This window comes from Bos javanicus, chromosome 20 (assembly GCF_032452875.1).
Source record: "Bos javanicus breed banteng chromosome 20, ARS-OSU_banteng_1.0, whole genome shotgun sequence".
NCBI lineage: Eukaryota > Metazoa > Chordata > Mammalia > Artiodactyla > Bovidae > Bos > Bos javanicus.
The window spans coordinates 18,445,871-18,590,049 of record NC_083887.1 but is presented as its reverse complement, the minus strand read 5'-3'; the positions used below and the strand labels follow the sequence as shown (position 1 = coordinate 18,590,049).

The following is a 144,179-nucleotide window of genomic DNA, read 5'->3' as shown; positions in this document are numbered from 1 at the left end:
CTTTTCTTAATCCTGTCTACCTCATCTTCACTAACATGAGTAGTGTTTATTCTCCTCTGTATTTATTTCAATATGCCTAAATTTCCATATGGCTTTATTTTTCTCTTCTGCTTCCTTCCTGAGCCCTATGAAGTTCTTGTTTCATCTCCTTCTGTGGCACCTCTGTATTTTCCCCCTGAACTCCCAATTGCTCTGCTTAGAGCCTCGTTATTCATTAAGTTCTATTAGTTTCTAGCCATTTATTTAGTCCTAATTTCCAACATTTTGGTGGTCACTTGTTATTGTGAGGATTTTTTTTTCTGCCATATATATCCTCCTTCCCCTCCCTCTATTGTCTTGTACTGTCTTGTATGGAGCCTGCTTTTGTTACTTTTTATTGCTCATCTCTAAATTAAGTGCATTCTTCTCAGACTTTAAAGATGATACCTGTTGGGGAGAAGATGACCTATTCCAGGCTAGCAGGAATTTTCAGTGGTTTAGGGAGAAACTCATTATGACAAGGATGTATGTGTGACTTCTTTTAGCCTTTACCTGTCTCCAGACTACAGATATTGGGAGCTAGACAGAAGAACACAGTTCAGGCTCTCCTCTAACCTGTATTGTCAGGAGACAGACTGAAGATGGCATTTTCTACATGTTTTTTATTTTTATTCAGCTCTGCTTCCTCCATTGCTCTGTGGGATGAAATAAGATCTAGAGATCCAGCCTCCACCCCACCTCATATGTAGATGCTCTTCCTGTGATTCCAAAGAAAGGATCACTGGTTCTGCCCTTCAGAGTGCCATCTACTTAAGAAAATAGTTTCCTGCCAGCTTAGTCTAAGATCTATATCCGCAAACACCCACTCTGGGAGTCTTTCTGCATCCATGTTTGATTTTTACTGCATTGGCAGCACTTCTCACATTTTATGTTTTGGGGTTTACTCTTTAAGTCTTCAAGTTTTAAAGGTAAATTCATGTTTCTATCCTCTTTTTTGCTAGCAAATTCTGAGGAGAAGTGTGAAAAAAAATATCTTTGGCTTCTTGTCCTTTTAAGCAGAAGCCCTAATATTTACAAAAGCTAAAATAAAGTTCAAAGTAAACATAAAGAGCAGCCTTAAAGGGGAAAAATGTCCTGGCAGGGGAACAGATGACCAGTGTCTGAGCACTGGTCATGGAAGAAAGTGGAACAGTTTCTTTACCAGCACCTTGTGCCTCAGTAAGGGATTAGAGGACCAACAAGCACACTGTGCATACGCTGGGCCCTCCCTGTGAAACTTATTTCTCCCCAGACCTCACTGCTTTCCCTCACCCTCTAAAATCCTTTGTGCACAAAATGTGGTCCATGGACCAGCAGCAGCAGCCTCACGGGGGAGTGGGTTAGAGATGCAGAATTGCAGGCCCTACTTCAGAGCCCAGATCCAAACCAGGACTCTGCATCTGAAAAAGATCCTCAGGTGATTCACAGACACTGAAATTTGGGAAGCAGCACTGTAGATCTCAGCAAAAGCATCACTTTGCTCCACTGACCCAATCACCTCAGGTTCCTCTCCTACACATTCATGAACAATTCCTTTTCTTCTGAGCTCTCACTCCGTAATTATACATTTGTTGGGATAATTTTTCTGTTCATCTGTGCTTCCCCAGGAGTGCCAGGCTCCACGAATCTCCCACAACAATACAATAAATATTTGCTGAATGAGTAAATGAACGTGCAAAATACATTTGTGTCTCAGAGCATGTTTTAATGCCCGTGGGTACCTTCTCCCACCAGCAGCCTTGCTGCATCTATTCATGCCTGACTCAGCCTGGAACTCCTTAACCCACTGCTCTGACTGGCCCACCTTCAATCCCAGGCATGGGTTTGGGGAAGACCCTGCCAGAAAAAGTGAATGAGGAAGTGAAGGAATAAATGGCATCCCTGAAAAATCCAAGAATTTCATCATTCAGAGCACAGTTTCCTAACATCTTGCTGTGTGTGTGCTCAGTCATGTCTGACTCTTTTCAACCCTATGGACTGTAGCCACCAAGCTCCTCTGTCCATGAAATTTTCCAGGCAGAATTACTGGGATGGGTTGCCATTTCCTGCTCCAGGATCTTCCCAACCAGGGGCTTGACCCCACCTCCTGCGTCTCCTGCATTAGCAGGCAGATTCTTTACCATAGTACCACCTGGGAAGCCCAACATCCCTAACATCTTGGACGCATGCTCAGTCACTCAGTCATGTCCAACACTTAGACCCCGTGAACTGTGGCCCGCCGGGCTCCTCTGTCCAAGGGATTCTCCAGGCAAGAATACTCAAGTGGGTTGCTTTACCCTCCTCCGTGGGATCTTCCTAACCCAGGGACCAAACCCATGTCTCTTATGTCTCCTGCATTGGCAGGTGGGTTCTTTAAGACTAGCGCAACCTGGGAAGCCTCCTAACATCTTATGTATGTGTAAATGGTATGAACAGATCCTGTTACCTGCATGTTATTTTGCAAAATTCAGTCTTAATCCCTAGGTAGGAAGGGAAGGTATCTCTTATGCAGACACCCAGCACCACCAACTCCAGTCCAGGGAGGGTTTTGCAGGAGGCAAGTCCCAGTGAGGGAGGGGGCAGGGGGCTAGAACAGGAGTGGGAAGACCCTGACTGACTTTTGCTGCTCCTCACATTGAACTCCAGAAACGGAATTTTTCTTGTCGACTGCCCTCACCAGGTGTTGCTGAAATTGCCATCCTCAGCTTCATGGGGCTGTTTCGACAAGCAAGGAGTGAAAGGTGATGGCTTTCAACTAGTTTCCCTACTTGGATGATTAAACCTTCACTAAATATAGTAGGTTTAAAATGAATGTTCACAACACTGAAAAGGAACATGCTAATTCTAAAAATATAGACTCGCTGGCGGTGAAAGTTCTCTCAAGCAGAGCGGACACTGAAGCAAAACAATGATTTCATCCCTCCTGCCCATCACCCCTACGCAGTGAGCCAATTTTCTTCCAAAAGGAGGGTCACCACATGGCAAGGGAAGGAGCCAGAGCTGTTACCAGACACTCCGTGAAACTCTCAAAAAATTTATGGTAGAAAGTCAAGGGAGAAAAGGTTATAAGTCTGAACTGCTCTGTTTGTGGGATCCCGCTTAGCACCAATCAAGCCAACCAGCACTTGTAATTATATTCAATATATGCAAAGCTCCAGTTCACAGTGGGAGGAGTTTTCATTAGGTTGCCTTGTGCTGTAGTCCATAAAGCATTTGTCAAAAAGGAGAAACATTCGAATGAGAGTATAAACTTTCTAAGAAGCCACTTTCCTGAAAGATTATAATCACAAGTGACCTTGACTCTCCATGGCTTTAAAAAGCAGTTATACCCAGAGCTCAAAGAAGGCTTCTCTCTGGTTATATCCTTTGCAACTCACTTGGTATAATAACAAATGGTCAACAAATCAAAGAGTTTTCTTCATTTGGTGTCTCTAGTTCTCGCCCTGGGTTCTCTTTTAAACCTACTGTAACTAGAGAAAAACTTTACATCAAGGTTACAATGTCCCTCATGTTGCTCAATCCCGTGGTCACTCCCTAGCCGTGTCAACAGAATGTGACACAACTGATCCCTCCCTTCTTGAAAATCTTCACCTTTCATCATTTGGCATTCAGCCTACCATTCCCTCTAAGTTCGGGCAACTTATCTGAACAGAAACTCAGATTTTGCTTATGTGTGATCTCATAGCCAACGCCTGTGCATTCTATTCTTAAAAGGCTTGAATTTTTTGTTATCTTTATAGAAAAGCTGTGTATGTGGCTATGACAGAATAATAGCCACTTTTCTCCCAAAATTCTTTGTGGCTCTTCAGCCCTTAATGGGCTTCCCTGGTGTGTCAGACGTTAAAGAATCTGCCTGCAAGGTAGGAGACACAGGTTCAATCCCTGGGTTGGGAAGATCCCCTGGAGGAGGGCATGGCAACCCACTCCAGTATTCTTGCCTGGAGAATATCATGGACAGAGGAGCCTGGCGGGCTACAGTCCATGCAGTCGTGAAGAGTCAGACATGACCGAGCAACTAAGTACACACACACACACACACACACACACACACACACGGACGCAGCCTTTTATACAGGCAAGGTCTCTTTCCCTTTGTTTTTTAAAAGCAGTAATTAATCCTGAGATGTGTGTTGCTATTATATTCTATGGAGCATTTTCACTTTTATTTTTTTCACAGGAAAAAAAAATTACCTAACTCATGACTTCTGAAGAACAAGAGAAAATTGTGGCCACATGAAGAGAGTCATCATTCAAGCCTCCAAGGCTCTTTGATTGGTTCAGATATCGTAGCAACCCCCTCCCTGATCTCCTGGAGCATCCTCCCCTCTCCAGCACTCCACACCCATGCAAACACCAGATGGCAGTTTTTAGATAAGCTTCTCTGTCTTCTGGTGAAAAGTTGCCTTGTAACAAAGAATACATTCTACAGCTGTTCAAACTCCCATTTTTGGCCCTTGACTGATTCATCCTTAGTGAATATGCAAATCTATGGACTGGAGACAAACATACATCAATTGTACCTGCAGCTCAGTGTAGGACTAAGGCTACTTGGTGTCATAATAATATGTGATATTAATATGAGCATATTAACATGCTCCTGAGTCTTGAAAATTTGGGGACTTGAACAAGGACCTCGAGTTCTCAATGAGGGAGTGAAGGCCCAGAAAAGTAAATGATTTGCCAAGGATGCCCAAGGACCAGAGGTTCTTTCTGCCTTCATCTCTAGGTTGATAAGGTTCTACTTTTTGCTGAGGAATGCATTGCACGAGGCCCCCTGCTATACTTCTCTTGGTCTCTTGCTGTTAGGACTGACACCAAGACACTATTTCTAGATAATTCTTGAACACTGTAGTCTCTGTTTTGCATATGGCCCATTACATTTCTCTCATTAGCTCTATTCCTGCCTAGACTTCTATCAAAAGGAATCTGTTCATTAACAAACCTTTCAGAGAAATATCTCTTTGCCATTTTTAGAAGTTTAATCTAAAGGAGGGAGGAAAAGATTCGAGATAGTGGCTTGAAGAATAGTGTGGGTTGCTGAATAGTGTGGGTTATTGAATTTATTTTTTCTAGTTGAAGATAATTAGAGGATTATTGCCTACCATCTCCCTTGGAAAGACTGGCATTCATTTGTTTCTCTAGCACAGAGCACATTAACTCTCAACCAATATCATTTGATTCAGGGTTAGAACTACAGATCTGATTTTCTCCAAGGGAGCCTTCAAGATTTCTGATTTCCTTTTCTTCCTAGGATAATTTACATTTTTTCTTCAAGTTACAATCTTCTCTTTTTTTTCCTAAGTAATAATATGTTAGCAAATTCTATGAGCTTCAGAATATCAACCTCATCTGTACCTAAGTCTCCAGATTTTCATAATAAACAACCTCGCTGATGCCTCGTGTACTAAAGACTGCATTTTATATGATTTTAGGTTTTTATAACAGGGAAACTGACATTGCAGAACAGAAATAAGATTTCTGTACATTCCCTTCTGTTTCCTTGGGCCTAAACATGTGCTGCCTTCTCCATCAAACATGACTGAAGACATTATTTTGCACTACTTTCTGGGCTGGGCCTCCCAGCCCCAGCCCTGGCCACATCCATTATACAGACCTTTTACTGATGTCGTCAATACTTTATAGATTTACTGTATAAGCTCTGCTTCCTCAAGATATCACACATTTCTCTTCATATGTGTAGTACCTAGAAGGTAATACCTACCAGGCTAACAAAGTAGTTAGTCGGTAAACTCTAGTTTTAAATTGTTGACATTCCTCAACACTTTAAAGAATGTAATCTGGCCCAAGAGGGAACCTGAAATGGTCTTGCCTTGGCTATATGTGAGGAGCAGATTGAGGGAGAAGGCAGGACCTACTTACTGCTTATGCTTTTGAAACAAATGTGATGGGTATAGGTTTTGTTCTACAACCCCCAGGTCCATGAAATGTCACACTTCTGTACTTTTCCAAATTCTCACTGGATGAGCCCTTTCCCATGAGGTTTGTGAAATCCAATCTCAATCATTTTCAGAACAGCATGTACCCCACCCATCAACGTAAGAACACTGGGGCTTTTGAAACCCATTTTTGGAAGAGTCTCTGGTCTGGTCCTCTGTCTATCTTGGTTGCAGAATCTTGAAGTCTGTTGTCTCACACAACTGGCTCATTTCGTGATGGGTGACTGTTATTCACAGGATCCACCCCACAGGTCTTTGCCCTGACTTTGAAAGACAGTGTCTCTCATGACCACCAGGGGTCTCAGCATTCCAACATCCTCTGTGGTTCAACCTCCCCCTTCAGCTTCCCAGTGTTGCCTCATCGACAGTCCAGTGCACCAGGCCCAGGAAAAGAGGTCAGTGCAGCAAAAGCCTCTGAACTCTCTCCTGGAGAAAGGGGAACTCAGACGTCCACACAGAGCCCTCCCTCCAGCTACGCTCAACTAGTAGGGATGGAGAATAAGGACAGAAGACAAATATTACCAAAACGGTATTTTCTCGGTCATTTCATACCACCACAGAGTAAGGTCTTTGCACTGCTTATCACATTCATGCTTAAATATCTGGCAAATGCAACTATGAAATTATTCCAGAAGAAATGTAGGAAGGTGTTTTTTTTTTTTTTTTTTTTTTTAAGAACAGGGGCAAGTAATGAGAGAGATGTGGGGCCAGGAAAATTCTATTTCAGAAACATGAAAGGCTGATCTGCTTCTCCCACTTCACAATTCTCAAAATAGCATAAACTATCCTCTTTTTTAAAACAGGAAGAGGCCATGTTCACAATAAGCTCATTTCATTTCCTCCTGTTTTAGCTTTTGTTACACTCTTGACCTGTCCTCCAATTCAGCATAATCAAAGCAGATTGGATAATTTTACCTATCCTTGAACATCTTCCTGCATGACATTTCAATATTTTAGAAACAAATTACTCTGGGAGTTAGACTTGCAAGGAAACTCTGGTTGTTTCAAGAAGTCTTCACCTTTGCATGTAAATCCTTTAATCCACCAATTGCTCTGCTGCCATCTCCAAATGACCATAGCTCATTTTTAATCTACAAGTTTATATAACTTGGGAATTTTTTAAGCATAAATTACCTAACGCACATTCTTAACCTCTATAATTAAATGGGTGTTTTATATTGTATTTACTTTTTCACAGAGCCAAAAAAAATCAAGCAAATCTGACACTTTTAAGAAATGTGCTTGTTCTGTGCTCTGAATCCAATTCAAATGTTAAAGTTCCAGAGAAAATGCTTAAAAGAAAGTGGTTACAATGTATATTTATACCACAGATAATGACATTTAAAACATACACATTATTTAATAAATAAACAATGTATTAATCGCTAGAATTTAATTACTTGGTGAACTTTCAACTAGTCCACTATTTTTAAAATTTCCCAATAGTTATTTAAAAGCTGAGAAAAGAGTTGTGGGGTATTACATTATGTTCATTTTTTACTATATTCCCCCTTCACAAGCGTAATGTTAGCTCTTTGTTCATTAGAGGTAAGTTGAGGCAGAAAGCAGACAAGGCCTATGAGATTTCCTGGAAGTGATTTCTGAGGTGGGCCGTGGGAGGGAGTGTAAGAATTAAGCCCTTAAAGCTAAGAAAATGAACCAAGGCCATTCAAGTGTCTGAGAAAAAGGAAAAAGGACAATAATTTCTTACTTAGCCTCCATAGCCCTAGAAGAAGAAATATTCCCCCAGATTAGAGGGGAACAGAAACTGGAGCAAGGGCTGTCCTAAAAAAGAGGGTCCTGGATGATAAGTCTCCAGAGAAAGAGGAGGTGCTTCCAGCATCCTGCAGTGTTTCTGGATTCCCCCCACCCCAGCCCACCCCCCTCACATCAGAGGAGAAACTATAATGACACAGTCCCCCAAGTTCATGTACAACACGAACACAGTGGGATGACCCACCAAAAGTAAGCATGCCCCGCAGACAGGGACCAGGAATGCTTCAACAGCAACCCAGGAGGCCCAGGGACCCAGGACCGCCTGGGAGCACAGTCACTCAGAAACAACCGCGCGGGAGCAGAAGAACCACCTTCAACATGAAGCTTCAACTAATCAGACAGATATTTATGTTCTTCACTGCATTGAGCCTATCTATTTTATTGCATTATGAAACCAGTACCTTGTGAGGATGCCTAAAACCTATGAATGTTTACACAGTCACAGTGTCTCTCTTTGGAGGTCAGGAGGAAAAGTCTATCTACAAAGTGCATTTAATAACACTGAGGTATCAAAATCAAAAAAGAGCAGGTTAGTGATGACAGAACTGAATGTAGTTCTATTTTTTAATGAATCCTGTGGTCCTCAGAAAGCAATCTAACCACAATACCATAAGATAAGACATCAAAATGGCCAAGATAAGTATTATTTAACTATTCAGCATCAGAAAATCCAGAGACACTTGCTGTCTCTAATTTGTTGTAGACAATCAGCTGACATTGCTAAAAAAAATTTACAAAAATTCAGCAAAAAATGGGTTGTTGAATTTTCTACATCAGTTGAACTCACAGTCTCATTAAGTTTCTGATGTAAAAGTGAGGGCACTAACTTGGAAAGAATGAAGACCTAAAATGTGGACTGAGGACATCTGGTTGTATTGAAATGAAATTGACAATCCTCAAATCCCAAGTCGACCAGAGTCTTCTACCAGTGGAAGTAGCTTGCCTTCTTTTGTTTGAGGACACCAGCCTTTCTTTGATTGAAGCCTGTGGTAACATCATCTGGAGAAGATGACTTGAAATAGAATGATCCCTCTCTTCAAGACCTACCACAATTACAACTACCTCTTGTGGCCACTAGATCCATAACCAGGGCTAATTCTCAGCGTGCTCCAGGGAGCTGGGCACACACTGTAACACTGAAGAAAATAGCTCCCTCTCCATAAGAATTGCAAGATTTTGCTAAATGTATGGGCATAAACCTAGAGAATACATGTGGAAATAGATTATAAGGGTGTTAGAACAAAGAAGATGGAATATAATTAGATTGAGCCAAATTCCTTGATATGGGTATACTTAATAGCAATTTTGGATTTCATATGTTAGCTTGTGCAGCTAGAAGTAGCTCTAACAATTGGTGTGCTGGTTGCCTGAAACCTGCTCTCAAGAGTGGTCTACAAAAGCTACAGGAAACATTAGTGTTAGAGATTTACTATGTATGACCTGTACCCCTAGCTCCCAGTTATATTCCCCAAGAAGACCCCGGATATACTCCCTTCATTAAGTCACTGATAAATATATAATTAGGTGGAGCACCTGTATCCTTGAGAAGCTCTGTATATAGATGCAAACTATTATATATAGAATGGATAAGCAACAAGGCTCTACTGTATAGCACAAGGAACCACATTCAATATCCTGTAATAAAGCATAATGAAAAAGAATATGTATACATATATGCATATCTGAATCACCTTGCTGTATAGCACAAATTAACACAACATTATAAGTCAATTATACTTCAATAAAATATATTAAAAAAAATAGAGTTATGATCCAGAAATCCCACTCCCGGGAATATATCCAGAAAAGATGAAAACTCTAAATTCTAAAAGATACATGCACCCAATGTTCCTAGCAGCACTGTTCACAATAGCTAAGACATGGTAACAATCTAAATGCCCATCAACAGATGAATGGATGAAGAAGAAGTGGCATTTACATACACTAGAGTACTACTCAGTCATGAATAAATGAAATAATGCTATTTGCTGCAATATGGATGGACCTAGAGATTATCATACTAAGTGAAGTAAGTCAGACAGAAAGACATATGATATCCCTTATAGACGGAACCTGAAAACAAAAACACAACGGAACTTATTTTACAAAACAGAAATGGACTCACAGACATAGAAAATAGATTTATGTTTGCCAGAGGGGGAAAATGAGGGGAGGGATAAATTAGGAATCTGGGATTAACAGATACCTGTTACTATATGCAAAATGGATAAACGAAATCCTACTGTGTAGTACAGGGAACTATATACAACATCTTGTAATCTTTCATGGAAAAGAATCTGAAAAAGAATATATATTATATGTAGAATATCCACCAAAGGATATAAAATGGTTCCATTAAGTCATAGGATGAGAATGTCATCAGGGCATTTTGTACTCCTTATGCCACTGAATCAAAACTCAGAAAAGGGGGTAATTCTGTTGGCTGGTGTGATTGACTCTGGTTACCAGGGTGAATTTAGGGTGCTACTTCACAACGGAGGCGAGGACTGTGGAACGCAGGGGATCTTCTGGGGGCACCAACAGTAAAGGTTACTGAGGAAACTATAGAAATCAAAACTTTTAATGTGAAGATTATTGAGAACTCAGATTCTTGGAAATGAAGGTTTGGATCACTCCACCAGGTATAGAACCCTGACCATCTAAGGGCCATGGGTATGTAGAATAAACAGTAGAAAAAGGAGAAATCCATACACTTTAACTCTGGCCTCTCTATCAATTACAGAAATGAGAACTGCAGTAGTTTTACAGGTTTTTTATACTTTATGTGTATGAGTGTATTTGTATGTTACCATTTGTACATTTAACCATTTTCTTTTTTTCTTTCTTCCCTTCATTATTTTACATATAAATTGTTGAATGTAAATGCTGCAATTTAGCTTTTAGGTAAGAGAATGCTCAAGGGAACTGTGAGTAAATTTGAAGAGTAAGTAACATCACCAGTGGAGGATATAAATGACTGTTGAAACTATCTCCTCACTGGAGGCAGAAGTGAGAAATTCTGCACTTCTATGAAGAAGAACAGAGTTCTATTAAGCTTTGTGTTGACAAAGTTCAAATACGCCTAGAAGGATGCGTGTGGAAGTCAGTAGCCAAAGGAGGAGACTGCTGGTTATTGGCTCATAGCCTCTCAACTCTAACTCCACCTGTGCTGCCCTAATCTGGGCTTCCCTGGTGGCTCAGATGGCAAAGAATCCATCTGCAACGCGGGAGACCTGGGTTCAATCCCTGGGCTGGGAAGATCCCCTGGAGAAGAGAATGCCTACCCACTCCGGTATCCTTCCCTGGAGAATTCCATGGATAATTCACAAAAAGTTGGACACAACTGAGCGACTTTCACTTTCTTTCACTTTTTGCCCTAATGTGGACTGTGTAAACACATCTCTGTTGCCATCTGGTGCTGTTATGTTTTGTTGGTAGAGTGTAGGAGGGCTACTGCAAGGTATAGCAGAGGAAAGCACATTCCTTCTTCATTCCTCCTTGTCCTTCTTGCTCCTGTGGCTTGACATCTGTGGCGTGTGGACGATCCCCCGCAGTGGCATCACTGTCCAGTGGGAGCTTCCCACTGAGTTTCCCGGTGAATAGGCAGCTTGCTTGCCAACAGTATGTGGAAGACTCAGTGGCACCCACCTTCCCATAGGTCTTGCCAGATCCTATTAGGGCTTTCCTGGCTCACTGCTTGGCAGCCCTGGTGAATGGCAGCTCATAAAACTTCACCATCCAGTGGACCAGTCTCTCTCTCTCCAACAAGGTCTAGATCTCAGCCCTCAGAGGAGGGTAACCCTTTCCCAAGTTTATTCCTCCCTTGAGTATTCTTGCTCAGCCCTAGAAGGCATAGCTGCTCCTTATGCTTTCTATTCCTGTGTTCTTTAGCATTTAACTTACCCCTTTGCATTTCCCTGGGACAGAAGCCGCCTACAATGTGGGAGACCTGGGTTTGATTCCTAGATTGGGAAAATCCCCTGGAGAAGGGAAGAGTTACCCACTCCAGTATTCTGTCCTGGAGAATTCCATGGACTATACAGTCCATGGGGTCGCAAAAGTAGGACACAACTGAGCAACTTTCACTTTTGTAGTTAATTATCTTTTACTACTTAATAATTATTTAATATGAAATTTTCCCTATTCATATTACCAGTGTAATTTCTATCTCTTCATTAGACATTGACATAATTCCCTTCAGGAAGGAATCCACTTTAGAAAAGTTCTAAGTTTTCCCACAAATGAATTCAAAGTATTTCCAAAATTCTTGGTATTCAGTCTCTCAGTCATGTCCAACTCTGTGTGGACCCCATGGATTGTAGCACACCAGGCCTTCCTGTCCTTTACCATTTTCCAGAGCTTACTCAAACTCACGTCCATTGAGTCGGTGATGCCATCCAACCATCTCATCCTCAATCATCTCCTTCTCCTCCTGACTTCAATCTTTCCCAGCATCAAGGTCTTTTCTAATGAGTTGGCTCTTCGTAGCAAGTGGCCAAAGTATTGGAGCTTCAGTTTCAGGATCAGTCCTTCCAGTGAATATTCAGGGTTGATTTCCAAAATTACAGCACCTAGGATCTTTCACCTAGGAGATACTCAATAATTGAATATTTGCCAGTTAAAATTGTAAAATTTGCCTTTTCCAAGATGGGGAGAAATTGGAAGCTTCATATACTGCTGGTGAGGTTATAAAATAGCACAGTCACTTTGGAAAACAGTCTGGCAGTTTCTCAAAATGTTAAACATACAGTTACCGTGTGATCCAGAAATTCCACTTTTAGGTATATTCCCAAGAGAAATGAAAACATATGCCACCCAAAAACTTATCTACAAATGTTCATAGCAATATTATTCATACTAGCCAAAAAAAGTAGAAACCATCCAGATAGTCGTCAATTGATGAATGTGTAAATAAAACATGGTTTATGCATACAACAGAACATTATTTAGACATAGAAGACAATGATGTATTTACGTATGTCATAACATGACTAAAACTTGACAATGTTATGCTAAGTGAGAGAAACCAGAGCCAGTCATAAAATACCACATTTTGTATGATTTCATTCATGTGAAATGTCTAGAACAGACAAATCCATACAGACAGAAAGTTCATTAGCTCTTGCCTCAGGTTGGGGGAGTGGATGGCAGGAATGGAGAGTGATTGCTAATGGATATGGGATTACTTTGGTGGGAGGGGGTGATGAAAATGTTCTAAAATTATATTGTGGTGCTATTTGTTCAATTCTGTGAATATGCTTAAAAAGGTGAACTGTAAGATTTAAATAAATTTAAATGCATGTGAATTATTTCATGAATCTCTTTTGAAAATTTGCCTTTTAAGTGGCTTTCATTCTGCAGCTCTACTTCATGAAATGTATCAAAGTGCAACTGACACTGAATGAATTAACACAATCACAAAAATCTCTATTTTAAAGGGCATATCTGGATACTTATGTTTCATTTTATTTGCTTTTAATAAAAATTGTTTTGAGAAACATCTGAGAGAACAATGGATGACTTTTTTTCAGCTGTTTTATAATAGGCTAACTGTTTCATCAGAGGGCCTGAAGGGTATGCTTTATGACTGTGATTTCATGCGTAATGACTCTGAATCCATGTCACAGCCCAGCTCATGAAAGGTAACAAGCAGGAAATGTGATGGGAAATGCCACAGGGTGTCCTTCTGGCTCTACGTCTACAAATAAAGGCCAGTGTGTCAGAAGGCACCTCCACCACCCTGGGCCTCCCTTATCTGTTATAAAAATACGAGTGTTGAAAGAGATGGTCTCTGAGGGTCTTCGTGTCTCTGACATTCTGGATGTATGAGATGATCATGTAATTGTTAATTAATACTCATATATCAAGGATGGGAGGCAAAGGCAAATCTGGGTGAAATCTAAGCAAATTTGGCACTGGAAGTAAATTTTTGATGTTGAACACTGAAATGTAATGGCCTAAATGACCATCAGATATGCCTGGGAGCACAGTCTCTCCAAGGTCATCAATGCTACTATTCTTTAGGGAATCAGTCAAATAGCACACTAGAGGCTAGATGGGAATTAAAATTAACCTGACTCTTCAGAATGAAAACCTTTGAAGGAGGGTACAAAATTACTTATTATAGTTAGATGCTGTATTTATTTGCTGTTTTCCCTAGGAAAATTGACTTTTTTAAATGAAGGCTTCTGTAGTTATTGCTGGTGGGAAAAAAATGGGCAATTTAGAAATAATTAAATCCTCTATATAGGTTTCTTTCATATAACTCATCTATCCTTTTGCTCTCTGAGGATCTTGCAAAGCAATGCACCTTAGGAAAAATACAGGGGAACACAACTCTTTTTTTCTCATCTTTCTTTTTGTGTGCAATAAAAGAGTACCCACAGGAGCTTTCCATCATAGCTCCAAATGTATAAGCTAAATCTAATTGCCACTTACATTAGCTAATCTCACATTTAAATCATGTTGACGGCATCTTATCAAGACTTCGAAAATTGCTTAAGCATTATCTGTTTACTTGAATGAATTGTAAGCTAGACATTGCTCGAGGAATTTTTTAAAATTCAAGTTTATTCCCTCAAATTTCACCTCATTTCTTGTAAATTGGTCAGCTGTTCAGTGGATGAAAATCTTCTACCCACAGAATAAAAAAGGAAACTAGACATTTACCCTTTATCTGAGTAACATAAAGTATAAATGAATATAAAGTGAATAAAACCATAAAATATAAATAGATATTTTAATAAAATGAATATATAAGTACATGTAGACTATTTGACACAGGGACAGAATATGAGATGCATTAGACAGATTATAAAATATTAAATTCAAGTGAATATCTATTTAAAATTAAAAAAGAAATTGTTAAAGTAGAAACATCTAAAAAGTGGTAAAGAGCATGTTACAAAATCCAGAAGTGTATAATACTTGTATTAATTAACTGCCTGATACATTTCCATTAATACAATACTTGTACTCCTACAGCTTTAGCTTGCCCCATCTTATAGCAATGATTTTTTTTTCCAAAATATCTAATTAAGAAACATTTTTGTCCATTTATGTCCTGTTTGATATTTCACTAATATTATGGGATCATGATTTTTCTGAAAAAAGTCATTATCCATCGTTGAATGGAGTAGTGCTTATCATAAGTCATAATGGGAGATGAGTGGCAGTGTTAGCTGCTCAGTTGTTTCCCATTCTTTGAGACCCCATAGACTGTAGGCTCCTCTGTTCATGGTATTCTCCAGGCGAGAATACTGGAGTGGGTTGCACTCCCTTCTCCCGGGCATCTTCCCAACCCAGGGATCAAACCCAGGTCTCTTGCATTGCAGATGGATCCTTTACTGTCTGAGCCAGCAGGGAAACCAAGAGTACGTATCAAAATCAACGACCAGCTATGGCTGATCTTCATGTCCTTCTGTTGACTAACTGACATTTTCTTTTCTGTCCTTTTCATCTTCCTGCTGCTTTTTCACTTCTTGCTTGAGAAGGTCCTAGTCTTATCAACATTTTTATGTCTTCTGTCTCCACTTTTATGAACTATATTCTTGGTTGTGCTTAGTCGCTCAGTCATATCTGACTCTTTGTGACCCCATGTAGCCTGCCAGGCCCCTCTGTCCATGGGAATTCTCCAGTCAAGGATACTGGAGTGGGTTGTCACACCCTCCTCTAGGGGATCTTCCCAAGCCAGGGATCAAACCCAGGTCTCCCACATTGCAGGAGGATTCTTTACCGTCTAAGCCACCAGGGAAGCTGGTATACTCACTCTTATAGTTAATACTGTACACATTGACTTATTACTGAATGTTAGGGGTTTGGCCACTTGAATACTTCCCTCTTCCGGTTTTTTTAATCACACCTGCCATTTGGGGTGTGCCACGTCATCTGGAACCACAGGATTTTATCAGGACAACATGCATCTGAAATGCTAAAATAATCCAATAACCTGGCAAGCAAAAAAACATGTCACACACAGTTTATAGAAGCCATTCCAACACCAGGGTAGCTGGCAGCAACTTAGCTCTCCCTGTATATTACTTTCCTATGACTGCTGTAACAAGTTACCACACGCGTGGTGGCTGAGAACACACACATATTCCCTTATGGTTCCAGAGGTCAGAAATGTGAAATCAGTTTCATGGGTCAAGATCAAGCAGGCCACCCTCCCTCAAGAGGCTGTAGGGGAGAATTCATTTCCTTGCTTTTCCAGCATCCCTTGGCTTGTGAAACCTTTTCTCCATCTTCAAAACCAGCAGTGTAGCCTCTTGCTTCCGTGGCCATTTTGCCTTCTTTTTGTGTCAAATCTTCCTCTGCCTCCTTTTTATAGGTTCACTTGTGATTGCTTTTAGGACCTTCTCATACAGTCTCCCTGCCTCAAAATTCTTAATCATATCTTCAGTCTTCTTTGTCATATAAGGTAACATTCACAGGCTCCAGGAGATAGGATCTAGGCATCTCTGGGGGCCACTGTACAGCCCACCACACTATCTAAGTTTTATACATGTAACCTGTATGAATCACACATAACCCAAACTAGGTGAATATCCAATTCAAACTCCCATCAGCTTAATTCCAAGTGTCCATGGCCACTTAACCATCATAATCTGAAAGGAAACATGACCCAAAATTTAGAGCAGAAAGAGCAGTCTCAATTAATTGAAGTTAGAATATATTATTTTTGTGATTTTTATAAAATCTAGGACTTTATATCAACTCAATCATCACAACTCTTAGGTTTTATAGATGAAGTACTTTAGTTTCAAAGACAGTACAAGTGCCCCAAACAGGAACTTAAAATAGGAGCATGCGCATGAGGGACCCTCTGACTAAAGCTGCAGCAGCTGCAGGTAAATCCTTCTCTAATACTATTTACCTCTCCCAGCATTGTGTTTTTGTGTTCTTGGTAGTAAATAAGAGAGACTATATTTGTAGTCAAAGGTATCTCTATGCAGATTTTCTAGTACTATCTTGTTTTGGTTTGTTCATTTTTTAAAATTGAGGTAAAATTCACATAACCTACAGTTCAGTACATTTCAGTCCACTCACAGCGCTATGTAAATGTCACTTCTGCACACATGTTTAGTTCCTTCAGTCATGTCCGACTCTTTGTGATCCCATGGACTGTAGCCTGCCAGGCTCCTCTGTCCTGAGATTCTCCAAGCAAGAATACTGGAGTAGGTGGCCATGCCCTCCAGGGGATCTTCCTGACCCAGGAATCAAACCCACATCTCTTATGTCTCCTGCATTGGCAGGCGAATTCATTACCACTAGCTCTACCTGGGAAGCCCAAACATCACCTCTCTAGTTTCAAAATATTTTCATCACCTCAAAAGAAAATGACTTCTTTAAGAAGTCATTTTCCATTTTCCACTGGAAACCACTAACCTGTTTTCCACCTCTGTGGATTTACCTATTCGGATATTCTATATAAATGGAATCATATACCATGTGACATTTTGTGTTTGAGTTCTTTCACTTAGCATAAAGTTTTCAAGGTTCATCATGCTGTCTCATGTATCAGTTCAGTTCAGTTGCTCAGTCATGTCTGACAGTTTGCTACCCCATGGACTGCAGCACGACGGGCTTCTTCCCTGTACATCACCAACTCTCAGAGCTTGCTCAAACTCATGTCCATTGAGTTAGTGATGTCATCCAACCATCTCATCCTCTGTCATCCCCTTTTCCTCCTGCCTTCAGTCTTACCTAGCATCAGGGTCTTTTCCAATGAGTCAGTTCTTTGCATCAGGTGGCCAAAGTATTGGAGCCTCAGCTTCAGCATCAGAACTTCCAATGAATATTGATTTCCTTTAGGATTGACTGGTTTGATCTCCTTGCAGTCCAAGGAACTCTCAAGAGTCTTCGCCAACACAATAGTTCAAAAGCATCAATTCTTTGGCACTCAGCTTTCTTTATTGTCCAGCTCTCACATCCATACATGACTACTGGTAAAACCATAGCTTTGACTAGATGGACCTTTGTTGGCAAAGTAATGTCTCCACTTTTTAATATGCTGTCTAGGTTAGTCATAGCTTTTCTTCCAAGGAACAAGCATCTTTTAATTTCATGGCTGCAGTCACAATATGCAGTGATATTGGAGGCCAGGCAAATAAAGTCTGTCACTGTTTCCATTTTTTTCCCCCTTCTATTTGCCATGAATGATGGAACCACATTCCCTGATCATAGTTTTTGAATGTTGGGTTTTAAGCCAGCTTTTTCACTCTCCTCTTTCACCTGCATCAAGAGGCTCTTTATTTTCTCTTCACTTTCTTCCATAAGGGTGGTATCATCTGCATATCTGAGGTTACTGATATTTCTCCCAGCAATCTTGATTCCAGCTTGTGTTTCATCCAGCCTGGCATTTTGCATGATATACTCTGCATAGAAGTTAAGTAAGTAGGGTGACAATATACAGCCTTGATGTACTCCTTTCCCAATTTGGAACCAGTCTGTTCCATTTCTGGTTCTAACTGTTGCCTCTTGACTGCATACAGATATCTCAGGAGAAGGTAAGGTGGCCTGGTATTCCCGTCTCTTGAAGAATTTTCCAGTTTTTTGTGATCCACACAAAGGCTTTGACATAGTCAATAAAGCAGAAATAGATGTTTTTCTGGAACTCTCTTGCTTTTTCAATGATCCAGCAGACGTTGGCAGTTTGACCCCTGGTTCCTCTGCCTTTTCTAAATCCATCTTGAAAATCTGGAAGTTCTCAATTCACATACTGTTGAAGCCTGGCTTGGAGAATTTTCAGTATTACTTTTCTAGCATGTGAGATGAATGCATTTGTGCAGGAGTTTGAAATATTTGGCATTGCCTTTCTTTGGGATTGGAATGAAAACTGACCTTTTCCAGTCCTGTGGCCACTGCTGAGTTTTCCAAATTTATTGGCATATTGAGTGCAGCACTTTCACAGCATCATCTTTTAGGATTCAAAATGACTCAACTGGAATTCCATCACTTCCACTAGCTTTGTTTGTAGTGATTCTTCCTAAGTCCCAATTGACTTCGCACTCCAGGATGTCTGGCTCTAGGTGAGTGATCACACCATCATGGTTATCTGGGTCATTAAGATCTTTTCTGTATAGTTCTGTGTTTTCTTGACACCTCTTCTTAATGTCTTCTGCTTCTGTTAGGTCCATACCATTTCTGTCCTTTATTGTGCCCATCTTTGCATGAAATGTTCCCTTGGTATCTCTAATTTTCTTGAAGAGATCTCCTCTTTTCCATTCTATTGTTTTCCTCTATTTCTTTGCAATGATCACTGAGGAAGGCTTTCTTACCTCTCCTTGTTATTCTTTGGAACTCTGCATTCAGATGGATATATTTTTCCTTTCTCCTTTGCCTTCAGCTTCTCTTCTTTTCTCAGCTATTTGTAAGGCCTCCTCAGACAACCATTTTGCCTTTTTGCATTTCTTTTTCTTGGGGATGGTCTTGATCTCCGCTTCCTGTACAATGTCATGAACCCCCGTCCACAGGTTTTCAGGCACTCTATCAGATCTAATCCCTGGAATCTGTTTGCCATTTGTATAATTGTAAGGGATTTGATTTAGATCATACCTGAATGGTCTAGTGGTTTTCCCTACTTTCTTCAATTTAAGTCTGAATTTGGTAATAAGGAGTTGATAATCTGAACCACAGTCAGCTCCTGGTCTTGTTTTTGCTGATTGTATAGAGCTTCTCCTGGAGAATGCAATGGCACCCCACTCCAGTACACTTGCCTGGAAAATCCCATTGATGGAGGAGCCTGGTGGGCTGCAGTCCATGGGGTCGCTAGGAGTTGGACACGACTGAGCAACTTCACTTTCTCTTTTCACTTTCATGCATTGGAGAAGGAAATGGCAACCCACTCCAGTGTTCTTGCCTGGAGAATCCCAGGGATGGGGGAGCCTGGTGTGCTGCCATCTCTGGGGTCACACAGAGTCGGACATGACTGAAGTGACTTAGCATAGCATAGCACAGCATAGCATAGAGCTTCTCCATCTTCAGCTGCAAAGAATATAATCAATCTGAGTATTGACCATCTGGTGATGTCCATGTGTAGAGTCTTCTCTTGTGTTGTTGGAAGAGGGTGTTTGCTATGACCAGCATGTTCTCTTGGTAAAACTCTGTTAGCCTTTGCCTTACTTCATTTTGTACTCCAAGGTCAAACTTGCCTGTTACTCCAGGTATCTCTTGACTTCCTACTTTGGCATTCCAGTCTCCTATGATGAAAAGGACATCTTTTTTGGTGTTAGTTCTAGAATGTCTTATAGGTCTTCATAGAACCATTCAACTTCAGCTTCTTCAGCATTAGACGTTGGGGCATAGACTTGGATTTGTGATACTGAATGGTTTGCCTTGGAGACGAACAGAGATCATTCTGCCATTTTTGAAATTGCTTCCAAGTACTGCATTTCAGACTTTTATTGACTATGATGGCTACTCCATTTCATCTAAGGGATTCTTCCCCACAGTAGTAGATGATATAATGGTCATCTGAATTAAATTCACCCATTCTTGTCCATTTTAGTTCATTGATTTCTAACATATCGATGTTCACTCTTGCCATCTCCTGTTTGACCACTTCCAATTTACCTTGATTCATGGACTTAATATTCCAGGTTCCTATGCAATATTGTTCTTTACAGCACTGGACTTTACTTCCATCACCAGTCACATCCACAACTGGGCGTTATTTTCACTTTGGCTCCATCTCTTCATTCTTTCTGGAGTTATTTCTCCACTATTCTCCAGTGGCGTATTGGGTACCTACTGACCTGGTGAGTTCATCTTTCAGTGTCATATCTTTTGCCTTTTCATACTGTTCATGGGGTTCTAAAGGCAAGAATACTGAAGTGGTTTGCCATTCTCTTCTCCAGTGGACCATGTTTTGTCAGAACTCTCCACTATGACTCATCCATCTTGGCTGGCCCTACACGGCATGGCTCATAGTTTAATTGAGTTAGACAAGGCTGTGGTTCATGTGATCAGTTTGGTTAGTTTTCTGTGATTGTGGTTTTCATTCTTTCTGCCCTCTGATGGTTAAGGGTAAGATGCTTCTTGAAGCTTCCTGATGGGAGAGACTGACTGTTTATCTTGTATCACTTCAATCTTTTTTATGGCTGAATAACTTTTCATTGCATGAATAGAATACATGTGTTTATCCATTCATCAGACACTTGAATCATTTCCACTTTTTAGCTACTATGAATAATGCTGTTACGAACATTTGTAAGCATTCTGCACCCAATACCATCCTGTATGTGTTTTCCCTATACCATTGTGTAATTCTACACCAGTTGGACTGATTGATTTATCTTATAATTGAATTCTGACCCTCTCTACCCAGAGATATCATTAGATTCCACAACTTAAGGGTTCAGTCCTACAAGATTGCCCCACAACTTCAGATGCCAGTTTCAAGCCCAGGTTGCAACCTGTGCTTCTGACTACAGATAAAAGCTTCCAACTACCTCTCCTTAGTTCAATTAATTTGCTAGAGTGGTTCACAGAACTCAAAGAAGCAGTTTACTTACCTTGACCAGCTTATCACAAAAGAATATAGCTCAGGGGACTTCCCTGGTGATCCAATGGCTAAGACTTTTTGCTCCCAAAGTCGGAGGCCCAAGTTTGATTCCTGATCACGGAACTAGATATCACATGCCACAATGAAGAGTTCACATACCACAACTAAAGATCCTGCATGCCTCAACTAAGACCCAGTGCAGCTAATTAAATAAGTAAAGTTTTAAAAGTACATAGCTCAGGAACAGCAGGATGGGAGAGACATGAAGGACAAGTGCTGGGAAGGGGCAGAGGCTCCCCAAATCTCCATGCGCTCACCAACCTGGAAGTTCTCCAAAATACCTCATTTTGGGTTTTTATGGTGACTTCATTACATAGGTGCCTTCCCAGAAGGTGCAGTTGATAAAGAATCTGCCAGCCAATGTAGGAAACTCCTGTTCGATCCCTGGGTTGAGAAGATCCCCTGAAGCAGGAAATACCAACCCACCCCCGTATTGCCTGGAAAATCCCATGGACAGAGGACCTGGTGGGTTAGAGTTCACGAGGTCACAAAGAGTCAGACACAACCAGCACACACGCATGCACACATTACACAGACATGACTGTCACTGGCCACTTATTGACTCAACTTCCAGCCCCTCTCCTCCACCAGTTGGTCAGGGGGTGGGCCTGAAGGTTCCAACCCTCTTAACAGATGATCTGTTTTCCTGCCAACATGCCCTGGTCATCAGGAGATTTCCAAAAGTCACTTTAAGACTCCTCATGTAAGAAATTTCAAAGGTTTTAGGAGCTGTGATCCACAAATGGGGTGAAAACCAAATATATATTTCTTATTATAAATCACAATATCACACTCAAGTAGAAGTTTTTGTTTGAACACCTGTGTTCAATTCATTCGGTAGAATTGCTGGTTCAATAATAATTTTAAGTTTAATTTTGAGGAACTCCCAGGGGTTTTTGCAATTTAAACTTTGTCACTAAGTGAAGAATAAAAAGCAATTTTCTTAACATGGTCATGTAGAGTTATTTTGAGGGGAGACTGGCTAAGAAAGTCAAAGAAGAGAAAATGAAACATCCTAGATCAGCTTCTCAGTGGCTTTTGATCCTGGCTGCACATTGGAATCACCTGGGTAAGTTTTTTCCACTGGCAACTAAATGTCAAGGGAAAACTTGACTGAAAGAGATTAAAAAAAAAAAAAAAAAACCTGGAAAAAAAAAAAGGTGACTCCACCAAACATCTCCCCTAAAATGTTTGAGTGGAGTTGCACCAGCCAGACAAAGCCGTGATAGCTGGTAGTCCTGAGATGGAGTCCTGCCCTAACCCATATGTAATATCTTCTCCAGCCCTGGGAAGACTAGACATGAGACAGTCCTGAAGAAAAGTGAAATGACTAAGAATCATTTGAATTGCCCATACTTGTCAGCAAGCCATTTGAATTAAAATGACAGTTGCTGAATTAAAACTGAATTAAAACATCCCTGTTGGAGATCTTACAATAATAGGGGCCATGAGATGGAAACAGGTGGTAGGAGGCACTTACCAAAAGGAAAGCAGAGAGGTCAAAGACAGCCATGTTACCACACTGGGACTCTTGTAGTAGGATATTGCTGAATATATGCCTAATAACCATTTGTCCACTTTCCTGGCTCAGTAACCCTATATAGCAATCTGCCAGCCACAGGAAATAAATTATGAAATATGTAAGTCAGCACTTTCTAAGCTATGGAATATGATACACTTGTGAGTCATAAAGTCAATTTTGTGAGTCAAACCAACAACAACAAATTGTATTTTTTAAAATAAAAGATATCAACAAATGTTAACCTCAAGTTTTGTGAGTTAAACTAATAATACATTAAATATACTCAAGAATTTAGATGCATCTTACTTTTTAAAAAATAAAATCATGTATTTTAGACTTTAGGATATAAAGTCACTTAAATAAAGACAAGAATCACACTTTTTCAGGGCCTTTACTATATAATAAAGTCAACAGAAAAGTGAACCCTTGAAAAGAATGGCTAAATCCATTAATCAGTAAATGTCCATAGAGTAAATCTGTAGAGTACAACAAATATTGTGTTTCATATATATTGTGGAAATTTTTTTCCCCAACCCAAACTATTTATAGGAAAGTAAGCTATCTATGTTTTCTATCTTGAACACTTGGAGCATATTTAAAACAATAATAATAATAGCAATAGCTAATCTTTATTAAAAAGCAGAGACAATACTTTGCCAACAAAGGTCTGTCTAGTCAAAGCTATGGTTTTTCCAGTGGTCATGTATAGATGTGAGAGTTGGACTATAAAGAAAGCTGAGCACCAAAGAATTAACGCTTTTGAGCTGTGGTGTTGGAGAAGACTCTTGAGAGTCCCTCAGACTGCAAGATCAAACCAGTCCATCCTAAAGGAAATCAGTCCTGAATATTCATTGGAAGAGCTGATGCTGAAGCTGAAACTGCAATACTTTGGCCACCTGAGGCGAAGAACTGACTCATCTGAAAAAACTCTGATGCTAGGAAAGATTGAAGGCGGGAGGAGAAGGGGACGACAGAGGATGAGATGGTTGGATGGTATCACCAACTCAATGACCATGAGTCTGAGTAAATTCCAGGAGTTGGTGATGGACAGGGAGGCCTGGCATGCCGCAGTCCCTGGGGTCACAAAGAGTCGGACACAACTGAGCAACTGAACTGAACTCTTTGTTGAAAATTCTCTTTGCCAGACACTGTTCCAAGCATTTTGATTACATTAGCTCATTTACTCCTAACAACTATTGTGTTTTAAAGATAAAGAACTTTTATGCTCAAAGACATTAAATAACCCCCATATGTTTAAAAATAAACTTCTATATAACTCATAGACCCAAGAAATGATAGAAATTAGAATACATCTTAAACTGACATAATAAAAATAAACATCAAAATTCACAGGAGGTACTAAAGCTGTGCTTAAAGGATAATTTATAGCTTTTTATGCACACAGAAGAAAATACAAAAATCTGATAATCGATGATCTAAAGCATTAATTCCACAAAGTTGAAAGAACAGTAAATTAAAGCAAAGAAACAGAGTAAAAGAAATAAAGATGCGAACACAAGGCAAAGAAACACACACACAATAGAGAAGTCAGCAAAGCCTAGGACTGTTTCTTTACAAGGGGATACATAATTTGCCTAAATAACAGAGGGAGATACCAGCCCAAAGCTCCTTGGCTCCCTAAGCAAAGCTTTCAGGCTGTGGTCTAAAGAGCAACCCATAGCCACCATCTGGTCCTGAAGCCCTTGAAGCACATGATCTTAATAAAAGCAACTTTGTTTATAGACGATGGAGCCAGAAATATAAGTGAAATCGGCTTTTATAAATGCACTCAACAGTGAAATCATTCTTGTTGCAACATATTGGCTAAGTTTTTGTCGTCCACATCTTTTCTATGTTAGAGTAACTCTCAAGTTATTATTTTATAGGGAAAATACTGAAAAAATAGTAAATTGCTGCTTATGTGAAATAATATTTCATTTTACACTGAACAAGAAACAATCTGATTACTATTTTATACTAAAAGTAGAAGAATTTTGTTAAATAACATTCTCCATGAGATTAATAGAGTTACTTGGAAAAGTCTTAAAGTTACTGTGAAGATCCTAGGTGGCAGGAATTGTATACACTTACCTGAAACACTCCCCAAACTCCTCGTGTTAATACTCTGCACTCTGTGATATTTCACAAACATTAATTCAAAGATTTACTGCCCTGGTTCCTCCATTTTACCTAGGGTGTTTACACACCCATTTGAGCCATAAATCTCTGTGGATCTTGGAGTATGGTATCAAGATCAGCAGCAGCGCGGGCGGCACCTGGATTTGTTAAATATGAAAATTCTCAGGCTGCCTCCCACACCTACTGAGTCAGTCTCTCCAGATGGAGCCCTGCAATGGGGCTTAACAAGCCCTCCAGGTGATTCTAATGCATGCTAGTGTTTGAGAACGACTGCTCAGAGTTGAAAAAGTCTTCCAGAAGCATCTCAAAATGTCACCTGCAGTAGTAGCTTTAGGCAACTCATAGGGTTCAGCAATCCACAGGTGTTGGAAGTTTTTGCAGAGTTTGGCTCTGATAAAGCAGGAGATGGATTATCAGAGGAGGAGCTTCCGTAGCTCTCAAAAGAAGACAGGTTCTACACTGCGAAAAGCAGCTGTAAACAGCACTTCCCAGCATACTGCGAGAAATGACAGATTTAATGGGTTTATAACACCAAGAAATACTTGCCTGACTATTTGATCATGCACCAGAGTATAGTTGTCCCACCCCTGAAAAAAGGTCATTACCAGAAAAACAGAAGTGAAGAAGTCAGCTAAAAAAAAAAAACAACCACGATTTCAAGGACAGCCAATTAAAAAATGACTCAATAGAATAAAAATAAGAAGCACCAGCACTTTATCACCAATTATGCTAAGGTGACAGTGGCTGTATTTACTCATCTACACTTTCCCCTGCCTTATTCCTGCCTCTATTTTGAGAAGAAAATGAAGAAAAATGTTTCCCCTGAGTTTCCCCAAGATCACACTTTTTCAACTTAAAAAAAAAAAAAAAAAAGTGGTCACAGTAGCCAGGAGAGTCTCCTGGGAGTTTAGGAACATTAATCTCTTAACAAAGAACAGAACCCTTGCCTTTCCAGCTATGTTTTCTTGTTGTTCCTTTTTATTTTTTTTAACATACTTTCTTCCTTCCAAAGCAGACAAGAGATTAAACTGAAGTTCTGAGTGAAACTGCAATGATCATTGGTAAGGGAGAGGATAAAGAAACGTGAGCACACTTCACACTTCTCTCTCCTTTTTACCTGATTTCTCACACTGTGTCCAGGTGATAGCACCACCAAGTAGAGTTTGCTATAGGTCAAGGCTCTGGCTACCCTTGGGGGGACAGAAGAGCATTGAGCTGGGGGTATAGCAGCCTTCTCTCCTGTCTCCCCAATATCAAGGCACAGGTGCAAACTCTGCCTTTTCTAGAAAAACATCTCTTTTTACAGTTGTTTCTTCTACTTATTAAACTATAAACATTTGATAAATGGTCATTTTAACAAAAGAATCCAAAGATGCACCTATAATATCAGTAATGTTTAAATAAATCTGTAATGAACATTTGTGGGGAAATCTTCTGTTGTGTGAATTTAGGTGGGATCAGATTCAAAGAGCAAGACAAAGGATTTACACATCCCATCTCCCCACCTCCCCACCCTCCTATCCTCCCATGCTCAGGCTGTACCAACACCCCTACTGGGACTATTACATCTAAAGGAAGTGATACAAGAGTCCATGGCCAGTTGGCAGCAGTGGAGGTGAAAGTCTGAGCAGTGAATTTGCTAGTAGGAACACGCGAAGCCACGTTACTTAGTGGTGTGACCTCTACTGTGACCTCCTGTACCAAGGCCCTGCCAAATTCCCAAGCCTCGTGCTTCAGTCTTAATCTTCCAACCAGTTCTGTGAGCGCCTTTCAGCCCATACTTTGGAATATTCTCAATAGTGCAAACATTTTCTCTTTAAGGGTAGATTTGACTTTTGAAACAGCCAGAAGACATTTGGAAACAAGCGATGATACTAATTCATACTATATATGGACAAACACATTCATACACACAAATGAGATATGATTATAAAGTTTTGACATTTTCCTGCCTGAAAAAGACAAAGAAAATGATGCCAAAAATGTTTTGAGCAACGGAAACATTGTTAAAATGAGTGCATTTTAACACTTCTTAATATCACTCTTTAAAAGATGGAACTAATTTGAATGTTTATTCTTGTATTTGTAAATTAAAATCATCTCATTACTGCCTGCTTAGTGTGCTACTCATCTCCACCCAGACACAACAGGACCTCACATAGACCCTAGAAATACTACATAATTGATATGACAAAGCTAGGCTTCCAGATACATAATTTAATTACCTTAAACCTAGAAAATAACAACTCTGCTCTATTCTGCCTAGTATTATACTCCTTACACTGTAATAAAGCAAATTAGCTTTGTCCTGATGGTTTGTTTACCTACCTAAATACACTATTTAGAATAGCATTTTTATGATGATCTTCAATAGAAGCAAATGTTTGAGTTATCTTGTTTTAAATTACTGTGCACTTTTGATACTCTTATCTATCTGTTTCTAGTAGGAGGTGCTGAGCCGTATTTGTCTTTTTAGTTCTATGCCATGAACTGGACACTGAGTTTTTATTTTCTCCTGTGAGTTTTCTGATTTTATTGAGATATGTTTCACATACCATACAGTTCACCCATTGAAGGGTAAAATTCAATGGTTTTTAATATATTTCCAGTTGTTCACCCAACACAGCTGTGATTTAAGAGGCATCAGCCAAAAGAAGAGGGACAGAAGAGGAACTCCTTCTCAAATTACGTACAAATCCATACTGTGATTATTTTGCCTGATACACCCAAAGCATGTACCTTTGGGGTAGCAAATTCATCCACCCTCCACAGAAATGGCAGGAGGTGAGAGGGAAAGGAAAGGAAAGTAATTTATTTATGGTAGCTGGTCCAATCTTACTATAAGGCTCTACCCTATGGGCACTAAGAAAGTCAGGATTTGCCCAGTAATCCTGGACAAATATAAAATTTAAATATATCAGATGCCTTCTTATCTGACATAATCAAGACTGATATTTGATTTAAAAGTCAAGTGAGGAATCATGAAATATTTAACAAATAGCTATCATAATTATTTCCATTTAAACCATATATATTTAATAAAATGAGTCCCTTTAGCCTGTCAAGATGATATATGCTTTTTTATCACATAGTCCTTCCACTTTTTCATTATAATATTGATTCTGTCTGAAACTTAATATTAACAGTGAAATGTAGGGCATCATTGGCTACTGTTAGTTCTGAATTTGATTCTCTTTGCTTCTTTTTTCCCAAACAGATCAATTAGCTTAATTCAGAGAATATATGATTTCTTCATTATTCATGTCACTATGATCTGAATGTTTGTGTCCCCCAACAAAATATATATGTTGAAACCCTAATTTCAATGTGATTGTATTAGGAGATGGGCCTTTGGGAAGGAATTAACTTGGGAAGTCTCCACCCTCATGAATGGCATCAGTGCCCTTATAAGAAGAGGCAACAAGCTACTTTCTTTTTGCCATGTAAGGACACAGCAAGCAGCTGGCAGTCTGCAAGCCTGAAAGTGGGACCTCACCAGATAGCAAAGCTGCCAGCACCTTGACCTTGGACTTCCCAGCCTCCAGAACTATGAGAAATAAATGTTTGCTCTTTAAGCCACCTGAGTCTATGGCAATTTGTTACCGCAGCCAAATTAAGACAGTTCATAATTTTCTTTTCCAATAAAGCAGCAAATTAAATAATCCATTCTTTTATGCCTTCCTATGAAGTTATCAGTACCTTCAATTGTCTCAGATCAATTACTATATTTATGATTATAGTCGTAAAATTCAAAATTTCCTACAGCAGGAACTGGCAAAATTTTTCTGGGAAAGACCAGACTGTAAATACTTTTGGCCTTGTGGGTCATTTGATCACTGCTGCGATTCCTCACTTCTGCCTGTAAGCAGGCAGCTTCTCTGCCAGGATTCTTTTTTTTTTTTTTTTTAATTTTATTTTTAAACTTTACATAATTGTATTAGTTTTGCAAATATCAAAATGAATCCATCACAGGTATACATGTGCTCCCCATCCTGAACCCTCCTCCCTCCTCCTTCCCCATACCATCCCTCTGGGTCGTCCCAGTGCACTAGCCCCAAGCATCCAGTATCGTGCATTGAACCTGGACTGGCATCTCGTTTCATACATGATATTTTACATGTTTCAATGCCATTCTCCCAAATCTTCCCACCCTCTCCCTCTCCCACAGAGTCCATAAGACTGTTCCATACATCAGCGTCACTTTTGCTGTCTCGTACACAGGGTTATTGTTATCATCTTTCTAAATTCCATATATATGCGTTAGTATACTATATTGGTGTTTTTCCTTCTGGCTTACTTCACTCTGTATAATAGGCTCCAGTTTCATCCACCTCATTAGAACTGATTCAAATGTATTCTTTTTAATGCTCTGCCAGGATTCTATGTGGTAGTGGGTCTCTGCTCTTACAGGCTCCTCACACTACAGTCTCTTCACTCTGAGCTAGCCCACTGAGGTCCCCCAGCCCTTACAGCACCTCTGAGGATGTGGAAAACTTTAGACATGATCCCCTGTACACCAAGCACAGGCCCTGGGGAGCCAGGCACACAGCCTGTCTTCTTCCTCCAGGTTCCTCCAAGGTAACTCCATGATGGTGCTCTCGCACTGCACTGGTCACGGCCCAGAGTGACAAGCTTGTGTTGACTAAGAACCAGAGTCCTTGCCCTACCTCATGCTTTGACAGGGAGCAGAGCACTAGATCAAACATTCTCAGACCGCTCCGTGCCTTTCTGACATTTCTATACTCTCTCCATTTGACTCACAGTTCTAAGATGGAGAAATCAAAGACCTTAAAGAAAAAACAGGAACCATTATCTTATGAAACCAAAAGGGTAAAGCCTCTGCTTGCTCTAATCCAAATCCTTCTTCCTAGAGAAATCAAACCCTCTGGACTCAGAAAGGACAGTCTATGCTCTGAGCTAAGTGAGCTAAGTCGCTTCAGTCATGTCCAACTCTTTGTGACCCCATGGACCCCATGAGCCTCTGTCCATGGGATTCTCCAGGCAAGAATACTAGAGTGGGTTGCCATGCCCTCCTCCAGGAGATCTTCCCCACCCAGGGATCAAACTCAAGTCACTTACATCTCCTGCATTGGCAAGTGGGTTCTTTACCACTAGTGCCCCCTGGGAAGTCTATGATCTAGCCCTATCAAATTTTTCTTTTAATATGTTCCGAGGCTTTAAAGAAATTTGGGAAATTCTTTTTTTCTTGACAAAATCAATACTTTCATGCTGCCAGTGCTATTGAAAAAAATCCTATTGTAACTAAAGGCTGATCTTTGACTTTTTTCTTTGCATTCTTTTGAACTGCGGTGTTGGAGAAGACTCTTGAGAGTCCCTTGGACTGCAAGGAGATCCAACCAGTCCATTCTAAAGGAGATCAGTCCTGGGTGTTCTTTGGAAGGACTGATGCTAAAGCTGAAACTCCAATACTTTGGCCACCTCATGCGAAGAGTTGACTCATTGGAAAAGACTCTGATGCTGGGAGGGATTGGGGGTAGGAGGAGAAGGGGATGACAGAGGATGAGACGGCTGGATGGCATCACCAACTCGACAGACATGAGTTTGAGTGAACTCCGGGAGTTGGTGATGGACAGGGAGGCCTGGCGTGCTGCGATTCATGGGGTCCCAAAGAGTCAGACACGACTGAGCGACTGAACTGAACTCACTCTTAGTTCTAGAATTTCCCATTTTCCCACCCATAGTTACAGAAAGATGTCTCCACCTGACTAGGAATAAGGTCATATACATAGACATTCAAGAGAGGAGAGTACAAAGTATATTTCAAAAAACTTTATCTCTTGTTAACTTTCATTAACTGAAGAGAATAAATGAACAAGTTGGAAGTTTATCTTGTGAAGAAAGATTGAAACAGAAAAGCTCAGAGAACATTCCAGAATGTTTACTCAATACACGAAGTCACTGAGATCATGAATATCTGGATATATAAAATATATATTTTATAAACATATAAAATATTTGGATATATAAAAATATATCCAAAGGAATTTGACATCAGGATCTTGAAGAGATATTTGCACTCCCATGTTCACTGAAACATTAGTCACAGTCCAAGATATGGGAGCCACCCAAGTACCCACCGATGGACAAGTGGATGAAGAAACTGTGGTATATGCATACAATGGAATAGTATTTAGCCTTAAAAAGAAAATCTTGCCACTTGTGACATGGATAAACCTGGAGGACATGATACGAAATAAGCCAGACACAGAAGGATAAATATTTACTACATGATACCACTTATATGAGAAATTTACAAAGGTCAAACTCAAAGGAGGGAGTATAACGGTGATTACCAGGGGATTAGGGGAGGCAAAACAGAGAGGCATTAGTCAAAGGGTACAAAGTTTCAGTTATGCAAGATGGGCAAATCCTAGAGAGCTACTATGTAATGTAGTGCCAGTAGGTAACAATACCATATTCTGTACTTAAATATTTGCTAAGAGGGTAGATCTTATGTTAAATATTCTTATCACACACAAAAAAATAATATTAAATAAAGAGGGCAGGAGGAAACTTTCAGAGGTGATAGAAGTTTATGGCACAGATGTGGCACTTATCTGTGAATGTACACTTATCTCCTAAACCATAAAGTTGTATACATTGAAATTGTATAGCTTTTTTATGTCAATCGTAACTCAACAAAGTAATTTAAAGGAAAGAGAAAAATAAAATGCCACACTTTATAAAATCTAGGATACCTTTCATTTTTGTGCACTAAAAAAAAAAAATGTTTAATGCTACCAATTAAACTGTGACACAGAATCAATTGAAAAATGTATCCTAGTTTCAGAGAAACTGAATCATGGAAATTCTGCTGATACCTGAAGAGGGTGCTGAACAATCAAAGTGCCTAGTTAATAGGAAAGTATAGGCCTGTCTTACAGCAGAATGACTGACCTAAGAAATTCTCAGCAATACAGAGCTACTTTGAAGATATTTTCTGGGAAATGTGCCCAAGCTATAGAAAATTTGATGATCACTATACCCAGTTTGGTTCTGCTTAAAGAATAGCAATCTAATCCCTGCCAATTACCCTTTCTTACCATCTGCATACCCATGACATGCATAAATGATAGAAAAAATTACCTTTCATTAAAATAATACAAATAAAACATAAAAAGAATATAAAAATTTTTAAGACTTCATCATTCTAGACTCTGTCAAAACAAATTGAACAATCAGAAAGCCATAGCATCTAAGTATGAAAAATGTTAGCTGCTTATAATCCCCTATTTATATCTACTATTGCTATTGCTAAGTCACTTCAGTCGTGTCCGACTCTGTGTGACCCCATAGACTGCAGCCCACCCGGCTCCCCCATCCCTAGGATTCTCCAGGCAAGAACACTGGAGTGGGTTGCCATTTCCTTCTCCAATGCATGAAAGTGAAAAGTGAAAGTAAAGTCGCTCAGTCATGTCCGACCCTCAGCGACCCCATGGACTGCAGCCTTCCAGGCTCCTCCATCCATGGGATTTTCCAGGCAAGAGTACTGGAGGATTTAACAAACATTTATACAGTTGGGCTTTTGATTTTGAAAATATTTCACATTGATAATGGGAATATTCTGCATCTTCTGGTTCATACAAGGCTAATCAAAAACATTTTAATGAAATGAGGAATAATTTAGAGATATTTATTTAATAATCTCATTTTATACTGTCAACTAAGGAAAAAAAACAAATAACCTCAGTTTTGACTTAATGATAAAATTTGAAACCAGGAGTCATGGCATGAGTCACTTGATCTAATAGGACAACTTGAAGCCCTATGGCAGCTCTAATACCACCTTCCCAAACTACTGAAAATTACCATGAATATTAATAATGGTGTGAAAATGAAGCCTGGTTTAAATAAGTGCCAGTCAATACAAATAGGGAAAGGAGCATTTATTGTGATGGATGTGTTCACTGAATGCAAAAAGCAAATTATTGAAGACAGAGTGAAAGGGAGAAATCTATAAATATCCAGGGTCCCTGCAGTAGAAGGGGATTAACTACATGGAAATTAAAGAAAAGCTAAAGGAAAACATTGAGTTCACATGTGGAGAAAATATTAAAAGCGTCTCACTGCAGGCAACAAGATTAAGGCAATGCATTTGCAGAGCCAGTTCTAACATTCATTAAACAATTATGAAATGGAACAGTACAGACCCAGAGGCATGGAATATCAGGCTGTTGATGGAAAAATAGAAATGGGCAAATAAAAAGGATCACTCTTATAAGTAAAGCACAAGAAGATTCATCAAAAGCAACAATTTTTTGCAACTTTTGGAAAAGCATTGGTACAAATGAACACTGGCATGCCCTGTGAAAACTGAGAAAGAGAATCCACGGTGTAGTAGCAACATAAAAAAGATCCAAAAGTTAATTCCAAGGAGCACTGGAATCTGGATCGACTGGCCTGGAATAAGAAGAGGAAGTCATCTTGGAAAAGTTACTGGAGAGATGCCATGAAACTCCTCACTTACAATAATTCCCCTGCTTACTCTGTCATATTCATGAAATCTCATTACTTGTGCCTTTAGATAAAGTCATTTAAGATGCTCTATTAAAATATTATTATTATAGGGACCACGTGGAATTATTTCTAGCTGCCACTAGAGCCTTATTTCATGCTGGTCCCATTAAGGGAATGCCTTCTGCCTTGCCTTCCTCACTGATGGACACATTCTTCAGGACTCAGCTTAAGTATCAGCTGCCGAGTGACATTTTCCATATTCCTCCAACTGCCTTGGAAAAACTGCCTTTCTCTCCTCTGTGACTCCTGCACCCTACCAGGCTCTGTGGCACTGAGGTCATCATCTAGAGTTACATATAAACAAGTTCATCTTCCTCAGTAGGCCAAGGTTCCTTCAGAGTTATAGCCATCTTCTTTCGATGTGGCTATTAATACTCTTTAAAAAACCAGACAACAACAAAAAACATGACTGAGTCGAAGATCTCTAACTACTTGGATAGCTAGCCAATCTTTGTAAAGAAATGTAGTGCAGCCCGGATAAGTTATACTGAGTGCAAAGGTCAGCATCATAGTGATGACCCTGAAGTGAGAGGGCAGTACCATGCGGGCAGTAAGCTGTTTCACCAGCTCCTAAAAGGTATTTCATACAAAAACGATGTTCAACATGCATATGAGCACAGCCATGGAGGTGAGGGGATGAAGAGAAAAGGACTCCAATAAGAAAGAAGAGGCACAGGTGGAGGATATGGGGAACCAAAAATAAACGCCCCCCCCACCCGGCCGCTTTCATAGATTTGTTTGGATCAAGGCTACATACCTTGCCTGACAGTGACAGGATTCCACAGGGATAGTGTTGGTGAAGTGGAAAAGTACCAGATCATCAAAGAGAAGACCAGAGTTTTGCATTTGTAATTGGGTACCACTCTGAACCCCAGTTTCCTCATCTGCATCTGTCTGGTATTTGCAAGGATTAAGTCAGAAAATACCAGTGAAATCACTGTAAAAAGTGCTCATGGAATGAACAGTATATTTGTTTTGGTCTTGCTGGAGACAATGTAGGTGAAAAGCAACCTGCTAGTGAAAATAAAACATCTGTAAAGAGACTGAAGGTTAGCTCCACCAATCCAGTTGGCACAAAGCCTACTAAAATTTCCTGAGTATTTTATCAACAACTTTGATGAAATAGGTACAGATATATAACACACAAATATTGACCCTAATGATGGAAAACACTCATTAGCTACTGTGGATTAAACCAAGTGGCACAATAACATAAACAGGGGCAGAGAAGTTAGGTATATTATGACAAGCTAAGGATGAGGATAACATTTCTCAGAAAAAAAGCATTTCATGAAGCATTAGCATTGACTTTAAAACCACCCTGATCAGCTTTTATTCTATTTGATGCAGAACTAAGCTTGCTGACATGAGAAGCTGTTCTACTCAGAAGAAAAAAGGATGTAGATAGAAAAATAAGCACAAGGCAATGAAGAGCTAAGTGTGGGAAATGGTTTAAAAAAAAAATCACAAAACACTAGAACTGGAAGCGACCTTACAAATTGTTACTGAGTCCAAGCTCATACGGCTTGCCACAAACCAAGGGACAAGTTGTTGGGGCAAGGAACAGCAACTTTATTTGGAAAGCCAGCAGACAGAAGATAGTGAACTTGTGTCCCAGAAGAACAGCTTGCCTGAGTTAGAATTCAGGCTTCTTTTATACTGAAAGAGGAGGGGATCAAGTGAAACATTTTCTGGTTCAGGCCAGCCTCTGAAGGAGATGTGTTAATTTCTTTCTCCCTTCAGTCGTTCACAGCTGGACCTGGTGTTCTCTGTGAACCAAATAAAGGTACTTTAGGTTAATGCTTTATTACTTGGGAGGCAGGGTTTCCAGAAATGGGCCAGTATATATAATTTAACCGTATAGACAATGCCCTTTTAGTGATTAACTTGTAATAGAAAACAACGGTTCTTCCCTATTACAAAATCACCTAAGCCAAGATCGTCATGTCAACACTTAGGATTAGTTTGACCAACAGGAGGCATTCAATACTTTTCTGCTGCTGCTGAGTCTGTGACTTGCTCAGGTCCACTTGCCCAACTGTTTACTAGTAATGCCAGAAATTAAAATCCAAATACTCTCATTTCTAACAATACTGGCACTACAAATGCCAGTGGGAAGGACCCTGGGGCAATAATTTAATTGCAAAGAAAGGACTAAGCATCTTGCCTTGAGGTTTTATTTGCTTTATCATGTTTGTTTCAGGTATGGCAGATGAAAGCCTCCCCGAACTACCCTGTGCTATCACTGCTGTTGCCAACACACTGATTATCTCAGGAACCTCTAAGATGTTTTCTGGGCAATGCTTCTCTGTCTGCTTATAGTATGTTGACATCAGTACCACCAAAGGCATTATCTGAAAACACACATTTTATCCCAGATTTCCATCTCTGCATCTATTATAAAGTGCTTGGTTTAGAGATCAAAAGATTAACTTAGTCTCAGGGATGAGAGTAAAACAAGATTTATGTTAAGGAAAGAGGACAGGCAGTTATTCCCACATTGTAGAAGGCAACTAAGGCAAGCAACTGACTTGCTCAAAATCATCCCACCTCTGTGGGATTTCTCCCTAACCTCAATCCTGCAGGCAGATTTTTCTGCTTTAAAGGCTAATAATCTGATATTTATCCCAAATTATCTGCTGCTGCATTTAGATAACTACTACTTTTTACCATTTATAGCTCACTTTGGGATAGTAATTAGCAAGCCCTCTGAAGCTTTGGGGGAAAATATGATAATAGAGGAGCCAAAATATTACCCACAGTTACTTTTGTTGCAATAGGGATGATTATTTTTAAGTTTCTTCTTTCCACAATTAATGGCTTAGTAACTACTCAAATATACTTCCCTTTTAAGTAAAATCCTTAGTTTTTCTTTTGGTACAATAATTACCAACACAAGACTGACCCCTACTGGGAATATCTGTTCTTGTTATATGGATCATGACTTGGGAAAAGTGAAATAGCCTAAACCTCCTAGGGCCTTAAGAGATGACTTAATTCAATTCTCTGTGAAAAGGCAAAAGAAACTTTTGAAATCAAAACCATCATCTTAAATTGTATCTAATCATACTTAGTAGTTTAATAAGTAGGAAAGTGAAAGTGAAGTCGCTCAGTCGTGTCTGACTCTTTGTGACCCCATGGACTATAGCCTACAAGGCTCCTCTGTCCATGGGATTTTCCAGGTAAGAGTACCGGAGTGGGTTGCCATTTCCTTCTCCAACAAGTAGGAAGTTTTAAGAAATTTACAAATGATATCAGTATATGTTTTTATTAGTAAATGTTAATTAAATGTTAATTTGTCAGTAAATGTTCATTATTGCTTCAGATCAAACACTGAAGCAATATTACCCAATCAGATTTGAACACCCTGTACATTCTATTTAGAAAGTCTTAAAATCCTTTCTAGTATCAAAAAGCTTTTAAAGGATTGGAGTCTTTTAGGCCAAATTTGCATATGGACAAAATCCACATTGAATAAATTATGCAGAATCAGTAAGCAAGAAGGCTGATATCATTTTTTTGTTTTCCGTGTTCAGATCTTATGTGAAGTAGTTTTTCCACCACATGACTCTAATCTTCAAAAGAGTTTTCCATGGTGGCTTAGTTTTTTTTTTTTTAATAATGATTCTAAAACACACCTGATTTTAAAACTTCAGTCAGTTCAGTTCAGTTCAGTCACTCAGTCGTGTCCAACTCTGTGACCCCATGAATCGCAGCACACCAGGCCTCCCTGTCCATCACCATCTCCCGGAGTTCACCCAGACTCACGTCCATTGAGTCAGTGATGCCATCCAGCCATCTCATCCTCTGTCGTCCCCTTCTCCTCCTGCCCCCAATCCCTCCCAGCATCAGAGTCTTTTCCAATGAGTCAATTCTTCATGTGAGGTGGCCAAAGTACTGGAGTTTCAGCTTTAGCATCATTCCTTCCAAAGAAATCCCAGGGCTGATCTCCTTCAGAATGGACTGGTTGGATCTCCTTGCAGTCCAAGGGACTCTCAAGAGTCTTCTCCAACACCACAGTTCAAAAGCATCAATTCTTCAACACTCAGCCTTCTTCACAGTCCAACTCTCACATCCATACATGACTACTGGAAAAACCATAGCCTTGACTAGACGGACCTTTGTTGGCAAAATGATGTCTCTGCTTTTCAATATGCTATCTAGGTTGGTCATAACTTTCCTTCCAAGGAGTAAGCGTCTTTTAATTTCATGGCTGCAGTGATTTTGGAGCCCCCAAAAATAAAGTCTGACACTGTTTCCCCATCTATTTCCCATGAAATGATGGGACCTGATGCCATGATCTTCGTTTTCTGATGTTGAGCTTTAAGCCAACTTTTTCACTCTCCTCTTTCACCTTCATCAAGAGGCTTTTTAGTACCTCTTCACTTTCTGCCATAAGGGTGGTGTCATCTGCATACCTGAGCTTATTGATATTTCTCCCAGCAATCTTGATTCCAGCTTGTGCTTCTTCCAGCCCAGCATTTCTCATGATGTAGTCTGCATATAAGTTAAATAAGCAGGGTGACAATATACAGCCTTGACGTACTCCTTTTCCTATTTGGAACCAGTCTGTTGTTCCATGTCCAGTTCAAACTGTTGCTTCCTGACCTGCATACACATTTCTCAAGAGGCAGATCAGGTGGTCTGGTATTCCCATCTCTTTCAGAATTTTCCAGAGTTTATTGTGATCCACACAGTCAAAGGCTTTGGCATAGTCAATAAAGCAGAAATAGATGCTTTTCTGGAACTCTCTTGCTTTTAAAACTTAGGTACATAAATAAAGGTATCAGTAATTAGAGATAAACTGGACTCGTGGGCTCTCAGAAAGTCAGAACTCATGGGCTCTCATAAAGTCAGAGATTGCATTTTATCCCAGTAAAACTATTTTTAGCAGCACACTGTTCTGCTATCATGGTTAAGTTACCACTGTTGCTAAGATCCTTCAAAAGGTCACAAGTTCTTAGCGGAAACAGTGAGCAAAAGGCTTCTTTACTCCCATGTTGGATTAGCCTTACTAACTGATCAAAATAAAAGTACTTCAATTTAAAAAATCAAACATACTCTACCTATAAAACTAATCTTTAGTCCTTTAAAAAAAGATAAGACTTTGTTTTACTAGACTACTTAAGAAGACTACGATGTTATTACTATCAGAGAGATGCTGGCAGCAATGTGCAGAATCTGTGGGGGATGGAAGAGAAGAGAATAACTTGTTACATTCGCTACAAAAGGCTCTGAGTACTGTAAGTGTCCTCAGTCTTGGCAAGGAGCCTCAAAAGAGGTATGATAAACTGACAGGACGTAGACAAATACATATATTCTTTTCTATTTTGAAATAGGCACAGTTTATAAAAAATACATTTTAGATTCTTGAAGCAAACAATTCACATAACAATTCTCCAAGATAGAATTTGCCAAAACTGTAAACAGATTTTTAACTAAATCTTAGATGCACTAGAAATGATGATACTTATGTAGCAACACAAATATGCCCTAAACCACTGAAAGTGACATTTTTTTATTGGGCTGGTAGCCTTTAGTTCCATTATTCTTCCCATTTTATTTCTTCAAATTAAAAAAGTTTGAACATTAATCTTAAGTAGACACTGAAACACAAAAATTCCATCAGAAGTTACTCATTATACTATTAAATTACTGAATATATCTTCCACTTATTCCAGGTGGTGTATTTTTTATATAAGATTCAATAATAAATGCATTTTCAAGTTGATACAAATAAGCAAATTCTCTGTTAATGAATGTGGTCCCAAATTTCAAATCACTTGAATACCCAGGAGCATGTAATTTCTCTAAGGCTTGATAATCAGTTTATGTTGTTGTTTCATCACTAAGTCATGTCTGACTCTTTATGACCCCATGGACATGGACAGGCTCTTCTGTCCATGGGATTTCCCTGGTAAAATACTAGTGTGGGCTGCCATTTCCTCCTCCAGGGGATCTTCCCAACCCAGGGATCAAACCTGAGTTTCTTGCAATCCTGAATTGGCAGGCATTCTTTACCACTGAGCCTAGGGATTTCAAGGTAAATACTTTCTCTAAGGCTTGATAATCACAGTTTACATTTTACAGTAATTTGTTTGTATGGAAGATTCAATATGCAATGACATCAAGGTATTATACTTTTTTGCAGGTTATATGGCTTTAAACAAGGAAATGCAAGAATGATTCCAAATGCCATAAAATTAGAAAATCCAAAGAAATCAACCCTGAATATTCATTGGAAGGACTGATGCTGAAGCTTCAATACTTTGGCGGCCTGATGCAAAGAGCCAACTCGATAGAAAAGACCCTGGGAAAGACTGAAGGCAAGAGAAGGGGACAGCAGAGGATGAGATGGTTAGATAGCATCACCTACTCAATGGACATGAATCTGAACAAACTCCAGGAGATAGTGAAGGACAAAGGAGCCTGGTGTGCTGCAGTCCATGAAGTCAAAAAGAGTCAGATATGACTTAACAACTGAACAACAACAACGTGTCATTGTGAAGTGAATACTTCAAACATGCAAATACTATGATGATGGATAGACACACGGCTAAATTGTCTCTGACTTTAGTAGGTAATAACACTCTTACTTTACTCCAAGACTGTAATGTTTATAGGCTTTTATTCTTGAGGGTAAAAATAAAGATATAATGTGATACAGCTAAGCACATATAGGAAAATGTCTCTTTAACTGATTCCTCTTTTAATCGTGATGAAAGATTTTTGTGACACTGCAAGATAGGAATATTTAGTTTCCTCTTCTTGTACATTCAGATGTGTATATCTTTCCTTTTCTCCTTTGCTTTTCACTTGTCTTCTTTTCACAGCTATTTGTAAGGCCTCCTCAGACAGCCATTTTGCTTTTTTGCATTTCTTTTCCATGGGGATGGTCTTGATCCCTGTCTCCTGTACAATGTCACGAACCTCATTCCATAGCTCAGATCTAGGCCCTTAAATCTATTTCTCACTTCCACTGTATAATCATAAGGGATTTGATTTAGGTCATACCTGAATGGTCTAGTGGTTTTCCCTACTTTCTTCAATTTAAATCTGAATTTGGCAATAAGGAGTTCATGGTCTGAGCCACAGTCAGCTCCTGGTCTTGTTTTTGCTGACTGTATAGAGCTTCTCCATCTTTGGCTGCAAAGAATATAATCGACCTGATTTCGGTGTTGACCATCGGGTGATGTCCATGTATAGAGTCTTCTCTTGTGTTGTTAGAACAGGGTGTTTGTTATGACCAGTGCATTTTCTTGGCAAAACTCTATTAGTCTTTGCCCTGCTTCATTCCGTATTCCAAGGCCAAATTTGCCTGTTACTCCAGGTGTTTCTTGACTTCCTACTTTTGCATTCCAGTCCCCTATAAAGAAAAGGACATCTTTTTTGGGTGTTAGTTCTAAAAGGTCTTGTAGGTCTTCATAGAACCGTTCAACTTCAGCTTCTTCAGTGTTCCTGATTGGGGCATAGACTTGGATTACTGTGATATTGAATGATTTGCCTTGGAAACGAACAGAGATCATTCTGTCGTTTTTGAGATTGCATCCAAGTACTGCATTTCGGACTCTTTTGTTGACCATGATGGCTACTCCATTTCTTCTGAGGGATTCCTGCCGCGATTGATGGGGTCGCAAAGAGTCGGACACGACTGAGCGACTGATCTGATCTGATCTTGTACATTAACGGTTCACAAATACCAGCTCTTTTTAAGTTACATTTTCTATAAGAAAGTACAGAAACTCTCTTCTAGAGGTGGGAAGCAGAATCAAGCTCCTGGACACCACAAATGCTAAGTCATGACCCTTATGTCTGTTACATTTGCTAGACCCCAGATATGACTTCCCTGAAGGAAGATGCAGGAACACGAAGTGCTGGGAGAAATTAGAATGATGAATGATTGAATTCATCACTAAGCTCATACACGTGGTATATTCAACCTGAAAAAAATTGCTGTGGTACTCTCAGATTTTCTATACAGAACACTCATTTGATAAATTCCTTACCACAGTCTCTCAGAGCAATGATAATATCTTGAATATTTTTTACTGATTATACCTAAAGATAAAAGCAATTATACATAAATATTAAAAATACCTTAAAAACCATATCTGTAAGTAAACACATAATTGCATCCGTACAGCTTCAAAGAAACAGCTTGTTTTCATCATTGTTGAAGTATTTTTTGTGGGAATTTGCGGAAAATACAATGGAAAACCATCAGCAGATATCTGTTCGAAGTGACCAGAAGCAACTGCAAGTAAATTTGGCAAAATGCTAGGTAAGACAGTGAAAACCCAAGTTCAATCCCTGGGTTGGGAAGATCCCCTGGAGAAGGAAACGGCAACCCACTCCAGTATTCTTGCCTGGAGAATCTCATGGACAGAGGAGCCTGGTGGGCTACGGTCCATGGGGTCACAAAGAGTCAGACACGACTGAGTGACTTCACTTGACTTGAAGATAGTGAAAACACTGCAAATCAAAAGGAAATTTGAGATACTAATTAGATAGGAAGACAGAAAGTTAGGCTGAAAAATAACATGTGAGCTTATACATAAGATCTTAAAAATGCTCATAAAAATATAAAGCACATTGTCTCCTTGGGAGATAATAAGACACCTTAGTAAGGAGCCTGGGCTGTGCAGTCAGACAGAGTTGGTTGTGACTGCTTATTATGTTACTTACAAGATGGGTAGTCTTGGGGAAGTTACCCAGTCTTACTGAGTCTGTTTCCTGACCTATAAAATGAATGTAAATTTCATATAGGTATTTAATAGCAAACTAGACACACCTAAAGGGAAAAGTGTTGAAATGGAAGAAAGACTGAAGAAATTACCCAGAATGCAGCACAGAAAGACAAAATTATGGAAGCTGGAGAAAGATAGAGGATAGAAAAGATCTAAAATATGTTTAAAAGAGATTCAAAACCAGAGTTGAGATTGTGACAAAGGCAGTGTTTAAAGTGACAGAAGATTTCAATCTTCTTAAAAGGTCCTATAAATCTCAAGTAGAATAGTTACTTAAAAACCTCATCATGTATGTTAGATATAGCATCAAAAAATGCAGATCACCAAAGACAATGAGAAAATCTGAAAAAAAGCAGTTTGCACAGAAAAGATACATTACCTACAGAGGAACGACAGCGTGGCAGTTTACTTCTCACCATAACACAAGCCGGCTAACAAAGAAATGATAACTGTAATATATTGTCACCCTGCTGATTTAACTTATATTCAGAGTACATCATGAGAAATGCTGGGCTGGAAGAAGCACAAGCTGGAATCAAGATTGCCGGGAGAAATATCAATAACCTCAGATATGCAGATGACACCACCCTTATGGCAGAAAGTGAAGAGGAACTAAAAAGCCTCTTGATGAAGGTGAAAGAGGAGAGTGAAAAGTTGGCTTAAAGCTCAATATTCAGAAAAAGAAGACAATGGCATCTGGTTCCATCACTTCATGGGAAATAGATGGAGAAAAAGTGGAAACAGTGTCAGACTTAATTTTGGGGGCTCCAAAATCACTGCAGATGGTGACTGCAGCCATGAAATTAAAAGACGCTTACTCCCTGGAAGGAAACCTATGACCAACCTAGATAGCATATTGAAAAGCAGAGACATTACTTTGCCAACAAAGGTCCGTCTAGTCAAGGCGATGGTTTTTCCAGTGGTCATGTATGGATGTGAGAGTTGGACTGTGAAGAAGGCTGAGCGTTGAAGAATTGATGCTTTTGAACTGTGGTGTTGGAGAAGACTCTTGAGAGTCCCATGGACTGCAAGGAGATCCAACCAGTCCATCCTAAAGGAGATCAGTCCTGGGTGTTCACTGGAAGGACTGATGCTAAAGCTGAAACTCCAATACTTTGGCCACCTCATGCTAAGAGTTGACTCATTGGAAAAGATTCTGATGCTGGGATGGGTTGGGGGCAGGAGGAGAAGGGGACGCCAGAGGATGAGATGGCTGGATGGCATCACTGACTCAATGGACATGAGTCTGAGTGAACTCCGGGAGTTGGTGATGGACAGGCAGGCCTGGTGTACTGTGATTCATGGGGTTGCAAAGAGTCGGACACGACTGAGTGACTGAACTGAACTGAAGTGAATATCCTGAAACAAAATAACTATCAACCTGGAATTCTACATGCAGCAGAAATTAAAAATGAGGGCATCCCTTAGAGCAAGTATACACTTTAAAATGGTTAAAATGGCTGATTTTATCTTACCTATATTTTACCACAACTTTAAAAAATGTTAAATGTCAAATACCAAAAACCATTTAATTATGGTGCTAACCACTAAAGGTGTTAATTGTACGGTATGTGAATTGTATCACAACAAAGCTGTTTTATAAAAGAATAATAGCAGAGTAAAACATTTTCAGAGAAACAAAACCAACAACTTACTAAACATAAATTCTAAAGAATGTACTTTCAGAAGAAAAAAAGTGGTAAAATATGTAAGTAAGCCTAATAAAGACTATATGTAATAAAGTATTATGATCTTTAAACACAATAAAATTAAAATATATTACAACAATAATATCTAATTTGGGAGAGTGTTTTTAGTGCTTTCAAGTTCCTGAAGAGTCTGAGGAGGGTTAAAAGGTAATGACTAACTTTAAACTTTGATAAATTAATATGCAAGATGTAGTTTCTAGGGGATCCAATAAGATTAGAAGTGAGATGCTTACGTTCCAAGTTAATAAAAGAAAACATGAAATTACTTTTTAACTTCAAACAAAGGCATGACAGTAGAGACACAGTGTTACAAAATATCAATAAAGTTTTATACCAAAACATAAAGTAATTATATGAAGTATAATTTGTCTAAATCTTACAATTAAAAATAAAGACTATCAAGTTGGCTTCTTATTTAAAAACATATTCCAATTATATGTTGTGTATAAGGAAAATAACTAAATTGTAAGAATGCAGAAACAGAGCAAACAAATGCATCACTAGAGACAGTGACATTTCACAATGGTTTTTTTAAAAAAGTGAAAGAGGGAAGGATGCAGGGAGGTAGGAAAGAAAGAAGTACAAAGTGTATTGTATCTGTTGCTTCATAACAAATCACCCTAGGATTAAATGGCTCATAACAGCAAACATTATCTCATATTTTCTGTGGTTCCAGATCCAAGCATAGCTTAGCCCAGTCTCTCACAGGCTACAATCAAGGTGTCAGTGAAGGCTGTCTTCATCACAAGGCTCAACCAACAGAGAATTCGCTTCCATCACCCACATGGCTGCTGGCAGGCATCAGAAGATCCACTTCCAAGATCACTCACACAGCTGTTGGCAGGCCTCCTATCCTCACAGCTATTCCGTAGAGACATCAGTTCCTTGCCTGAGGGGCCTTTCCATAGGACAGTTCATGAGAGAACAGTTGGCTTCCCTCAGAGCAAGCCAGGGAGAGAATAAAAGAGAGGGCAAGCAAGATGGAAGCCAGGCTCTCTGTAATCTAATCTCAAAGATGATAGCCCAATCCCATTTGCCATATTCTATTTGTTAAAAGCTTCATGAGATCCAAAGCACAATCAAGGAGAGATTACACGAGAGCATAAACACTAAGACGCAGGGATCACTGGGGACATTTCAGATGCTGTCAAGTACAGAAATGAAAAAGAAAAGTGGCACCATTGCTTATTAAGTGGGAAATGCAGAAAGTCCAGAAGAATCGCACTAGACATTCAGAGCTAATAGGAAAGTGTAGTAAGGCTGCTGACAACAAACATCTGTACACAAAGATTAGTTTATATTTACAATATATAAGCCACAAAAAGAAAATGGAAATTTTAAAATAATCCCATTTACAATAGGATCGAGCATTAAGGTATTTTTAAGGTAAATAATAACTGTTGATGCTAGGGAATTTTGATACAAACTTTTTTTTTAAAGTATCAAATATCTGCCAAGAAATCTAATTTAAAAATTGCAAACCTTTACAGAGATATTTAAATTTCTCACTTATTCTAAAATGGAGGGATAAACCAAGTTCATGGACTAGAAAACTTAATATTGCAAAGATAGCAATTCTCTCCAAGTAGATTTATACGTTCAATATGATTAAAATCTCAACCCTGTGTGTGCATGTGTGTGTAGCTTGCTAAGCTATTAAAATCTGAACAAAGGTGAAAGAAGTCCAAAAACCATGAACTGATGAAAAAGCCGTATTAATAATGCAATGTAAAACCACAATGAGATACCATTACACATCTACCACACCGACAATTCACACTCTGACCACAGCAAGTTTTGGTGAGGATGGTACACTGCTGATGATTAACTGGGGCACAACAACTTTGAAAAACTGGTTTTATCCACTCCTCAATTTCACATGTAGGTATGGTTATGTTTTATGATCTCTCCATAAGTATGTTATACATAACAACAAAAACAGTAATTTTAAGGGAAAAAAATAAAGAAAACAGAAAACAGTAACATATATTTCCAAAGATAAGCAATAGAAGAGGAGACATTGAAGTCAATTCTACCTTGGGGAATAAATAAAAAATAAATAAAGCAAAAAGTCCTTACTCTTTAAACACAATTCCAAGGTCGAAGAATAAATGCTGAAACACTAACAATTTCCCAGTACTTTCCTTATTGGCAAAATAAGGAGTACTCAAACCAAAAGGAGCACTTCTTTTCATCTCTGAGGGGGCAATATCAGAGTCAATTGCAAGAGGCATTTTGCTACAAAAGAACAGGGGCAGATCTCAAGTGCAAGGAAAAATTAGTCCAAACAGCAGAGCAAGCCAACTACTGAGTGTTGCTCTTTTAGCTTTTTGGGTAATCACTCTTTAGAAAAAGCCTTCAGATGCTCTATAATTTAAGTGTACCACTATTTGCAAGAGGGCAAAGCAAAGCAAAAGAAATAGACAAATCATCTCCTATTGTAAGTCTAGTACAAAAGCCCAAACTCACTTCTTACTTTATCATAGAAATAAATGATTGATATGAAAACACTGGCTAAGGCAATGATACTTAGCATTTGAAGATGCTCACTGACTGACCTAAATAAATGTCAAAAAAGAAACGCCAAGTAGAGTATTAAAAAGAATGGCTTTTATTTACATTCCATTTACTTTAAAATGTTAAGGACGTTGGGGAAAATATACTTATAAAGGAAGTAGTCTCATTTTACTTAACCCATTTGTTTTTCATGAAACAACAAAGATTTGACTTAGAATCACAGGGCTAATGAGACTGAAAGAATTTATCCAGTTTAATTTTCCATCTTTAGCCAAGACTGAAATTATACCACTGTAGGCACAAGAAAATCTACTTCACATACAAATAAACACCAACTAATATGTACATCACAGAAGAACCAGCTTTCATAAAATCTGTCACAACATCCAACAAATCTGCAATAAAAGACACAGCTACTGTAATAAAGAACATGAAGAATCTTGGTGCAACAGTGAAAAACAATTTATATACCAGAAACCACAACTGGCTATTAGGTCAATAGCATCACAGTAACAGTACCCAGTGTCTTTCTCATTCAAGTATATACGAGACTCTTCAGTCATGATCATCACAGACATCAGTAACTAGGAGGTACACACAAATATTTTACAAACACAATAGAAAACAACAAATAAAAAAATGAAGATACCTTAAATTTTTAACAATTACAAACATGTTAACATTACCACTATATATAGTTGTCTCATTATTTTTAATAGATTGGTACCCTTTAAAAATAGCACTGAGTTTTATAAAAATACTGATAATGGCTCAATGTTTCTTGGAGTCAGGAAATTTTTGTATTTATAATTCAGTAGTCTGTGGTTTATGTGCCTCGTTCTTCCATCACCAGAATCCTATAGCCAATCATTTATTCAAAACAACAGCAACAACAGGTCTCTATCCAGGTATTACATCCGAAAACTTCTAGTTCTTTGAAATGGTTGGAAGGGGTTTTTCAGTGCCCACATCAGCAGCTGTGGTTTTGCTTTAGGTTTTTCAGGAAACAGAAGAGCTTCACTTTCTGGTGTAGGAAATCGTTCTTGATAGACTTCAGGATATGATTTTTGAAACTAAAAAACAAAAAAGATCCAAGAAGAGTCAAAAAGAAAAAAAAGATAAAAATCAATAAAATTGGGCACTGTAATTTTAAAATAACTTTAATAATTTTAAAATAAGTTTCTGATCTAATACTTTCCTATTTTTGTTTGGTTTTAATATTTACTGCTTTCCATCAGAAGAGAGAATAAGAAGAAAACAGATCACAAGTTCTCATCAACACAAATCCATCTCTTTTTGTTAAATAAATCACTGAATTCCACTTTCTATAGATCTGATTCATCTTTAATTTGATCTAATGGTCAAATAAATGTCTCACTTAGTCATACCTCTTAAAATTTCTCCCCTGCTAACTATAAATAGACCTCCCTTCTAAAACAGTCACAAGTAACTCTGACTGATGCTCTACATGGTTAAAGAAAATGTTAAAAAAAAAATTTCCCTATCTCCCTGCTTCTCCAACTCAGCCCCACCAGCTTCTGCCCAAATGGAAGAAAAAGCATACTGGTATACACTATTTTACAAAAATTTTATGAATAAGGAGTATGTATTTCCTTTGATCCTCACCCCTGAACTCTTCTCCAAAACTGCTCTGAGAAAAATACAATGGGAGTCTAGAAACCTCATGCCCTATGTGTGTATACATACATGCCCTATGTATACATATGTATACATACATGCCCTATGTAACTCTCATGCCCTATGTATACATATGTGTACGTATATGGTGTGATCAGAAATTAAGCTATGCAGGATTCAGTCTCTAAAAATAAATACCATTGACTTGCTCTTGAATCAATACTTTAAAAATGATGAAGATAGATTCTGAACTAACACAACACTGTAAATCAGCTACACTTCAATTTTTTTAAAAAGATCAAGTTAAAGGTATTCTCAGTTGAAAACTAGTCAAACTGTTGAAAACCTTGTTCTTTAATAGGAACTAAACTTTTAATGATGCCAGAGGAAAGAAACCAATTTGATACTGGCTTATCTAAAACAGAAGACTTTCAAAATTCTGGACATTTTACACTTGTGAACTCAGTCTGATTTGCCTTTAAAAAAAAAAAAAAAAAAAGAAAGAAAGAAAGAAACTGTCCCCATTTATAGCTTCTCTGAATTCAAAGCAACTGCTCCACTAATTCACATCATCAGTTCAGTGCAGTTCAGTCGCTCAGTCGTGTCCAAAGCTTTCTGACCCCAGGACTACACCCTGTCCATCACAACTCCCGGAGTTTACTCAAACTCATGCCCTTTGAGTCGGTGATGCCATCCAACCATCTCATCCTGTGTCATCCCCTTCTCCACCTGCCTTTAATCTTTCCCAGCATCAGGGTCTTTTCAAATAGTCAGCTCTTAGCATAAGGTGGCCAAAGTATTGCAGTTTCAGCTTCAACATCAGTTCTTCCAATAAATATTCAGGACTGATTTCCTTTAGGATGGACTGGTTTGATCTCCTTGCAGTCCAAGGGACTCTCAAGAGTCTTCTCCAACACCACAGTTCAAAAGCATCAATTCTTTGATGCTCAGCTTTCTTTATAGTCCAACTCTCACATCCATATATGACTACTGGAAAAACCATAGCCTTGACTAAACGGACCTTTGTTGGCAAACTAATGTCTCTGCTTTTCAATATGCTATCTAGGTTGGTCATAACTTTCCTTCCAAGGAGTAAGCATCTTTTAATTTCATGGCTGCAGTCACCATCTGCAGTGATTTTATAGCCCCCCAAAATAAAGTCTCCCACTGTTTCCCCATCTATCTGCTATGAAGTGATGGGACCAGATGCCATGATCTTAGCTTTCTGAATGTTGAGTTTTAAGTCAACTTTTTCATTCTCCTCTTTCACTTTCATCAAAAGGCTCTTTACTTCTTCACTTTCTGCCATAAGGATGGTGTCATCTGCATATCTGAGGTTATTGATATTTCTCCCGGCAATCTTGATTCCAGCTTGTGCTTCTTCCAGCCCAGCATTTCTCATGATGTACTCTGCATAGAAGTTAAATAGACAGGGTGACAATATACAGCCTTGACGTACTCCTTTTCCTATTTGGAACCAGTCTGTTGTTCCATGTCCAGTTCTACCTGTTGCTTCCTGACCTGCATATAGGTTTCTCAAGAGGCAGATCAGGTGGTCTGGTATTCCCATCTCTTTAAGAATTTTCCACAGTTTGTGTGATCCACACAGTCAAAGGCTTTGGCATAGTCAATAAAGCAGAAATAGATGTTTTTCTGGAACTCTCTTGCTTTTTCGATGATCCAGCGGATGTTGGCAATTTGATCTCTGGTTCCTCTGCCTTTTCCAAAACCAGCTTGAACATCTGGAAGTTCATGGTTCATGTATTGTTAAAGCCTGGCTTGGAAAATTTTGAGCATTACTTTACTAGCATGTGAGATGAGCACAATTCAGCAGATAGTTTGGGCATTTTTGGCATTGCCTTTCTTTGGGATCGGAATGAAAACTGACCTTTTGCAGTCCTGTGGCCACTGCTGAGTTTTCCAGATTTGCTGGCATATTGAATGCAGCACTTTCACAGCATCATCTTTCAGGATTTGAAATAGCTCAACTGGAATTCCATCACCTTCACTAGCTTTGTTTGTAGTGATACTTCCTAAGGCCCACTTGACTTCACATTCCAGGATATCTGGCTCTAGGTGAGTGATCACACCATCGTGATTATCTGGATCATGAAGATATTTTTTGTATAGCTTTTCTGTGTATTCTTGCCACCTCTTCTTAATATCTTCTGCTTCTGTTAGTTCCATACATTTCTGTCCTTTATCGAGCCCATCTTTGCATGAAATGTTCCCTTGGTATCTCTAATTTTCTTAAAGAGATCTCTAGTCTTTCCCATTCTATTGTTTTCCTCTATTTCTTTGCACTAATCACTGAGGAAGGTCTTTTTCTCTCTCCTTGCTGTTCTTTGGAACTCTGCATTCAAATGGGTATATCTTTCCTTTTCTCCTTTGCTTTCTCTTCTCTTCTTTTCACAGCTATTTGTAAGGCCTCCTCAGACAGCCACTTTGCTTTTTTGCATTTGTTTTTCTTGGGAATGGTCTTAATCCCTATCTCCTGTACAATGTCACGAACCTCCCCCCATAGTTCATCAAACACTCTATCAGATCTAGTCCCTTAAATCTATTTATCACTTCCACTGTAGAATCATAGTGAATTTGATTTAGGTCATACCTGAATGGTCTAGTGATTTTCCCTACTTTCTTCAATTTTAGTCTGAAATTTGGTAATAAGGAGTTCATGATCTGAGCCACAGTCAGCTCACAGTCTTGTTTTTGCTGACTGTATAGAGCTTCTCCATCTTTGGCTGCAAAGAATATAACTAATCTGATTTCGGTGTTGACCATCTGGTGATGTCCATGTATAGAGTCTTCTCTTATGTTGTTGGAAGAGGGTATTTCCTATGAGTAGTGTGTTCTCTTGGCAAAACTCAATATTAGCCTTTGCCCTGCTTCATTCTGTACTCCAAGGCCAAATTTGCCTGCTACTCCAGGTGTTTCTTAACTTCCTACTTTTGCATTCCAGTCCCCTACAATGAAAAGGACATCTTTTTTGGGTGTTAGTTCTAAAAGGTCTTGTAGGTCTTCACAGAACCGTTCAGCTTCAGCTTTTTCACCATTACTGGTTGGGGCATAGACTTGGATTACCATGATATTGAATGGTTTGTCTTGGAAATGAACAGAGATCATTCTGTCATTTTTGAGATTGCATCTAAGTACTGCATTTCGGACTCTTTTGTTGACTATGTTGACTATGTGGGACTCTTGTCCACAGTAATAGATATAATGGTCATCTGAGTTAAATTCACCCATTCTAGTCCATTTTAGTTCTCTGATTCCTAAAATGTCAATGTTCACTCTTGCCATCTCCTGTTTGACCACTTCCAATTTGCCTTGACTCATGGACCTAACATTCCAGGTTTCTATGCAATATTGCTCTTTACAGCATCAGACCTTGCTTCCATCACCAGTCACATCCACAACTGAGTGTTTTTGCTTTGGCCCCATCTCTTCATTCTTTCTGGAGTTATTTCTCCACTGATCTCCAGTAGCATACTGGGCACCTACTGACCTGGGGAGTTCATCTTTCAGTGTCCTATCTTTTTGCCTTTTCATACTGTTTATGGGATTCTCAAGACAAGAATACTGAAGTGGTTTGCCGTTCCCATCTCCAGTGAACCACATTTTGTCAGAACTCTTCACCATGACCCATCCGTCTTGGGTGGCCCTACACAGCATGGCTCATAGTTTCATTGAGTTAGACAAGGCTGTGGTCCATGTGTTTAGATTGGTTAGTTTTCTGTGATTGTGGTTTTCAGTCTCTCTGCCCTCTGATGGAGAAGGATAAAAGGCTTATGGAAGCTTCCTGATGGGAGAGACTGACTGAAGGGGAAACTGGGTCTTGTTCTGATGGGCGGGGCCATGCTCAGTATATCTTTAATCCAATTTTCTGTTGATGGGTGGAACTGTGTTCCCTCCCTGCTATCTACCTGGGGGAGGTAATGAAGATAATGGTGACCTCCTTCAAAAGATCTCATGCATGTACTGCTACACTCAGTGCTCCCAACCCTGCAGCAGGCCACCACTGACCCACACCTCCGCTGAAGACTCCTGGACACTCATAGGCAAGTCTGGGCCCATCTCTTGTGGGCTCACTGCTCCTTTCTCCCGGGTCCTGGTGTACAATGTTCTGTTCGTGCCCTCCAAGAGTCTATTTCCCAGTCCTGTGTAAGTTCTGGCAGCTCTATGGTGGGGTTAATGGTGACCTCCTCCAAGTGGGCTTACAATAAATTCACATCAAACCACATATCAAACCCAAGGACAAATATTAGAGAATAGCCTCATAAATGAGGATCTCAATAATGGTAAAAGATCTACAGTGGAGACTAAAGATCTGGAAAACTGACCACAGTTGTGTAAAGTAATACATAAAATGAATAATAATACTTTCAAAACTGCTTTGTCTCAGAAGATAAGATTCATGTGAAATCTCTTAAAACAGAGAATAAAAAGGAAAAAACAACATAAGAACGGTAGGGAGAAGAAATGACTTAGGAAGAATACCCCTTTTACCTGCTTCAATTTTTTCTTCTTTTCTTTGCTGGAGAGTTTGGCATCTGTGATGACTTCCTCCAACAAGGCTGCCAGAGGTTCCTGGGAGCCATATGCTCTTTGGTATTCAAATTCCTCTGGGCTGATTTGACGGCAAAATGATGGAGCAGATAAAGTAATATCCATGTCAGCTCCTGGGTATTTTATCTGAGGCAAATGGATTATTAGTGAAAGTACATTTTCAAATAAATTACAAAAATTAATTCAGATAGTACAGCGTATCTCCTAGAAGGAATGCTATGACATTCATGGGGAAAACTCTATAACGAAAAGTAAAAGTGTTGCGAAAATAACAATACTACCAAATGTAATATACAGATTCAATGCAATGCCTATCAAATTACCAATGACAGTTTTCACAGAACTAGAACAAAAAAAATCTCACAGTTCATATGGAAACACAGAAGACCCCTAATAGCCAAAGCAATCTTGAGAAAGAAGAATGGAGCTGGAGAAATCAACCTTCCTGACTTCAGACTATACTACAAAGCTATAGTCATCAAAACAGTATGGTACTGGCACAAAACCAAATATAGACCAGTGGTACAAGATAGAAAGCTCAGAGATAAACCCATGCACCTACGGTTACCTTATTTTTGACAAAGGAGGCAAAAATATACAATGGGGCAAAGATAGTCTCTTCAGTAAGTGGTGCTGGGAAAACTGGACAGCTACATGTAAAAAACAAAATTAGAACACTTCCTAACACCATACACAAAGATAAACTCAAAATGGATTAAAGACCTAAATGTAAGACCAGAAACTGTAAAATTCCTAGAGGAAAACATAGGCAGAATACTCTATTACATAAATCACAGCAAGATACTCTATGACCCACCTCCTAGAGTAATGAAAATAAACCAAAAAATAAACAAGTGGGACCTAATTAAACTTAAAAGCTTTCACAGCAAACTATAAACAAGGTGAAAAGACAACCCTCAGAATGAGAAAAAATAATAGCAAATGAAACAACTGACAAAGAATTAATTTCAAAAGTATACAGTCAACTCATACAAGTCAATACCAGAAAAACAAGCAATCCAAACAAAAAATGGGCAAAAGACCTAAACAGACATTTCTCCAAAGAAGACATACAGATGGCTAGTAAACATATGAAAAGATGCTCAACATTGCTCATTATTAGAGAAATGCAAACCAAAACTACAATGAGATATCACCTCACACTAGGCAGAATGGCCATCATCAAAAAATCTACAAACAATAAATGCTGGAGGGGGTGTGAAGAAAACGGAACTCTCTTGCACGGTTGGTGGGAATGCAAATTGATACAGCCACTATGGAGAACAGTACGGAGTTTCCTTAAAAAACTAGGAATAAAACCACCATATGACCCAGCAATCTCACTACTGGGTATATATGCTGAGGAAACCAAAGTTCAAAAAGACACATGTAACCCACTGTTCACTGCAGCTCTATTTACAATAGCTGGGACATGGAAGTAACCTAGGTGTTCATCAACAGATGAATGAATAAAGAGGCTGTAATACATATATATGTGATGGAATATTACTCGGCCATTAAAATGAATGCATTTGAGTCAGTCCTAATGAGGTGGATGAACCCAGAGCCTATTATACACAGTGAAGTAAGTCAGAAAGAGAAAAACAATTACCATATACTAACACATATATATGAAATCTAGAAAGACGGTACTGATCAATCTATTTGCAGAGCAGCAATGGAGACACAGACATTGAGAACAGATTATGGTCACAGCTTGTCGGGAGGAGGAGAAGGAGAGGGTGGGGGGTATGGAGAGAGTAACATGTAAAATAGATAGCCAGCGGGAATTTGCTCTATGACTTAGGGAACTCAAACAGGCTCGGAAACAACCTAGAGAGGTGGGATGGGGAGGGAGGTGGGTGGGATGTTCAGGTAGGAGGGGACATATGGAGGTAAACCTATGGCTGATTCATGTTGATGTTTGATGGAAACCAATGAAATGCTGTAAAGCAATTATCTTTCAATTAAAAATAAATAAATTTTAAAAATTAAAAAATAAAATGAATTTATAAAAAAAGTCCTTCCATAATGACAAAAAAAATTCATATAAGCCACAGTTTTAAACAAGAGTTTTTGCCTCTTTAAACCTAAAAGCCATTTTCATAAGCAAATAAACCTTGTGCCCTCTACTAATAAGATCTGAAACTTACACATAAACTAATAAACATGTTGACTAAAATGATTCCAAACACACAAGACGAGCTATGTATAGTGCATATATATATATATATATATATCTCACCTACTGTTCTTCTGTGGTGGATAAGATTCCTACCATTACATTCACATCTTTGGTTTAAGATTTTTTTTCCAGAAGCTACAGTTAAAAATAAATGTGTTGCCAAGAAGGGGTATTTCATCAAGTACATTCCATGCCTTGGCACCAGTTTACCAGGTCATTTAGACAACCCGAGAGAGAGAGAGAGAGAGAGAGAGAGAGAGAGAGAACAGACCCATAAGGAAAAGGGGCACACACTCAACACTTAATTTTTATTTGAACCAGAAGTCTGGAAAAAGCACCAGAAGAGCCAGAATAAACGGTGAGGCCCAAGTAAAATGTACCAGGCTGAAGCCTAGGAAATGAGAAAAATAACAGATACCTATGCAAGAGGAAGAGAGTTACAGACGAGGCCAACAGAAGGTAGGTGTCAAAAACAATGCAGATCTCACTGCTTATCTATCCCAGGGTCAACCATGAAACTGCCCCAAATAATTCACCAGAACATTCCAGGTAACACTTCATTTTCAGAAAGGCATGACCCCAAATATTACATGACAGAGAGGCCGATGTGAGAGAAGAGAAATCTATAGATTCTGAGGGCAAAAACAAACAACTTTTTGGCTATTTGAGTGTGTACTTCTAAGAGAGAAAATGTAACTGGACAACCAGATAGTTATTGATTTTATTCAGGGCCATTGCTGTGCCCCTTCACAGGATCACACTGCTCTGCAGTTAAGTTCATCACCTCTCAGCCTTCTGCTCTTCAGCTGACAGAGAAGAGCTCACAGGGCTGTGCGGTGTGAACACACAAGTCCAAGACACAGAGCAACAGAGTCACTGCCTGCAGTGTTGCTTGCAGAAATGCACTGAAAATTATTGTGTTTTCCTTTTTATTTTTATTTTAAAGTTTGGCTCATAAAATATCAAGGGGAGGTGGGAGATTAAACTAAAACAACAGTAAGATTATATTTCACTCATTCAAATGGCAAAGGTATGTATGTTAATAAATAATACCCAAAGTAGGCAGGGGTGTAAAGAAATGAATACTTTCTTACCAATGATGGGAATGCAAACTGAAACAATCACTCAAAACAGAAATTTGACAGAATGCAATCAATGTTTAACACACATTCATGATCTTTGACCATGCAATGCCACGCCTAGGAATTTATTCTTAGAAAATAATCAGAGGAGCTAAACAAGAAAAAAACTTAGCTATAAAAAAGTTACTGTTATAATGCTTGCACAAGAGAAAAAAAATGAAAACCATCTAAATACTAAACCAAAGAAAAACATTTAAATAAAATATGGCATATCTCTATTATAGAATATTATATTACTAATTATAATATTATAGAATATTAATTATAATGATTCTATGGAATAATCTAACAATAATGTTAATAATAACAACAGCAGTACCAAATGAGGGCTTACTGTGTGATAAACATTATTCTAAGCACTTCATATGTGTTAAACCATTCAATCCTCAAGATAGCCCTAGAGGTAGGTATTAACTATTGTTATCCCGTTTTATGGATGAGAAAAGATATGTTCAGACAGATGCTAAAGCTGAGAGACGTTGTGTGTGTGTGTGTGTGTGTGTGTGTGTGTGTGTGTGTGTGTGTGTCTCCTTAGTTGCTCAGTCGTGTCTGACTCTTTGTGACCCTATGAAGTGCAGCCCACCAGGCTCCTCTGTCCATGGGGAGTCTCCAGGCAAGAATACTGGAATGGGTTGCCATGTCCTCCTCCAGGGGATCTTCCCAACCCAGGGATCAAACCTAGGTCTCCCACATTGCAGGTGAATTCTTTACTGTCTGAGCCACCAGGGAAGCCCACGAATGGGAGTGGGCAGCCTATCCCTTCTCCAGGGCATCTTTCTGACCCAGGAATCGAACTGGGGTCTCCTGCATTGCAGGCAGGTTCTTTACCAGCTAAGCTACCAGGGAAGCCCCAAGAGACATTACAAAACATGCCATAGTCACACAGCTAATAAAGGGCACATCAGAAATTCAAATACCATTTAGCTTGAGTCTGTGCTCCTGGCCATTTTGGGACAATCAAGAATATTTAACGATGTGGAAACTTTTCTTGCTGTATTGTTAAGAGAAAGTAGATAACTTTCTTATAAACTAAGTTATAAAAGAGGAATAAAAGAGGGAGAGATGGAAGGAAAGGAGGGAGAAGGGGAAACAGAAAAACATCTAAAAAGACTCTAACACTGACTTAACATTTAGAGTTACTCTGATATTTTGGGTGTATTTTCTATATTTTCCAAATTCTTTCAACGTATTAGGTTGGTAATTACCAAAAACTAGGAAAAAAAAAAAAACAACTTTGATTTTAATTCTTAAATTGCACATTAAAAAACAGGTAAGTATTTAATGATACTTTGGGGGATAGCAGTTCACTGGTCTTTATTTGTGGAGCCTCAAAAAATGCTTAATGAGAAAGAGATCCAGTCATTCAGAAGGAGCCAAGCAGACCTTCTGCTTGCCTTTACCCAGAGTTCCTGCTCCCACAGGCTGACATACAAACTCTACTGTGGGGCCCACATGATAGTAATACATTATAGTTCTTTTGCATCATTTTAATATAGTAACCACAATGACAATAAAAACAATAAAAATAGCTACCTTTGAAAAAGTATCTGCCATATGACAGACATCTGTGCCAAGGATTTTATAACGCAGCATCTACTCTTTACAACAACTTCATAGAGTAGGTATGGACTATTTTAACACTTGCAGAAACTGAAATCCAGAGGGGTTAAGAAACTTGCTCAGAACCAAACAATCAGGAAAGTAGGGAGCCAGGGGTCTGGCCCAGGTCCTATGGCTCTGAAGCCAGGTGAGTCCTTCTACCACTCTATGGCTTATGGCGAGGCAGTATGGCAGGGTAGTTCAGAGCACTGATTCTGCAGAATGAGTTCATCAATGTGAATCCTAGCTCTGTAACCTTGGACATATTACCTACATTCTCTGTCCCTCAGCTTTCTCATTCAAAAAATAGTGTCTAGGTGGCAAGGCTACTGTGAATCAAGGCATTATTCCACATAAATCACTTTCATCAGGAAGTATACGCAGAGTCTGAACCAACCCATTTAAGGAATTTGCAAACAAAAGTATGCAGCATTGATTGGCACCACAAAACCTAGTGGGTATTCCAGACATTTTTCAAAGACAAGAACAAACACATGCGGTGCCTACAATGTACCAAGTCCAGTTGTAAGCACTTTGTACAAATTAACTGAATCTTCATTAACAAAAACGCCAAGAAGCCTAGCAAATGTACATGACTTTTGGCAGGCAATTTTATAGGGCTGGTAACATCCCTTCCTTTACCTGGACTCTTCGTAGATGGGCCACACGCTCCTCTATGGAGGTCTGCAAGGCCAAGGGGACTTTCAGAATCTCTTGGTAATTGTCCATCAGAAATGTCACCAACCTAGCAGCTAGTAAGTCATCCAAGTCCACTTCATCTTTGGAACACAAGATACAATGGGAAAATGTCTGAACCATCTTAAAAAAAAAAAAAAAATGAGGTTAAGGGAGTAAATTTTTAAATAAACACAAGATGAGGATTTTGTTTTGGTTTGGTTTCTTACCTGCTCTGAACTATTTTTCAAAAAAGAAACTGACTAGTCAGTGAGAAATGACCCACAGGACAGAGTGCCCATCTTACCTGTCACCTGGACACACCTGGTCATCTCAGATGGGGTAATCTTCTCATCAACCAGCAAGAACAGAATGTGCCTCATATCTCACAGGGACTTAGCAGAGATGCTTGTCTGAGCAGTTTTTAAAGACATCTCCTTTTATAGATGTTTTAAATATATATTAAACAAGTTCTGAAAATTATTATCACCATCATGACTTGAATCCATGTAGCACTCTTAAGTTCAAAGTACTTTATAACCATTTAGCCTAATAATATCCTAATTTCATTATTATTTTACTTAAAAAAAAATCAGCTAGCACAATCTGTGCTTCAAACATCATAGTTTTTCCTAGTTAACTGTTATTTTCTCCAGGATTTTGTAAGTGCATTGATAATCATCTTTGATCAAAACCATCAGAAGTGCATTAAGTAATGAAATATAAAAAATATAGCAGTTGCTTCCATAGAATTCATTTTAACTACTCCATTCTTAATACAATCCTTTCAGTTCAGTTCAGTTCAGTTCAGTCGCTCAGTCATGTCCAACTCTTTGCGACCCCATGAACTGCAGCACACCAGGCCTCCCTGTCCATCACCAACTCCCGGAGTCCACCCAAACCCACGTCCATTGAGTCGGTGATGCCATCCAACCATCTCATCCTCTGTCGTCCCCTTTTCCTCCTACCCTCAATCTTTCCCAGCATCAGGGTCTTTTCCAATGAGTCAGCTCTTCGCATGAGGTGGCCAAAGTACTGGAGTTTCAGCTTCAAAATCAGTCCTTCCAATGAACACCCAGAACTGGTCTCCTTTAGGATGATGGATTTTTTTCCCCTTTTCCTACAAATTTTATTGCTGACAATCTTATCTCAAAACCAATAAGCATGTAAATAAGTCAGGCAGAGAAAGACAAATACTGTATGATATCACTTATATGTGGAATCCAAAACATACAACTAACAAATACAACAAAAAAGAAACAGATTACAGACACGGAGGAAAAAATGTAAGGCTACCAGTGTGGAGAGGGAAGGAGAGAAGGGCAATGCAGGGGTAAGGGATTAAGGATTACAAACTATTATGTATAAAATAAGCTACAAGTATATATTGTAATATATATATTGAAGAAGAAATATCACCAATATTTTATAACTATAAAAGGACTATAACCTTTACAAATTGTAAATCACTATATTGTACACCTGCAACTTAAATTGTACATCAACTATACTTCAATTTTAAAAACACCAATACACATGACATAATGTAATTCTGTTTAATAAGACTTCATTTCATCCACCTACTACCGGGGATACTTTATCTTCACTCACGTACATGCACAGAGGAAGAGACACACACAGACACTCTTTGTCCGGGGACTCTAGCCCCCAGGGATTTGGGAATCCCTTGAAATTGTATGCAAATTTTACATATACATTCTTCTGGGAAATAGATGCAAAGACTCCTTTAGCATTTCAGAAAGGTCCATTAGCCCACCTAAATATCCACCTACCATAAGAGTTAAGAATCACTCTCCTGGGCACTGACTGGTCCTCTGACCTTGTGCCACACCTCCAAAAGTAGGCCAGTGAACCCTCAGGCATACACAGTGGTCCAACAGCATATGGAAAGGATGTACATACCAATGAGACAATTTTGCTTTGTATTTTCTGAGGAAAATTTAAAAACTTACTAGTAAATAACTCTAAACCTAAACCCTATTTTAAAACACACGCTGACATAATAAAGGAGAAATAAAAATCAGCCTACTTTTTTAAGCAAAATTGAGAATATATTAAGAAATATCCTCACTCATGGACGCTTGGATCATAGCCTGAAAGATACACATTTTCTCTCTCTTTCCAAGTTGTCTGGTCCAACTCTATTTCATTTCTTCCTTTTTTAATCTATGATGTATGGTGCATCTATCCTACTAGTTATAGTAACAAAGACTTTGCAGCCCTTTTTGTCATGAAGGAGAGAATGAGGTTTCTTGAGAGGCCAGTGATCTTTCCTGACCACACTTTCTTCTCTTTGTGCTGACGGCAGGCAGGATGCAGCAGCTATCTCTACACTCAGAGTCTACGCCTACTCATTCTTTACTTTTCATTATGTTCTTTAATACTTTGGCCACCTGATGTGAAGAGCTGACTCACTGGAAAAGACCCTGATGCTGGAAAAGATTGAAGGCAAAAGAGAAGTGGACGTCAGAAGATAAGATGGCTAGACAGCATTGCCAACTCAATGGACATGAATTTGAGCAAACTCCAGGACATAGTGAAGGACAGGGGAAGCCTGGCATGCTTCCGTCCATGGGGTTACAAAGAGTCGGACATGACGAAGGGACTGAACAACAAAAAATGTTCTTTAGTCACTAAGACCAAAAGAATAATACCAGCCTGAGTGGATTTCAAGCCATGGCTCTTTAAGCCAGCCTGCCTTGTACCTTCCTCTGGTTGCCAAATTAGTAAACTTGACTCGAGTGAATTTTATCCCCAAAACCCCAATCCTCTTAGATGTCAGAAATCAACCTACCAGTGTTCGGGTGCCAAAGCCGTCACACAGTGGTGGCATCTCCTTATTTAAGCAGATCCTTGCCATCATCCTCATCAACAGCTGTAACTTTCTCCTATTTTCAGGCGGCAGGAGGAGGCAGCAAATTTGAAAGGCTTCGATGGCCATTTTCTCTTTCTGTAACAAACCTGATTTAGGGGAGGAAAAATAAAAGGTTTTACTCCTTTAAAAACCTATAGCCTACCTGACTCTATTATGGTCACATTTTTATAAAATATGTATTACTAAAATTATACAAAGCACGTTCACATGTTCAATTATACTGGGCTAACTGCTACAGATCCACTGTCACAACGAGCGTAGAAAATACAAACCATCAACTAGGCATGGCAAATATATAAAACAAACACAGCCATTTTTCCCTCCCACAACTTGACAGTTAAAACTAAATTTTCATAGCATTCTTTCCCATTGAATCAAGAGCAGTCAGGTTAAGCCTAAGGTAACACACTCAATACTCAGATAGTGTAAGAGACCCAAGATAGCATGGGCAAGAACATGAATGTGCCATCCCTGTCCTGAAGTCTCCCCTTTTGTACTATTTCCTTATGATGAGCAGGGTCACCATATTTCCTGACTCTCATGGACTAAATAACAGGACTAATGCTCTTGGAATCATTCTACTCACTGCCAAAGACTCTACTTCTAAATAACATCTGTCAAATAATCGTTCCTCCCAATTAAGCTATTTTTTCTAGCTAAGTGTGCTGATTCAATTGTGTTACATGTCAACCCTCCTCAGCCAGTACGATTTTGCTAAAATTTAGGGTATTCTAATACTGTGTTCTCTTCAACCGTATTTGTCCATCTTCAAGCCTTCTAAAGAGATGAAACTGCTTTCACCAATGTATTGGTCCATATCCAACATTTTCAAGTTCCCACTAGTCTCTGACTTAAGAGACCAAATCACCTTTTACATTCAGCAGATATTTACTGGCCACATACAACATGCCAGGAACAATGCTAGCTCTCTTTGAAGAGCTTGTGCACTGTGAGAAGAGGCCCATGAAGTAGCAAAATGTGAGGGGCGCTGCAAGAAACATCTGCAAAGGGCATATCAGGGAAACTCTAAGTCACTCAGCAGGACAGTAGCATAGGCTGTGAGAGCCCAGTAGAAAATAAGCTAAAAAGGTCGGTAGAGATGAGATCTTGGAAGGTCTTGAATGCTAGACTAAGGACTGTGTGAAGAAAAGTTTAAAAGGAAAAGGAGCTGGGGAGTGATGGGAAAATACTCCAAGAGTTTTGGTGGTAACTCTGTAAGGACATTTGAGCAGAGATCCAAAGAAAATGAGAGTAAGCCTGGTAAATATCACAGAGACAAATTTTCAAGGTGAAGGAAATAGCAATTACAAAGATTATGACAAGGGAATATGTTTGGAATGTTTGAACAGCAATGAGAGTAGTGTGAAGACAGAGCAGAGTGCAAAGAATATTCAAGTCAGAAACGAGGAAATTAGAGAGGAAATTTTTATGGAAACAAAAAAGACTCTGAATGCCTCAAACAATCTTGAGAAGGAAGAACAAAGCTGGAGGTATCGTATACCCTGATTTCAAACAATACTACAAAGCTTCAGTCATCAAAACAGTATGGTACTAGCACAAAAACAGACACACAGATCAATGGGACAGAACAGAGAGCCTAGAAATGAACCACACTTATATGGGCAATTAATCTACAATATAGGAGGCATGAACACACAATGGGGAAAAGACAGCCACTTCAATAATTGTTTCTGGGAAAACTGGACAACTTCATGCAAAAGAATCAAACTGGACTACTCTTGTACTATGCATAAAAATAAATTCAAAATCAACTAAAGACTAAAATGTGAGACCTGAAACCATAAAATTCTAGAAGAAAATAAGCAGTATGCTCTTTGACATTAGTCTTTACTATATTTGAAGAGATACGTCTCCAAAAAACAAAAGCAAATTAGACAAATGGGACTACCTCAAATTAAAAGGCCTTTGTGCAGTGAAGAAAACTATCAACAAAATGAAAACTCCAATTATGGAATGGGAGAAGATACTCTCAAAAATTAAAAAACAGAACTATCATATGATCTTACAATTCCACTCTAGGGTATTTATCTGAATAAAACAAAAACACTAATTTATAAAAGATGCATGCTCCCCTGTTCCATTCCAATGTCAATTGAAGTGCCCATCAATGGATGAATGGAAAAAGAAGGTATGAGTGTATGTAGATACAAATATAGATATTGGGTTAGCCAAAATGTTCCTTTGGCTTTTAGGTAAAAATAAAAGACACACTTCTCATTTTCACCAAGAACTTTACTGAACAATGTATTCGTCATTTTGTTCCACTACCTTCTGCCATTTTTTCAGACAACATCATAATCCCATCTTCCCAAAACTTTTTATCTTTTTGAGCAAAAAAACTGTTCCAGATGCCTTTTAGTCTACTGGGGAATTGAAATTTTTGCCATTAAGAGAATTTTGTAAAGACCAAAAGAAATGGAAATCCAAAGATGCAATATCTGGTGAATATGATGGATGAATCAGAACTTGCCAGCCAACTGTAACAGTTTTTGCCTGGTCATCAAAGAAACAGGAAGTCTTGTGTTTTCCTGATGGAAGATAATGCATTTTCTTTTGACTAATTCTGGACACTTTTTGTCAAGTGCTGCTTTCAGTCAGTCTAATTCAGAGCTGTACTTGTTGGAATTAATTGACTGGTTTTCTGGAAGAAGCTCATAATAAAGGATTCCCTTCCAATCCCACCATATATACAACATGATCTTCAGAAGGCAAGAAGGCCCCTGGTGTGGTGGGTGGTGGTTCATTTCATTCACCCCATGATCTTGTCTATTCCTTATTATATGATTATAAGATTTCTTGATACAAATTAATCTGACCAAAGTAAAGCATAAAAGCTTTTTACCTTGTGATTACAATCAAAAGACAAGTCACAGACTATGAAATTATATTTCCCAGACTTAAGGATTAGTACCTAGAATGTATTTTTTAGAATGACAAAAAAGAACCAAAAGAAAAAAATTGAGTAAAAGATAGAAAAAAAATTTACTCAAGAAGAAACCCACATGACTAATAAACAGTAAGAAGATTCCTTTTCATACCCATCAGATTAATAAAATTAAAGGACTGGCAAGGAAACAATCAAATAGGAATATATCACGAATGGATGTGTAAATTGCCAGGACAACTCTGGAAAGCAATTTGCTAGAACCAGTAAAGACATGAATATCAAACAACTTAGTGATTCTGCTTCAACATACACAGAAATACATGGATATCTTTGCAACCTTGCAAAATGTACTGGGTCAGGATGGCGGGCACATGGATGTCTATTATACCACCCTCCTTCCAAACAGTACTTTTGGTGAAAATTTAGAAATTAAATTGCAGGGTTACTTTCTTTTTGCTGTGCTGGGTCTTCGTTGTGGTGCACGGGTTTCTCGTTGCAGTCACTTCTCTTGCTGCAGAGCTTGGGCTCTACGGCACACTTCTGTAGCTGCAGCTTATAGGCTTTGTTGCCCCGCAGCATGTGGTCTCCTCCCAGAGCAGTGACTGAACCCGAGTCCTCTGCATTGGTAGGCAGATTCTTCACTGGACTTCAATGGACCACCATGGAAGTCTGGCAGGGATACTTTTTAAAGTGCTATTTGAGAATGTTTTCTTTCTATGAACAATACCACCAAAAACAATGAGTACATTTGGCACTAGATCTTGGCTTATAAGTATCATTCTCTACAAAAAGAAACCAATAATTCTTAAAGAAATGGCTGATTCCAGGGTTGGTAACAGAAAGTAAAACTTGAGCCTGGTGGTAAAAATAAAGTGCTTCAAGAATGCTCGGGACACGGCAAAAGGCTACATGAGCCATTCTGAAGGAACCCCTCCCCCGGGATTCCAAATACATGTGTATTAGACTGTGCTGAAGAACTGATGCTTTTGAACTGTGGTGTTGGAGAAGACTCTTGAGAGTCCCTTGGACTGCAAGGAGATCCAACCAGTCCTTTCTGAAGATCAGCCCTGGGATTTCTTTGGAAGGAATGATGTTAAAGCTGAAACTGCAGTACTTTGGCCACCTCATGCGAAGAGTTGACTCATTGGAAAAGACTGATGCTGGGAGGGATTGGGGACAGGAGGAGAAGGGGACGACAGAGAATGAGATGGCTGGATGGCATCACTGACTCAATGGATGTGAGTCTGGGTGAACTCCGGGAGTTGGTGATGGACAGGGAGGCCTGGCGTGCTGCGATTCATGGGATCGCAAAGAGTCGGACACAACTGAGCGACTGAACTGAACTGTGCCAAGTCGCTTCAGTCATGTTCAACTCTGTGCAACCCTATGATTGTAGCCCACCAGGCTCCTCCATCCATGGGATTCTCCAGGCAAGAATACTCGATTGGATTGCCATGCCCTCTTCCAGGGGATCTTCCCGACCCAAGGATCAAACCCAAGTCTACTGGGTCTCATGGATTGCAGGCAGATTCTTTACTGTCTAAGACACCAGGGAAGTCCTGTAATTAGACTACTTGATATTATCCTATATGTCATGGGGCTGTATTCAGTTTAATTTCCTCTACCCCTAGTCTTTTTAACTCCTAAAGTCCAATTTGGTTCTTCTTTGTTCTTTTTTTTATGAGATTATCTTTTTTAAAAAAAAAACACATATACAATTGGTTTTGGTATATCCACTAAATTATGCCCATTACCACCATCTTAATTCTAGAATGTTTTTGTCACTGCAAAAAGAAATCTCCATATCTATTAGCAGTCACTCCTCATTTTCTCCTCCCCTCAGTCCCTGGAAGTCACTAATCTCTATCTCTATAGATTTGCCTGTTCTGAATATTTCATATAAATGGAATCATACAATATGTGATTTTTTTGGGTCTGGCTTTTTTCACTGAGAATGTTTTCAAGATTCACCCACATTATAGCATGTTAACAGTACTTCATTCCTTTTGATGGCTCAACAATATGCCATTGTATAAATATACTGCTTTTTTTTGCATTTCTCATTTGATGGACTTGTTTTTTTAACTATTCTGAGTAATGCTGCTATGAACATTCATGTACCAGTTGTAGTGACATACACTTTCAATTGCCTTGGGTATATGCCTAAGGGTGAAACTGTTGAATCACATGGTAACTCTATGATTACCGTTTTAAGGAGCTACAGAGCTGTTTTACAAAATGGCTCTGCCATTTTATATTCCCACCTGTAATATATGATGGTTCCAATTTCTCTACATTCTCATTAATACTTGTTCAGTTCAGTTCAGTCATTCAGTCGTGTCCGACTCTTTGCGACCCCATGAATCGCAGCACGCCAGGCCTCCCTGTCCATCACCAACTCCCGGAGTTCACTCAAACTCACATCCATCGAGTCAGTGATGCCATCCAGCCATCTCATCCTCTGTAGTCCCCTTCTCCTCCTGCCCCCAATCCCTCCCAGCATCAGTCTTTTCCAATGAGTCAACTCTTCGCATGAGGTGGCCAAAGTACTGGAGTTTCAGCTTTAGCATCATTCCTTCCAAAGAAATCCCAGGGCTGATTTCAGAATGGACTTCAGAATGAACTGGTTGGATCTCCTTGCAGTCCAAGGGACTCTCAAGAGTCTTTACAACACCACAGTTCAAAAGCATCAATTCTTCAGCACTCAGCCTTCTTCACAGTCCAGCTCTCACATCCATACATGACCACAGGAAAAACCATAGCCTTGACTAGACGGACCTTTGTTGGCAAAGTAATGTCTCTGCTTTTCAATATGCTATCTAGGTTGTTAACCATCTTTTATATATAGCCATCCTAGTGGGTGTTAAGTGGTATCTCATTGTGGTTATGATTTGCCCTATTTTGAGGACTATCACCCTAGAGATGCACAGCTTAGTGTGTATTCAGCCACAGATTCAAGGAGATTCCCATGCAGAGTCATGGAGCTTTTTCTATATATAATTGCTTTATATTAGTTTGCTAGTGCTGCCATAACCATATATCACAGATTGGGTGGCTTAAACAATAGAATTTTTTCTCTCACAGTTTTGGAGGCTAGAAACTATGATCAAGGTTTCAGTAGGTTTGGTTTCTCCTGAGGCCTCTCTCTATGGCTTACAGATGGCTGCCTTCTTGTTCTGATCTCCATGTCATCCCTCAGTTTGTCCAAAATTAATCTCCTCTTCTTATTAGGACACCAATCATACTAGACTAAGGCCAAGTCACACAGCTTTTAAGTGGAGAAGCTGGAGCTTGAACAAATAATAATAATTTAACAAATAATTAACAAATAATTTCTGCAAATTATTCAAAACATTCAGTTCAGTTCAGTTCAGTCGCTCAGTCGTGTCCGACTCTTTGTGACCCCATGAACTACAGCACTCCAGGCCTCCCTGTCCATCACCAACTCCCGGAGTCCACCCAAACCCATGTCCATTGAGATGGTGATGCCATCCAACCATCTCATCCTCTGTTGTCCCCTTCTCTTCCTGCCCCTAATCTTTCCCAACATCAGGGTCTTCTCAAATGAGTCAGCTCTTCGCATCAGGTGGCCAAAAGTCATGTCATTTATATACTCAATATTAGGAAAGTGGAGATGCAAGGAGAATGGTAAATGAATTAGAACCAAATGACTTTGGAAAAACTACTCAACTTCTTTTATGGTCCACTGAGATTTTCCTCATCTGGAAATGGCAATAATACTAATACCAATCTCACAGGGGTATTGTGAAGGTTACAAAAACAATACTATAAAAGTGTGTCCAAACTTTTGAACAATACTCTTTTTATTCACAATGTACAAGAGAATACCTGTATGTTTATTAAAATTAAATACATAATTCAGGAAGACTTTATACACTTCAAGGCTTGATTCTGTAAGTATCAGTTCAGTTCAGTCACTCAGTGGTGTCCAACTCTTGACAACCCCGTGGACTGCAGCACGCCAGGATTCCCTGTCCTTCACCAACTCCTAGAGCTTGTTCAAATTCATGTCTATTGAGTCAGTGATGCCATCCAACCATTGTGTCCTCTGTTGTCCCCTTCTCACTGCCTTCAATCTTTCCCAGCATCAGGGTCTTTTCAAATGAGTCAGTTCTTCACACCAGGTAGCCAAACTATTGCAGTTTCAGCTTCAGCATCAGTCCTTCCAATGAATATTCAGGTTGATTTCCTCAAGGATTAACTTGTTTTATCTCCTCGCAGTCCAAAGGACTCTCAAGAGTCTTCTCCAACACCACAGTTCAAAAGCATCAATTCTTCAGCACTCAGCTTTCTTTATGATCCAACTCTCACATCCATACATGACTACTGGAAAAACCATAGCTTTGACTAGACAGACCTTTGTGAGCAAAGTAATATCTCTGCTTTTTAATATGTTGTCTAGGTTGGTCATAGCTTTTCTTCCAAGGAGCAAGTGTCTTTTAATTTCATGGCTGCAGTCACCATCTGCAGTGACTTTGGAGGCCAAGAAAATAAAGTCAGCCACTGTTTCCCCATCTATTTGTGTTCTCTTTCACTTTCATCAATAGGCTCTTTAGTTCCTCTTCACTTTCTGCCTTAAGGGTGGTGTCATCTGCATATCTGAGGTTATTGATTTCTCCCAGCAATCTTGATTCTGGCTTGTGCTTCATCCAGCCTGGCATTTCGCATGATGTACTCTGCATATAAGTTAAATAAGCACAGCGACAATATACAGCCTTGACGTACTCCTTTCCTAATTTTGAACCAGTCTGTTGTTCCACGTCCAGTTCTAACTGTTGCTTCCTGACCTTCATATAGGTTTCTCAGAAGGCAGGTAAGGTGGTCTGGTATTCCCATCTCTTGAAGACTTTTCCACAGTTTGTCTGGCTAGTATATAATGTTTATTTTCTGCTCTGATGTCGAGAACACTATAGGTGCTAAATTTAGTATATTAAGTGACTGAAAATACTTGGGAGATCAGTTATACCACTATTTTGTCTGTTTAACAATCAAATGAGATTTTGAAAATTCTGCTCCCCTATCTTGGAAGACTGAACATTACTGAATGCCTTCTAGGCCCCAGTTACTATATATTAAGCAATTTTATCTGTTCACGTTTAATCGTTTTGACTATCCTGTAACGTAGGAAATATTGCCCCATTTTGCAAACAAAACCAAAGCCCAAAGCAGTTAAGACCTTTAGACTTTTCTCATAGCTAAGATTCAAACCTGTGAATCCCTTAAATATATAATTAACAACTTCCTCTCAATAAGTCCAGTTTGGTTTTAATTTGGTATTAAAAGTGAATGGTCAGCAATTATTAATTATCAATTAAAAGATTTCATTCTCTACTTAATACCATACTCTGCTGCTAAGTCACTTCAGTCGTGTCTGACTCTGTGTGACCCCATAGACGGCAGCCCACCAGGCTCCCCCGTCCCTGGGATTCTCCAGGCAAGAACACTGGAGTGAGTTGCCATTTCCTTCTCCAATGCATGAAAGTGAAAAGTGAAAGTGAAGTCACTCAGTCGTGTCTGACTCTTAGCGACCCCATGGACTGCAGCCTCCTAGGCTCCTCCATCCATGGGATTTTCCAGGCAAGAGTACTGGAGTGGGGTGCCATTGCCTTCTCCATACCATACTCTACATACATATTAACATAGGGCAGGAATAGAGATGCAAACAGAATGGAGAATGGACCTGTGAACACAGCGGGGAAGAAGGCAGAATGAATTAGGAGAGGAGCACTGCCATGCATACACTGCGATGTACAGAGCAGCTAGTGGGAAGCTGCTAAAGAAGGAAAGGGAGCCCAGCGAGGTGCTCCATGATGACCTAGCGGGGTGGGTTGCGGGGGTGGGAGGGAAGTTCAAGAGGGAGGGGATATATGTATACATACAACTGAGTCATGTTGTAATTATATTCAAATTAAAAAAAGTTTTAATTGAAATTAAAACTAAGAACAACTAACATTCATAATGATAAACCTAATTTATAAAGATGATGAAAATAGCTAACATTTATTAAGCATCTTATTATGAATCTAATAGTGTTCTAAACTCTAACAGTATCTCATTTAATCTTTACAATAATCTCTGTGAGGTAGATACTATTATAATTTTTATTTACGTATAAAGGAAAATGAGGCTTAAAAGATTATATCATTTGCCCAAATCACACAGTTAGTCAATAATAGAGAAGAATTTGAGTCCAAACAGTCTGCCCTAAATATCAGCCAATTACTTCCTAAGGATAAATTCATAAAAACAGAAATGTTGGTTCAAAGAATATGCACAAATGTTCAATAAACAGATAGACAAATAAAATGGCATTCTTTAACTTGAGGCAAGGATTAGAGAATGAAAGAATGGAGAATTTCTCAATGAAGCTCTATTTGAAACTAGCTCTTTTACAAGAGAATCCAGAAAACCATTTTCTTGAGACTTCAAAATGAAAGCTGGTTTTAAAATAAAAATGATTGCCAGTTCCCCTCCCACAAAGTAAAAACAGAATGGAGTTTATCCCTGAAGATTAGGGATGAAAAACTGAATATAGCCCTATAAAATATGAGCCATAGGTAAAAGGTATTTTTATCTGAATGTAAAGGACAAGTCATGTGATTTTTTAAATCATGTGTAAAGGATGAACCATGTGTGAAAGGCAAGCATTTTTCAGTTATCTATTAATACCAGTCATATCTGAACAATATTTTCTGAGAAGTCTTCACTGTGGGGACAATCACATAAGACTGTGGGAACCTCACATAAGTCCCCACAATCATCTTACTATGTAAGTAGGTAGAGTATTGTTTTCCAAAAATGTTTTACTACAACTAAAATTAAGAAATATATCACAATAATATATATACAAATACATAGGTATTTAAAACAAAAAAGTTTATAAACATGCCTACTCGTATTATATACAGTGTACTCTGACATTTTATACACTATTCTATGGGTTTAACTGTTTGGTTTTTTTTTAATGCTGTTCTACTATATAGAATTCACATCCAACATGATAGTTTATGAAACAATGGCCTATGAACTACTAAATTTGAACTGAGGACTTCATATAACAAATATCCAGGAATACACAGTCAGAAGTCAAACAGATATTCTAGTCTTGAATTTAGGAGGTAGATCTGAGTTGAAAATAAGAACTGAAAATCTTCCTGGGTAGGTGATCCATGAAGTGCTATAGATGTGATCAAAGAGAAGATTTGATATTTCTATAATACTTAAGTCCTTCTGGGCATCCTGTCCCAAGGATATTATTTTTCAATCTGTTCAAATGTCAACATTTTTAGCTCTGCCTTTGAATCTTGGAGTGCTCTGCATTGCTTTCCTTAGTTCAAATACATGTAGGAATACTTAAATTTCCAAAAACTTTAATTTGAGCTGTCTGTTTCTATTTCCTAACTTCTTTCTCATTACTAACCATTACCTAGTCTTTTTATTTTCTCCCTTGACAAAAGCACACAACAAGATTCAGGAAAAAATGACTGCAAGAGAATTTAGCTTTCAAATATCCATGACAGTCTACAGCTGAACTTGAAACATCTTCAACAAGTACTTGAAGTACTCACTGATTTCAAAGAGCTTCTTGATTTTTGTTTAAGGTTCAAAGAGTTTCAATGCTTTAGCTATTTTATTCTTTGGACTCATCTCATTTTGCTAAATAAAAACTAAAAGAGTGATTTTTTTCATCTTTCATTATTTCTAAAATCTCATCATCACAAAATCACTGAATCCTCCTTCTCTTGAGAAAATAACAAGGGCCTTCTAGAGCCACAGAGGTAACTTGTTACTGCCACTTCAGAATGATATAATAGTGCTTATCCTAATTATAGACTATGAAGCTCTATCACAAATACTTTTACATAAAAAAATCTTCCTATCATTTGAGAGAAGGCATGGCTAGATAGCAACATATGATTATCCTATCTCAACTTATGCATTGTTCCAATACTTTGTAGTTTTCAAAATGAAACAAACAAAAAATACCTAATAGAAAATGTGTTACCCATCACTTTAAGTTCCATATTTTCCTACCCATAAGTATGATAGGCATTATTGCTATTTATCACAATGAGAAAACAGGCCCAGAAAAGAAAAGCAATTTACCAGAGTGGGTACAACCAGGTCAACAAACCAATAAGTTACCTGAGCTTCATGTTTTCATTGGTGAAATAAGAATAAAATAATGAAAAAATAAACTAGTCACCAAATTACTTAAGCAATTCATCTGAGACTTTTTTCAATCAGAGAAACATTCTGTTATTTAGCTGAACTAAGGAAGGATAAGTGAATAAATAATTAAATCTCAAAGAAACCCAACTGCTCCTTATGAAAGTAATAAAATAAAAATCAATGGGAATTTGTAATGTTCTATGTTTTAGAAGTTAGGTGACATTTTTGGCCATAATGACCAAGTGACAGGTTCAGAATTCTCCAGTGTTTTATGTGACACCTATCTTTGTCACCCTCCTTTCCACTCTCCAAAGATGATATTAGATTTCTATTTTCAAATCACTAGGAACACAAATTTTCATTTTTGCAAAGTAGACCTGATCATTCCATTAACATATACAGTAAGCTATTCCTTACGGGAATGTCAAAATGGAAGTGAAATTTATACTTTTGAGAAGAGCTGGAGTTTCCAAAAAGTCAGTGGATCATATCTGTTCAGCCAGAGAATATAAGAGACTTGAGAAGGGTTCACTGTAGTTTTCGAACAACCAAAAGAATATAAAAGTTAAGTCACAGTTCCATTTCCACTGAGAAGAGGTATAAAAAGGAAATGGTTTATTCTAAGCTGCAAGAATTCAAACTACATATCAATTGGTAAGAACTCCCTGCCTACAAATGTTATGTAGCAGTTTGGATGGGAAGGGGAGTTTGGGGAGAGTGGATACATGTATATGTATGACTAAGTCCCTTTGCTGTCAGCCTGAGACTATCACAACATTGTTAATCAGCTATACTCCAATATAAAATAAAAAGTTAAAAAAAAAAGAAAAGAAAAGAACTTTCTGCCTAAAAAGAGACACAGTAAATGAGACTATTTCTCCAGACACTTTTAAGGAAAACCAAGCAAGTTACCTTTGTGAACTGGCTTAAAGGCAGATACAGAGTCATGCACAAACAAGATGACATCCCCTTTCCAACACAAGTGTCCCAAACTGCTATAACATTTTTATGAGTTCTTTAGCTTTTATGATTAGAAAGTCTTTCACCCAACCCAACATCAGATAAATATCAACTATTTTAGATTTGCATTTTAAAAATTTAATTCTCTAATCCAGCTGGAATTAATCCTGCTGAATAGTCTAAAAAAGGTCTTAATTTTTTCCCAAGTTTTGTCAATTATTCTTATGATTACTAGTATACTTATAAATAATGTATGTGTTTAGTTATAGCCAGCGAATGTCTAGGCATTGCCTAAATTTCTATCTTTAAGAACTACCTAACTCACTTTATTCTAATAGTCCTGACATAACAGTAGTCATTACATTTGGAGGTGATTCAGTATGCTTACTTGGCCCATTGGCAACTTCAAAAGCTTGGGCCATAAGCCCTGGGACCTGACAGCAGAGACCTGACCAGAGAGAACTCTGGACTAACATGGGCAAGAGCCCTTCTCTTTGGTCAAGTGCACCAAATAGGCACTCTCTGAAAAAAAGAACTGTTTTTCCCTAAGGATTACCATGGGATAAGGCCCCTGAGACCATCTGAAGCATAAGGACAGAGAGATGGCACACAGCTCCAGAGGATCTCTACAAGTCACTATACACAAGAACCAAAAAGCAGAAAACCTAACTTCACGGATATTTCTAGATTAAACAACACAGGCGGAGATCTCAGTCTTTGAGCTAGATGATCACATCTAGTCTGAAAGTGAAATTTAGTTACTCTGTAGTGTCAGACTCTTTGTGACCCCATGGACTGTAGCCCACCCAGGCTCCTCCGTCCATGGAATTCTCCAGGCAAGAACACTGAAGCAGGTTGCCATTTCTTTCTCCAGGGGATCTTCCCAAACCAGAGATCAAACTTGGGTCTCCTGCATTGCAGGCAGACTCTTTACCAACTGAGCCACCAAGAGTTAGATAACCAGTCTAGTGAATTCCAATGGCACTTTCTAAATTTCACCTCTACGAGAAGGGGTGTTCAGCCTTTCAGACTATTAGCACATAAACTGGGAGCCGTAAGCCCACGTGCCTGTAGGAGCAGACAAACGGAATAAATGAGCAGCAAAAGGGGTCTAGTGAACCTGACTTCACCATCTGAAAACAGGAGCGAATCCTGGGGCCTTGGTAAATTGGAATTCATGTCCCTGAAACACTGGCTCCCTCTAGCGGAGGCACTCATTACACAGCTATAGCAGCTTATACCACTGAAAATTCAAGATCCAAAACTGCCAGATTTTTAAAATTAAAAATTTTTAATTTTTTAAAGAAACCAAATCATAAATTCTTACATAAATTTCCCATTTCTTAAAGTTTTACAATTCATTATATTAAATTTTCTTTTTAAAACACACAGGTTAAACCAGATGTATTTATGAGACACATTTGGCCCATAGTCTAAGATCTCAGATTTTAATACTATACACAACCAGCCAGTCAATTTTCCAAAACACTCTTGCCCCCATGCTCTTCTGTGCTTCCTTTATGTCTTGTTTCTTCCTCTGTATGCCAACTTATTGCAAGCTACACAACTCAATGGATTCCAGGGAGCACGTGAAGAGTGCATGTTAAGTGTGAGTAAAGGCTGCTATGCTGTCTCATTCACCCTATTCAAGAGTCAGCCAAACTCTGATGTTGATACAAGAAACTGCCATTTTGGAAAAGAAGATTATTATTCAGTTATGTTGTTAGGGCAGACTGCTGAGCCAAAGTAAATCATTTTCTTAATTATAACAGGAAGTCTTAAACCTCAAAAATGGGTTTTTTTTTTCTTTTTTTTCATTTTTTTCTTTAAGAACTCTTCAATATCCTATTCCACCTATCACTGACTGTTCTCAGGGTCACATTTCTGGCAACAAGCTAGTATTATTTCATGCAAGAAGCAAAGGAATGACCCTCAAAAAAAAATCCATTTCCATTGAAACTGCTATAGAATTAGCTTCTACACAAAGCAGACTGATTACCTACTTTAAAGTATTTTGTCTAAGGGTATCCTATTTCAATCAAAGTAAGAAAAAAAGTTTAAGGAATGAGTCAGTCCTTCTGGGATTCAACCTACACAACTAGTTTGCATGTACTTAGATATGATAGGCTTTCCCAGATTCTAACAGGCTTGCTATATTAGATAATCTGTTATCCATATAAACAAATTATGGTCTTCCATAACTACATCGTCCATTTTCACTATGTAAAGATCTAAAAAATACAGTTTTCAATGCAGGGTATCTGAAACATATTCACTTGAGAATGACTAATCAGGGACAGTTAATATATTACCATTCATACACATTAGTCCATTATTGCTGACACCTAAGTACAATAAATTCTCCATTCTAACCATCCTTCTCCACCTCAAACTGTCTATAGATAATATTTCAGATGGTGGCTGACTCTGCCATCAATTTAGAAACAACCAGCTTCAATTCCTAGATGAGATAAAAATGAGCAACTGGGGTTAGGGATAGACAAGTGACATCACAAATATAACTGATTCAAATTGGACTTCATACATTTTTAAACACCTTCCATTTGATTTTCTAGAAGCCAGTTGCTCAAATGAGAATTTTTTCAGTCAGCTTCCACCAAGCTTCCAACTGACCCTGCCAATTTCACGGGTGTCAAAAACCAAAGAAGTTATATTGCAAGTCCAAGCTGCAGTGCAAGCCTCCTGTCATTTAGACTACACACAGAGCATATCCAGTGGTGACCCACGTGTCTCTGCTCAACCAGATTTGATGTCTTCAACCATTATAGTCATCTCCAGAAGAGACAGAACTCAAAATAAAAATAAATTTGAAAGGATGTTAGCTGTGTTGTTAGGTTACAGAGAATAGTGGTTCAATATTACTTACAACAAGTTCAAATTTTCCATATGGGGATTAGAGACAAAATGGCGGCGTGGAAGGACATGAGCCCATCTCTTCTTATGGAAACACCAAAATCACAACTAACTGCTGAACAAACATCAACAATAAATGCTGGCACCTACCCAAAAAGATACCCTACATCGAAAGACAAAGCCACAACAAGATGGCAGCAGGGACACGAGAAAATCAAATCCCATACATCCTGGGTAAGCGACCCACAAACTGAAAAATACTATACCACAGAAGCTCCCTGACAGGAGTGAAAACTGTGAGGTCCATGTAAAGCTTCCCAGTCTGGGGATCTGGCAACTGTAGAATTTCTAAGAATCTGGCTTTGAAGGCCAGTGGGGTTTGATCATTGAAATTCACAGGACTGGGGAGACAGAAACTCTACTCTTTGAGGGTGCACGCAGGGTCTCCTGCTCATCAGGACCCGGGGGGGAAAAAGCAGTGACATCATAAGAGCCTGGGCCAGACTTACCTGCTAGAACTGAAGGTCTCCTGTGGAGGCAGGGGGCAGCTGCAGCTCACTGTACGGACAAGGACACTGGTGGTGGTAGTTCTAGGGAGTACTCATTGGTCTAAGCCCTCTTGGAGGCCACCATTTTCTCACCAGGACTTCATCCCACTCAACTGCACCCAGGCTCCAAAGCTGGCACACTTCAGGCCAAACCACCAAGGTGGAAATACAGCCACACTCCTCAGCAGATAGGCTATTTAGTCTTCCTGAACACACAACTTCCAGATAAACACACCCTCTGACACGGCTCTGACCCCAAGAGGGACAAGACTCACCCACCAGTAGGCAAAACCACTCCCTCCCACCAGGAAGCCTAAACAAGCCTCTCAGACAGCCTCATCCACTAGGCAGCAGATAGCAGAAGCAAGAAAATCTACAACTTTGCAGCTTGTGGAATAGAAACCATAACCACAGAAAGTTAGACAAAATAAGACAGCAGAAAATATGTCCTAGATGAAGGAACAAGATAAAAACCCACAAGAACAACTACATGAAGTGGAGCCAGGCAATCTACCTAAAAAAAGAACTCAGAGTACTGACAGTAAAGATGATCGAAGAGCTCAGAAAAAGAATGGACGCACTGATACAAGAAGATGATATAACAATTGTAAATATATATATATATGTACCCAGCTCCAATAGGAGCATCTCAATATATGAAGCAAATTTAACAGCCATATAAGGAGAAACGACAGTAACACAATAATAGTGGAGGACTTTAACACCATTCTTGGATCAATGGACAGATAATCCAGATAGAAAATCAATAAGGAAATACAGGCCTTACGTGACACATTAGACAAGATGATTTAATGATCTTGTCTATTTAATAATCAAATAGATGATTGCTATTTATAGAGCATTCCATTCAAAAGCAGCAGAACACACATTCTTCTCATGTGCACACAGAACATTCTCCAGGGTGGACCACATGCTGGCCACAAAGCAAGCCTCAGTAAATTTAAGAAAAGTGAAATTATATCAAGCATCTTTTCTGACCACAGTGCAATGAAATCAGAAATCCACTACAAATTAAAAAACTGTAAAAAAAAAAAAAAAAAACACACACACACACAAACAAATGGAGGCTAAACAATATGCTACTTAAAAACCAATGAGTCACTGAAGAAATCAAAGAGGAAATTGAAAAATTACCTAGAGACAAATGAAAACAAAACACAACAATCCAAAATCCATGGAACACAGCAAAAGCAGTTCTAATCTGTGCGACCCTATGGACTGCAGCCTCCCAAGTTCCTCTGTCCATAGGATTTTCCAGGCAAGAACACTGGAGTGTGTTGCCTTTTCTTCCTTTAGGGGATCTTCTCAATCCAGGGATCAAATTCGCATCTTTTACATCTCCTGCAGTGGCAGGCAGGTTCTTTACCACTAGCACCACCTGGGAAGCCCCTCTAAGATCTAAGGGTATAGCAATACAATTTTACCTCAGGAAACAAGAAAAATCTCAAATAAACAATCTAACCTTAAACCTCAAGCAAGAAGAGAAAGAAGAACAAACACCCAAAGTTAGTAGAAGGAAAGAAATCATAAATATTAGAACAAAAATGAGAGAAATACAGACAACAGAAAAGATCAATGAAACTAAAAGCTAGTTCTTTGAAAAGATAAAAAAAAAACAAACCTTTAGACAGATTCATCAAGAAAAAGAAAAGGCTCAAATCAATAAAACTAGAAATGAAAAAGAAGAAGTTACAATGAACACCACAGAAATAAGCACCACAAGCAACTATATGCCAATAAAGTGGAAAATCTAGAGAAATGGACAAATTTTTGGAAAGATACAATTTCCAAAGGTTGAACCAGTTAGAAAATATGAACTGACCAATCACAAGTACTGAAACTGAAACTGATTTGAAGACTCCCAACAAACAATTCTATCAGACATTTAAAGACGAGTTAAGATCTATCCTTCTGAAACTATTCCAAAACAGTGCTGAGGAGGGAACACCCCCAAAATCATTCTATGAGGCCACCAGCACCCTGATACCAAAACCAGACAAAGATGTCACAAAAAAAGAAAATTACAGGCCAATATCACTGCTGAATACAGATGCAAAAATCCTCAACAAAATCCTAGCAGACTGAAAGGAACAATGCACTAAAAGGATCAAATACCATAATCAAGTGGGATTTATCCCAGTGATACGAGGATTTTTCCATATTCGCAAATCAGTGCTGTACACCATATCAAGAAACTGAAGAATAAAAACCATATCATCTCAGTAGATGTGGAAAAAGCTTTTGACAAAATTCAACATCCATTTACGATAAAAACAACAACAACAAAAACCTCTCCAGAAAGTGGGCACAGAGGGAACATTGTTGTTTTCAGTCACCCAGTCAAGTCTGACTCTTTGCGACCCCTATGGACTGTTCCCATAGAGGGAACATACCTCAACATAATAAAAGCCATATATGACAAACATCATACTCAACAGTGAAAGCTGAAAGCATTTCCTCTAAGATCAGGTATAAGACAAGGATGTCCACCCTTGCCACTGTTTTCAACACAGTTTTAGAAGTCCTAGCAACAGCAATCAGAGAAGAAATAAAAGAAATCCAAATTAGGAAAGAAATAAAGCTGTCAGTGTTTCCAGATGACATGATACTATACATATAAAATCCTAAAGATGCTACTAGAAAACTACTAGTGCTCATCAATGAACTCAGTCAAGTTGCAGGATACAAAATTAATACACAAAAATCTGTTGTATTTCCATATGCTAACAATGAATGATCAAAAAGAGAAACAGACAATCCCAGTTACCACTGCAACGAAAAGAAGAAAATACCTAGGAATAAACCTATCTAAGGAGGCAAAAGACCTGTACTCTAAAAATGGTAAGGTGCTCATAAAGAAATTGAAGATAACAAAAAATAGAAAGATATACCTTGTTCATGGATTAGAAGAATCAATACTGTCAAAATGACTATACTACCCAAGGCAATATACAGATTCAGTGCAATTTCTATAAAATGGCATTTTTCACAAAACTAGAAAAAACTTTAAATCTGTATGGAAACACAAATAGCCAAAGCAATTTTGAGAAAAAAGAATGGAGCTGCAGGAATCAGGTTCCGTGAATTCTGCTTATACTACAAAGCTACTATCATCAAAACAGTAGAGAACTGGCACAAAAACAGAAATAAATCAACAGAACAGGAAAGAAAGCCCAGAGATAAACTACACACCTATGGTCAATTAATCTACAACAAAAAAAGGGAAAGCCATGCAGTGGAGAAATGACAGTCCCTTCAATAAATGGTGCTGAGAAAATTCAACAGCCACATGTAAAAAAACAAAATTAGAACATTGTTTGACACCACGCACAAAAATAAACTCAAAATGAATTAAAGACCTAAATGTAAGTAAAGACACTATGAAACTCTTAGAGGAAAATATAGGCAAAACACTCTGACATAAATTGAACAATATCTTTTTCAAGCCATCTCCTAGAGTAATGGCAATAAAAACAAACAAATGGGATGTGATTAAACTCAAAAGCTTTTGTAAAGCAAAAGAACAGGGGCAAGGGAAGGGACATATGTACACCTATGGCTGATTCATGTTGACGTCTGACAGAAAACAAAATTCTGTAAAGCAATTCCTTCAATTAAAAATAAATTTAAAAAAAAGAATGGGGGCTTCCCAGGTGGCACTAGTGGTAAAGAAGTCCCCTCCCAATGCAGGAGATGTAAGAGATGCAGGTTCGATTCCTGAGTTAGGAAGATCCACTGCAGGAGGGCATGGCAACCCACTCCGGTATTCTTAGCTGGAGAATCTCATGGACAGAGGAGCCTGGCAGGCTATGGTCCACAGGGTCGCAAAGAGTTGGACACGACTGAAGTAACTTAGCACACACGCACAACGAAGGAAACCTTAAAGAAAACAAAAAGCCCACAGATGGGAGAAAATATCTGCAAACGCTGTGACCAAAGGGATTAATCTCCAAAATTTATAAACAGTTCGTGTGGCTAAATATCAAAAAAACAAACAATCAAAAAATGGGCAGAAGTCTTGACATTTCTCCAAGAACACAGATGGCCAAGAGGCATATGAAAAGATAATCAACATCAATAATTATTAAAGAAATGCAGAACAAAACTACAATGAGATATCACCTCACACCAGTCAGAATGGCTATTATCAAAAAAAAATGTACCAACAATAAATATTGGAGAGGGCCTGGAGAAAACAGAACCCTCCTACACTGTTGGTGGGAATGTAAATTGATACATCCACTATGGAGACAAGTATCCCACTTCTGGGCATATATCCAGAGAAAAACATGGTTTGAAAGGATAAATGCACCCCAGTGTTCACTGTAGCACTGTTTGCAATAGCCAAGACATGAAAGCAACCTAAATGTCCATCGATAGATGAATGGGAAAAGAAGCTGTGGTACATATATAAATGGACCTACTCGGTCATCAAAAGGAATGAAATGTCATTTGCAGCAACATGGATGGACCTAGAGATTACCATACTGAGTGAAGTAAGACGGAGAAAGGGAGATAACATGCTATCGCTTATATTTGAAATCTTAAAAAAATGATACAAACGAACTTATTTACAAAGCAGAAACAGACTCACAGACTTAAGAGAACAAACTTATGGTTACCAGAGGATGGGCAGGAGGGAGGGGAAGACTGTGAATCTGGAACTAATATGTACAAACTCCTATATTTAAATACATAACCAACAGGGACCTACTGTACAGCACAGGGAACTCTGCTCAATACTCTGGAATAGCCTAAATGGGTAAAAAAACAATGGATACAGTTATGTCTATGCATAACTGAATTACTTTGCCATACATCTGAAACTAACAACATTGTTAATCAAATATACTCCAACATAAAATAAATTTTTTAAATACAATTTTTTTTTAAATTCCAAGTTCTTCTGTTTCAAAATCAGATCATTTTACCATAAAAAATTATGAAAATGGAAAATGACAAGAAAATCTAAGAATTGGTTTTTAATCTTGTCTTTGGAATTATTTTACCAGTGGCATAAAGGCACTAAGTTGCTGTGAAGAGAATCTACTCAATTAGTCCTTATGCATATTAAACAACAGCTAGTACTCATCATTAGGCATGATATTCACAAGTACACAAGCCTCCAATACTCCCTAGTGGAAAACAAAATATCAAGAAGACCCAGTGGTCTCAAAACACAGTAACAGGCCTAAACCCTTCATCTGTTCTTAATATTGGGACTTCCAGTTCTTAACATTGATCTCTCTGAAACAAACTCCCTCTTAGATACATGATTTAAAATTGTTTCATGTTGTTTATTATCAGAAATCCTATGAAATCTTAAAATTTAAAGTATTGTGCTAAGAGACTAGGTATATTATTCACATATTGCTGATACTTTGTTAGGATACTATGGCAGCATACATACTTTCTAAGAAGAAAATAGGACAGGAGAAAGGGAAGAGAAGGGGAAGCAAGAATGATATCAAGAATGGGAAGGTGAAGACTGCTAAACTCCACGACACTTAAAACCAAAAGGACATTAATTTCTACAAATTTACATAAAAGAATATGATACCCACACAGTGATTTGGTCATTAAAGCAAACATTTGTTTACAAGAAAACAATAATACTTATTCAACAATCACGACAGGAACAGAAAAAACTGATTTCCAAGGAGAAAGGAACAATATCAGAAAGACCTACACCAATAATATTGATTTTTCCCTCTTTTACCATGTTTCTTTGACAGTGTACAACATTCTGAAATATCAATATATGTAAGAAATCGCAATAAGTTTTAGAGAATAAGAGTTACTATATTTATTTTACATGTCACAAATAAATAATCCTACAAAACTCTGTTACTTCTATAAAAAGAAGATTTCTAAATGATTCTCTCTCATGGTTGACTATTCATGAAGTCATATCCAGAGTAGTCATGAACAGTAAATGTTAAATTTACATTCTTCTCTATCAATATATGTATTTTTTTTTTGGTGTAAAAATGACATGAACATATTATTCTTTCCTGAGAAATAAAAACTACTGGTCCATGTTTAGGTTTATTAATAGAGCTTAACTATTTTCTTTTCTTCCTGCATAGAGCAAGACTCCAACTAGGCAAGCAGCTTATTTGTTTTTATTTCAAAAATACTATGGAAATTGGGGAAAAGGAAGTCTCAAGATAAAGAAAAATGAAATGTTCGCATATCGATGATGAAGATATACGTTCACTATATTCCAACTTACCTAATACACTGACAAAGGCATCAAAAAGGTGAAACGTAAGTAGAGGCTCTTTCAAGTGACCATAGTAATCAGCTATAGTTTTAAAGACATCTTTTTCAAATCCTAAATACATAGGCTGCTTCAAATCTGAACAATTAGGCCCTGTTAAAGAAAAGAAAGAAAAACATTAGTAAGGCAATCACCTGCAAGTATTGCTATTAGTCTCTGTGCAGATATGTGGTATATACAGATATGCAAAATCAAAAAAGTTTTCAAGGGTAAAATCGATATCATACATTTTACTTATATAAATATGCTTTATGTCTAAATTAAAATCTATTATAAAACAATGAGGAAAACACTGGCTCACTTCCATTGTCAAAAAAACCCCAACTCTTTTGTGACCTTCTGAAAGGTATTTTTATTAAATGCAGACAGTGATAATTTTCTTTGAAATTTAGAATATTTGCCTAGTCTAATATGGTAACTACCTCACATATGTAACAGATAATCTATAAAGCAATTTTTAAAGCTTTTAATTATTTTAGCATTGCTATATTATAAAGTTCTAGAATCAGAGTTGAGTGAAATAAACAATTTCTGCCTCTAAATAATTTGACTCATAAGAATGTATACTCTTTTTCCTGAAGATATTCTGAAAAGGAGATTTTACATTGTGTCTTAAATTCATTCTGATTATAAAATTCTCCATTTGATCACCATCAAAAGATAATGTGTATTAAAAAAAATTTTTTTTTAATGTTAAAGCTGCTCAAACAGAGACCATAGAAGACTAGATAAAGTGGCCTCTAAGTTCCTATTCAATTTTTTGATCTAAGAATCTAGGTTTTATTTACCCAATGCTTTTAAGTGAATAGTGGTATTTAATGAATTTTTATTAAACAAAATTATAATAGAAAATAATACCAAAGCAGAATCAAACTGATGTTTTCTGTTAAAAAGAAGTTTAAAAATAAAAGATAATTTATCAAGCAGAACCGTATTACAAAGTAACTCTAAGAAACTTGGAATAACCAAGAAACCAAGAAGCTTGGGATAAGTGAAGCAAAGATCCCCTTGTGTTAGGGACCAAAGAGGAACAAGAAATGCTTAGCTCTCTACGGTGAAAGTGAAATTGTTAGTCACTCAGTCGGGTCTGACTCTTCGTGACCCCATGGACCATAGTCTGCCAGGCTCCTCTGTCCATGGAATTCTCCAGGCAAGAATACTGGAGTGGGTTGCCATTCCTTTCTCCAGGGGATCTTCTTTACCCAGGGATCGAACCCAGGTCTCCTGCACTGCAGGCGGATTTTTACCATCTGAGCCATCAGAGAAGCCGCAAGCTCTCTACTGAGCTGGCAGCAAAGACACACAACAATCCATATACAGATGGAAGGATTTACATCTCCAAGTAGAGAGGGCAACTAACTGGATCTGCCCATGCCTGAGCGAAACGGCAAGTGGCCCACTGCCACTGTGGCTGGCCAACACTGTCTATTTCCATCACAGCATGGAAGAAAGTGATGTTGACTGCACTGGTCAGTTCTGGGCCAGCAGAACACAAGACTAAAGCACTGTACCTGAACAGATTTCTACCCTCAGGACAGCAGAAGCCAGTAAAAACTGAAAGGAAATTCTTCCTACAGAATCACTGTAACTAATGAGAAAGGATCAAACAGAAAAGAACAGTTAAGGATTCTGGGCCATTGAAACATTGTGAAAACCGCTTTTTGTCAGTCTCCTTAAAAAGTCTCTTACCTTTTAATGTTCTATATGCTGCTTATAAAATATTTGGACTAAGATAATGAAAATTATTAGATGTGTGGTACCTCATTAACCTAGTGGCAAACATAGCCATTTTTACTTGCTTCCTCTTCTGAAATATCCCAAGCTTAGTCAGTTGAAATTGTGTGACATGTCTTAGCAAGCAATACACGTCACCTTGAACTATTTATTCCCTCTAAGGATAAGTATGCAGTTCATTCTAAGCAGTTGTATCTCTTACAGAACACTTAATCATTCTTGACAACAATACGCAAAAATAAGCCAAGAAAAAGTTTTCTTTCAAATGCCAATGCATGGCAAGCCCATGAGAGAAGCCTAAGTTCGAAGATCTTTTGTTTTTCTATCATGTTGAATTTCAGAATATATTTTTAAATCCAGTTTTTATAAATGTTATTCCTGAAAGACTTTGGACAAGAACTGTTTACATCTACTTTTATTGAATTCTTGCAATCTACGTGCACAAGGAAGAAAAACAGCTAACCTGGTTTTGTATTATTTATTAACATCAGTCCCTCACCTAATGGCCAACCGTTGAAAGCACCCAGGTCTGCAACAGATCGCCCCCAAGGAAGAGATGAGCAATAAACCTACAGAGTAAGAAGCACGAGGCCTCCAAAAGTCTCATATCTTTTCTGTTCCCTATTGGACAATAATGGAAACCAAGGTTCAGTAAGGATAAAGGCTATGACTTAAGTCATAACAGGCTATGACTCTGACAGACTCATAGTAAATTCAGGAGATGGGGAATGCAAATTTGGAAAAATCAATAATTTTATAAAATTATTCAAAAGGCTGACCTCGCCCTTTGGCCACCCTTTTTTCTTTGACACATAAGCAAGCATCTTTATGGATGTGCCAACCATTTCTAAAGTACTACACTTGATACATGGGAAGACAGGTCCCCATTCCCAAGAATTTCCACCTAACCTAACACTACCTCACACATGTGGAGAACAGGACTAAGTCAATCCTCATGTCTTTTCTCTCCACTGGTAATCTCAGTTAGTCTGACCTTTCTGCAGAAGTTTCACGGATTATATATACATCTCTCTTGGGGGTTTATTACATTCTTCATTACATTTTGATCACCACTGAGAATTCAACATCATAACTACACCTTAATATATACTTTACAACATATTATAGCTTAGATTTGTTATACTGGCTTCCTCTGTTCACTCCCAGTTGACCAACTTTCAAGATCCTTGGTTTTCCCAAAAGTCATACACGGGTCATTGAACCCATTCATAGCTTCTATTTTGTCTTTGCCAACTCTGGCCAAACATATAATTTAGATTAGTTTCTTTAAAATGATTAAGCAAGAATAAAAAGCATTCCTCCAGACTAAAACCACAGGACTCTACATCTCAGATGTTCTAAAACATGAACCAAAACCCAATGAAAATCTTAATAAACTCAGAGAACTTTGATCTTCACACACACTAACATTGCTATTCATTTTCAGGATGATAGTATATCATTTTTATATCATCACTAAGATCACCCACAGTGAGTTAACAGTTATTTTAGTTTCATTCTATAATCAAACAAAACTAATCAGTGAAATTAATAATTCAGAGCCTACTAATTTAATAATTTATACAGCAATCTCTATACATGCTAGTCTTACTCAAAAGGGAGGAAAGAAAGTAACTCTCTGAGGTGATCTTTAAGACTCTAAAGACTCTATAGACAAATATCACAATTACCAGTCAGCTAAGATAACTAGAATTCTTATTACAATCACTTGTTTGGCTTAAGCCATTAACCATTAGAATCCCTTCTTTGAGTTAAGACTTCTAAAAATTCCAGAGCAACAGTAGTGTTAGTGAAATACTCTAATAACTCATTTCTTCACAGTGCCCATGATATCCTATGAAGAAGACTTCATATGCCTATGAAAAACTTCAGCGGGATCATCTTGTCCAGGCCCCTCATCTGATAGCCAAATTACTTAAACAGTCTCTTGTTTCTCTATATATAGGTTCTTCTCCTTCCAAACTCTGCTGCACACTAATTAGATTTGTCTTCAAAAACATTTCTCTCCAACTTAAACCACTGCCCTATAAAAAGCCAGTGGGAAACAGAATCTGCTGAGTAAATTAATGATGTAAATATAAGGCATACTTAGGAACACATGCTTTAGGAATACACTGCTGACAAGCATTTATCTATTACAATATTGCTTTCAGTATTACTAATTATTCTTTTCTGTGATGAAGCATTCAAAACAAGCAGTGTGGATGCTATTTGCAGTGTGATTTTACGCACAAGAAAACAGAAGTACAAAAATCCCTTTTAAAATGCTCTATAACTCAGCCCTTCCACTAAGTCACAAATTTATCACTGAAAGCACAGGAATCCCCAGTTAACTGCCAGTCTCACAGGTGTCAAATGCTCATGCCATTGAGCAAAAATATTCTGTAATTCAGGGCACTAATTTCTGTCAATTTCATAAAAATGGCAGAAGTCGGACATGACTGAAGAGACTTAGCAGCAGCAGCAGCAGTACTCACAATTTGCCAAACACTTCATAGCTGACAGTACCCAATGAGGAAGTTCTTCTGCAGAAAAAGGAAAATAAAAAGATGTTTTATTCAGTTACATATAACTCAAAGTATTATATACACACTTGGTATCATAAGAATGATACTTGTCTCAAGTAATATGAAACATATTGGCTAATCACAAATCACTTATGTATCAGAACACTGAGAAGATAAAAATTTTTCCTTAGCAGCAATGTTGCAACTCATTCTTATATAAACCATACCTGTAAATTTCTCTAAAGACAAGATGTACTTGTACAGCTTTAGGGAAAAGAAATTTGATAGTTTGTTCCAAAGAAACAAATCAATTATCCTAAGAATTATACAGAAAGAAGAAAAACACAGAAAAAGCAGAAGTATGAGTCATCAAATGCATTTATGAAACAAGTTCACCAAATATCTTTCAAAAAACAAAAAGGTGAATTCTGTTATGTCCAATGTTCAATCACTTTACAAGTTTCAATTTTCAAAATGTCTTAAGGCAAGAAAGTGCCACTGACATATCAGTATAGGCTATCAGGATTAGGATAGCCTTAAAATAATAATGACTTCCCTGGTGGCTCAGACAGTGGAGCATCTGCCTACAATGCGGGAGACCCAGGTTCAAACCCTGAGTTGGGAAGATCCTCTGGAGAAGGAAATGGCAACCCACTCCAGTACTCTTGCCTAGAAAATCCCATAGAGAGGAGCACGGTAGGCTCCTACAGTCCATGGGGTCACAAAGAGTCGGACACGACTGAGCGACTTTACTCACTCAAAATAATGGTTAGCATTGCTACAAAAACCCCAGCTGAACTTTTTGGTGCAGAGTCTCTTCCCCTGGCCCTGCCACAGACATCTGATGGACCAGCACGCATGCTTCTACTGGACACCTTCTCCACTGTCTGTGAAACTGCAAAGACCCTGGTTGACTTGTGTTAGAGCTAATGAACCTGAGGCCTATGAAGTGCTCTCTTCTTTCTCAAGTATGTACTTAATAAAACAAAACTGATCATCCAGCTGTGGCTGGAAGTATTCATGTCTGCTGTACTCAGTAGACTGCAGAAGGATTTTAGAAGTATTTCAAAGGCAATAGCCCTCTCATTCCATGTAACTTAATTTTATACATTGATTAACCTGACAATTCAAGAAGTCGCAAAGCTGTTTATTTCTGTTTCCTAACATTCTCCATTCCTGATACATGGGCTTTAAAGGAAAACTGTTTCAGGTTTCAAAGACACATTCAGCTCCTGTCAAGAAACATGACCTAGAAAAACCTCTTCCCTTCTTACTGCTCATACTCCTTCTAGGCCAGCTCTGCTTGCTGCCCAGGAGCCTCCAGTGCTTCATTTAATATTAATTTATAAAAACCCAAAAGTATTATACCATCTTCCCACAATCAAAGGTCACTCTAGCTCCAGCTAATTGCTAGGATCAAGAGTTTGAAGCAAGTTCAATTCAGTTCACTCAGTCATGTCCGACTCTTTGCAACCCCATGAAACGCAGCACGCCAGGCCTCCCTGTCCATCAGCAACTCCCAGAGTCCACCCAAACCCACGTCCATTGAGTCGGTGATGCCATCCAACCATCTCATCCTCTGTCGTCCCCTTCTCCTCCTGCCCTCAATCTTTCCCAGCATCAGGGTCTTTTCCAATGAGTCAGCTCTTCGCATCAGGTGGCTAAAGTATTGCAGTTTCAGCTTCAACATCAGTCCTTCCAATGAACACCCAGGACCGATCTCCTTTAGGACGGACTGGTTGGATCTCCTTGCAGTCCAAGGGACTCTCAAGAGTCTTCTCCAAACCCACAGTTCAAAACCATCAATTCTTTGGCACTCAGCTTTCTTTATAGTCCAACTCTCACATCCATACATGACTACTGGAAAAACCATAGCCTTGACTAGACAGACCTTTGTTGACAAAGTGACGTCTCTGCTTTTTAATATGCTGTCTAGGTTGGTCATAACTTTCCTTCCAAGGAGCGTCTTTTAATTTCATGGCTGCAATCACTATCTGCAGTGATTTTGGAACCCAGAAAAATAAAGTCAGCCACTGTTTCCACTATTTCCCCATCTATTTGCCATGAAGTGATGGGACCAGATGCCATGATCTTAGTTTTCTGAATGTTGAGCTTTAAGCCAACTTTTTCACTCTCCTCTTTCATTTTCATCAAGAGGCTCTTTAGTTCTTCTTCACTTTCTGCCATAAGGGTGGTGTCATCTGCATATCTTTATTGCATAGGTTATTGGTATTTCTCCCAGCAATCTTGATTCCAGCTTGTGTTTCCTCCAGCCCAGCGTTTCTCATGGTGTACTCTGCATATAAGTTAAATAAGCAGGGTGACAATATACAGCCTCGACGTACTCCTTCTCCTATTTGGAACTAGTGTGCTGTTCCATGTCCAGTTCTAACTGTTCCTTCCTGACCTGCATATAGGTTTCTCAAGAGGCAGGTCAGGTGGTCTGGTATTCCCATCTCCTTCAGAATTTTCCAGTTTATTGTGATCCACACAGTCAAAGGCTTTGGCATAGTCAATAAAGCAGAAATAGATGTTTTTCTGGAACTGTCTTGCTTTTTCGATGATCCAGTGGATGTTGGCAATTTGATCTCTGGTTCCTCTGCCTTTTCTAAAACCAGCTTGAACATCAGGAAGTTCACGGTTCACGTATTGCTAAAGCCTGGCTTGGAGAATTTTAAGCCATTACTTTACTAGCACGTGAGATGAGTGCAATTGTGTGGTAGTTTGAGCATTCTTTAGCATTGCCTTTCTTTGGGATTGGAATGAAAACGGACCTTTTCCAGTCCTGTGGCCACTGGTGAGTCTTCCAAATTTGCTGGCATATTGAGTGCATCACTTTCACAGCATCCAATGTGGATCCATCTCTTATTCAGGGGAAGGAATTTTTAAATCAGTCTGGGGACTCTGGCTCACTACAGTTACAAGCACTTTATTTTTCTTAATCAAAAACCAGGACAGGGAGTTGCTAAATGTTTATTTTCCCCAATTTGTAAACTGGCTTGGAGTAAAAAGGTATAAAAAAATTAAAGCACCTTCAACATCTAAAAAGCTACCTTTGTTAAAAGAAAAAGCGGGGGAATGATATAAACCAAGACTATCTCAGAAAATCTGACACAAAGACACCATAATGAAAAGGTCAATGAGAGCTCTGAAAATCAGTCAGGCCCCAGGACCACCTAAAAGTTGACTCAAAGAATCTATTAGGCATTAAACTTACCCACTTCTCAGGGATTTTCTGGGGATGATAAAGAACCACTTTATACTACCATGTGGCTACCACTGAACTAGCCTCTAGATGGGTATGGCTTAGACCTTCACTCCTGGGTATTCATCTTCCTACGACATTTTCTGAATACAAACAATTAGTATAAAGGTCTTTGGAAGTAAACTAAAGCTATACATAATAAGCAGGTAAACTTATGTAGAGTTTACAGAAAGGTCAAATAGAAGCAGATGGACCTGTACAGCCGATATACTAGGTCAACTGAGAACAAAATGGCTTTTATGCACTTACTTGACTTGTCATCAAGGATAACAACTCCTTGCTTGCTCACACTGTATACATTATGGATGATGAACTTGGAGTTGACAAGTTTAATGTCTAAAACCTCTTCTAAGGAATCCAGGCCAAGGATTTTCTGTAAACTAAAAAGACAAACAATGATTATATTAATTACTTTTTAAAAATCATCTGCCCAAGACCCAGCACTATAGAAGATCTTTAAACTGTGCTGTTTTCATGTGTTTCACCTGATTTTTATGGGGCAAAAAGGCCAGACATTGAGTATGTAAAACAAACTTAAAAGAGACCCTTTTGTCATTAATGTACTACTTCACTAATTCAAAAGCATAACACACTGAATGTCAAGAAAATTATTTTTTAACTTAAATATTATAATAACAAAAACTGGCTTAACCAATGATAAGAAACTGCTACGAGTATATCTTTATAAAATTTCTTTTAAAAAACCTGCTATCATATTGTTAACTTTAGTTACCTACTGTATATCATATATCTAGAAGACCAAGTTTTCCATTATATATTTCATTAAGCTTAAGATTTCAGTGTAACTAGAAAGTTTAAAAACTTTACAACACTAATTATTAGATAAATGCAAATCAAAACAAGTCACCACCTCACACACTAGTCAGAATGACCATCATCAAAAAGTCTACAAATAATAAATGCTATGGAGGGTGTGGAAAAAAGGAAACCTTCCTCTACTGTAAATGGGAATGTAAATTGGTGCAGTCACTATGGAAACAGGGTGGAAGTTCCTTAAAAAACTGAAAATAGAGTTACCATATGATCCAGCAATCCCACTCCTGGGCTTATATCCAGAATAGATGAAAACTCTAGTTCAAAAAGATATATGCACCCCAAGGTTCACTGCAGCAATATTTACAACAGCCAAGACACGGAAGTAACCTAAGTGTCCATCGACATATGAATGGATAAAGATGTGGTACATATACACAAGGGAGTATTACTCAGCCATAAGAAAGAATAAAATATAGACATCTGCAGCAACATGGATAGACCTATAGACTACTACACTAACCGAAGTGAGACAGAGAAAAACAATTACATGATATCCCTTACATGTGGAATCTAAAAAAATAATACAAATCAACTTATTTACAAAACAAAAATAGACTCACACACATAGAAACAAACCTATGGTTACCAAAGGATAAAGGTAACTTCCAGAAAGTTAGAGATAACGAGGGAATATTTCATGCAAAGATGGGCTCAATAATAAAGGACAGAAATGGTAGGGACCTAACAGTAGCTGAAGATATTAAGAAGAGGTGGCAAGAACACACAGAAGAACGGTACAAAAAAGATCTTCACAACCTAGATAATCACGATGGTGTGATCACTCACCTAGAGCCAGACATCCTGGAATGTAAAGTTGAGTGGGCCTTAGAAAGCATCACTACGAACAAAGCTAGTGGAGGTGATGGAATTCTGGTTGAGCTATTTCAAATCCTGAAATATGATGCTGTGAAAGTGCCGCATTCAATATGTCAGCCAATTTGGAAAACTCAGCAGCCAATTTGGAAAACTCCAGTCCTGGCCACAGGACTGGAAAAGGTCAGTTTTCATTCTAATCCCAAAGAAAGGCAATGCCAAAGAATGCTCAATCTACTGCACAACTGCACTCATCTCACATGCTAGTAATGCTTAAAATTCTCCAAGCCAGGCTTCAGCAATATGTGAACTGTGAACTTCCAGATGTTCAAGCTGGTTTTAGAAAAAGCAGAGGAACCAGAGATCAAATTGCCAGCATCTGATGGATCATCGAAAAAGCAAGAGAGTTCCAGAAAAACATCTATTTCTGCTTTATTGACTATGCCAAAGCCTTTGACTGTGTGGATCACAATAAACTATGGAAAATTCTGAAGGAGATGGGAATACCAGACCACCTGACCTGCCTCTTGAGAAACCTATATGCAGGTCAGGAAGCAACAGTTAGAACTAGATATGGAACAACAGACTAGTTCCAAATAGGAGTACGTCAAGGCTGTATATTGTCACCCTGCTTATTTAACTTATATATGGAGTACATCATGAGAAACCCTGGGCTGGAGGAAACACAAGCTAGAATCAAGATTGTCGGAAGAAATATCAATAACCTCAGATATGCAGGTGACACCACCCTCATGGCAGAAAGTGAAGAACTAAAGAGCCTCTTAATGAAAGTGAAAGCGGAGAGTGAAAAAGTTGGCTTAAAGCTCAATATTCAGAAAACGAAGATCATGGCATCCGGTCCCATCACTTCATGGCAGATAGATGGGGAAATAGTGGAAACAGTGGCTGACTTTATTTTTCTGGGCTCCAAAATCACTGCAGATGGTGATTGCAGCCATGAAATTAAAAGACGCTTACTCCTTGGAAGGAAAGTTATGACCAACCTAGATAGCATATTCAAAAGCAAAACCTTGTCAACAAAGGTCCGTCTAGCAAAGCTATGATTTTTCCAATAGTCATGTATGGATGTGAAAGTTGGACTATGAAGAAAGTTGAGCGCTGAAGAATTGATGCTTTTGAACTGTAGTATTGGAAAAGACTCTTGAGAGTCCCTTGGACTACAAGAAGATCAAACCAGTCCATCCTAAAGGAGATCAGTCTTGGGTATTCATTGGAAGGACTGATGCTTAAGCTGAAACTGCAATACTTTGGCCACCTCATGCAAAGAGTTGACTCATTGGAAAAGACCCTGGTGCTGGGAAAGATTGAGGGCAGGAGGAGAAGGGGACGACAGAGGATGAGATGGTTGGATGGCATCACCGACTCAGAGAACATGGGTTTGGGAAGACTCTGGCAGTTGATGATGGACAGGGAGGCCTGGTGTGCTGCGATTCATGGGGTCGCAAAGAGTCGGACACAACTGAGCGACTGAACTGCACTGAAAGGATAAACACCAGGAGGAGGGATAAATTAGGAGTATGGGATTAACAGACATATACCACTATATACAATATAGATAAACAACAAGGATTTACCGTAAAACACAGTATATTGAACTATATTCAATATCTTGTACTAACCTATAATGGAAAAGAATCTGAAGTTGTACACCTGAAACTAACACAATATTATAAATCAACTACAGTTAAATTTTTAAAAATAAAAATATTTAACCAGTAGATATTTTTGGTCCTGTGGGCAAAAGAAAAAAAAAAAGAACTTTTAAAGTTCTATTCTTAATTAGTATATAAATGATAATAGAAAATTCCCTGAATTCAGTTAAGGTCTGCTTGCTAAGCAGGATAGGTGCAAATAACGCACTCAAAAGTTGAGATTTTTATACACAGTTTCAGAAAATTAAGTATGCAGAGAGTAGCAGAGAAGCAAAACAGAAAAAAAACAATATTAAAGCTCTCATTAATATCACACGCACGTACTATGATAACGTCATCGACTTCCAGATTTCTTCTACATTGGCCTCTGTCACCTGTCTGCGGTGGACAAGACGGCAAGCCGGCACCTCTCCAATAGCAATACTGTGACGCTTGTACCACATCTCAGGATTCTAATTGGGGGTGAGGGAGCGGAGAAAGACCGAAAGAGAGAACAAACATTTCAGTAGACAGTGGTATCATTTTATAAAAACGTCTTTGATTTGGTTCTTTTTAAACTTGATTTAAATAATCATTTTAATTATAAACTAACTTTCTTTGCATGGACTACAGAGTAATAAAGCATAACTCGTAAAGATCAGATCAGATCATAAATGAATAGTAAAGAATTGCCAAAGGCAATGGCACCCCACTCCAGTACTCTTGCCTGGAAAATCCCATGGACGGAGGAGCCTGGTGGGCTGCAGTCCATGGGGTCGCTAAGAGTCAGATATGACTGAGCGACTTCACTTTCCCTTTTCACTTCCCTGCATTGGAGAAGGAAATGGCAACCCACTCAAGTGTTCTTGCCTGGAGAATCCCTGGGACAGAGGAGCCTAGTGGGCTGCTGTCTATGGGGTCACACAGAGTCGGACACGACTGAAGCGACTTAGCAGCAGCAGCAGCCAAAGAACTATAGCAATAAGAATGACATTAGCTATTTTCTCCTGTGGGAGTGCCAACTAACCAGTGAAGTAGCAGTGATAAAATTTCATTAATTCAAAATTAACTTGAGGAATATCAATCCAAATTCACACACTATTCAAATTAAGTGACTGCTTACAATAACATTAAAGTCTATTACTTTCAAGAACTCTTTTAAAAAAAAGAAAAGATCAAGTAAATACAATGTTAGATAGCAGTCCTGAGATCTTAGACATCTGAAGAAGGCAGGAAAAACAAGAGCTCTACAAGGACATCTGGATATGACCAGGAAGAAAAGCTAAAGTCCAAAGAGGTTAAGTAATTTGCTCAAACTCACACTGCTTTAACACTTCAATATTCTTAGCATCTCCCTTCTCACATTTAGGCTACTAGACAGAAGTCTTAAAACTCCCTTTTGGTAATCACAGAGAGGAACTTTTGAACTTTTAAAGGCAAAACATGTAAGAAGTCATCTACAAAGTGCTTTTTTTAATAAAAGGTTGGAAAGTTGTTCTTTGATATGGTTTTGGGGTTTGTTTTTGAGAAGTACTGAATTGCAAAAGAAACTTGAAGATCATGTGGATTTGTACTTTTTTTAAAACTATCTAAATTAGGTGTTCTCTTTTGAAGGCAGGAGTGTCAGTTGTTGCATTTGCCTAGCAAATTCACATCCAGTTATCTTAAACAAATATTCAATTATTTATCTGTAAAGATACTGCTAATTAAATTGTTTACACATAGAACAAAAAAGTTGAAAACATGTTATAATACATATCTAACCATGAAGGACTGGATAAATATAGTACTTTACAGACAAGATGCAGATATTAAAAATTATACTGAATGTCTAATAACATTAAAAAATTGACAGAACACACTGTTCTAAGTGAAGAATATAGGCAACCAAAACAGCACAGCATGATCTCATTACAGTGTTAAAACATGCATAGCAGTGGGAGCTCAACATGTCTATGTGCCACTCCAGACAGATAGATATCCTTGCTGGGCAGGACAGGTGTGCCGCCGCAGCAGGGCATGGAGCCCCACAGCCTGCACCAGGGTGTCATGTCCCCCCCCCACCCCCACAAAGCCTCATAACCAAGCAGAATTTCATGCTGATGAAGCAGCAGGCCACGGGGGGTAAGGTCTACAGCCAGCCCCCCGACATGCGCTCCCCACAGGGCTCCCTCCTGGGCCTCCCACCCCAGCAAAACCTCATGATTTCCCACCACCTGCGGCAGCGCAGTGTGTCTCTGGACAACCAGATGGGCTACATCCCAGCACCGGGTGGCATGGCCAACCTGCCCTTCTAGCAGGCCCCGTGAGGGGCTGGACCTGGGGCCATATTGCAAATATGACAACCTTTAAAAAAAATGCATAGGGAAAAAATAAAAGAGTTAATATTAATTCTCTCTGGATGACATTATGAGTAATTTTTTTCTTCTGTCTCTATCTATGAACAACTCTATTAATAACAGCAATAACAATTAACAGTTTTCCAAAGTCTGTGTGCCAGGCACTCTTGTAAACACACTATAGATATGACGTCACTTGAGTCTTATAACCATCTTACCCCTGGGGGTGTTATCATCCCACTTTTACCAAAAAGAAAACTTAGATACAGACACAGCAAATGAAACAGAGAAACAAGCTTGCATAGCTAATAAACGAAAAACCAAGATTCAAACCCAGCAGTCTGCTTCCAGAGCTCTCTCTCTACCTGCTGCCTGTCAGTAAACACAAGAAACTGTTTTATTTGCTGCACCTCATTTTATTTTATATAATGGCTGGGCAAGAGAGAGGACAGGACAGAACAAAAACAAACCAACAGGCAAAGTGGAGGCAGAGATAGAAAGAGGGAAAGTAAGATTAAAAAAAAAAAAAAGGGAAGACGAACTCAAGTCCTTTAAGAAAGATGGACTGTTTCTCTGTTGACCACTAACATCATCAATCTAACAACTGCATTGAGGCCCAACCAAGGAAACAGATCCTGCTCTGCCATTTTTCCTCTGGACACTTCACAAGAAGCAGAGCCCAAGCATTAGAGGAGCTGAAACAAGCGAGGAGCTCAAACCTCCAGCACTTAATTTAAGGTTAAGGCAAGAAAAGACAAGAGCAAGGTTATCAGAAATATACAGATAATCAGGGACATGACAAGCTATGGGGGGATGGGTGATGAATCAGAGTCACTGGCAGATGACTTCAGGGTTGCTGAAAATGAGACACTGAAAATGGACGAGAGAAGAGAGAAGACACTGTCGTCTTCATTGGTGCATGAAAGTGACTAATGTGCAGCTGGTCTTCCTAGAGGTTCACAGAACCACAAGAGCAGAAAAGGGAAGTTATTATATTGATGACATACATACACATTAGTTTAATATGGGGTTCTACCTGTTTTGTATAAACACCACTAGATAATCTTACAATGAAAAAACATCTGCTGAATAACCACTCTACTGATTGGGGTCATATTAGGTGTTTAAATACAAATGTTTTTTAAAAAAACAAACCTGATTTCATGGAGCTTATATTTTAATTTTCTCGAGCACAGAAACTATCAGCTAGAGCTTAATTAACTTCTCCTCATTAGTAATGAATTAAATGATCCTCAAATACCCTTTGTGCTCACTCTTTCAGAGTAGTCCCTCCTAATCACCTATCACTGCATGAGCTCTTCTGGAGGAAAAACTATATCACATTCAACTGCATCTGCAGAACCTGGCACAGTGCATGGCACACAGCAAACAATAAATGTTCACTGAATGAACAAACTAATGACTTTAAAATATGACCTCTCATCTAACTTCCAGGGCCATTACCTCCCTCTGCCTGTTAGACATTTCCATATAATATCACCTATCTTTATCATCAAGCATAATTAAAACTACATTCATCACTGTCCCTGACAAATCTGCAAGTCCACAGGGAGTCCCCATTTCTGTCACTGGTCTCACTCCTGAATTATTTCTGATAAAGGCTAAGCTGCTTAATTATTCTCTCCAAACTGAGATACAGTATAACCACATTCAATCTCATTGCCTAAAAATGTTTACAACACACCTCTGCAAATGTAGGAACTGGACATCTAGTCCTATAAGACTAAATTAACTTAAAACATGGTTGTTAGTACAATTCTTAAAAAAAAAATTGCCTATAGAAGTTTTTGTCTATATTTTATTTTTTAGCATTATCTCAATCTTAGTAGTTTTCTATTGGGGATATTTCAAGAGAAAAGTACGCCCCCAAAAAGGCAGTTTATTCTACAATGTGCTTAGGTTCTCCAAATTATACCTTTGTTCATATTATCAGAGCTCGGTCCACAATTCTCCATGTCCCAACCTTCACACTTTCAACGGGTAATAATTATAACAAAGTTCAGGAAGAGGAGACAAAAAAGGAATTGAGGAAATTACAGAATAGAAAAGAAAAGGAAATTATAAGGGAGTTTTATGAGAAACCTGCTCAGTCTAAATGTATGAAAACGGCTACCACCTATTCGGTCAAAGTGTCAACGGGTAAGAGTGAAAAAACGCAAAAGCCGATCTTCTTGTGCCACCAGTCTCCCTAACCAACAAAAAACTGGACTAAGCCTAATGGTTCACAGACTTTTTCTAACTCTCCCGCTGCTAGTCCACCGGCTTCTATAATGGCACTTACCATCACAAGTGGCCTCACTGGGATGTTCTCTTGTGAAGTGCCTGGTGGGGGATCATCCCATTTTGGAAATTCAATAACATCCTTTTGATACGGGGGCCTCTTTGGATAAGGTTTCAGGGGTGAAGAAGGAGGAAATCTACAAACCAAGAAGAAAATTTCTATTATTGCAGTCAGTGGGAAACATAGATATTTAACAGTAATCCCCACTTCTTGTACCCTTGAGAATTTATATAATTCCAAACTCTGGATAATCAATTCATACTTACATCATTACACACATCTAATTACCCAACAACATATGATTTTTAAGAAATATCCATCCATTACATCCATCAAATAACCTTTATGAAGAAAAAACAGAAGTCAAACATGTGACACATTTTAAATAAATAAACCTTGGTCTGTCACTTGATTTTCATGATTAAAGATGCTTTTAATGGAACCCTAACCCTAGAAAGTCATTTCTTTCACCCAGCTCAAAACCCTTACTGCCATCTAACTCCAGCTGAAATTTTTAGCTGATAAGTATGCAAGTAAGTTTCCCTGGTAACTCAGATGGTAAAGAATCTGCCTGCAGTGTGGGAGACGTGGGTTCAGTCCCTGGGCCGGAAAGATCCCCGAGAGGAGGGCATGGCAACCCACTCTAGTATTCTTGCCTGGAGAATCTCCATGGACAGAGGAGCCTAAAAGCTACAAGTCCACGGGGTCACAAAGAGTCAGACACGACTGAGCGACTAAGCACATGTGCACGCTGAAATTACTGATAGATAAAACTTAAGTAATACTTGCTGACGAGATGAACATTAGAACAAAAATCATCTGGCCTAATATTTATTTTCATAACTATTTCTAATAAAGATTAACCCTCCTTTCCTTGAATATCTAACACTTCACACTGAGACTGAAGCTACAGTCTCAAATTTCATCTTGGAGGAGACAGAAAGCTTCCCAGGATCCTGTGCTGCGCTTAGTCTCAGTCCAACCTTCTGAGACCCCTCAGACTGCAGCCTGCCAGGCTCCTCTGCCCACGGGGATTCTCCAGTCAGGAATACTGGAGTGGGTTGCCTTGCCCTCCTCCAGGTCCCAGTATCCTTATTCTGCCATTTATACCCCTTCTCTGCTTTTATCCACCCTAGGTATCATCACTCCATGGACAAATACATAGAAGTCTAAATACAATCTGACTCTCTTTAAACTGGTCTAGGGCATACCTCATAAACAACAACAGAGGCAATTAAATATATATTTATCTCTGAGCATCTTTTTCTGTTAGCTTGCCAGAGAAGGATATATTGTACTGCGTTGAAAAAGTAACATAAGAACTCTAGTTCTTAAAAGTTGACATAGAAATCAATAGATAAAGACTTCTATTTTTATTTTTTATTTATGTAAGCCAAACTAAAGGCTTAAAATCTTGTCCATGATATCCATAAACAAGAAATCCAAATAAAACATAAATATACTATTCATAAGGCAACTGCAGAAATAAGGAAATTTTAAATGTCTACAGTTTGCAAGGAAAGTCTCTATCAAGGTGAACCAGAAGAATTATAAATAATAAGAGTACTGTGGAGAAACATTTCAAAAACAGTCACAACAGACTTCAAAAAGGATGACTAACACCCCACTCCAGTACTTTTGCCTAGAAAATCCCATGGACGGAGGAGCCTGGTGGGCTGCAGTCCATGGGGTCACAAAGAGTCGGACATGACTGAGCGACTTCACTTTCACTTTTCACTTTCATGCATTGGAGAAGGCAATGGCAACCCACTCCAGTGTTCTTGCCTGGAGAATCCCAGGGACGGGGGAGCCCGGTGGGCTACTGTCTATGGGGTCACACAGAGTCGGACACGACTGTAGCGACTTAGCAGCAGCAGCAGCAACAGAGAGTAGTTGAGTTCCATCTTTTGAAAAGAACACCCAAAAACCGCACTTTATTTGAAAAGTCAGTTTTGAGTAAGGAAAAAAATGAGATCTGGAAATTATTAAACTAAAGATAAATAAACTGAAAGACAGCTTAAATTTTTGGTAATCAAGTTACCAAGGCAGGTATATCCAAACAATTACAAATTATAAATTAAATGAATCTCTAAAACTGGTGAAAGTTATTCTGCTTTGTAAGTAAAGGCTGGCTTGCTGCTGCTGCTAAGTCGCATCAGTCGTGTCCGACTCTGTGCGACCCCATAAACGGCAGCCCACCAGGCTCCCCCGTCCCTGGGATTCTCCAGGCAAGAACACTGGAGTGGGTTGCCATTGCCTTCTCCAATGCATGAAAGTGAAAAGTGAAAGGGAAGTCGCTCAGTCGTGCCTGACTCTTCGCGACCCCATGGACTGCAGCCTACCAGGCTCCTCCGTCCATGGGGTTTTCCAGGCAAGAGTAGTGGAGCGGGGTGCCATCGCCTTCTCCAAAAGGCTGGCTTACCACAGTCCAATCCTATTTCTTAGAAGCCAACAATCACATCCAAAATATAGCAAGTGTGTGCACACACATGCACACAAATACACACAAACTCTCACATTCATATACATATGCATGCACGCATGCTAAGTCACTTCAGTAGTGTCCCAACTCTCTGCAACCCAATGGACTGTAGTCTGCCAGGCTCCTCTGTCCATGGGATTCTCCAGGCAAAAATACTGGAGTGGGTTGCCATGCCCTCCTCAAGGGAATCTTTTCAACCTAGGGATCAAAACTCTATCTCTTATGTCTCCTGCATTGGCAGGAGGGTTCTTTACCACTGGTGCCACCTGGGAAGCCCTGACATACATGTAATAATTCCAGGGAATTCACAGACCACCCACCTCTCAGTCCTTTAAAAATTAAACATAATCCCTACTCCCATTCCATCACTCAAATCCACTGCTTACTTCTTTTCTCCATTCCCTCACTATAGTGTGAAAAGTATAAACTTGAGTTCCAGCCTTAGCTCTCTCACAAACTGTCTGTTTGTCCTTTGGAAAGTGGGTGTCTCTAAATCATAGCTTTTTCACTTTTAAATAAAGGAATTAAATTGGATGATCCATACGTTTCCTCCTAGGTTCAAAATACGTTGCTTGTCTTCCCACACTCAGAAAAAAAATATCTTCCCTGGACCAAGGCAACCTTTCTTATGTGGAGAACTGTGACCAAAGAGATACCAGGGAGTCACCTTCTTCCCCTGCCCTGACAAGATGAGGTCTGCGCTACAACATCCGCAGCTATTAACATCAGTAGCTGATGCAGTTACCGTCATACCTGACTGGCAATCTGGCAAGAGACAAAATGCAGAAGAGCTCCCTCTAGTGGACTACTTGTATTTTGTGTATTCAAAGTTTTCAATTTCTAATATTTTAATCTTGTCATCTGGGGCTTGAAAACCTGTTAGAGATGATCTATTCAAATGTCACATTTTTCACTTAGGGAAATTAAGGCCCAAAAGAGGAACACAACTTATTACAAGCCTCGCAGCTAACTGGCCAAGAGAGTAAATCTTGCACAAAAGATTTGCAAACCTTTTAATAAGAAAATTATAAAGTTTTATTAAAAGGTATCAAAGAATTGACAGAAATATCATATTAGTGAATAAGAGGATTCAATATCATAAAATATCAATGCTCCTCATGAAGATATAAAGTTATAATGAAATTCCAACCAAAATATAAGGTTTTTCATGACACATGATAAACTGATTCTAAAATTTATATGGAAACACAAATGGCCAAACATAACTAAGACATTCATTCTTAAAGATGAAAAACAAAGTGAGGTGACTTACTGTACCAACTTTAAGCTAGTTAAGATAATATGGTAGGACAAAACTGGTGGTATGGGCCATGATTTCTCAGTTTCAGCATTACTGACATTTGGGGCTGGATGATTCTTTGCTGCGGGAGGCAGTTCTGTACATTGTACGATCCTCAGCAGTAAGCCTGGCCTCTATTCCCTAGATGCCAGTAGCTCCTTCTTCCAAGTATGACAGTATCGTCCCCTGCAGAATAACCCCCAGTTGAAAATCAGGAGTGCAAAAAGGCAATCTAAAACAAACACACACATGTTTAGAAACCTGATTTATGACAGAACAGACATTACATATCAATGAAAGAGAACTGACTGTTCAATAAAGAACTCTGATGCAATTGGTATCCATTTGGGAACAGTGAGGCTGCACCCCTGTGGCCAACATAAGTCCCAAAGATGTTTTGCAACAATACTCCCACCTACATGCGCTTCTGCAGTGTGATCCTGCCACTTCCCTAACAAGAGGTAGAGTCGATTTGAGTTAGGGTGAGCCGTCTCTAATTACTTTGATAAAAAGAAAACGGCAGAAGTGACAGCGGCAATTCTAGGCACTAGCCTTTAATCGGCCTGAAATTTTTCTTCCTGTCTCTTGGAACCCGCGCTCATCACTCACTCTTGCAAAACTCTCTCTTGGAAACCATTCATCATGTAAGAAGTGCAACCACCCTGAGCCCAGCCCACTACCCTGTGAGATGCCTAAGTGACAGGAAAGAGGCCTGAGAAGATGAGAGTCTGCATGAAAAGAAATTGAGGTCAAGGAGCACAGAAGTTCCAGGCTTGTGGATGGGCCTCAGCAGTACCAGCTGATGTCCAGCTAACCCCTTCCTAAAACCCACAAAATTACATAAAAATTACAATGATTGTTTTAAGCCACTAAGTTTGGGCATAGCTTTATTAAACAACAACAGATAACCAGAACAGTAATGTGTGGCATCAGGGCCAGGCAGTGAGTGGAGGCCTAAAGGGTCTCAGAGACACATGTTAGTGAAGGCTGGAAGAACAACGACGACGAGGTTGTTACTGGAAGATGGAGAAAGGCCCGTGTTACACAGTTACATAAAGTTCAGTTACAACTGGCACTTTCAGTAACAAGGTAAGTACAAAAGGCAGGCCTGGCTAAGGAGTCTTCCAGGATGAATGGTCAAAGTGCCAACTTATTCCTTTCAGCCTTGATAACAAGATTTAGACAGAGAAAGATAAACTAGAGAAGGAACTTTTTAGCTTTTAAGCAGAATTTACAGGAACTATAAAGGAGTCATGACTTGATGATTCAAAAGTAAAGCTGTTTCTACCCCTAATCTCTCCCAGCAAAAGGTTCTCAAAGTAAAAATGGCCTTATAACAAATATCAAATTCAAGCTGTTTCTAGTATAAATTATTGTCTCAGAGTAATCACAAGTGTGTGGCTATAAAACTTTTGCTATAACCTCAGAAAGATTTAGGGCAGTACCTTATAAAGCAGCACTTTAGGAATCTTAGAGTGTTTTACCACAGCAGACTTAATAACAGAATAGAGCCTATCTCAAAGAGATTTATGAATATGACTTTTGTCTGATGGATTAAAGCACAATAAGATTCACAGAAATAGTACTAACAGAATCACCATTGGTTTCAATAGGCAGGTAGCTAGGTATGAGCAGAGAAATGGGACCAGAGGACAGGTGGCAGGAAATCATACATCTTAAAAACAGCAGGTGCCCGTGGGCAGCCAGAGAAAAGCAGGAACCTCCAAACTGACAGGAAAGCACATATTTTGGGTCATTAAGTGTCCTGGAAGCAGACAAAGAAATGTGTGGAAAGATGGGAATCTCCTGAGTCCAAACATTACCTGTTGCTCATTATGTTCCCATTACAATAAAAGCAGACTTACAGATAAGAAGTTCCCATTATGCACCAATACCATGGCACCTCTGATCTAAGCTGAAGTGAAAAGTCAAAGTGTTAGTCCCTCAGTTGTGTCCAACTCTTTGCGACTCTGGACTACAGCCCACCAGTCTCTTCTGCCCATGGAATTCTCCAAGTAAGAACACTGGAGTGGGTTGCCATTTCCTTCTCTAGGGGATCTTCCCAACCCAGGGATCAAACCTAGGTCTCCTGCATTGCAGGCAGATTCTACACCTTCTGAGCCACCAGGTAAACTAAATAAGGACAAAAATCCCTCCTCCCCTTGGGAAGATGGAGCTGGGATGAAAATCAAGGAATACAACCCCTAAACTCCTCCTTCCCCAGTGAATATTCCACCCCTTCATTTGTATGGCCCTCATAAACAACTTGCCAAAGAAACCTAGGGCAGCAGCTCCATGCCTGTCTGCTTGCTCTCCCTCTGAGAGCAGGTCCTTGCTTAAATAAACTCACTTTACTTACTTAACCTCCCTGCTTTATCTCCAAATTCTTTTGAGACAAAGAAAAGAACCTTAAATTCACCAGGAGCACATTCATCTGGACTAAACAATTTCAAATAAAAAAAACCCAACAACTAAGAATCTCAAGCTTTTATAAGCAAGAAGCATCTTAGAAAGCTATTCCACTGCAATCATGGACCAAAATGACTCAGAATTTAGAACTAAGAGTACAAGGGTATAGCCAGGAACCACACAGAACCCAGGAGGCAGAACTGTGACCTAATCAAGGAATAGCAGTCATGTCTCAAGTACATAATAAGTGCTACCTATGAGTTCAGTTCAGTCGCTCAGTCGTGTCCAACTCTTTGAGACCCCATGGACTGTAGCACACCAGGCTTCCCTGTCCATCACCAACTCCAGGAGCTTACTCAAACTCATGTCTATCGAACTGGTGATGCCATCCAACCATCTCATCTTCTGTCATCCCTTTCTCCTCCTGCCTTCAATCTTTCCCAGCATCAGGGTCTTTTCTAATGAGTTAGTTCTTCACATCAGGTGGCCAAAGTATTGGAGTTTCAGCTTCAGCATCAGTCCTTCCAATGAATATCCAGGATTGATTTCCTTTAGAATGGACTAGTTGGATCTCCTTGCTATCTCAAGAGTCTTCTCCAACACCACAGTTCAAAAGCATCAATTCTTCAGCATCCAGCCTTCTTTATAGTCCAACTCTCACATCCATACATGATTAATGAAAAAACCATAGCTTTGACTAAACGGACCTTTGTTGACATAGGTCAATAAATATAAATAAATTTTGAGAGTTTTGACGAAGGGGGTGAATATAGTTTCAAAATAAATGTTTTTGTGGTCAGACTGTATTTTCCAAAGATGACCACAATAATATCTCCCATTCTTTATGCTTCTTCCATAGTGTGGCTTTGACACTCTCCATCAACAGGAGGAGGTTATTTTTCTCTACCTCTTTGAATGTGAGTGAGCCCCATAATTCTTTTGACAAATAGAACAGACAGAAGTGACACTGCGAACTCCAGGCATAGATCTTAGCTGCTTGGCAGTTTCCTCTTCTTGCCTATTGGAAATACTAGCTCTTGGGATGCTCATTCTTGGAATACACCTCTTACAAGTCAACAACCACATAAGAATAGCAACTACCCAAAGCCCATCATGCTGCAAGAAGCATAACCCATACAGAGATGTCCTAGAGGATAAAAGCTCATGTAGAAAAAGAAAGGAGCAAAGATGCACGAAGGCACCACATTTGTGAGCAGAGAAAGAAGCCATCTTGGAAGTGAATTTTCTAGCCCAACTAATGCCTTGTGGATAAGGGGCATCCTGCCAGCTGAGCTCTTTCTAAATTCTTGACACAAAAATCATGAGCTAAATAAAATGGTTGCTTTCAGCCACTAAAGTTTGGGATAAACTGTTTTTCAACAATAGAAAACCAGAATAACCCCAAATTCACACTATGAATAAGAATCATGGGCAAAACCATAAAATTTAGGGCACTGGGACTTCCCTGGTAGTCCAGTGGTTAAAAATTCACCTTCCAGTGCAGGGGATGTGGGTTCGATCCCTGGTTGGGGAACTAAGACTACTGAGCCTGCACACTCTGAAGCCCTCACATCACAACTGGAAAAGCCTGCACACCACGGCAAAGACCAAGTACAGCCAAAAAGAAAAAAACGTAGGACACAATATAAGACAATCTCTCTCTGACCTTGGGCAATAAAGGAATTCTTTTTAAGCAAGATATAAAAACTATAGGGTACAAAAAGCCTGATACATTCATTCACATCACAATTAAAAACTTTTCTGTTCATCAAGACACCATATGGTGAAAAAAAGGGAGGTTTTATAATCTATATAACTGACAAAGGATTAATATCCAGAATACATTTTTTTAACTGCTAAGGATTTATGAGAAAAAACAAAATCCTATTGAGAAGACAAAAGACATGAAGCAGGCATTTCCAGGTATGGAATCAGGACTGATAAAGAAACATGGAGTGGGGGATAAATTAGGAGTATGGGGGATAAATTAGGAGTATGGGGTTAACAGATACATACTACCATATATAAAATAGATAACAAGATTTACTGTATACCACAAGGAACTACATTCAATATCTTGAAATAATCTATAACAGAAAAGAATTAATATATATACATATATGCTGCTGCTGCCGCTAAGTCACTTCAGTCGTGTCCGACTCTGTGCGACCCCATAGACGGCAGCCCACCAGGCTTCCCCGTCCCTGGGATCCTCCAGGCAAGAACACTGGAGTGGGTTACCATTGCCTTCTCCAATGCATGAAAGTGAAAAGTGAAAGGGAAGTCGCTCAGTCGTGCCTGACTCTTCGCGACCCCATGGACTGCAGCCTATCAGGCTCCTCCATCCATGGGATTTTCCAGGCAAGAGTACTGGAGTGGGGTGCCATTGCCTTCTCCGAATATATATGTGTGTGTATGTATGTGTGTGTGTATATATATATATATATATATATATATATGAAACCAAATCACTTTGTTGTTGTACACCTGATACTAATACAAGATCATAAATCAACTATAATTCAATTAAAAAAAGACACTGAGAATCCCACGGACAGAGGAGCCTGGCGGGCTATGGTCCATAGGGTCGCAAAGAGTTAGACAGGACTGAAGTGACTGAGTGCAAGCACAAGCACAATCTCATTAGTAATTAAGGGAATTCAAAAAAATATCACAATAAAGTATCATTTCACTCTTAACAGATCTGCAAAAGCTAAAGTCAGTCAATAACAAATTACTTCCTACTACTGAAATAAAGGGCTTCCCTGATAGCTCAGTCGGTAAAGAATCCACCTGCAATACAGGAGACCCCAGCTCAATTCCTGAGTCAGGAAAATCTGCTGGAGAAGTGCATAAGCTACCTACTCCAGTATTCTTGGGCTTCCCTTGTGGCTCAGCTGGTAAAGAATCCTCCTGCAACGAAGGAGATCGGGGTTTGATCCCTGAGTTGGGAAGATCCCCTGGAGAAGGGAAAGGATACCCACTCCAGTATTCTGGCCTAGAGAATTCCACGGACTGTATCATGGCGTCACAAAGAGTTGGACATGACTGAACGACTTTCACTGAAATAAAAATTAGCATATTCACTATGGAAAACAATTAGCACGACCTAGTAAAGTTGAACTTGCACATATGAACATACACATATCCTGTATACTAATTCCATTCCTCAGTAACTCTGAGTAACCTAAAGATACACTCACACATATGCAAGGATGCATATCCACGAATGTTCATGGCAGCATTGTTTATAAAAGCAAAAAACTCAAAATAACCCAAATCTCCACTGACAGGAGAAAAAGACAGATTATAGAGATTATACTGATATAAGAGAACATATAACACAGCTGAGGAAATTCTAAGAACTACAATTAAGTACACCAATTGGATGAATCTCAAAAACCATGAAAAACAAAAGAACAAGTCAGAGAACATACACTCTTTGATATCTTTAATATAAAGTCCAAAACAAAGAAAAGTGTTTCAGAAACAAAAATAGTATTTAAGGAGACAAACCTAAGTGTTAAAACAATAAGCAAGCAAATGATTAATGCAGATGTCGGGATATTGAGGACCTCTCCAGAGAAGAAACTGTGGGTAATAGGTGTTTGCTTTATTATTCCTATATAAATTGTTAAAATATAGTTTATACACTCTTGCATGAGAAATGTATTTCTCAAAATTGAGGACATTCAAATAGAGCAGAACTCTCTCTAGTGGAGGGGCTCCCATCGTGGCTCAGACAGTAAAGAATCTGCCCACAATTCAGGAGACCTGGGTTACGTGCCCTGGGAAGATCCCCTGGAGAAGGGCATGGCTACCCACTCTAGTACTCTTGCCTGGAGAATTCCATGGAGAGAAGAGCCTAGTGGGCTACAGTCCATGGGGTCACAAAGAGTTGGACACAACTAAGCAACTAACACCTTCACTTTCTAATGGGCAACATTTGTCTTTATTTTAAAAACTATAAGGAATTCTCTGGCAGTCCAGCGGTTGGGATTCCTCGACTTCACTGCCAACGGCCTGGGTTTGATCCCTGGTTGAGGAGCTGGGATCCCACAGACTGTAGAGTAGGGTCAAAAAATAAACAATAAAATACAAACTACAGATTTAATCCCAAGATAATCATGGATTCCAAAATTATAAAGTCCCCTTAGAAATGATCTAGCACAAACTCCATATCTGTACACTGAAAAATCTGAAGCAAGAAAAGGAACTAACCACAGTTAATCATTCAACTAACCAACGCAGGTCTCCTACTGCTGCCTCAGTTGCCAAATACTAGTTGGAAAAAAGCAATTAAATAATAATCCATACCCAAACTACTATCCTTTGACAAGTGTACTCTAAATAAAATCGAATTTATTACCTAATCAATCAACATTCCAGGGCATCTGAACACTAAGGAAAACAATTTATAAATCTTAATAAATCTGATTCATAAATGACAGGAGATGGAATGACTTAAAGTGCTTTCCACAATACATGCTAAAAATTTTCCTTTAGCATCTGCAGAAATCTGCAGCATCCCCAGCTTTTACTCTTTGCCTTAGTAGCCTGAAGCCTTTGTATAAAAAAGCCAGCCCAGTAGTGATTATTACAGGAGCTGATCTCTCTAAGACCACTGTTTCCCAGAAACCCGTAGGTTAGGCAAATTTACAGTATTTTGCTGGGTTTCACTGTGCTCTATAAACCCATTCAACATATTTTTTGAGCCCAATAACAGTATATAGTCCTGTATCACTTAAATCCTGAAAAACTACCAATGATTACATCCCACGATTCTGCTTAAATGTGTAGCAGGAGCTAAAAGTATTTGAGGGAAGGGGGAGATATACAGGCTTCCTTGATAGCTCAGTTGGTAAAGAATCTGCCTGCAATGCAGGAGACCGAGTTCGATTCCTGGGTCAGGAAGATCTGCTGGAGAAGGGATAGGCTACCCACTCCAGTATTTTTGGGCTTCCCTTGTGGCTCAGCTGGTACAGAATCCACTTGCAATGTGAGAGACCTAGATTCAATCCCTGGGTTAGGAAGATCCCCTGGAAAAGGGAAAGGCTACCCACTCTAGTATTTTGGCCTGGAGAATTCCAGGAGAGAATTCCAGGAGAGATGAAGCTGGAAAAAGTTATTTGATACACTAAGGAATTCTGAACTATAAGCTCAGAAATTATTCCGCATTCTGTATGAATAAAGATTCCAACATAAGTAAATGACCAAATAAGGAGGGGAGAGACATGATCTGATCTGAAAGAAATTCTTGATTTAGATTAGCAATAACTATTTAGAAAATAAATTCCATTTACAACAGAATAAAATATATTAAATATTGATGATAAAAAATAAAGAAATGCACAAGTTTTCTACAGGGAAAACTACCACTATTTATAACAGCACACAAAAAAAATGAACTACTTAGATCTAAATCTAACAAAATTTGTGAAGTCTGTATATTTAAAGCTATAAACACTGCTGAGAGATTTAAAACCTAAATAAACTGAGAGATATACCATGGTAATTTAGAAGACTCAATTTTGTTATCAAAAATCCCCAAACTGACCTACAGATTCCACACAATTTCATTCCAAAATCTCAAAAAGAAATTTTTCCAAAAATAAACAATTTGATTCTAAAATGTATATGAAAAGGCAGAAGAATTAGAATAGCCAAAACAACTTAAAAAAATAAAAATTAGAGGACACTGTCTGAATTCAAGATTCATTAGAAACCTACTCTAATGGAGACAGTATGGTACTGGAGACAAGGTGGACATACAGAATGTGTACGAGTTACGTCAGAGGGCTCTACAGTGCTGGGTCCAATACACACATGAATACCTGCCCAGGACCAAGCGGTGGACGCAGGAACAACCCTACATACCATCTTTCCCATGACCCATCCCTAGGACCCTGGGCTCTGCAGTTACAAGTCCCATCCTCCAAAGAGAAGTAAGTTCTCCTGCCAGGATCTGGCAGAGAGCAACAGGCAAGAAGAGGAACCCCTTACCGTAGCAGGAGTAATTGATCCTGACCAGCAGAAGGAAGCAGGGCTGCTCTTACCCTGGGGGCAGGAAGGAATGAATACCCCCAGGGCACCTCGTGCTCCCCTCCCCCACTGCACTGTGAACAGGCACTTACACAAACATCATGCCTGAGGAGCGAATGGTTACCAAGGGTCTAGATTCTCAGAATGAACTTCCAGGTCACACTTCTAGGTAAGCCACCCAAGTCTGCCAATGTGACAGCTGAGGGTGGGGGAATCGACCATGGAGAGTAGAGAAGGGAGAGAATCTGCACCAGTCTCAGCCCTGAGACCATGAGCTACAGCAGCAGAATGTAATTTCCATCTCCTAGATTTTGCCTCAAAAAAAAGGCGCCCAAGAGCCAATCTGTGCGGCACAAGAAAGGATGGTGCCCCGACTCGGAGAAGCACGGCTCACACCCCTCTTCAAGAGCAGCAGCCTCTAGGACAGCCTCCAGCCTCTAGCTGTTGCACCTTTCAGGCTTCCCCCAGGATGCTTCTAGCACATCAGTGAGCTCAGTGCGGGTACTGGAGCCAGGTCAGTCCCACCAGAAGACACAAGACTCCCCCAGCAGGTAACGCTTGCCCAAGGACTTCCCTTCACATCAGCCGGGCCGAGACTGAGACCTTTTCAGAACTGTTCCCTGTGGGCTTGGCCCTCGTTCCTTAACTCCTCTTTCCTTTCTTTTATCTTTCCCAGGTGCTTCCCCCCAACCCTGGCATTATGATGCCTGCATATCCACTGCCTTCCCGGTGAATCCTTCTCTTCTTGGAGGACCTGAACCTACAGAATCTTCTATTAATGTGCACTCCTTTCTGTGTGATACCTTAAAATCAATTCAAACAATCTAAGCGCGTGCTGCGTATCAGGCGTGTTTCCATGACTTCTGTAAACCTAGTCTTATAACCTACAGGCTTCCCAGGTGACTCAGTGGTAAAGAATCTACCTGCCAAGGCAGGAGACACAGAAGACTTGGGTTCGGTCCCTGGGTCTGAAAATCCCCTGGAGAAGGAAATGGCAACCCACTCCAATATTCTTGCTTGAAAAATCTCAGGGACATAGAAGCCTGGAGGCATCGCATGGGGTGGCAGAGTCAGACACTACTGAGTACACACGCACAATGAACAACCTGTGCATCGAGGCAAATTCCCACTCTTCTCAGAAAGCTAGTTTTAGGATTAACTAAGAACTGATTGATGCCCATATGATCTCTATCACTTGAACAACACAGGTTTCAAGTGTGTGGGTCCACTTGCAAGGAGATTGTTTTCAATAAACATAGTGGGAATTTTTTGGAGATTTGCAACAATTTGAAAAAACTCACAGATGAACCATATAGCCTAGAACTATCAAAAAAATTAAGAGGAAAAATTAAGAGGAAAAATGCATAAACCATATGTAGAGACTAGTCTATTTTATCATTTACCACTGTAAAATAAACACAAATCTACTATAAAAAGCTAAAATTTATCAAAATTTACAAACAAACTCAGAGACTGTACATGGTACTATTTGCAGTTGAGAAAAATCTAACCAACATAAAAATGCGATATTAAAACTACATAAAACTGTGTACACACTGTACTACTGTAGCAATCCGCAGTCACATCCTGTTGCCATTACAGGGAGATCATGCTCCCAGTATCTGCTTACAATGCTCTGTGACTCACCACCTCCACATGAGCAGCTCATATCTCCAATAAATTGTGTTTCAAAGTAAAAAGCGATCTTTCACAGTTCTCATGTATTTTTTTATCATGCCTGGTGCCATAAACCTTGCGTAACACCATGGGACCCATACAAAATGCCGCCAGTGATGCTGGAAGTGCTGCCTAAAAAGCAGAGAAAAGTCATGGTATGACAAGAAACAGCTGAACTACTTGATATGTACCACAGAGATTGAGGTCTTAAAGTGTGGTTGCTCAAGACAAATGAATCCAGTGTAAGGATCATTGCTTTAAGAAAAAAAAAAGGGGGGGGTGGGGGGAGAAATTCGTGAAGCTGCTGCTGACACTAAGAAGCCAGCAGGTGCAAAAACCTTGCACTTTTTGAGGAATACCTTTTTTTTTTTAATATATAAAATGTAGCTTTTATGTAGGTGCAGGATTGCTGTAAGAAAGATGTATAGACTCTAATATGATTTGAGAAAAAGCAAAATCATTGTTTGGACAACTTAAAGCAAAAGAAAGGTGAAGGATCTAAAATCGGAGAATTTAAGGCCAGCAAAGAATGGTTTGGTAATTTCAGGAAAAAGTCTGGCTTAACAACAATGCAGAGATAACAGGACAAGCAGCTTCTGCTGAGCAAGAAGCAGCAGGTGAATTCGCCAACACCATTAAGAAGATCACTGAGGAGAAACTCAGATATGTGCCTTAACAGGTTTTTAATACAGATGGAAGAGTCTATATTACTTGGGGTTGAGGGGGTGAGGAATGCTACAAAGGGCATTTATTAATAAGGAAGAGACGGGAGCACCAGGATTTAAGGCAGAGAGAGTCAGGCTGTTGGTCAGGCTGTTGTGTGCAAACATGGTAGAGTTTACAATCGGGATTGCCCTTGACTATAAAGCTGCTAACCTCTGAGCCTTGAAGGGAAAACTAAACATCAGTTGCCAGTCTTCTAGTTTTACAAGAAGGCCTGGTCAACAAGAACCCCTTTTCTGGACCAGTTCCATTGGTGCTTTGTCCCTGGAAATATTTTGCCAGTAAGGGACTGCCTTTTAAAGTTCTTTTGATACTGGACAAGGCCAAGGCCCCCTGGCCACCCAGAACCCCATGAGTTCAACACTGAAGATGTCAAAGTGATCTACTTACCCTCAAATACATCTCTAATTCAGCCTGTATATCAGGGGGTCATAAGGCCTTTAAGGCTAATTTACACAAGATATTCTATAGAAAGGATTGTCACACTATGGAAAAGAACCCTGACAGAACGTCAGGGAAGTCTGGAAAGATTACACCACTGATACCATTGTTGTTATGGTAAAAGCTCTGAAAGCTCTCAAATCTGAAACAGTAAGTTCCTGCTAAAGAAAAAATATGTCTAGATGTTGTACATGACTTCACAGTATTTACAACAGAGCCAATCAAGGAAATCATGAAAGCTATTGTGGATATGAAAAAAAGGTGGAGGGCGAGGGGTTCAAGACATGGATCTTGGAGAAATTCAAGAGCTAACAGATGTCACACTAGAAGAATTAACAGAAGACAACTTGATGGAGAAAGATGCTTCCTAACCTGTGCCAGATGATAAGGACGAAGATATAGAAGCAGCAGTGCCAAAGGATTTCAGTTACTCAAGACTGCTTCTGACTTCTTTTACTACACAGATAGATCCACCTAGGATACAGGCACTGAAACTAAAACAAATGGTAGAACGATTGATTCGATATAGAAACATTTTTAGACAAATGAAAAGGCAAAAAAAGAAGTCAGAAATTATGATACATTCTGTAAAGTTCACCAAGTGAACCTGCCTCTCCTGCCTCCCTTCCCACCACCTCCTCTCCTCTCCCACCTCTGCCACCCCGAGACAGCAAGACCAACCCCCGCCCCCTCCTCCTCTCCAGCCTACCCATTGTGAAGACAGGATGAAGGCCTTTATGATGATCTACTTCTACTTAATGAACAGTAAATAATCATTATACTGTACAGCTAATAAGCTTATCTCCATGTGAAAATCTAGTGACACATCATTATCATCGTCACCTAAATATTCACTGTGAACATCTTGTGTAAGACGTGTACTGAAGTGGACAGCCTATCCTTAGACAGGCATAAGATGAGTGATATTTAATATATAACTAATAATGTAAACAATCAATATTAATAATAGCTATTTTATATTATTATATTGTTTTATATTATTTATATTTACATTATATAAATATATATTTATATAATATTCGTTTATATTTATATTATATAAACACAATATATTTATATTATTTTATATTATTAATATAAAACTAATAATGCAAATAAATAAATATTTAATATAAAACTAATAATAAACTATTTCATTACTTTGCTTTCAAAGAATTATATTATCATGTAGTATGCGGTATCTCTCTCTCTCTTCTATCTGGAGAAAATATCAGTCTATCATCACAGGTAACCAGCTTTTTTTTTCTTAAATATAAGTGTTTCTAATACTGTATTACGAATATAACCTTAATACTATACACCATAAAAATTCTGTAAGAATTCATTCATTAGTGTATAGGGTAGGCTATTGTGGAGCAATCATACTGTTATTTCTTTGTTATCAATGCATGAGTCATCATAGTGAAGTGAAAGTCGCTCAGTCACGTTCATGGACTGTAGCCCGCCAGGCTCCTCTGTCCATGGAATTCTCCAGGCAAGAATACTAGAGTGGGTAGCTGTTCCCTTATCCAGGGGATCTTCCCAACCTAGGGATCAAACCCAGGTCTCCACATTGCAGGCGGATTTTTTAGTGAAGCACTTGTAGCTCAGATCTTCCCTGGGTTGGGAAGATCCACTGGAAAAGGGAATGGCAACCCACTCCAGTATTCTTGCCTGGAAAATCCTATGGACAGAGGAGCCTGGCAGGCTATAGTCCGTGAGGTCACAATGAGTCAGTTTGAACTGCTATACCTGTAAATAAATATTAATTTATTTTTCATATTATCTCTTCATTTTTAATGTCTATTGTTAGTGATATAGATAACATCTACAGTGTTTTTATCATATAAGACAATATTGATTGCGGTGCTGACAGACAATTCATCCTATAAACAGAGTCAATTAACAGTATCAATAAATACAGGCCATAAGTATATCTTCTTTGGAAACATGGCTAGTCAGGTCTTCTGCCTATTTTTTAAACAGCTTGTTTTTTGATATTGAGTTGTATGAATTGTTTATATAGTTGGAGTATCAACCCTTTGTCATACATACTATTTGCAAATATTTTCTCTCATTCAGTAGGATGTCTTCATTTTATCAATGGTTTCCTTTGCTGGACAAAAGCTTTCAAGTTTAATTAGGTCTTATTTGTTTATTTTTTATTGTGTTTTCCTTGCCTCAGGAGACAGATTGAAAAAAAAAAACAAACTATTGCTAAGACATGTCAAAGAGTGTACTGTCTGTGGTTTCTTCTAGGAGTTTTATCAACAACAGGCACATGAGAAGATGTTCAACTCTGCCAGTCATTAGGGTGATGCAAATCAAAACCACAGCCAGATTATCATCTCACACCTGTCAAAGTGGCTACTGTCAAGAAGGCAACAAATCTAAGTGCTATAAATACAATACAAAATTATAAACATAAACATAAATGTTACTGAGGATGTGGAGAAAAGGGAACCCTACCCACTACTGGTGGGAATGTAAAGTGGTATAGCCACTACAGAAAACAGTATGGAATGTCCTCAAAAACTAAAAATAGAACTACCAAATGACCTCGTAATTCCACTCCTGGGTATATCTCTGAAGAAAATAAAAACACCAATTCAAGACGACATATGGGGCCTTCCCTGGTGGTCTAGTGGTTAAGAATCCACTTTGCAGTGCAGGGGATATGGGCTTGATCCCTGGTCAGAGAACTACGATCCCACAAGCCATGGAGCACTGAAGCCCGAGCACCACAACTAGAAAGCCTATGTGCCACAAACAGAAGATGCTGCATGACACAACAAAAACCCCACATGCAGCAACTAAGACCCAAGGCAGCCAAATAAATATTTTAAAAAGGAAGACACATGCACCCCAGTGTTCACAATGTTGCTCAGTCCTGTCCAGCGCTTTGCAATCTCATGAACTGCAGCACTCCAGGCTTCCCTGTCCTTCACCATTTCCAGGAGTTTGCTCAAACTCATGTCCATTGAGTCAGTGATGCCATCCAACCATCTATCTCATAGCAGCGTCATTTACAACAGACAAGACATGGAAGCAACCTAAGTGTCCATCAACAGATGAACGGATAAAAAAGATATGTTGTGTATACACACACACACACACAGTGGAATATTATCCAGTTGTTAAAAATTAAATTTTGCCATCTGCAACAGCATGGTTGGATCTGGAGGGTATTTATTATGCTTAGCAAAATAAGTCAGAGAAAGACAAATACTGTTTGTTTTCATGTACACGTAGAGTCTTTAAAAAAAAGAATGAATATAACCTATAAATATAGTTTAATACTATAAATGCATTTTTTCTTCCTTAAGATTTTCTTACCATTTTGTTTTGTTTAACTTATTTCGTTGTAAGAATACAGAGTATGATATATAACATACAACATATGTGTTAACTGACAGTTAATTATCATCAATAAGGCTTCCAGTCAACAGTAGGCTCTCAGTACTTAAATTTGGGGGGAACGGGTGGTGGGGGGAATCAAAAGTTAGACTCAGATTTTGGACTGTGCAGGAGGTCTGCACGCCTAACCCCTACGTTGTTCAAGGGTCAACTCTATTTTGTCTCAAGGTCAACTATATTGAGAACTGCTACTCAATCTACTATTCAATCTACCTTCTCTGACTGAAAAGAGCTTTCTCCCCATCTGAAATGGGAGCATTCAGTGAGTTGAGCACCTTTGATTTTTCTAGATTCCACTGCTCCATTCCCTACTAATGACACATCATTCCCTATTAATGATAATAACCAGGCATCATAAATTCATAGAAAAGAAATCTGGTCAAGGATTTAAAAAGAAAAAATTTCAAGAGCAAATCCAAGAAGACCAAGTAGATAAAACAAACAAATATCAAGGGAAGGGATAATAAAGTAACCTGACAGGGAACATGTAGCTATGACCAAAAATGAAGGCCCAAGATCGAAAAATAAATCACAAATTTAAAATTTGCATGAGTTAATCACCAAAAGCCTAAAAAAGGACACTACAAAACAAAAGTTTATCAGTTACCAGGAGTTGCCTTTTGTGAGTTAGGACAACCCAGTTCAACCTTCTGCGTAACACATCTACTGGCATCTTTTACATCCAAGGATAGCAATGATAATGTAACCTCAGACTAAGCCTGACTGATATAGAACTTTCAGCCCTCGGGCCACGCGTAACCATTATTCTTAGTAGACTCTGCAACACTGCTGCAGGGATCCCGAGCTCTGTGCCCAAGTCTCTGGTGGCTTCGGGCCAATCTGATCCAGTGCTTGGCTCTGAGGCACACAGAAAGTATGGAGCTATTTCCTAGGCCCAGAAAGCTGCCCCAGTTTTGTCACTTCCATAGGTGCTGCTTGTTTATCAGTCTGAGTCTGGAAAACTGGGATCAGAAAATTTTTTTAATTTAAAAAGCTAGGACAAGGAAGAGAAAAGGAAGTCCCCCAGCACACACAGTAGGAACCACAAGTGACAGGTGAGTGTGAAAGACGCCACTAGCACCATGGTGACTTGTCCTTGCTCCCGCAAGCCACCACTGCCATCTCAAGAAATTCTAAGATGTCTAAAATCCAAAGAAAAACACACCAACTGCCAAGGGCAGGTGGCATGCCTGCACGCCAACCGCTTAGGGGCTGGGAGAGAGCGTCTCACCCGCCTAGGCTTCCACTAGGGTCAGGAAGGAGGGGCGGGGCCTGTCTCCCACCAAAGCTCCCACAAACAAGTTCTCCTGCAAAAAAAAAAGTTTAGAATGTGTGGCAGCAAAAAAAAGTCAAATGCCTATTGCATATTTTCCCATCATTACTCCCCAACTATGACACCACAACCTGGACGTTCATTCTTGACCCATGCGGGAGGCACGGGGACAGACACCCTGAGACGCTCATCCAGTACCTGAGGCCCCAGAGCTCTTGAGACAGGAAAGAGGAACAAAGCCATTCCAAAGACTCAGACCCCCCACTGAACACTGTAGGTGTTTGAGGAACTACAAGGTATGATGGATTGACAGTTGCCTTGAAAAAGACTTTTGTTACATTCCAGTCATCAGTAAAAGAAAATGCTAAGTATTCACAAAAATTCTAAATGAAAACAACAATTTCAGACTAACGGATAACATGTTTAAAAAGTATCAGACTTCAAGCAAGCCTGAAGGTCTACAGAACAGTTAGGGGCTCGCTTGGAATTTGGCTATAAAATAAGGGTCCGTCCTTCCTTTTCAACCCCATGGCTGACATTCTCATCTGGGCAACACCCTCCCCCACCGCAGTTACCTGAAAACCTCACCAGTTTCTCTGCCTTAACTATTCTATTACTACTATTCAATTAACTCTATTCTAGAACACAGACTTCATTTCTACTCAAAGCATGGGCCTTGGCTGCTTTTTCCTTTTACATAAACATCAACGCCACAGCCAGGTGTTTAAGAAACATCACCAAATTTAGCCCTATGACTTCCTATTAATAAAACTCCTTCCTCCCTCTTCTCCCAGTAAAGCTGCCTTAGGCATACCTGACTGAGAGCGGAGGTCCTACCATCCCTGTCTCCTGTAATTCCCGCCCCCTCCCTTTCCCGTCTCATCATCCAGACCCTACCCCATTCTCAGGACCCAGACAGATGTCCTCCACCTACTATTCCAGGAGGCTGCACAACTTCCATCCACATTGACTGGCTCACAAACTCTTCCTGCGCTGACCAGGCAGACAACAAAACCATGATACAATCTGGTAGGATGTAGAGAAGTGATGGGAAAGGTGGCAACTGGGAGGGTGGGGGAGGATTTTCTATTCTAAAGACTTGCAGTATCACAAATGTTAAGACCCTGTGTTAGAAGCTAATAATATTAGATGCCTGTGGGAAAGGCAACTGGGTGGAGAGTTTGTCTTTTTCTCTATTCAGTTCCATATTTATTTATTCCAGGTCTATTATCACACTGTTTAGCCCCATGGCATTTTAGTTTCTGATAAAGCAAAAAGTCCCGCCCAAGATTTTTTGCCTACTTTTGTGCCTTGTCTCTTCTGGATGAATTTTTACTCTTGTCAACTGAAACCATAACTCTCAGAGACTACTCTGAGAGACTGCTCCAAAGAGGTTAGGGGAGAGCCAAGATATAGGACTTTTGTGACAAAGTCCAGATAGTGGGAATAATGAAAGATTACTGTTAATTAAAGAGAATCACATATCTCAAGTTAATGAACTTAGCACTTTTATGTATACGGGAAGATGCAAGAACTGGGCTTATGGAACTCACTCCTCTGATATGCACCTCAGCTACCTGGGACCAGCATCCTCTGCTTTCTCATCCTGAGTCTCAATGGCTGCAACATCCTCTGTTTACTGACAATGGCAGGAGGCTTTCTTAGTCCACAGAAGCAAGTGGGATAATGGTGTGGAGCAGGGGTGCCTAAAAGAACTCATTCTGTCCCTGATGCTGGGAAAGACTGAGGGCAGGAGGAGAAGGTGGTGATAGAGGAAGAGATGGGTGAATGACATCATCAACTCAATGGACATGAGATTGAGCAAGCTCCGGGAGATGAAGGACAGGGAGGCCTGGCATTCTGGGGTCCATGGGGTTGAAAACTCTGGCATGACTTAGCGACTCAACAACTGTCATTGTAAACTTTCACACAATAGGATTTATCCCTGTTTTACTGCTATGATTTAAAAAACTGAAAATAAAAGCAATATACATTCTATGAGTAATATAAAGAAGAAAGAAAATAATTTGTGCTGTCTTTAAACCCTCTATCCAGAAATAGCTACTGTTAACATTGTGACTTTTCTATATTTTTTTTGCTAAAGCTTTTATATGGAAAAAAGAAACAATAAAGTATTTTCTAATCTGCTATTCCTCCTCTACTGCTGTTGTGCATTTGGAAGTTATTTAACTTCTTCTCATCCAAGTCAAACTGGAATTTAGGGTAGAAAAAGCCAACACAACTTCAGAATAATAAAAATAAGAAAGATTCAATGCAAGTTCAAGGCTTGAACCCCACCTTGGGGATGCAAAGTAGAAGGGAGATTTTCACTGAATATGCCTTGTCTAACTCAATGAAACTATGAGCCATGCCATGTAGGGCAACCCAAGACGGACAGGTCATAGTGGAGAGATCTGACAGAATGCGGTCCACTGGAGAAGGGAATGGCAAACCACTTTAGTATTCTTGCCTTGAGAACCCCATGAACAGTATGAAAAGGCTAAAGACATGATACTGACAGATCACAGGTAGGTGCCCAACATGCTACTGGAGAAGAGTGGAGAAATGACTCCAGAAGGAATGAAGAGGCAGAGCCAGAGCAAAAACAACACCCAGTTGCGGACGTGACTGGTGATGGAGGCAAAGTCCAACGCAAAGAGCAATACTGCATAGGAGCCTGGAATGTTAGGTCCATGAAACAAGGTAAATTAGAACTAGTCAAACAGGAGATGGCAAGAGTGAATACTGACAGTTTAGGAATCAGTGAACTAAACTGGACTGGAATGGGCGAATTTAATTCAGATGACCATTATATCTACTACTGTGGGCAAGAATGCCTTAGAAGAAATGGAGTAGCCCTCATAGTCAACAAAAGAGTCCGAAATACAGTACTTGGGTGCAATATCAAAAACAACAAAATGATCTCTGTTCGTTTCCAAGGCAAATCTTTCAATATCACGGGAATCCAAGTCTATGCCCCGACCAGTAATGCCGAAGAAGCTGAAACTGAATGGTTTTAAGAGGACCGACAAGACCTTCTAGAACTAACACCCAAAAAAGATGTCCTTTACATCACAGGGGAATGGAATGCAAAAGTAGGAAGTCAAGAGATACATGGAGTAACAGGCAAATTTGGCCTTGGAGTACAAAATGAAGCAGGGCAAAGGATTTTTGCCAAGAGAACATGCTGGGCACAGCAAACACCCTCTTCCAACAACACAAGAGAAGACTCTACACATGGACATCACCAGATGGTCAGGTTGATTACATTCTTTGCAACCAAAGATGGAGAAGGTCTATACAGTCAGCAAAAACAAGACTGGGAGCTGACTGTGGCTCAGATCATGAACTCCTTAATGACAAATTCAGACTTGAAGAAAGTAGAGAAAACCACTAGACCATTCACGTATGACCTAAATCAAATCCCTTACAATTATACAGTGGAAGTGACAAATAGATTCAAGAGATTAGATCTAATATACAGAGTGCCTGAAGAACTATGGACAGAGGTTTATGACACTGTACAGGAGGCAGGGATCAAGACCATCCCCAAGAAAAAGAAATGCAAAAAGCCAAAATGGTTGTCTGAGGAGGCTTTACAAAGAAAAGAAGAGAAGCTAAAGGCAAAGGAGAAAAGGAAAGATACACTCATTTGAATGCAGAGTTGCAGAGAATAGCAAGGAGAGATAAGAAAGCCTTCCTCAATGATCAGTGCAAAGAAATGGAAACAACAAAATGAGAAAGACTAAAGATCTCAAGAAAATTAGAGATACCAAAGGAACATTTCATGCAAAGATGGGCACAATAAAGGACAGAAATGGTATGGACCTAAAAGAAGCAGAAGATATTTAAAAAAGGTGGCAACAATACACAGAAAGAACTATACATAAAAGATCTTCATGACCCAGATAACCATGATGGTGTGATCACTCACCTACAGCCAGACATCCTGGAATGGGAAGTCAAGCGCGCTTTAGGAAACATCACTACAAACAAAGCTAGTGGAGGTGATAGAATTCCAGTTGAGTTATTTCAAGTCCTAAAAGATGATGCTGTGAAAGTGCTGCACTCAATACACCAAAAAATCTGAAAAACTCAGCAGTGGACAAAGGACTGGAAAATATCAGTTTTCATTCCAACCCCAAAGAAAGGCAATGCCAAAGAATGTTCAAACTACCACACGATTGTACTCATCTCACACGCCAGCAAAGTTATGCTCAAAATTCTCCAAGCCAGGCTGCAACAGTATGTGAACTGTGAACTTTCAGATGTTCAAGCTGGTTTTAGAAAAGGCAGAGGAACCAGAGATTAAATTGCCAACATCTGCTGGATCATGGAAAAAGCAAGAGAGTTCCAGAAAAACATCTACTTCTGCTTTATTGATTATGTCGAAGCCTTTGACTGTGTTGATCACAACAGAGTGTGGAAAATTCTTTAAGAGATAGGAATAACAGACCACCTTACCTACCTCCTGAGAAATCTGTATGCAGGTCAAGAAGCAACAGTTAGAACTGGACATGGAACAACGGACTGGTTCCAAATTGGGAAAGGAGTACGTCAAGGCTGTATATTGTCACCCTGCTTATTTAACTTATAGGCAGAGTACAACATGCAAAATGCTGGACTGGATGAACCACAAGCTGGGATCAAGATTGCCAGGAGAAATATCAATAACCTCAGATACACAGATGAACCACCCTTTTAGCAGAAAGTGAAAAGAAAATAAAGAGCCTCTTGATGAAAGTCAAAGAGGAAAGTTAAAAACCTGGCTTAAAACTCAACATTCAAAAAATTAAGATCATGGCTTCTGGTCCCATCACTTCATGGCAAAAGATGGAGAAACAATGGAAACAGTGACAGACTTTATTTTCTTGGGCTCCAAAATCACAGCCATGAAATTAAAAGACGCTTGCTTCTTGGAAGAAAAGCTATGACTAACCTAAACAGCATATTAAAAAGTGGAGACATTACTTTGCCAACAAAGGTCCATCTAGTCAAACCTATGGTTTTTCCAGCAGTCATGTATGGATGTGAGAGTTGGACTATAAAGAAAGCTGAGTGCTGAAGAACTGATGCTTTTGAACTGTGGTGTTGGAGAAGACTCTTGAGAGTCCCTTGGACTGCAAGGAGATCAAACCAGTCAATCCTAAAGGAAATCAGTCCTGAATATTCACTGGAAGGACTGATATTAAAGCTCCAATACTTTGGCCACCTGATGCAAAAGAAATGATTCATTGGAAAAGACCCTGATGCTGGGAAAGATTGAAGGCAGGAGGAGAAGGAGATGACAGAGGATGAGATGGTTAGATGACATCACAGACTCGATGGACATGAGTTTGAGCAAGCTCTGGGAGTTGGTGATGGACAGGGAAGCCTGTCCATGGCATACTGCAGTCCATGAGACCACAAAGAGTCGATAAAACTGAGCAACTGAACTGAACATCCAGGTCAAACTGTAATTTAGAGTATAAAAAACCAACACAACTTTAGAATAAATAATAAAAATAAGAAAGATTCAGTGCAAGTTCAAGACTTGAACCCCACCTTGGGGAAGCAAAGTAGAAGGGAGATTTTCATTGAATATACTCTTTGTGCTGTGTTCAATTACTTCAGTTGTATCCGACTCTCTGTGATCCCATGGACTATAGCCCACCAGGTTCCTCTGTCCATGGGATTCTGTCCATGGGATTCTCCAGGCAATAATACTGGAGTGGGTTACCATGCCCTCCTCGAATATACTCTTCTGTACTTTGTAAATTTTGATACAAAGGAATGCATTACCTTCACAAAATTGAAAAATAAAAATGAGAAAAAATTTTTCAATGACTGAAAACATAATGCTGCTGCTGCTGCTGCTAAGTCGCTTCAGTTGTGTCTGACTCTGTGTGACCCCATAGATGGCAGCCCACCCGGCTCTCCCATCCCTGGGATTCTCCAGGCAAGAACACTGGAGTGGGTTGCCCTTTCCTTCTCCAATGCATGAAAGTGAAAAGTCAAAGTGAAGTCGCTCAGTTGTGTCCGACTCTAGCGACCCCATGGACTTCAGCCTACAAGGCTCCTCTGTCCATGGGATTTTCCAGGCAAAAGTACTGGAGTAATGCTAGTCAAACAAAATGGCTATGTTAACCCAAGGACTGTAAGTGCAGTGCCTCTTATTTTTTGGTTAAACTCAATACTGCCTTGGTTCTACCACCTATCTTTTTCATACATGTATACTCTCTCTTAAGAGAGACTGCAAAACTGAGGAGGAAAAGAATGTTGTATTTATTTCTTATCTTCTTCATCACCTAAGCCTTGGAAAACCCCTGTGATAAGTACTCAATATTTGGAATGATGAAAGTTTAGAATGGAAAAAGACCTTAGAGATCTAGTTCAGGGGCTTCCCTGATGATCCCGTGATTAAGAATCTGCTTTGCAATGCAAGGAACACCAGTTTGATCCCTGGTCTGGGAAGATCGCCTTCCCTGGTGGCACAGTTGATAAAGAATCTGCCTGCCAATGCAGGAGATGCGGGTTCAATCCCTGGATCAGGAAGATCCCCTGGAGTAAGAAATGGCAACCCACTCTAGTATTCTTGAGGGAAATCCAATGGACAGAGGAGCCTGGCATGCTACAGTCCATGGGGCTGCAAAGAGTTGGACACAACTGAGCACACACACACACACACTGGGAAGATCCCACACGCTGTGGGGCAACTGAGTCCGTGTGCCAACGGAGTCCGTGTGCCAACTACTGAAGCCTGTGCACCCGAGAGTCCACACTCTGCAACAAGAGAAGCCACAGCAGTGAGAATCCCACGCACCAAAACTGGAGTAGCCTCCACTCACTGCGACCAAAGAAAGCCTGTGCACAGCAACAGCGACCAGTACAGCCAAAATAAATAAATGTTTTAAGAACTAGTCCCAGTCCTGTCATTTTATAGATGAAAAAACTGATGCATAAGAAGGGTACAAAATTTATCTAGCCATCACATGATAAGAACACAAGACTTGAGGAAATGAATAAAAAGAAAATAAAAACAAAACCACAATCACAATTTTGAAATTTACTATAAGAACAAAAGGTGTCCACTAGAGGGAGCCAATAGTCCATTAACTTGAAGTTCTTATCCCCCACTTCAAAAGATGCTGTTGTTTAGTCATTAAGTCGTGTCAAGTCGGACTCTTTAGTGACCCCAAGGAATGTAGCCCGCCAGGCTCCTCTGTCCATATGGCAACAATGAAGACTTTTTTCCAGGACCACAGGAGCATTTGGATTTCTTTCACTAGAGGTACAAATAGAAACTTTTCAAATCTCCAGTATTTTAAACGTGTTATTGGCATACAGCAAAATTGATCACTTTTTCCATTGTGTGTGTGTATGTGTATACTGCTCTATCAACAGACACTTGTGTAACCACCATCCCAATTAGGAAACATTTCCATTATTCACCAAAAACCTCTCTCCTGCTCTGACTGTATAGTCACACCCCTCACTGCACCCCATATACGCAGCAGCATTCCATACAGATGTTCAGTGTTTATCCATTCACCCACGGAGGGACAGTTGAGTCAGTGGAGCAGCTATAAACATTCACATGCAAGTTTTTGTGTGAACATAAGTTTTCATTTCTCTAGGATAAATGCTCTGGAGCAGAATATGGAGTCATATGTAAGTAATACATGTTTAATTTGAAAAGAGACTGAAAAATTGTTTTCCAAAGTGACTTTGTTTTTCAAAGTGTTAACCAACCTAGACTTCCCACCATCACTGGATGAGATTTCCAATTGCTCTGCACCCTCACTAGATTCTGGCATCATCAGTATTCTTATTTTAGCCATTCTACTAGGTATATAGAGGTATCTCACCAGGGTTTTAATTTGCATTTCCCTAGTGCTCTAATGATGAAGTGTCCTTTCAAATCTATTTTTTGAGTTGTTTTTTCACAGTTGAGTTTTGCAAATTTTTTATATATTCTTGATGTTAGTCCACTTACTTGTGGTTTACAAATATTTTCTCCCCAACAGTCGCTAGTCTTCTCATCGTCTCACTAGCGCCTTTCACACAGCAAAAGTTTTTAATTTTGATGAAGTCCAATTTATCATGTTTTTGCTTTTATAAATCATACGTTTGATGTCATGTCTAAAAGCTCCTTGTCTGACTCTTGGGTATAAAGATTTTCTCCTGTTTTTTTAAAATTTTCATAGTTTTACACTGAAATCTATAATTCACTTTGAATAAATTTTTGTATAAAAAAATGAGGTTTAGGTGGAGCTTCATTTTTTTGCATGTAGATGAACAGATGTTTAATTGTTCCAATGTTGTGACTGCCGGTGGTATAGTGGCGAGCACAGTTGCCTTCCAATACTTCCAATGTCATTCGCCAAAAAGACTGATCTCTTCCTTTAAAGGAGCTTTTATATTTTCATCAAAAGTCAATTGGCCATATTCTTAAGTGTGTTTCTGGACTCGATTCTGTTCCACTGATCCAAGCATCCATCTACCCCTTCACCAATACCAGTCTTCATTACTGGGGTTTATAGGGTAAGTTTTCAAACTATGGAGCACGATTCCTGTTTTTTACATTAAGAACTGTGAAACTTATATTCAAGAAACCTGACAAAATCTACATGACAAATTTTAGGTTCAAATTAAAATAAACATGTTGGAAATAAGCCAGAAAAAATAAAAAAGCTAATATAAGAGAAAAGACAGAAAGAAAAGGAGAAACTAAGTAGAAGAAAAAGAAAAGGGGAAAGAATTGGGAACATGAGATGATACATATAAAGAGACAGAAGCAGAAGGACAAAGAAAAAAGGAACAGGAATACGTAGAAGAAGAAAATGGTTCCCTACACGTTAGATCAGAGCTTCTCTGGTGGCTCTGTGGTAAAGAACTACCTGCCAATGCAGGAGACGAGGGTTCAATCCCTGCGTCAGGCAGATTCCCTGAAGGAAATGGCAACCCACTCCAGTATTTCTGCCTGGGAAATCCCATTGACAGAGAAGCCTGCTGGGCTATAGACCATGGGGTCGCAAAGAGTTAGACACAACTTAGCAACTAAACAACACATTAGCTCGCACACACTACACTGGAACTAGTGAATTCCTCTCTGTAAACCATGAGCATCCAGTTACAACTGCATTCCAGAGCTAGCACTGGTAACGAGAGCAGGGCAAGGGCCAGGTAGAGGCTCCAGATCAAGGACCTATCCCGCTAAAAATCTGAAATAGACCAACCAAATAGACCAATAGCTCTTCTTATTAAATAGTCCAAACAACCAAACAGTATACACTTCTATTTTTATATAATCCACTACATTCAGTTCAGTCACTCAGTCGTGTCCGATTCTTTTCGACCCCATGGACTACAGCATGCCAGACTTCCCTGTCCATCACCATCTCCTGGAGCTTGCTCAAACTCACGTGCATCGAGTCGGTGATGCCATCCAATCATCTCATTCTCTGTCGTCCCCTTCTCCTCCTGCCTTCAATCTTTCCCAGCATCAGGGTCTTTTCTAAGGAGTCAGTTTTTTACATCAGGTGGCCAAAATATTGGAGCTTCAGTATCAGTCCTTCCGATGAATATTCAGGACTGATATCTTTTAGGATTGACAGCTTGGATCTCCCTGCAGTCAGAGGGACTCTCATGAGTCTTCTCCAACACCTCAGTTCAAAAGCATCAATTCTTCGGTGCTCAGCCCTGTTTATGGTCCAACTCTCACATCCATACATGACTGCTGGAAAAATCATAGCTTTGACTAGACGCACCTTTGTTGGCTTTGGCATTGCTGTTGGCATTAGGTTCAAATAATCCCATGTAACTATCTGTTCACATACATAAATGGGTGATTCAGGGATCAGCATGGAATTTCCTGGTGTTCTATTTAGATGCTTCAAAGAGACAAGTGTCTGGTTCTCTGAAGATGAAATATCCACTCTGTCTACTTCACAGGGTTGTCACAAAGATCAAATGAGATCATAAAGAGAAACTGCTATATAAACTGAAATTTCTCGTAAAAATACAAGGTAGTGCAGGTTCTTTTAATCTGAAGTTGAGGGCCACAAACTTGGTTAGACACAGATGATAGCATCCGTCTGGCTGGACGATGATGACCCTATGATGACCCCGATGACTATGATGTAATTGTCTTCACTGGTAGCAAAGCTAGCCACTCTTTCTAGTCATCCGTGTTACCAACAGCAAAGAAGTGGTTCAGTAAATAGCTCTGGACCTTTCTCTGCAATATCTCTGATTGTTAGGAACATTCTCATATTAATTCACTATTTCCTATTATTCTTAGATTCTTGAAAAATAAAATATAGTTAACACATGTGAATGCAATCACACAATAAATACATTTTTTAAACTAGAAATAAGATTTAATACAGTAGAAAATAAAAACATAACTCATCATTTCTGTTATAAAATTCTGTGTGTGTGTGTAATTTCTGTCTTCAAAAAATACTCTAAGAGTCTTTATATTTCATGTTGCTTTGTCTGCCTATGCCTTTCTGTAACCGAGGCCCAGGCAACCACCCATCCCTACATTTACATAAGTATTTCAGCTGATTATGTTCACCCTACCTCGTCTATTTGAGAAGACAGTTGATCATTCAGTATGTATTACATAGTACTTAACACATTCCTGGAATTCTTTGACTATATGAACACATGTTGACTACACCGACTATTTCTTGTTTACTCTTCTGTTTTCTCATTCAGTCCTTAAATTAGTTAACAAGCTAGTCAACCTCATGCTGTGGAAATGGAGGCAGTCGGGCACACCGCAAGAACACAGGCCTCAGACGCAGAGCCCTCAGTCCAAATTCTCTTTTCCTACCACCTGAGTGACTGTGGACAAGCTGGTACCTTTGGTCTCATTAATTTCCTTATTTTTAAGATTAGATAAGAGACATCTGCAGGTGCTGAGGTAAAGGATGACTATGCAGTGGCTCTGGTCCATCACAGGCACTCCACAATGCTAGCTCCTTTCTTTCCAGTAAGAACTCTGAGCTGCCCACTCCGACTTCGACACTATTTACAGAGGCTCCTCCTCCACAAAGCATTGTAGGCATTTACCTTATAGATTCTTCACCTATTTTTCAAATCTAATATGCCTCGAGCTCCTGATGTCGCTCAAGGGCTCTCATTGTGGTTTGGCAGTGGTACTATTCGACCTCAAGGAGCAGGTGGGCACTGAGCAGGGAGGGCAGCCTGTCCCCAGTCCTCCCCGGGGCGCTGGCGAGCCAGTATGTCATCCTGAGCTGTATGCTCAGTCTTGGAAGCTGCCTCATGCCAACAGGCGCCTCTGCACTCCTGAGTGAGCTGACTCTCAACTCAGGGCACGGGCCCCTTAACAAACCGTTGAATGTCTAAATAGACTTCATCCCCAATTAATCTGAGAACATCAAACACCAGTTGTTAACATACAGGACTTAACACTAGAAAAACAGAAAGCTATGCATCTTCAAGTGGTAGATAATGAAAGAGGTACTACTCCCTTTACAACTCACAAGTATTTTATAAGAGAAACTGCGTAAAAAAACCCATTATTTCATGGGTGAATGTAATCTATCTGTGCACTTTATTTTTTAAAGGACAAACGATTAAGTTTTCATACTGAGGTGAGACAGTCACTACTCTGACAGTCACTACTCGGGGGCTGGCTCCTGGAACAGGCTCCTGTTTTACTCGCCTGGCATCTCTGAAAGCCTCATGGGACTCAATGGATGGTACCCAATCTAAGGTCACAATAAAACACTCTAAGTTACTCCTCCAGACAACTTCCTAGAAGTGTGAGCTACCTCTTGATGGGGTACAAGCAATTATAGCTTCCCAAGAGAAACAACCACTTAAGCATTCCCAATGAAGTGTGTCATGTGGAACCAGGGCTAGAGTCTCCACTGCCTGATACTAATAAGCACTATGGTCTCAGAACAGGCTAATATCACCCAAGATTCTAATTAAAAGTTGGATCAGCAAGCCAGAAATAACTGCCAAGTACAGAGACAACTAATTGCCCAGCTGACAATCCTGATGCCTAGAGGAGGAGACTGTTGATGAAACTCCATGAGGAAGTTAGATCCTAAACATACACCACTGTCTGGTGTTAGCCTGAGTGCTGCTGACCACCCTCCACTTGCTCCACAGCCTTCCTCAGCAGCTAGTCCCAAAGGAACCAAAGACATGACTTAGGTAGGGAACAGTCACATTTTCTCTGCTCAAGGCCAGGTGTCCCAGTGGCCCCAAAATGCCTCGATGAGGTGCTGTAAGAGCATTCCTTATTCTTCTATTGGAATAAACAACAGCAAATATTAAGGGCTTGTCATCTTCATTTCTTCCTTTAATCCCTCACAGGTTCTTGGTGTTCTGGTAGCCCTCTCTGTAGATAACTCAACGATTCCTCTTTTCATTCTTCTTTAAGTATTCCCCCATTTCCTGAGTCTCAAGCAGGCCCTTTCCACCTCCAGGAATAAACCAGCCTAGCGTGCAATGAGAAGGGCAGTGTCAACAGAGGGACATCCTTGCCCTCAGATTATTGCATAGTAAGTAAGCAATCACAGAAGAGCACTGAAACGTGGCGGGGAGCAGCCATGCACTGCAGAGTTAATCTGAGACATGGGGAAATTCCAGCACAATTCTTCATGATAAGCCTGAGCTCTACTTGAAGACGAGACACCTCTGCCACTAACCCCCTGAACACACACCCTCACGCTGCTCAGAAAGGTGCAAGCCAGAGCTACTGTTTCACCCTTTCAGATTCCCCAGGAGAGACACTCTGCTACTATAGCCATCCTTCCAGGTTACGGAAGGCACGAAAAGGTTCCATTACTGAAAGCCACTGCAACAAAAGACTACTTAACGGGTGCTCTATGAAGCCAAGAACAAGCACAATCAGTTTTCTCATAGCAACAGATGCAGTTCTCCATCCTGCAAATCACAAATACAAGCATCCCTCCCGGGGACAAGGCAAGTTCTCTCACAGGAGGAATTTCATCAGACTGACCAGATCTATGCGTGCTCCCCATGCTCCTCCCCATCAGAGCTGACATGCCGTTACCTGTACAAGTGACGGTTGTCCTCAAAGTCTTCCTGGCCCCATTTTCCCTTGATGTCTTCAATAACGTGGTTCTTCAGGAATTTTTTTAGCAGTTGGACCGTTTGTTTGCGGGTCACTTCGGGGCCAAAGTTTTGGCTGCGCCTCAGCAGCTCATGTAGCCAATCCACAGCTTCAGTCGCTGTGAAGCAATGCTCATAACTTTTGAAACGACAGCGATGTTTCCGTAATGGCATCTTGGCGCGAAAAAGTTCAACTGTTTCATTCCACTTGGGGCAAAAACAGAGGAAAGCATTTAGTGAATTTTTTAAAAGGTTACTGCATCCCAAATATTTAGGACAACAAATGGTGTTTTTCCATTTAAAAGACTGCCTTAATAAGAGAAGCAGTCGAAGTTTTTTTTTTTTTTTTTTTTCTATTTACGACCTTTAAATGTTAAGGTAACTTTATATAGTACCTGGTGTCAAAGCATGTTTAAAAATTCTGCACAATACTTTCCTATTCCAATACAAGCAAGCTTCCCATACAGGGGCCAAGGGTTTGATCCCTGGTCAGGGAACTAAGATTCCACATGCCACATGATGCAGCCAAATTTTAAAAAGAAAAAAAAAAAATTTTAATCTAGATATCCACGCCATTATCAGCCATCCCAAAATTAAATGAAATGTTCACATGTGATGTTCTTCCTACATAATTACTCCATTTCCTTAGGACCCATCATCCCACCAGTCCTACAAGTTCCGAAAATTCAGTCTTACTCTTAGGACCATTCTCTCTTCTTTCATGCTCCTCTTTCAAGTCTATTAATTTACAGACTCTGCATCTTATTTTTTACCTACCTTCCTACTGAAAGCAGTCCTTCCTTTTTCTTTCAACGATAGTTCTGAGCTCAACATATTCTTTTTATTTCGCCCAACACGGTAACCTCGTTTTTCTCGTCTTCCGAGTTTCTCTTTATACTCTCCGCTGCCCAGTCACCTCTGCACCTGTGGTCCATTCCTCTTCTCCCTTTGATCGCTAGCCTCTCTCAAGCACAGTAACCGTCCCTGAGTACACAGCACCACGTGCGTCAAGGGCCCAGGTCAGGTCTATTCACGCATGCTCCCTGGACGTGCAGCACACAGGACACAGGCAGGTACTCAACACGCAAACGCCTAACTGGTCTTTCCCTTTTCCTATTTTTATTAAACCACCTCCTAACTTCATGCAATTTAATTCTACTCTGATTCTCAATCATGTCTTCCTCCTGGCCAAATTCAAACATTTTTATGCCCTCTGCATATCAATTTTTCTACTTCATTTGACACTATAAGCCATGCTTCAAATTAAGTTGGTCCAGATTTAAACTTTTTTAAACTCTTAAAACCACACACAAAACAAATGCAATCTGTAGAGTAAGATAACATATAACCAGAATTTCTAAGACAAAATGAAAAATTCAACTCAAGAAAGGGCATTCAATAGAAAAATGAAAAAAACACTTAAACAGGCACTTCACATAAAAGAATCTCCAAATTTACCATAGTATATGCAGAGATGTTCAATCTCATGAATTAGCAGTGAAATGCAATAAATCCCCAATGCAATAATATACATGCCTACAGAATGACTAAAATGAAAAAGACGGGCAATACTAAGTGCTAATCAGAACATGAAGCAACCAGAAATTATGTGCACACTGTATAACCCAGAAATTCCATTCTTAAGCGTGTATATATATTCCGCAGAAGTATGTTAACCAAAAGCCACACTGTTCAAAATAGCACTATTCTTACATAATTACATTCTTACTTAATTAATTAAAAACCCAAATGTCCATCAACATAAGAATAAACAAATTCATGCAACAGAATACTGTAATGAGAATAAACAAACTATTGCTTCATGCAGTAACATAGATGAATAACACAGATAAAATGTAATTGATAACTGTTTTTTGCTTCTCAACACGAGTCAAATTACAAAACACAACACTGAGTGTTGAAGTCAATCAGTTCAGTCACTCAGTCGTGTCCAGCTCTTTGTGACTCCATGGACTGCAGCACGCCAGGCTCCCCTCTCCATCACCAACTCCCAGAGCTTACTCAAACTCCTGTCCATCAATTCAGTGATGCCATCCAACAATCTCATCCTCTGTCGTCCCCTTCTCCTCCCACCTTCAATCTTTCCCAGCTGCTGCTGCTGCTGCTAAGTCACTTCAGTAGTGTCTGACTCTGTGCGACCCCATAGACGGCAGCCAACCAGGCTCCGCTGTCCCTGGGATTCTCCAGGCAAGAATACTGAAGTGGGTTGTCATTTCCTTCTCCAATGCATGAAAGTGAAAAGTGAAAGTGAAGTCGCTCAGTCGTGTCCGACTCTTAGCGACCCCATGGACTGTAGCCTACCAGGCTCCTCCCTCCATGGGATTTTCCAAGCAAGAGTACTGGAGTGGGGTGCCATTGCTTTCTCCAATCCTTCCCGGCAACAGGGTCTTTTCCAATAAGTCAGTTCTTTGCATCAGGTGGTCAAAGTATTGGAGTTTCAGTTTCAGTATCAGTCCTTCCAATGAATATTCAGGACTGATTTTCTTTAGGATGGACTGGTTTGATCTCCTTGCAGTCCAAGGGACTCTCAAGAGTCTTCTCCAACACCACAGCTCAAAAGCATCAATTCTTCGGTGCTCAGCTTTCTTTATATCCAACTCTCACATTCATACATGACTACTAGAAAAACCATAGCTTTGACTAGACAGACCTCTGTTGGCAAAGTAATGTCTCTGCTTTTTAATATGCTGTCCAAGTTGGTCATAGCTTCTCTTCCAAGGAGCAAGCGTCTTTTAATTTCATGGCTGCAGTCACCATCTGCAGTGATTTTGGAGCCCAAGAAAATAAAGTCTCTCACTGTTTTCATTGTTTCCCCATCTATTTGCCATGAAGTGATGCGACCGGATGCCATGATCTTAGTTTTCTGAATATTGAAATGTGCTTCCTATTTTTTTCTCTTGAACATTATTCCATTTCTTTACTTCTTAGAATCAAAAATATTATGATAGTGGAGTTATAATACAGCACTGGCCAGGGACTTCAGAGATAAACAAGTGCTAGATATAGGTGTACTTGCCACACACTGGCAGTGTGAACTTGACCATGTCAGTTCACCACTTTAGGCCTAAATAAAATGAGAGTCCCCTTCACAGATCACAGCCTTGTTGTGGCGAGGGGGCTTGCATTACTTAATGAAGCTACAAGCTATGCTGTGCAAGGCCATCCAAGACAGGTTAAAGTGAAGAGTTCTGACAAAACGTGGTCCCCTGGAGGAAGGGATGGCAAATCACTCCAGTATTCTTGCCCCCAAAACCCCATGAACAGTACAAAAAAAGACAAAATATATGACACCAGAAGAGGAGCTCTCCCAGGTCAGAAGGTGTCCCCCTGGGGAAGAGCAGGGAGCAATTACTAATAGCTCCAGAAAGAATGAAAGTGCTGGGCCAAAGCAGAAATGATGCTCAGTTGTGGATGTGTCTGATGGCGAAAGTAAAGTCCAACGCTGTAAAGAACAATATTGCATCAAACTCCAGGAGACAGTGAAGGACAAGGGAGCCCAGTGTGTTGCAGTCTATGGGGTCGAAAAGAGCTGGACACAACTTGGCGACTAAACAAAAACAACAAAATGAGAGAACTGGGGATCTTTAGAGCCCATTCAAACTCTCAGAGTCAATGACGCCTATAAGTCTTTTAAAGTTTACCTGTTACATCAGAAGATACAACTCAGAATTAAGTTCAAAGAATAGATTGGTAGATTTATGCTGTTTTCAGAAAAATCAATTTTCTTTCTCATCATTTCTTATTAACTAAGGTATACAGAACTATTTAATACATGGATTACAAAAATGAAAGTTATTTCAGTGAAGATGAGTAAATTGCTAATTAGCGTCCATATTCACCATGAATTGACTTACAGAGTCTGTCATTTGATTTTGGGCATAGACATTTACCTAGTCCATAAAATGTTATTTTCAGATAAGACTTTGGTACCTTAGAAAATGGAGCTGTACATGGTTTGAGAAAGTATAGTGAGCCGTGAAAGGAGGAAGCAAAGGCCCACTCACTGAGTACCACGAGGTTTTTCCCAAGCTTTTCTGAAGATTGGGTTGAGTGTGATGGTGGGAGAAGATGGAAATGGTAAACTAGGAACCAGGGAAGTAAGCAGAGCCGAGGCAGAGAAAGGGGGCTAGCTGATTCAACTGATAAAAGCTGATAACACTTAGAGACTTTACAATGGGGGGGGGGGTACCTGTAATGACTACAGAGATCACCAATAAATCAGGAATTCTCACTTAAAAAAAAAAAAGCCTATCACTTTCTGTGTTTTCAAAAATCTGAGTTTAAGTTCAAGATTCTCAAACAGAATAAAGTCGAGAACTAATTGATACTTAGCAAATTCTGGTGAAACTGAGGTGTTTTCATCAATTATTCACATAATTTAGTTTCCTGTTTAACTTGATCAGTCTTGGCTAAATGTGACTTGAAAATCGCTTCTTGGGAACTGAAACTTCTGAAGAACAGAGTACTTTTCTTCATAAATTCTTTTGATAATACTTTAATGTGACTCAGAATCAAGAGTGTCTTTCACATAGGCAGGCTCCATCTACAGAGTTACTTCATACAATTCTGTGAATATGAGATTTTAAAAGTTTCAATTATCATGTAATTTATTTTTTTAGTCTAAAGCTGGAAGAAGGGGAACAAGTCACCCCAAGATCCAGCGTCTGTTTCCCCTGTGCAGTGAATAAATTGGCAGTTGTTCAGTCGCCAACTCACATGGACTGCAGCGCACCAGGCTTCCCTGTCCCTCACCATCTCTGGGAGTTTGCCCAAGTTCATGTCCATTGAATCCGTGATGCCATTCAACCATCTCATCCACTGTTGTCCTCTTCTCTTTCTGCAGTAGGAGAATATTACTTTCCCTCCACAAAGGAGAGTAAGCTTTTTTGCTTTTTTTGTTTTTTAAGATCTTTTTTGATGTGAGCCATTTTTAAAGTCTTTATTGCATTTGTCACAACGTTGATTCTGCTTTACGTTTTTTTGTTTGGAGCGTGTAGGGTGTTGTTCTTTTTCCTTTTTGCGGGGGCGGGGATGGGGGGTCACCTAAGGCATGTGCGCTCTTAGCTCCCTGACCAGGGATCAAACCCACAGCCCCTGCATTGGACGGAAACGCCTCAACCACGGGACAGCCAGGGCAGTCCCAAAGAGAGTCAAGTTTTTGAATGTCCCTGATAAAGCACAATCTGTATCTCATCCCTAAAGATGGACCGACCAATAGCCTTGACCCCAGATGGTTCCAAGTGGTAGCTGCTGCTGCTGCTGCTGCTGCTGCTGCTGCTGCTAAGTCGCTTCAGTCGAGTCCGACTCTGTGCGACCCCATAGACGGCAGCCCACCAGGCTCCCCCGTCCCTGGGATTCTCCAGGCAAGAACACTGGAGTGGGTTGCCATTTCCTTCTCCAGTGCATGAAAGTGAAAAGTGAAAGTGAAGTCACTCATTCGTGTCCAATTCTTAGCGACCCCATGGACAGCGGCCCACCAGGGTCCTCCGTCCATGGTATTTTCCAGGCAAGAGTACTGGAGTGGGGTGCCATTGCCTTCTCTGTCCAAGTGGTAGAGGCACTGTGAAATGGAACTTGATAAGAAAACACTATTTTAAAAAACACTACTTGTCCCCTGTCACCAGCATCCATACCTCTTAGAGACTAGCCCAAAGGAAAACCTAAATTTATATGAATTTTTAAAATGAATAAATCAGTATGGGTCATATGTATACCTATGGCTGATTCATGTCGATGTTTGACAGAAAACAATAAAATCCTGTAAAGCAATTATCCATCAATTAAAAAATTAACAAATTTTTAAAACATCATTATGGGTGTCTGAAGTGGATTATTTGCATAAATGAGGGCAATAACATCTTCCATCCTGTTATCTTTTCCTGGATATTGCTTAGGGGTGCAAGGAACAATGAGCCTAATTCTCGAGTTAGCTGTGGCCAGAAGTGGTGACAGACCAAGGAGTGCAGTCTCTTCCTCCGAAATCACCTTTAAGCTTTCATAAAAAGTCGTCTAAAACCGACCCTGGACATGACCAAATTATCTCCACTTATTCCATTATGAAATTGCTATAATCACTTGCTTCAGGTCACAAAGAAATCAAGTATGCCTCAGAACTCTGATTAACAACGCTCTTCTCCCAGGAAAAAAAGGCAGCACCCTGGACCACTGGGGTCTGAAAGAAAGTGAAGTCGCTCAGTCGTGTCGGACTCTTTGAGACCCCATGGACTGTAGCCCATCAGGCTCCTCTGTCCATGGGATGTTCCAGGCAAGAGTACTGGAGTGGGTTGCCATTTCCTTCGCCAGGGGATCTTTCCAACCCAGGGATCGAACCTGGGCCTCCCGCATTGCAGGCAGACGCTTTACCGTCTGAGCCATCAGGGAAGCTGTGAAGGCTCTTTCAAATCATCCGTCCGGGCCCACCCTTCCCCTTCATTTAGGTGGGTGCTGATAGAAAAAGAAACATCAGGAGCCGGAAACGTGGCCAGAGAGATCCACCTCTGTTTAGGGTACCGTTGCAAAGAGCCTCAAGTGTCAACCACAAGTGACACTCAGGATGACACGCCCTGCCCGTAACGGGCGGCGGGTGGCCCGAAAATGACGGACTGACGGTCTTTCCTTTCCCGGCGGGGGACGTAGGGTTCCGGAGGACCAGGAAAGGGGAGGAGGGTGCCGTCGTGCTCTTCCGGGCGCTTTAAACCCGGAGTCGCCGTTCACTGGCGAGAACCCAGTCACCGTCACGGGATCCAAGCTGCGCCCACCCTCGACAGGCTGGGCCCGCGACCGGGCTAGCCTTTAAGCATCTAGAATTTGGCCTCACAGGCTGAAACACGCCCCGCCTCCAGAACTCGGCCGGACTAGCTCTGGAGAAGCGAGGACTGAAGAGTCAGCGGTCGGCCCGCAGGCCGGGGACTCGCTTCGCCCAGACCCCCGCACACACACTCACCAGCCTGGTGGCCCGGTATGGCCCGGGCCCCACGATGCGGTGCTCCATGGGCCCGCACGCCACGGCGGCGACCAGCGCCGATCCCCGAGTCCCAGGCGCCGCAGTTTGAATCCCGAGCCCACGCACTGCAGGCGCTGATTGGGCGGCGCGGCGGCACGTGACGGGAACTGCGGGGCGGGGCTGTCGGAGCCCCAGGGAGGGGGCGGTGGGCGGCTCCTTCCGAACCTCCGGCGGAGGAGCGAACCACAAGCTTGAAACCAACTCTGTTCGAGTCCGTGCCCACGCCTGCCCAGCCTGCGCGCACGCAAGGTGTCTCCACAGAGGGGTCGCTCTGAACTTGTGTATTTCAGAGACCGAAACCCGGCCGGGCTGGATAGACAAATCCGTGTACACCCTTTCAAGTGCGCGGTTGAATCTAGAGGTTGCGGCTAAGATTGGGAGAAGTGGGTAGTGAAAGGGAGCGAGTGGACAGCCTCTTCAAGTGGAGGGACGTGTGAAAACTAGATAAGAGCACTTGGCCACCGGGAGTGTCGACAGCGTGAAAGAACAATAAAGAGCTGAAGAAGAGCCCCATTCAGCTTCCTTTGTTGTTCTTTTGGTAGCGTACTCTTTCCCAGGAACTTGAGTTCTTTGGTTTTTTTTTTTTTTTTTTTTTTTTGAGTCTAACCGAAATTTTCAGTCCTGTGCCGCAGGGCTGTGAGGTGTTTTTTGTTTCTCAGGATTTTCCCCCTAGGACTTCATGATCTGATTTGCAACTGTTCAAAGGACAATTGAGGTCATTCTCTACCTACCAGTCGATTTCAAAGTTCAAATCTGGTCCCCTCAGCGATCATTCTGGATAAGATATAATGAGAAAGAGACAAGGCAGGGATCAGATGCCCATGCTCTATTAATACCCTTCTTCCATTTCCTGAATTAGATATGTATTAGCTGCATTTTCGGAGAAGGCAATGGCACCCCATTCCAGTACTCTTGATTGGAAAATACCATGGATGGAGGGAGGAGCCTGATAGGCTGCAGTCCATGGGGTCGCTAAGAGTCGGACACGACTGAGCGACTTCACTTTCATTTTTCATTTTCATGCATTGGAGAAGGAAATGGCAACCCACTCCAGTGTTCTTGCCTGGAGAATCCCAGGGACGGGGGAGCCTCGTGGGCTGCCGCCTATGGGGTCGCACAGAATCGGACACGACTGAAGCGACTTAGCAGCAGTAGCAGCAGCAGCTGCATTTTAGAAAACCCCCAAAATTCCTAAAATAGTACATATTTATTACTTTTGTAATCAGAAAAAAAAAAAGCAATAAAGATACTTTTTTACTTCCAATCTGATTAGAACTTTGTGGGGTTTTTTTGACTTCTAAACTCCGTAGAGCGTGCTAAGTCGCTTCAGTAGTGTCCCACTCTTTGTGACCCTAAGGACGGAAGCTCACCAGGCTCTTCTGCCCATGGGTTTCTCCAGGCAAGAATACTGGAATGGGTTGCCATGCCATGCTCCAGGGGATCTTCCCAACCCAGGGATTGAACCCACATTTCTTACAACTACCTGCATTAGCAGGAGAATTATTAACCACTAGGTCCGCTTCCGAAGCCTCCGTAGAAGGGACACCAATGGGGCACAAGAGACAGAAGGGAAAAAGGATTTCAGGGTCTTGTCCATCTGGTAACTGTCGTCACTTGTCATAGAGGTGGTCTTGGGATCTGATAAAAAAAAACATCATGCCCTGCTTCTTGAGCATTTTCCCAAGAGTCCATCATGAGCAAAAGACAAGACAGTTCCTTTTTCTGGAAAGATATATCTCCCAATGATCTATGTATAAGGCCACAGTCTTTGTAAATATATAAAAAGTCCACAGTCTTTGTAAATGTAGTTTAAATTCAAACTACATAAAGACTGATTATCTACAGTCTCTCAGCATCATCAACTGGGAGATTTCTCACCCTCTCTCTGCCCTAAATTGCTTTCTACCTTTCTGACTATGTTCCAGGCACAGTCCTCTTTCCATTCAAACCTCATAGTCTCTGCACCATTCCCCTGCTGGGAATTTTCTTGCCCCAGCTCTTTGTAAGCCATTCAGATCATATGCTGACTTCACACCTGACTTGTCACTGACATTAAGAAGTTCCAAGCTGTTGAGCAAAAGCAACATAGGCCTCAGGTATTTTGTGGGTTTGGAGGCTGTGTTTCTCAGTAATGCCCCAGGAATTCCTGACTGCTACATGCAGGCCTGCTGCTGCCTGAAAGTTCTCCCAGCCAGCTGGATGGGTCATTTCAAAAGAACTCCTCTGTTGAAACCCAAGTCAGTGCTTACATTCAACTTGAGCCTTTCGGATTGTACGGCAGCTATCTTCAGTTGTATTTGTTGGCATTTAGCCCATCAACACTATTTGCCAAGGTTCTTAGAATTGTCATATCAGTGACTTGATTTCCATGCTTATTGGTCTATACTGTCACTGTTCTATTAGGAAATCTTCCCCCAAAGCTTGTATTAACCTTATTCACCTATAGGCACATCATGTTCTTTTGGGTATGGTGAAAAAGAAAGGACAAAAATATATGGAAAACATAAAACCACACTATTTCTTTGAAACTGTTGAATAATATTTTTATTTCAGCATTTTAAAAATAAATGCCCCAGAGAAATAGAGGATTTATATTTATTCATTCATTGCAGCTAGATACAGAATGGAAACAGGGCTTTTGAGGCTACATTATGGGCTATAGGATTTGGATTTTACTCTGAATTTTTGAAAATATATTAGAAAGTTTTCAGTGTGTCAAGATCTTAAGCAGGGTTTTTAAAGCATCACTCTGGCCATTGTGTACATAATACACTGGAATGGGTGCAGGTGAGGCGTGGAAGCAGGAAAAGCAATTAGGGATACTGTAGCAATACACTAGTAGGAAAAGTAAATAAACATGATTGGTACAGTGATTGTCACACAATGACTTTCCACAAATATTTGTTGAATGAATAAATGAATGAGCAAATGAAACTAACCTTCAAACAGTTATTTATCTCCTAGAGGTCAATTCAGTTCACTTTATCTATAAGTGTATTTCTTATATGTATGTACTCTACAGTATAATAGCTAACTTTTATATTTTCAATGTAACCTATGCAATTTGCTTCTGAAACTACTACTCTGTTAGTTCTTACTGTTAAAGGATTATCCATATTTGTTTCTCCCTTTTGAATCTGGGAAGATACAATCCATACTCCATGCCTTGTATTATAAGCACATGCATAAACACACACACACATGCACACACATTTCCTGCCACCTCACAATCACGCCATTAGAGTCTGGAGTTAGCACCTGAAAATCTTTAGCAAGGATCTAGCTGAATGTATTCTTACATTTGCACACAAGTTCAGTTTCTGGAATGTCATAGCCATGCTTCTGTTTTGCTATAGCTAAGTATAATTCTCTAAATCCAGGAAAGTATACTGATGGGAAAAAAAATTTTTTTTTTTTAACAGACATTGGGTTGTCCAAGAAACGTAGGATGAATTACAGGAGAAAGATCCTGGAGATGAGAATCTCCAAGGTAGCTTGTTTAAAATCCTAGGTACCTAGATTGCATAGGTGGTTGATGGGTTTGACTCTTTATCGGCAGCTGCAAAGATCCATGTACATATTTCTAATTTTGATGAGGCAGAACTTTAAAACTCCCACCTTAGAGGCTAGTGTGCAAGAGAATGTCATCCAGCTTGAATATAAGCCCAGCCAACCCCTATGAGTTTCTGTTCAATATGACCTTGATATTCTCTACTGTTTTTGTTTATGTATCTTATGGGGACAATATTATGCTATCCTTGTATTTCAGAATTACTCAAGTCAGTGGACTTATTCTTCATAAATGCCAAAAGCTGGAATTTGGATATGTAGCCTGTATAGTGAAACATCCAAATAGAAATGACCCATGGTTGAAAATATTAGATCAAGAGGGGAGGGTAGAGTTGGGGAAATTGAAGCCCTGTAGATAAATGAGGACTTTGAGGAAGGAAGAATATAGAGAGAACAGAGGCCCTCACTATCCCATCTCAGCCCTTTAGCTTACTACCCTGACTGACTAGTTTCTCTGACCCATAAATCTGCTGCTTCACCTCTGAGTCTAGGCTTGTCTGCCCACTCCTGGCATTTCATCTTCTGAGATTCCTCAGCCTGCCCTGAGCCAGTGCTAGCTCAATTAGGGAATCATCCTAATCTCTTGGTTCCCTCCCTAGAGGCTTGAACTCCAGGCTTCCATCCAAGATTTCCCCCTCTATTTCACTGTCAAAGGCTCAAGATTCAAGTTTTCACCTCAGCAGAATTACAATCATTACCTGTGATTGAACTTTCAGGTAGCAAACAAATTTTGAAATGTTAAATTCCAGTATCGGTACAGTACATAAATTGCCTGACCCCCATAACCCCCAGTTGAGTTCAGTTCAGTTGCTCAATCATGTTTGACTCTTTGTGACCCCATGGACTGCAGCACGCCAGGCTTCCCTGTTCATCACCAACTCCTGGAGCTTACTCAAACTCCTGTCCATCGAGTCAGTGATGCCATTCAACCATCTCATCCTCTGTTGTGCCCTTCTCCTCCCACCTTCAATCTTTCCAAGCATCGGGGGGCTTTTCAAATGAGTCAGTTTTTCACATCAGGTGGCCAAAGTATTGGAGTTTATAGCCCCTAAGCTCAGTTTTAAGAAAAATCTAAAGATAGGATAAAATGATCTGCACTTTTAAAAGGTTCATCACAAATGTTCCCTGAAGTAGCAAAGATACTTAGTATAGCCCTAAAGAATTCAGTTTACAAAAAGGAAAAAAAAGGTAGAGGAGGACAAGCATGTGCAGAACTTTTAGAAAGCACTACTGCAACCCACATCTTGTAGTTAGTAAGGTGCCCGGGGCAGAGGTAAGACCCTCTGGGCAGCAGAGGGTCCTGGGAGCCAAGGCCCATGGACTACAAACACACGCAAGAGCCCAGAGAGGCAGAAGTGGGACAGTGGTCGGCAGCACCGAGCCAGAGCAGAATGAAAATGAGACTGGGAGGCAGAAGCAGTTGGGGAACAAGGAAGGTCTGTGAGCTGCGCTTGGGGCAGGGTGTCTGTATGTACGGGGCTATCTTGAAGGACTAACAAAGGCAGCAGTGGTGATTGTATTCGCCTACAACACCGCCACTCTTATTTTCTTTCAGAGCCAAGTGACTGAAACTGGCTTGAATAAAAAAGAAAAGAGTTATTTTAAGCATTTCATCCTTATTGATGACTTCTCTTTCGTTTTGTTTTGATGACTTCTTTATATTTTGTGGTTTTCTTTTGTTGATTTCCAACACAGATCTTTTTCCTTTCATTCTTTCAAGTTTTTACTGGGTTATAACGCATGGACATTACCTATATAGGGCTTGGGGAATTTTCACTGACTGACCACATCTTTGTAACCAGCACTCTGATCAAGAAACAAAACCCTCTGATCAAGAAACAAAACCTAACCAGGGCTGGAGCCGACCTCCAGTCTCCACCTGCCTAAACATAACTGGTGTAGATCTTCTACTGTGCAAGAAAAAAAGAAACAAGGAGTTTACCCTAAAGCTAAAGGGGGAATAAGAGCTAACTCACAAATAACCCAGAATTTAGTCCACCTACATTGTAACTCAAAAGCCAGCTATAAAAAGTGGAGGGGAAGGAGACAAAAGGATTTTATTTCGTGGACAAGTGCACACAGCATTCAGCTTACAGCTTGACCAGATATACCATTTGTGGATTTTTGTGGGTTTTCCCCTTTCATTTAAAATTAAAGAGAGGCCTTCTAGACATTCAAACCCTCTTGACTACATTTCCTTATTTAGCTGTCTCTGAAAACTCTCTAATTGGGGGGCTCCTGGAATTAACGGCAGGGCAGTGCTTTGATTTCAGCTCCAGTGAGGAATTAGAAG

General features: G+C 39.6%; 1 protein-coding gene across 2 annotated transcripts; it reads right to left on the bottom strand.

Moving 5' to 3' along the window:
- Nucleotides 1–46,544: 46,544 nt before the first annotated feature.
- Nucleotides 46,545–138,374, bottom strand: DEPDC1B (DEP domain containing 1B). 2 transcript variants are annotated; one of them, XM_061393466.1, is made up of 11 exons: nucleotides 138,257–138,374; nucleotides 131,234–131,499; nucleotides 98,428–98,563; nucleotides 94,132–94,259; nucleotides 90,734–90,864; nucleotides 87,190–87,237; nucleotides 82,910–83,050; nucleotides 61,090–61,256; nucleotides 58,242–58,418; nucleotides 52,614–52,799; nucleotides 46,545–47,539 (listed from the first exon to the last, which is right to left on the bottom strand). In XM_061393466.1, the coding sequence occupies exons 1-11, from the start codon at nucleotides 138,302–138,304 to the stop codon at nucleotides 47,378–47,380; spliced, it is 1,590 nt and encodes a 529-aa protein (XP_061249450.1). In that variant the 5' UTR covers nucleotides 138,305–138,374; the 3' UTR covers nucleotides 46,545–47,377. The 2 variants fall into 2 exon arrangements, with proteins under 2 accessions (XP_061249450.1, XP_061249451.1); XM_061393467.1 differs by lacking the exons at nucleotides 131,234–131,499; nucleotides 138,257–138,374 and adding an exon at nucleotides 127,596–128,374.
- Nucleotides 138,375–144,179: the final 5,805 nt, after the last annotated feature.

Excerpts from the sequence above, each read along its gene's own strand:
- DEPDC1B (XM_061393466.1), bottom strand. The coding sequence starts at position 138,304 with ATGGAGCACCGCATCGTGGGGCCCGGGCCATACCGGGCCACCAGGCTG. Across the intron at positions 131,500-138,256 it reads CATACCGGGCCACCAGGCTG|TGGAATGAAACAGTTGAACT; the intron begins GTGAGTGTGTGT and ends TTTTGCCCCAAG. Across the intron at positions 47,540-52,613 it reads AGAAGAAAAAATTGAAGCAG|TTTCAAAAATCATATCCTGA; the intron begins GTAAAAGGGGTA and ends TTTGTTTTTTAG.